This window comes from Halichoerus grypus, chromosome X (assembly GCF_964656455.1).
Source record: "Halichoerus grypus chromosome X, mHalGry1.hap1.1, whole genome shotgun sequence".
NCBI lineage: Eukaryota > Metazoa > Chordata > Mammalia > Carnivora > Phocidae > Halichoerus > Halichoerus grypus.
Window position 1 is genome coordinate 6,724,418 of NC_135727.1, and position 144,179 is coordinate 6,868,596.

The 144,179-nt window shown below is 39.1% G+C and overlaps 1 protein-coding gene and 1 pseudogene across 10 annotated transcripts; both read right to left on the minus strand.

The window, feature by feature from the left end:
- Nucleotides 1-41,534: 41,534 nt before the first annotated feature.
- LOC118546637 (NADH dehydrogenase [ubiquinone] iron-sulfur protein 4, mitochondrial pseudogene) lies at nucleotides 41,535-42,053 on the minus strand (annotated as a pseudogene).
- A 32,687-nt stretch (nucleotides 42,054-74,740) lies between these two features.
- FMR1 (fragile X messenger ribonucleoprotein 1) lies at nucleotides 74,741-112,769 on the minus strand. Of its 10 annotated transcripts, none has more exons than XM_078064595.1 (17): nucleotides 112,424-112,767; nucleotides 102,718-102,770; nucleotides 99,352-99,445; nucleotides 96,738-96,809; nucleotides 96,307-96,455; nucleotides 95,106-95,199; nucleotides 94,902-95,018; nucleotides 92,520-92,690; nucleotides 92,351-92,429; nucleotides 88,361-88,470; nucleotides 87,467-87,601; nucleotides 86,878-86,940; nucleotides 84,502-84,588; nucleotides 81,815-82,010; nucleotides 80,086-80,232; nucleotides 79,322-79,404; nucleotides 74,741-77,090 (listed from the first exon to the last, which is right to left on the minus strand). In XM_078064595.1, exons 1-17 carry the CDS (start codon nucleotides 112,472-112,474, stop codon nucleotides 76,980-76,982), a joined length of 1,812 nt encoding a protein of 603 aa, XP_077920721.1. In that variant the 5' UTR covers nucleotides 112,475-112,767; the 3' UTR covers nucleotides 74,741-76,979. The 10 variants fall into 10 exon arrangements, with proteins under 10 accessions (XP_077920721.1, XP_077920722.1, XP_077920720.1 ...); XM_078064596.1 differs by having other exon boundaries at nucleotides 80,086-80,193; nucleotides 112,424-112,766; XM_078064594.1 differs by having other exon boundaries at nucleotides 74,741-77,141; nucleotides 80,086-80,193; nucleotides 112,424-112,766.
- Between the last annotated feature and the right edge of the window lie 31,410 nt (nucleotides 112,770-144,179).

Genomic DNA, 144,179 nt, shown 5'->3' on the forward strand with positions numbered 1-144,179 from the left:
CCATACATAGAAGATGTTATCTTTTATATATAAAATCCTAAGTAATCTGCTAAAAAACTATTAGAACTAATAAATGAGGGGCAACTGGGTGGCTCAGTCAGTTGAGCATCTGACTCTTGATTTCAGCTCACATCATGATCTCGGGGTCATGAGATTGAGCCCCACATCTGGCTCTGCGCTCAGCATAGAGTCTGCTTGAGATTCTCTTTCCTTCTCCCGCTGCCCCTCCCACTCGTGCTCTCTCTCTCTCTCTCAAATAAATAAATAAATCTTTTTAAAAAACTGGGCACAGGATCTAAATAGGCTTTTCTCTAAAGAGGATATAGAATTGACACATAAACACACAAAAATAAACATAGAATAAACACATAAGAAGATGCTCAACCAAAACAACCATTAGAGAAATGCAAATCAAAACCACAGTGTAATACCACTTTATACCCACTAGAATGACTACAGTCTGAAAGACAGAGAATAACAAATGTTGATGAGGATTTGGAGGAATTGGAACCCTCCTACATTGCTAGTTTGGCAGTTCTTCAACATGTTAAATACAGTAGTACCACATGACCCAACAATTCCAGGTATATACTAGATATATACTCAAGAGTACAAAAAGTTGTACATGAATGTTCATAATCTCATTATTCATAACAGCCAAGAATTGGAAGGAAGCAACTCAAATGTCCATGAAAGTAATGAATGGATAAACAAAAGGTGGTAATATCCATGCAGTAGAATATTATTGAGCCATTAAGGGGCATGAAATACTGACACATGCTACAACCTGGATGAACCTTGACAACATGATGCTAAGTGAAAGAAGCCAGGCACAAAAGACCAAATATCACATGACTGCATTTATAGAAAGTATCCAGAATAGGCAAATTCATAGAGACAGAAAGCATGTTAGTGGTTGCCAGGGGCTGGGGGAGGTAAGGCAAGGGGATAAGTGCTAATAGGTATGGGGCTTTTCTGGGATTGATGAAAATATTCTGGAATTAGATGGTGGTTATTGATGAAAAATTTTGTGAATGTACTAAAAACCATTGAATTGTACACTCTGAAAGGGTGAACTTTATGTATTGAATTATATTTCAATAAGGCTATTTAAGAATACTATGCTAAGAGATACTCAGAGAAGTCTTATTCTCATCCCTGTTCCCTTTACCCTATTTCTACCTACCTCTTCTATGTAATAATTTTGCTTAGCTTCTGGTTTATCCTTGTGTGTCTTTTTGTAAAACTAAGTATATATTCTCATTCCCTTTTCTTTCTTACACAAAAAGTAGTGTACTATAAAAACTCTCTTGTACCTTGCATTTTTCACTTAATAATATAGCCAGGAAATTACTCTATGTCAGCTTGTAGAGATCTTCCTTATTCTTTCTACAGATGCACGGTAGTCCATCAACCAGTCCCCTATGAATAGTCAGTTAGGTTATTTCCAATATATTGCTATTACAAACAATGCTGCCATAAATAACCTTGTACATATGTTGTTTCATATTTGTGGAGGGACATCTTCAGGCTAAATTACTAGAAGTGAGATTGCTGTGTCAAAGGATAAAAATCTTGCTAAACCTTTCTCCATAGGAATCATTTTATAATGATCCCATACTCCCACTAGCAATGTTTGAGAGGGACTGTTTTTACAGAGTATTGCTCACAGAATGTGGTGCCAAGCTTGCCAAAACTCCTCCATCCTCACTCTCAACTAATGATGTTGCTTCCTACTTCACTGAGAAAACTGGAGTGATAAGAACCTCCACAGACTCCCACTGCCACAGCCTTTCTTTGTGCCCACACTCTCTGCCTTCTTGCCTATTGCCGTAGATGAGTTTTCTTGGCTCCTGGCTAATGCCACTTAGGTATCAGATCCCTCCATTCTCACCTAGTTGAAGCACATGATTCCAACAAGTTTGTGCTCTCTCTCCTATATCATCAATGTTTTACTCTGTACTGGGTCTTTCCCATCAGCATACAAGCATGCTTATTTCTCCCACAAGAGAGACAGAGACTTCTTTTAGGATGAAGACACTTGAGCAACATAGAGATGGGAAGGGAGAGGAAAAAAAAATACCTTCTGCTCTTAATGAAGAAATGGAGATATTCTCTGTTGATGATTTTGAAGTACACTCACCTGATAATGGTGCTTTCACCAGTGGCTCTCAAATTTTGGTGTGCATCAGAATCACCTGAAGGGCTTGTTAAAGTATAGATTTCTGATTCGGTATGTCTTGGGGGGTGTGTGTAGGTGCTAAGATTTGCATTTCTAACATATCCCCCAAGTGATACTGACCTTGCTGTTCCAGGAACCTCACTTTCAAAACTGCTGCTTTACTCCCTCTTTTTCCATTTGACATACCGTGTCTTAATTCAACACAATCTGCATGAATTGTGCATTTGTCAATAAACTTCAAATAGGGAAATGATCTCTTTTCTTCCCATTATGAAATACACTACCTTAAGAAAACCACACTTCTCTTTACCTCAGTCCCCACCACCCACCAACTACTGCTTGATTTCTTTGTTCCTCTCTGAAACAAAATCTCTCAAAAGAGTTGCCTGTATCTGCTGTCTCTAATTCCTCTACCTAGCCTTCCTTAAACTCAGCGTGAAGTAGGCTTTCATTCCATCCACTCCACCACACCGCTCTCATCAAGGTCTACAGTGACCTCGGTATTGATAAGCCTTCACGTGTAAGCTCTCATCTTATTGACCTATTGGCAGCATTTGGCCGTGGATCACATCTTCCTCTTTTCCTCCCTTGACCTCCAGAACACCAGACACGGGGTTTCCCTCCTACCTTACTTGAAACTCCCTGTCTCCTTTGCTGGTTCTCCTCTTTTTCCCTACCTAAATTTTGGTAAGCCCCAAAGATTACTCCTTGGTCCTCTTCTTTATCTTATTCATTCTATCCTGTGGCTTTCAATACCATCTATAGGCTGACAATTCCCAAATCTTTATCTTGCAGCCCTGGATTCCTGACTCCTATATCCAATGACCTAGTCAACATATCCACTTGAATATCTAATAATCATGTCAAATTCAACATGGCTAATTCCTGTTCATCCCCTCAAATCTGCTCCTCCTGCAGCCTTCCCCAGATCAGTACCGAGAGAAACTCCATCCTTCCAGTTCTTCCCAGATTACTCTTTCTCTTATACCTCACATCCAATCTGTTAGGTAATCCTATCAACCTTTCCTTCAAAATATCCCCAGAATCAGACCTTCTTAATGTCACTTCTCACCTGATTTCACTCTGGTTTGACCTACCCACATTGCTGCAACAGGCTCATCACTGGTGTCCCTGCTTCTCCTCTTGCCATTCTAGTCTATTCTCAACACAACAACCTAAGTGATTCTATTAAAATACAAGCCAGGTCCCATCTCTCTTCTGCTCAAAACCCCACACCAGCTCCCATCTCATATAGAGAAAGCTCAAGTCCTCACCATGGCCTACAAAACCCTATCTGTCCTCCGGCCCTGCCCACCACTCTCACCTCCTCACCTCCTACCCTTCCCCTTGCTCTCTGAATCAGCCACACAGGCCTCTTTGCTGTTCCACAAACATGCCAGGCACATTCCTGCCTTGTGGCCTTTGCTGTAGCTGTGTCCTCTGCTGGAATGCACTTCCCGTGGATATCAGCTCAGCTGATGCCTTCACATCTTTCCTCAAATTGTCCCTACTTAATGAATTCTATCCTGACTATTCAGTACTGCAGTCTATGCCTCCCCTCAGTGAACCCCTCTCCTTCTCTACTTTTTACTTTTTTCCATAGTATTTGACATTCTAACATACCACATAATTTATTTATTATGCCTATTGTTTCTTCTCTGTTCTACCCTTAACACATGCTATGTTCCAAGGAGAAATGGAAAGAATGCTCTTCTTTCCATAGGACTCTGGCCTGGTCTATGGGGCCAATCAGAGGAATAGGCACTCTACTCACTCATCCATCACTAATATTCTGCCCCTAGCGGCCAGACACAAACCTAACCAAGCCCCATACCGGATGTAATGAACCTATGAAAATGGATGCCTACATATGTCTAAATCTTAGTTTTTACTCAAATATAAACTTCCACTACATATAAAATGAGGTGATTGGATTAGACAACTTTTGGTCTTTTCTAATTCTAAATATTCTTATTACATTTAAACTTAGCTTAGATGGTTAAGGTCCATTTTCCAATGTACCAGTTATTGTTAAAGCTTATTCCAAGTATGACCATCTACTTAAAAAAACTGTAAGTCAAATTGTCTAAAAGCTGTTCTGTAAGCTATTTTATCATGAACATGCATCCCATGTTGTCTATACTTAAGTGAAGGACTTAACATTCTGACTGATCAATCATTCAATTCATTAGGTGATTTTTTCACCTTCCAGGGAATCAACTGGTCATTTGACTAAATGGTCTAAATAAACCAATTGCGGAAGAATGTTTTGGAAGGTCATTTCTCTAACTGCAGCAAGACACTGTGGCCTATATAAAAGCGAAAATGAACAAGTATTTTCAAGCTATATTTACCTTTCCATTGTCTAACACATTACTTGGCAAGGCACACAAATGTCAGTCGGCCCAAAACTCTTCTCCCAGCCTTGGTGCTCAACGAAGACAAAGTAGACAGAATATTTGAGAGTTACATTGGCTTTCCCTGGGTGATGCTAGTCTACATGACCTAATTTTTGGTGTTATTTTTTTAAACTTTTATTTTGAAATAATTATAGATTCACAGGAAGTTGCAAGGATAGAACAGAGGGGTCCCACATACCCATCACCTAGTTTTCCCCAGTGGTTACATCTCACATAGCTATAGTACAATATCAAAACCAGGAAATTCACATCAGTACAATGTGTGTGCACAGTTTGGTCATTTTATCACATGTGTAGGTTCACTGTTACCATTGCTGCAGACCAGATACAGAACTAGTCCCTCACCCCAAAGATCTCCTAGTGCTACTCTTTTATAGTTATATCCATTCCCTCCTCTCTACATTACCTGTGTTTAACTCTTGAAAGAATAAACTGCCCCAGGGGCACCTGGGTGGCTCAGTCAGTTAAGCATCTGCCTTCAGCTCAGGTCATGATCCCGGGGTCCTGGGATCGAGCCCCGTGTCAGACTCCCTGCTCAGCAGGGAATTTGCTTCTCCCTCTCCCTCTGCTCCTCCTCTCCGCTTGTGTTCTCTCTTGCACACGTGCTCGCTCTTTCTCTCAAATAAATAAATAAAATCTTAAAAAAATAAGAAACTGCCTCAGACAGGATTTCCCTACTGTGACACACATATACCTAAAAATCCCAAGGAACAGATCTCCTTCATTTTCATAACCAAGAAATCCCTGACAACACATCAAAGCTGTTCTGAACCTGGGCTCACAGCTATCAATCTCCTTTATTGCCATTAAAAAAGAAAGAAAGAAAGAAAAAAGAAACCCGAGATGTATCAGAGCCTTTCTAGGGATATTTAACATTCAAAATATATCTTAGTTAACTTATTACATTCTTGTTCTCGTTGAAGCATGGATTTTACAAAATCCCCTTAGTAAGTGATTGTTTAAAATGCCTGCTCCAATGACCTAGTTACATGCTCAATAAGACAATGCAATCTGGATCCAGGGCTCTGAGGAATAACATTTGATCACTTTCTCTCTTCAGTGTGAGAGAAGAGTCATACAATGTGAAAAAAGAGAAAGAGCTATGGGTCATAAATGTTTAAAATACAAACTCTCTCACTACAATGGGAAAATTCCCTCTGTGTTACATCTCCCAATCTCTACCAGTTTTCTTCTCCAACCCTACCCTACCATCCTTCCCCTTTTCCAACCTATCAGATTTCTTTTCTCCCCTACCCACAATAATCCACCCCCAAAAGACACTGAAGTCAATTCTATCTCCTGATATTCTATTAGCTATCTCAAACATTTCAAAGATACGAATATATGATATATTTTTATAATAAAAATGGTACTCAACTATACATAGAGTTGTATCATCTTTTTCACTCTAGATGTGAACATTTTCCCATGTCATTAAACATTTAATTATTTTTAAAAGTTTAATATGGAGAATTCTGACAAAAGAGCAGATTGAGCTGATATAGACCCATACCTTATGCTAAAAAATATCTAGGAATGTTGGATAAAATATAATACCCAAACAAACTTTAATACATAGACTAGCTTGAAAGGAAAGTAAATTTCCAGGGGTTATAAGGGAAGAAAGAAATCAGAGCCAGAGTTAGGGTGACTGTCTTGGATTTAGCATGGGAAGTCCTGCATCCAAGAAAACCCCTCTGTTCTGGGCAACCAGGACAGTGATTATCCTTGCCCAGAGCGGTAAAGTTAAGGGAAGCTGATATACAATAGACTTGTTATGGACTCGGTGCTGGATATAATACTCTTAACTGTCTTATTAGTCCCAATTTTTGTTAATTCTCTTGTATTTTCTATGTAAATGACAATATTGTACGCAAATGATAGTTTTCCTCTTTTAGTCTTTAAAAGATACTTGTTTCTCTTAAATGATTTCTTTGGGTAGGTGCTCTAGTATTTGTTAAACAGCAGCTGTGGGAGTGCCTGGCTGGCTCAGTTGGTGGAGTCTGCGACTCTTGATCTTGGGGTCATGGGTTTGAGCCCCACGTTGGGAGTAGAGTTTACTTAAACAAAACAAAACAAAAAAAAACAGCAGCTGCGATACCAGCCTTCATTGCCCTGTTCCTGACCTTAAAGGGGACACCTCTAAGTTGTCTTCATTAATACTTACTGTTTATTTTCTTTTAAAAGGTTAAGGGAATTTCTTTCTATTTCTAGTTTGCTAAGATTTCTTTAAATCATAAACTGGTGTCAGGCACCTGGGTGGCTCAGTGAGTTAAGTGTTTGCCTTCAGCTCATCTGCCTTTAGCTCAGGTTGTGATCCCAGGGTTCTTGGAATCAAGCCCCAGGTCAGCCTCCCTACTCAGCGGGGAGTCTGCTTCTCCCTCTCCCTGCTACTCCCCCTGCTTGTTCTCTCCCTCTGTCTCTCTCTCTCTGTGTCAAATAAATAAAATTTAAAAAAATAAATCATAAATGGGTGTTGATATTTATCAATTGCTTTCTTCTGCAACTTTTCAGAAAACCATGTAATTTTTCTCCTTCAGTTCATTAATATAATTATATTTTTATGCATTCCGGCATTGAAACATCCTTGAACTGCTTAACAAAGCCTACTTAATACATAGTTGGCTTCAGTACACACACACACGCGCACACACACACACACACGTAGGATTTTTGTCTCTATGTCCTTAAGTTAAATGAGCCTCTAATATTCTCTAATATTCTTGCACTATCTTCTTCTGGTTATGGTATCGATAGCACACCAGCTTCATAAAAGTGATGGGCAGCTTTTCCTGCTATTCTACTTTCTGGAACAATTTGTGTAAGATTGGGATTATTTGTTCTTGAAATTTCGGTAATAATCACCTTTTGAAAATGGGGTCTGACTCTGGGGACAATGAAGGGAAAGTCAAGAGTGCACCTAGAATCCCTTACCCTAATCACTTGACCATCTGTACACCCTGGCCAATGCCTGCATTTCCCTTCATGTATTAACCTTGCCCTAAGGTTTTCAATAGATTTTTCATTGCTAACTTTGACACTGGGTTCCATTAACTTCTCCATCACTTTTTTGGCATTGGCAGTGAGTGAGGAACGGGTGGGGCTAGGTAGGTAGAGATAGATAGGGGGCTATGTGATCAGGCTCACAGAAATCCCAAAAATGCAGAGGTGTAAGGAAACCAGAGATAAGGGAACATACCAGACCACCCTGCCCTAGGTGTCCGAGGTGGGGGGTCTTATTTATGACAGTCTCCTGTGGTCAACAGAAAACAACCAGACCCTAAAAAAGAAGTAAGCCATTAAAGATGTTATCACTAGTCCCTAATCAATGGTGGTGCTGCCAGTGGAGAAGTTAAAAAGATTTGAGTTCCCTAGTTAGCTTTCAATAAAAGACCAACCCTACAAGCCCTCAGTGGTAACCCTGTCAAGACCCCTCACTCCTGAGAGCTTTTTCCGTATCCTTGCTTAATAAAACTCTGTCGCTTTACTCACTCCCTTTGGTCCGCGAGGTTCATTCTTCGACTCCATGAGACAAGAACCTCGCTCTCCCGCTTCATTTTGGTGCCGAAACCTGGGATCACTCCCGCAGAAAGGTGAGTAAAAGCAGCCTCTTTTCTTTTCTTTCTGGGGAGACATCTCTCCCTTAGATAAGTTCTTCTTTTAATAAACAGCAAAACCGGGTACCTGCAGGCCAGTTAAAGGTGAATAGCGGGGCCGCTGGTCTTAAGTCTCAGGTGACGGGCTTCTGGACAAAGGTTTGGTCAATCCCCCCTCCTCAAAAGAAGGGAATGTTGGCCTAACCCTACCCAATTCTGCTTTCTGTTCATTGGCTTTTCTTAAATGGCTTTCTCCCACCTCAGGGACTTTGCCTATAGTAGGGCCCTTCCAACCCCTGAGGATCAGTATGCCCTTTTAATCAGGGATTCATGTCAGGATTTAGAATCGCTTTTTATCCTCCACAGTTCCTTCTCAAAGCACCTGGGAATTTTATGGGTTCAACAGTTCTGAAAGTGGTCCTGCCGACTTTGTTATCTGGGGGAAGAATGTTGCCTATGAGATAAGATTTTTTCATTTAGAAGTGTCTTTGGTGAAAACTTAGTTCAGGAGGAAAATCTTTTCCTCATTTTTGTTGCCTGGTAAGGCATGTTTTTCTGTTAGGTATAATTTAGGTTTAATCACGGCCAGAAATTAAAACCCAAGTTATCAGCAAGCAGGATTAGAGCTATCTCTTTATATGATAAATTGGAGGGAGCCCAATATTTCCTGGGCATTTACTTCCCTTGGAATACTTTGGGCAGTAAGGAGGAATTACAAACCCCTAGCCAATGCCTTGATTGGTTGCATTAGCGGCTGGTACTTTAATGGGTCATATAGATGAGTCTTTCTTGTTCCAACAACAAAAATATGAAATTATGATGATGCTAAATCTCAGTGTCTGCACCCGTCAACAGGGCCATGCTTACAAATGGGAGCTCAGGTATACGGACAGGAAAAGCACTCAAGGGGTAAGGCAAGGACATAATTGAAATTAGCTTATAATTGGCCTGACTGATGAGGCACCATGGGGCTAGGAATGCAAGCGAATTTACATGACCAAACAATGAGAGCTCAATCAAGAGAGCTCTTAAGAATAAGGTCATTAAAAGGATTCCCGGCTTTGTTTAAGGTTCATGGGGGAGCACACAGAAGGACTGGCTATCCAGCGCTCTGAACCTGCCCTTTGGTTACCATTGGTGGCCTTGGGGTCTAGGAGACACGTAAAAGAACAGAGACCGGCTCTGGGCGGGGGGGGGGGGGTCACATCCCGGGGAAGCCTCATCCATGAGCAGCACACGCCTCCCACTGAGAGACCCTAGCTGTTTTGTTTGCTTTCTTAGCCTTCTAAAGAGATATTAAAGTTTAAACTGTTAATCACACTAAGCCCCTTATGATTAGGCCAGATTTTTTGGCGGGGAGCGGGGGGAATCCAGAGGAGACAAGGAGGATCAGCTGTCTGATGAGTAAGAGTGGCTACTCCCGCCGGTCTGATCCTTCGTCAACCCAAGATGTTAGGCCATTCTTTCACCTTGGGTAGGCAAGCCAGGGGATGCCTTGGTTCACAGGGGAGAGCTAATATGTAGGGACACCTTCATAGTCACCTCTCCATAACAGGTACTGGGTAACTGACTCCTACCGGGATCGCAAGATGAGAAACAAACCATTCTCCGCGGGGACTCCTCTGGATTGGGTATGGCAAAATTGGGTAATTTCCCCCTTGTAAAACTTTTCTAGTGTTTTTTATGCGTTAAACACGGTGGGTTCTTCAAGGCAAAGTAAAATAAAGTGTGACCTCCGCGGCAGGGCATGGTCTCTTCTTCAGTTCCCAAGGACTCTCCCTCGGGGTGCCTTTTAACCCACTGGAAATAATTTGGACTGCCAACTTTAGGAAAGGACTGAGTTCCTATAACACTCACTGCATGGCCTCAGTGGGATCTATCAGTTTCCTGCAGGAAACAGGGTGAGTAGATGGAGGTACCCTAGATCCATCCAGGCTTTCAGGGCTCTAAATCAAGACAGAGACCTAGGGGCCTCTTGCAGAACCTGTTTGGCCATAACCAGACCAGTAAACTCCCTCCTGATAATATTGGATGATAATTATCAAAACGGGCCTTCTCTGAATAAACCCAGGTTGCTGGAGGAAACATAGGCCCTCCCTAGCAAAGGGGATGCTGACTCTCACTCTCACTGATCCTCCTAATAGGTGTGGGGGCTTCTCCCTCATTCATTTCCCAGGTTAATGGCTATAATTGGAGCCAACTGTGGTTAGTCTACTTCAGGATGGGGACTTTAAGGAATATTTCCAAGCAATTGTCGAAACTCTGTTTCGGAGAAGTTCCCTGTGTTCTCTGGCCTGACATGGACTGCCTAATTCCACTTGTTGGTGAAAAAACATGGCGTTTGCTCATCTGTCCAAGTGGATGAGCTTTAGAACAGGGAACCATTTTTCTCTGCCTTCTGGCTGCACTTTGCCTCTTCTGTCTCCCCCACCCCCTCCTGTTTCTGCACCACCTTGGGTACCACCTGCATACACCACTCACTTCAGATTTTCCCACCAGTGTTTCAGGTAAAAATTGACAATGGGGAACAAACTGACTGACTTTTAAAAGTGGACCCAGGTGAAACGTATTCAGTATTTAAATTAAGTTTGTTGGTTTAATTATAATTAGACATGTCCTTAAAGTTATCAGCATTAAATATGAAATTTTTATTCTATCGAGGTTTGCGAAAGGTCAAATAAGCAATATCTGTTGCAATGTGTTAGCAAAAAGATGACTTAAAATGATGGTTAATTGTCTGTCTCAAAGTTTTCATGGGTAATTGTTAAGATAGTTTTCAAAGTCTTTAGTAACCTGAAACTTAAAAGTTTTGTTTGGATGATAATTGGGATTAAATTCACTGGACATCTAGGTCTTTTCCAAATAGGCTAAAGTGCTAAAGCATTGATTACTGGATGTAGGTTTGTGCTTTTCACTTCTTTTTGCAGAGAAACTAAGGATATTTGAGTCTGTTGGTAAACATGCTTTCTGCTTAACTGAATAAATTTGCCATTTAAAGAATTCTGGTGTAACAGTTCACAATTGGTTACTACTTAGTCTTCACTGGAGACTAAGGTTTTGAAGAGTTAAAATTCTGCTAAATGAGGGGCGCCTGGGTGACTCAGTCATTAGGCGTCTGCCTTCGGTCGGGTCATGGTCCCAGAGTCCTGGGATCGAGCCCCGCATCGGCCTCCCTGCTCCGCAGGAGGCCTGCTTCTCCCTCTCCCGCTCCCCCTGCTTGTGTTCCCTCTCTCGTTGTGTTTCTCTCTGTCAAATAAATATAAATAAAAATCTTAAAAAAAAATTCTGCTAAATGAAATTAAGACTGATGGAAATAAGCAATGCTACATGTAAGGAAGATCTAAGGAATGGGAATGCCTTTTTGTTAAAGGTAAAAGAAAGTAATTTTGTCCTAAAGACTGGTTGTTTGGAAAGAAATGGCTTGGGACAAAATCTTAATGTAAAGGAAAGTTGTAGAAGGTTTGTTGTAAGGAAATCAAGGAATTTTACATGTGGTCAGGACAGACTAAGATTAAAATGTAGGGATTTTAAAAGTATACGGGTATAAGATTGAACTTTCTCTCAGTCAAAAAGACAAAGTTTTCTTAAATTGTTGGTCTGTTTGGTCTGCTCTTGATAAGAAAATGTAAACACTTGTTTTCTCTTTGTCTGCCCAGAAAACCCAGCTTCTGTGTTTTCCCTTTATCAGGTCTTTAATGATCCCAATCCTATTTAGGCATGTACTTTAAAACTTTCTAAGGTTTTAACAAACTTCCCAAGATTTAAATTGTAAATGAAGTCTCTTTGACTCATTAGGCCTTTTATTTGGTATGGTTATTTAAACAACTAGAAAAATGGGATTGATTCCCCAACAATTGTATAACTCAAGGAGCACCTTGACCAATTCTATGTGGCTGGGATGACAAAATCGTCCCTTTAAAGCCAGAGCATACCCCACTGCATGGGGTTGACTATAGACTTATGGAGATAATGGATGACCCCACTTTCTTTATGATTGGATTGGATGGTGCACTTGGGGATGCCCTTATCTCTTGAGACAAGTTTTCTCCCACTTGCCAGTGATTCCTTGTAATTAGGATATTGTTAAGGCTAGACCTCAAACAGAGAAGGCTTCTTGATGGTTTTATCCCTTAGTCATATTTATCCTAGAAGCCATTTCTACTGAGGTACAATTATAAACAAAGGCTTTAGCCAAGCATACAACAGCCCTCCTAGTTAAAAAAAAAAAAAAGGAGTCTCAAAACTCACTATGGGACTTCCAGGACTTACGATAGGACTGCAACATAAAATAAGCAAAACAGTATGCTGGCTCAGCAGGACTCTAAATGATACTTCCCAGGCACTAGATACACTCAGCCAAGAATTAAGTGAAGTCAAGGGACTTCTCAAGAACTGTGCCACTATTGACTGTCTACTATTGCTACACCATTTGGGGTGTGAGGAGTTTCCTCACATGTGTTGTTTTAACATTACAGTTAACTCCTGCAAGGTGTCCCCATTAATAGGGGACATTTGTGATTAATTACATAAGATCAAGATATCCACCAGTCTATTTGACAAAATTGGTAATTGGGGATGTTATCTGAGGGATATGATCATAATTTTGGGCCTAATACTTGTTTTATGTTTATCCTTTTGCATGTGCTGATGCATGCACCGTTTGTTGTCCATCATGACCCCCTGGAGCCATACCACAGGCCCTTGGACTGACCCCTGGATAGACTCTAACTGCCACACAGCCGGCCACCCCATTTCAGCAGGAAGCAGCTAGAGCAGTCATCGTCCCATTCCCTAACGGCAGTTAGGGTTACTATTCCAGGGGGGAGGAATGAGTAAGGGACAGGTGGGGCACTATGTGATCAGGCTCACAGAAATCCTTAAAATGCAGAAGTGTAAGGAAACCAGAGACAAGGAAACACACCAGACCACCCTGCCCTAGGTGTCCGAGGTGGGGGGTCTTATTTATGACAGTATCCTGTGGTCAACAGAAAATAACCAGACCCTAAAAAAGAAGTAAGCCATTAAAAACGTTATCACTAGTCCTTAATCAATGGTGTTGCCAGTGGAGGAGTTAAAAAGATTTGGGTTCTCTGGTTAGCTTTCAATAAAAGACCAACCCTCAGTGGCAACCCTGTCAGGACCCCTCTCACTCCTGAGAGCTTTTTCTGTATCCTTGCTTAATAAAACTCTATTGCTTTACTCACTCCCTTTGGTCCGCGAGATTCATTCTTCAACTCCATGAGACAAGAACCTAGCTCTCCCGCTTCAGCAGGGGTGAAGGTGGAGGAGGGATCCATATATGATAACTCAGTTTGCCATATATGACAACTAACCCTCAAGGCTGGTTTTATGGGCATGCAACTTATGCACTCATAAGCAGGCCCAGCTCTTAGAAGGGCCCTGTGCTTGGTTTAATGTTCTGCTGTCACCATCTTGAAATTCTTGGTAATTGTAAAAATGGAGACCTGTATTTTCATTTTGTATTAGGCCCCACACATTATATAGCTAGTCTTGCTATTCCTAAATAATTTTCTATTTGAGTTTCACCTCCTTCTGCTCTTTCTACCCTGAAGTTATAACCCACGTACAGCTACATTTTTTTGCCTGAGATCTGGGACAGGCAGCAGCTAACCCACATATTACAGCTTGGTCTGAGGCTTTAAATACAGCCTGGCAATCCTATAGTAGGTATTACCAGTTTTCCTAGTCCTCCCAAGGGAAAGTTCTGCATCACTTAGACCTTAAATAGACAAGAAATATTTACAAAATGCCATAATGAATAAAATGTGTCTTCTTATACTAAAGAGAAGCCCTTATTTTATGGAGCATTTCCATTGTCCATGATGCTGATATCTAAGGGAGATCTTGTCCTCATTTTCTAAACAACTGAACTTTACATCTATCCAGATTCTCTACCAATGTCTGGTTGGCCATGGGCTAAGGTGGAAGAGCTTTGTTTTTGACCATTTGGTCATTCTTGGTTTATTTTTCTTTAAAGATTTTTATTTATTTGAGAGAGAGAGCACAAGTGGGGAGAAGAGGCAGAGGGAGAGGGAGAAGCAGACTCCCTGCTGAGCAGGGAGCCTGACGTATGTGGGGCTCAATCCCAGGACCCCAGGATCATGACCTTAGCCAAAGGCAGATGCTTAACTGACTGAGCCACCCAGGTGCCCTGGTCATTCTTGGTTTAAAGTCTCAATGTCTATGTAGTGGGGAGAATGTTCATCACCTCTGGTTTTAAAGCAGTCACCCTAATCAGTTTAAGTTCAGGCTCTGTATCAGAGGTACTTCTTGTTTAGTGTATTTTTATTTGGAACAGATATAGCAATGGCTTGAGGGAAATGACTGTTAAAGTTTGCATGTTAGTGACACATCCATGATACACCAATTTATCTCTTGCAGGACTTGGTCAGCCATGTCAGACATAATTTAGTAGTGTATTAGGCACTGGTGTTGGGGACAGCTCTCTGAAAAACTTATTTCCTTCCCACTCTTGTGACGGTCCCTTTGGCTTTTAATCTTTAATAATAACAACCCTCAATTGCTTCAACTTTTCATCTCTGGCCCAACATTTATTCTGCATCTCTAGTTGTTCAACTGCCACTCTAAACTCACATTCTTTCCCCTCACATTACCACTTAATGGTAATCTCTGTCAGTGTCCTCTGCAATTTAGTTTCTAATCTGTTAGAGAACCCATTGCAGATGTCCCTATGTATTGCTTTCAAAGTACTGCATCAGACTATGCTTATATCTGTAGATTGCCACTGCTTTTGCTAAAATTTCAATTTTATACTCTAAAGTATCTGTTTCCTTATGTTGTTGTTTTATTACTTATTTCTACCCAGAGAACTTTTTTATTTGCTCTTTTTCATTTAGTTTTCCCTGAATGCAGCTCTTAAAATTTAGAGCAGCAGTATCAGATTCTTGGGGAATAGCTTTGAAAGCAACCATTTGTTTACTAAACTCTGGTGATCATTTGTTGTACAGTTTGGCTTTTTTTCTAAGAATTCAGTTTGCCTTGGAAGCGCCCATTAAGCATAGCAAAAGTGAAGAATACTACAAAAATGTCTTTGTTTCCAATCCAATCATCCAATAGGTATTTTATTTGTTGAGCACCTACTGTGTGCCAGACACTGTCCTAGGCACTTGGGATGTATCCCTGAACTGAACACATAAAACTCCCTCTGCCCTAGGAGAGCTTATATTCTGGCAGGAGAAGGCAAATAATAAACAATAAGCATAATAAATAACTAAATTATATGGTATGTTCACAGGTGATAAATGCTATGGAATAAACAGAACAGGATAAGTTGGGGATCAGTAGGCCAAGTTGAAACTTTCCCACACCTCCAGCCTTTACACTCAATGCTCCTTCTACTCCCTATCTTGAAAAAATTCTCCCCATCCTAAACTACCAATCAATAACTATACCACTGTTTCTCTGATTCCCTTCACAGCCAAACTTCTTCAATAAGCTGTCCACACTGCTTTCACTTTCTCACTTCCAAGTCACTCTGCAACTCAAGGTATCTAGTTTCTGCTCCCACCTCATCACTGAAACTGCTATTGCCAAAGTCACTAATGACTTCCATGTTTCCAAATCCAGTGGAAACGAATCAGAATTTTGATGCTGTTGATCATTCCCTCCTCTTTGAAACATGCCATCCTCTTGGATTTCATTATACACTCTGTAGGGGAGCAAAATTTGCCACCCCAAAATGTGTCTCTTTGGCATGTGGATTATTTTAGGCTGATTCTTTTTAAGAAACAGAAAGCTCAAGAAGTTTTTGTTTTTGTTTTTATTTTTGCCTTCCTGCTAACTGCCTAAAAGAATTTAGATAGAGGACCTACTCCAGGAAGGGAGCTATTAGCATAGATAACTACAGTATAATATGGACTAAGTGTGGCAGACAGGGAGGAACTTGGCAAAGTTTGTTAAAATTTCTCTCTGTATCCCATTGTTTCTGTATGGCCCAGCAAACATTTGTTTACCAAAAATTTATTTTTTCATCTACCTGTGAATTTTCATCCCTTTGAAGTCCCAGACCCCTAACCCCTTTCTCCTTAGCTCTGAATGGCATATAAGCCTCAATTGCCTGACTGCCTATAGGCCTCAAATTCTTTACGGAGCCTCTGTATGTACGTAATTAAATTTGATTTTCTCCTGTTAGTTTGTCTTATGTCAATTTAATTCTCAGACCAGCCAAAAGAATTTTGAAAGGTATAGAAAAAATTTTCCTCCCTAACAACTTTCTCCTGTTTATCCTTATACTTCTCAGTCTCCACTGACAGCTACACCATTTCCGACCATCCCTTAAATGTTTGTGTTCTTCTGGATTCTATTCCAGTCCCTTCTTCTTTTCTTATTCTTCCTGGTTGATATCAATCATTCACTAGGACTTCAATTATCATCTATATATTGATGATTCCTAAACTTTTATACCCAGCCAGACCTTTCTCCTGAGCTCCAAACCCATATACCTAACTGCCTACTAGTCATTTCTACCTGGATGTTCCAGAGGCACTTCAAACAGCCTATCCAAAAATAACTCATCTTCACCCGCCACACCTGTCCTCCTCCTCATTGTCCCATCTCACTGAATAGGAATAGGACCACTATCTTTCCAATATGAGGGCCCAAGTACATGGAATATTTGGAATACGGCAAATAGTTCAGGATTGCAGCAACTTCAACTTAGATGTTAGATTAAAAGAACTTTATTGTTTTAAGATTTATTTTATTTGAGAGAGAGAGCACGCACACGTGGAGGGAGGAGGAGTTTCCAGTTGGTTCATCATTTAGAAACCTGAAATTTACACTCTCCTTTCAACCTCCTCATTCCTTCCCCACACAAACTAATAACCAAGTCCTATTAATGCTACATGCCAAACAGCTCTTAGATTTACTTTTATCAACAGTGCCACTACCCTTGCCCAGGACACGATGTTTTTACATCTATATTAATACAACAACCACATAACTGATTCTCTTGACCCCAGTGCTGCTCACTTCCAGTTCTCCACACAATAGTTAGAGTGACCTCTAAGGATATAGATCTAACCATACCATTCTTGTGTTTAAAACCCTTCATTGGGGGGCACCTGGGTGGCTCAGTTGTTTAGCATCTGCCTTCGGCTCAGGTCATGATGCCAGGGTCCTGGGATCGAGCCCCACATCGGGCTCCCTGCTCGGCGGGAAGCCTGCTTCTCCCTCTCCCACTCCCCCTGCTTGTGTTCCCTCTCTCGCTGTGTCTCTCTCTGTCAAATAAATAAAATATTAAAAAACAACAACAACAAAAAAAACAAAAAAAACCCTTCATTGGTTCCCTTCTGTCTACAAGATAAAACCCATTTTTAAAATGTGGGTCATAACCAAAAAAGGAAACCAACCAAAAACCAGACTCTTAATTATAGAGAGCAAACTAGTGGTTATCAGAAGGGATGGATGAAATAGGTGAAAGGGATTAAGTGTACACTTACCTTGTGGAGCACAGAGTAATATATAGAAATGCTGAATCACTATATTGTACACCTGAAACTAATTTAACACTGTATATTAACTATACTGGAATTAAAAATTTTTAAATGGCCTAAAAAATAAACAAATGTGGGTAATAAAGTTCTAATCAGGGGCACCCGGGTGGCTCAGTCGGTTAAGCGTCCTACTCTTGATTTTGGCTCAGGTCATGATCTCTGGCTCTGCACTCAGCACAGAGTCTGCTTATCCCTCTCCCTCTGCTCCTCCTTCCACTTGTGTGTGCTCTCTCTCTCAAATAAAATAAATCTTAAAACAATAAAGTTCTTTTAATCTAACATCTAAGTTGAAGTTGCTGCAATCCTGAACTATTTGCCGTATTCCAAATATTCCATGTACTTCGGCCTTCATATCTGAAACACTCCTCCCACCACACAGTGATTGCATGGGAAACATCTGTTGGTCCTACTTACCTTCAATTTTATGCCTCTTCCTGAAGTCTGGGCTAAGTGCCCCTGCTAAATGCTCCCATAGAACTTGGTACTCGTTCTATCATAGCCTTGTCATTACTTCTTTACCTGACTTCCTCTCCAGCTGGACTGTGAGCTCCATGAGGGAAAGGCCAACTTTATCTTGCTTGTGACTACATCCCCAGCACACAGAAAGTGCATTGCCCATAACAGGGGCTTAATCAATGCTTGTTGAATGAATGAGCAACAAGCCCAGGTAAGCTTGAGCCCCATACATTTCAAAAGAGGAAAGTGAATAATAAAGAAAAGACAACTTTTTAAAAATCAATTAATGTATGTTACAGAACACAATTGTTTTTAAAAAAAACATAAGCTAACAACAGTGTTCAGCTCTTGGTAGTAGGATTATGGATGGTTTTTTTCTTTCTTCTACAGAACTTTATTTACCAAATTTTCTATAATGAGTGTGCTTTTTATGGTGGAAAAAATAATGTTACAAATTATAAAATAAAAAGAAGAACCCTACTACAAAATATTGTTACCTCTTTTCTTCAAAATAAACACAGTATCATATATAGTGAAATATGATCACTGGGTTTCCCCCCACCAACCACTTTGCTGGAAGGTGAATAACAACATGAAATCTCTGCCTTATTTAACCCCAACAGAAGTATATGTTGATAACATAACCAAAGTTGCAAAAATCACATTACTACCTAGGACCTGAAATGCCACCAGTGCTTTTCATATGTTTTTTTTTTAATCCTGTAGAAACTATTTTTAATAAGAAGAATTCAGATCCTGGTTTGATGCACAGAAACAGAACTATCAACTTTATTTTATATTTGGAAGTAAACATGACAAAAATAACAACTAATTTTTGTCCTAAAATGCTCCATCAGGTTTAGATGACTGGGACAGTCTCCTCTGCTCTGAATGGTTTGTGTTCTTCTCAGTGGGAAAATGATGCTATAGGAGAAAAGTAAAGTCGAGTTAAGCAACTTGAAAGGACTAGTATACATACATCACACTTTGTTAGAAAAGAAAATGACTGCAACAAAGTTCTCAAACTCTATATATTCAATGCCATGTTTAACTTTATTTTCAGTTTGCCAGTGTACCATCTTATGTTACTGTGAGGCATAAAGACAAAATACACTGTGGCAAATACAATGGCAATTTCTGAATAACAAGGTGAACATCCATGCCTCAGTAAATGACCCACAGAAATTGTACTGTTAGTCTATTTATGTCATATATGTGTGTCTGTGTGTGCATACATATGCACATGTATGTATTGCATTAAACTTATACAAAGCAATAATATATAGGTATGTATATACATGTATGATTATATATATATACTTATTACCTTACATAGATAGTTATATACATACATATATATATAATACCTTATATAAGGATTTTGTTTCTTCTGAAATAAGTCACATTTCCTGTTCATCTAGTCCAAACTTCTCATTTTGCAGCTTGGTGAACTGAAGCCCAGGAAAGTTAAGGGAATTGCCCAAGCTCCCACTGTACATAATGGCAGAACTGAGACTAAAGCGAGAGTCTCCTGACACTAAGAATAGTGGTCTGTTATTCCACTCCTCTGCTTCTCTGTAACTGAGGCTAGAAATTAACAATTTAAATTTGAGTATTGCATTGCAATTTTCAAAGCATTTTCACATACATTATATTGTTTACCATCAGCTGATGGTATCAAGTTGCTGAAAGGTTAACTTACTTGTCCATGAAAATGCCACAAGTTAATGGCCTGAGTCTCCTGACCGCCCCCCAGTCCAATACTCTATTCCCTGATACCTCTTTTCTCCCCAACCATTTTATTCTTAGTTGGCTCTTCGTAATTATTATGGGAGGAGGAAACTCAGGCCAAGCCTAGGAGATCTGTAAGCCTGAGGGCCAGGGAGTCCCTGCTGTATGATTCTGGGATCCCTCAACCACTTATAATACTGAATTATTTAAGTTTGGGGAACAGGTAGCTGAAACTAACAGCTAGGATCCAGGATTTGATTGCAGATCTGTCAGATTCCTGAAGCTACTCTCCTTCCCCTGGATATTTGGCATGGTTGATACATATGGGGAACTATAGCCATTATTATTTAGCAAGGGTGTCTTTCATGGAGCTGCAGAGTCAGAGCAGGCAGATTCCACTTATTTCTTCTAAAGGGCTGAACTATGTATACCAAACAATGTGGTATCCAAACAACTTGGCACACTTCTTGTCCACCTTCCTAGATTCCAAATATCCCTAGTGATAATACTGTTTCAGAAGCTGATACTCCTGTGGTTCAAGCATTTGTGGGGTAAAAAAAAAAAAAAAAAAATGAATTGAACCAAGATGGTGGTAACAAGAATCAAATATTAAATATTTCAATTTTATATCCTACTGCTAATTACCTTTGGTCTCTTGCTTTTTTTCATCCTCCTCTTCTACTGCTGTCCCTAATATTTCAGCAACCCTCTTTATTTTCTTTTTTTGTTTCTTCAAACCCTTTAAAATTCTTTTGACTCTCCTTCGTAAAGGATTGGCCCATTTGCTGTAATATTAAAAGTTCAAAGTGAAACCTTATTTCTCAACAGTGATAGAACAATAACAATTATGGATTATAAAAAATGATGGGTTATAAGGAAAAGGCTATTTACCTACATAACTCTACACATTCCCACCTGATTGTTTAACTCACCATATTTAACAAATCTGATAGGAAATATTGCACTTGGCTCATTCATATTTATCATTGTAACCATTACTATTACTCTACATATTGTCATTTTGATCACTTGATCCTCTTCTATGATAGGAATGCTGTCTACTCCCCTCTGCTAAAATCAAGGTTACTCACACTTCAAGACCCGGCTTATATATTATTTGCCTAGGAAACCTTCTCTCCTATTAATTTCAAAACTAAATGGTAATAGTTCACATTACATTATCAACTATAATTTTACAAGCTTGCACTTTCACTGACTATTGCTATCATTTGGTATTCAATCTTGTACTTCCTGGCATTTGTGTGGATAGTCAGGATTAGGGGTGCCTGAGAGCCCATCACAGGCTAAGAACTTGGCCAGGTGCTTTACGTACTTTATCTCACTTAATCCTCACAACAACCCTATATGGTGGATATTGTATTTCCTGTTCTGCAAATAATTAAGCTGGGGTTTAGAGAAGTAAGATAACTCACCCAAGGTCATACATAGATAGTAAATGGAGATGCTAGCATTTGAACCAAGGTCTGTTTGACTCTAAAATACAGCATCTTTCCCTTAGACCACACTGCAGCATTAGCAAATAATGACTAATAACAAGTATGACAGACTTCCCATGTGCCAAGGCCTGTATATAAGCACTTCATGTGCATGATCTTATTTAATTTTCATGATGACTTGATGAGGCAGGTTCTTTTCCTATCATTTCCATTTTTCAGATGGGGAAACTGAGGCACCAAGGAGGAAAGTAATTTGTCTGAGGTCACCAGACTACTCAGTAATGGTGCCAGGTTTCAGATCCAGACCTGCCTAAATCTAAAGAGCAACAATGTCTCAGTCACTATGCAAACTTGTCCCCTTTTCCTCTCAGAGCTTGGAAATAACTTCAGGCTAGAGCCTTACCTTGTAACTTTATATATCTCACAGAGCCTTGTACCCAATGAGGGTTCAGGAAATGTTAGTTGGTATTTATTTTTATAAGAGCTTTCACTTTCTTTTTTTTAAAACATTTTATTTTTAAGTAATCTCTACACCCACTATGGGGCTCGAATTTACAATCCCAAGATCAAGAGTTGCATGCTCTAACCACTGAGCCAGCCAGGTGCCCCAAGATCTTTCACTTTCTAAAGATCTAAGCACAAGCCAAGGAGAAAAACTAGAAATGCTCAAAGCAAAGGTAAGGACGGAAACCCAAAAGAGAAAGGAAGATTTCCATATGATGTTATGAAGAGGTAATGACAGATACATAGTCCTATCCTTAGCTCAAAGCTAGGTAGTATACAGAAGAGGACACCTGGCTCCTGACAGTGCTACTTAGCTATACCGAGCAACCAGGTTCTTAGCATGTGAGGCCCAGAGATTGATAAGCCTGCCTTTGAAATGATGACTTTGAAGGTAATACTCACTTTTCTCCCCTCTAACTGCATTACTGGGTTGTCACTGAGCTCCACTAGGTAAGACATATATGGAGCAAATAAATACTTTTTCCTCAATTAATCATAAAAAAAGTCTCCAGGCATAAATGAAATAGTGGGTGAAGGCCAAAAATATATTTATGATTTACCTACGGCCTCTTTATGTTTTAGTGCTATTAACTTCAGTCTCAAAAAAATAATAACTGAAATAACTACATAGTTCTCAGTCTCTTGGGGCCAGATGTGGTTCAGAATGCAGAATGTTTTGGGTTTTAGAAAGGCAATATGACATGATATATTGAATATTACATGACACTCCCATAAGGTCTGGAGCAACATCTCATGATCAAATACAATAATATTTCTACAACAAAATATATGATTATCCACTCTAAGCATTAAATAATAACTAGAAAATGTCTCAGGTCAGGTCAGCTCAGGTTTTGCTGCCAAATGAGTTAGGAAAAAAGCTTTAGGTTTGTAGAACTTTTTGAACTTCAGAATTTTAGATAAGAAATTGGGGACTTATACTTTTTTCTGATGTTGTGACTTAAATATATTTTATTTCACATAACTAAAATAACTATGTTTTCTTTATCCATAGCTTCTACTCTAAATTTAATGGAGTACATTTCACCTTAATTGACAAAGAAGAATGTAACATGGCCTTATTTTGAAATGCACTACACTAGTCTAGGTTGCAGAGAACTAGGTTTTAGGTTCAGACTTAACATTCATTACTGAGATCCAAAGTTAGATATTCTACCCAATATCTAATGAGAATGCCCAAGAGGGAAAGTACGGGTGAAATGATTTGTCCAGAGTCCTAGAGGTGATTTTCTTTTTTCTTCTTTTTATGTAAAATCTCATATTGTGACTAGCATACTCACACTTGAAATGTACAGATCAACTTATACTCATTCACTCACTGACACATTTGCTCATTTATGAAATAAACACCATTCTAAATGCTAGAGAAATAAAGATGAAGAATATATGCATCCTAGCCTCAAGAAGCTTAAAATGCAGAAGGGAAGACAGATCTACAAGCTGATAATTATATCACATTGAGATAATCCAAACAGAGGTAAACAGAAATTGGTAGGAGACAAAAAGGAAGAAGCCTGACCCAGTCTGGGCCGGAGGTTTGGGGTAAGCTTCCTAGAGGAGGTGACATCTAAGCTGAGGCCTGCATCCAGAATGGGGTGAACCAGATAAAGAAGAGTGCATATGGGAAGATGTATAAGAGCATTTCAATCAGTGGGTGGTACATTGTGTGAAAAGATCAGAGTGGCAAAGAAGTATGTTGTTTGTAAACATCAGGTAGAGTGGTGTGGCTGGAAATACTAATTGGCTCACTAGGAATTTCTTGTGATACAGATCTATACAGTTGTGAGATTTTTTTTTCTCTAAGAATTCACAGGAACCTATAGATCTAGGAGCAGAGAAGTAGTGTGGATTCAATTTCAATCAAACAAAGTAGCTGGAAAGAATGGATTCATGTATCAGACAATAGGATCCAGGCTGGATAAAGAAATCAGATAATATTAAAAGACAGAAAACAGAAGATAGGGGAAAACAGAGTTAAAGAGCCTAGAGGTCCTAATAAGAACAGGTGCAGCAAGAGTAAAAGAAAGGAAAAACCTAGAGGACAAAGCACCTATGGTCAAAGAGTAGTTTGAGATTTGAAGTTTAAGATTTCAGAGACTCAGAGGTTCAATTTTTGATGAATGACAAGATTCAGGATATGGGCATGAAAGTGGGTGGCCAATACAGAATGCAGGAGAGATTCCTCAGAATTGAGTGCATCAGGGAACTCTGAAGCTATGGGCTTAGATGGCTCATAACACAGACAGTGAGGCTGCCCAGGGAGATGACCAGATGGAGAAGAACACAACACCTAGCAAGTGCCCAGACCAAAGTAGGAGCTCAATAAATATTTGCAGAAAGAAAAGAATGTATAAAGGATTGAACTGGAGAGTCTAGTCCAAATGGACTATGTACCAGATTCATTCGGGGTGCTTTAGAAAATACACATTTCAGGTCCAAATCCCAGACTTACTAAATCAGAATCTCTTGGGTACAGTCTGGGAATCTATATTATTAAATATTCCCAAGGTTACTTCCATACAAGTCATCTACAGACTAGAGCATGATAATTACTGGTCTAGTAGGTTGATTTTTCCATGTTTCTTAACAAACTCTAATTCATTAATATAAATATAAATTCTTTATGATAGCTAAAGAATATAACATCAATCTTAAATATAAAAAACTTATTTAACTTATCATTTGCAACATCAAAAAGAGAGAATCCACCAAAATAACTGACTAGATTATTTCAATCATTATTTACTGAGTTGCCTACCACAGGGTCTAGAGACCCGTGGTTCTCAAACCTGAGTATACATGAGAATGACTTGTTGGGCTTGTTAAAACACAAATTGTTGAGCTTTAACCCCAGAGTTCTGATTCAGTAGGTCTGGGGTAGCGCCTGAGAACATGTATTTCTGATGTGCTCCCAGGGGATGATGATGATACTAGTGCAGGGACCCCATTTGGGGAACCACAGCTCTACACTCAGAGCAGTACAAAGCTTGGCCCCTTGTCCTCACAGAAGTTACAATTTAGCCAGAGAAAGAAAACTAATAACAGGAGAAAAAGGATAATTTGTGTTATACTATGTGGTTAAAAACACAAGAGCAGAGAGAGGCTCCAAGAAAAGAGAAAACACTGGGATCTAGAGCAGTTGCAGAACACTTTGTGGACGAATTGGGGCAATTACAATATGAAGGTAAGAGAGAATTCAAATTTGTGAAGAGGACGAAGAAGAACAATCCCAGAATTTGGGAGCAACATGGGCAAAAGAACAGAGGCAAGAATAAAGCCTGGGGTATGCCAAGAAAAGTAAAGATAGTTCCCTGGATGGGACACAAGATACATGGAGAGTTATAAGAACTGTTATTGGAGTAACAGAATGAATCTAATATAGGTAACTTTGAAAGCCACAGCCTTTTGAGTGGACTTGAAGTAACAAGATGCCATTGTGTTTTTATTTACATTTCTTTTCTTCTTACTTTCTATAGTAGAAAAAGCAAGGAACTCAGAAAATAGATTGTAATCCTTGCTCTATCACTATGTAATCTTGAGGAAGAGACCAAACCCACCTCTGTTTTGAAGGTCATATAAGACAATGTATGTGAAAACTTTACATAAACTGAAAAGGGCCAAACATGCTAATTGTTTTTACCTGTACCTTCTTTATGGAGTGTGACTTTTTACTTTGGGTATTTGTGTGTGTGTATGTGTATATATATATGACTATGGTGTCCCTTGAGAGCAGAGCATGATCTGAATCACATTTTTGTCCTTCACACTACCTAACACACAGTCTGGAATCCAGATATTCTTGAATGCATTAGAAGTTCTTGAATAATATAATGAAATGAAATAATACTATCTTTGGAAGATTAATCTGGCAGGACATTACAGGATGGATTATTAGGAGCATAGATTAGGAATCCAGGTATATGTCCAAATTGGCTTGGTAATGCATCCTTACTAATTCCCTCCTTCGTAAGGGCACAGGTATATATTCCTACCAAAGTGCCAGGAACATTTTCCAGGACTCAACTCCTAGCCATCTTCCAAACCCCACTTGCCGTCTCAACCTAGTTATAGTCTCTCTTGTATAAACTCTTTGGATTAAACACCTCATTCCAATGCCCTCTGCAGTTCTCAATTCTTTCTTTGCCCTTGGATGCTAGCTAGCCTTGTGTTACAGGACTGAATGCTTGTGACCTTAAAACTCATATATTTAAGCCCTAACTTCCAGTGTGGTTATATTTGCAGATTGGGGGCTCTAAGGAAGTAGTTAAGTTTAAATGAGGTCATAAGGGTGGGGCCCCAATCAGTAAAATGAATGTCATTATAAAAACTAATTTTTCAGGGGCGCCTGGGTGGCTCAGTCGTTAAGCGTCTGCCTTCGGCTCAGGTCATGATCCCAGGGTCCTGGGATCAAGCCCCGCATCGGGCTCCCTGCTCTGCGGGAAGCCTGCTTCTCCCTCTCCCACTCCCCCTGCTTGTGTTCCCTCTCTGGCTATCTCTCTCTCTCTGTCAAATAAATTAAAAACAAAAAACAAAAAACAAAAAACTAATTTTTCAGTTATTTTTTTTAAGATTTTATGTTATTTATTTGAGAGAGTGAGAGAGAGAGCACAAGAGGGGGTAGGGTCAGAGGGAGAAGCAGACTCCCCACTGAGGAGGGAGCCCGATGCAGGACTCAATCCCGGGACTCCGGGATCATGACCTGAGTCAAAGGCAGTCACTTAACCAACTGAGCCACCCAGGCGCCCTAATTTTTCAGTTATTTACTTACTTACTTATTTATTTATTTTTAAAAGATTTTATTTACTTGAGAGAGAGAGAAAGAGAGAGCACACAAGCAGGGGGAGGGGCAGAGGGTGAGGGAGCCTGACCAGGGCTTGATCCCAGGACCTTGAGATCATGACCTGAGCCACAGGCAGACGCTTAACTGACTGAGCCACCCAGGTGCCCCAATTTTTCAGTTTTTTAACTAAAACCCAGAGATTTTGCTCTCTCTTCCCCTTGTCTCATGCATCAAGGAAAGGCCAAGTGAATATGCAGTGAGAAGACGGCCATCTGCAGGAAGAGAGCCCTCACCAGAAACCAAATCAGCTGGCATTGTCATGATGGACTTCTAGCCTGCAGAACTGAGAGAAAATAATGTCTGTTGTTTAAATCCCCTGGTCTCTGGTGTTTTGTTATGGCAGCCCCAGAAGACTAATACACCTTGGCTCCTTTTTGCTCCTCTCCTGAAACCACTTACCCAGGACAGAAATTGACAGCATACAAGACTTGGACCAAGCGGTAACAATAAATAAATTGGAGAAGAGGCAAATCTCAGACTCATTCCAAAGGAAAGCAAAAAATGACAGTGGACTAAGAGAATAGATTACATACTGAAAATAAAGGAAAGTAAATAGTCACAGATGACTCCAAGGTTTCTAGTCCGGGAGACTAAAGAAATCACTGATAGAAATGGACAAGTGTCAAGGGGAGATGATTTGAGAGAAAAAAAGTTAAGTTCCATTTTCCACATGTTGCATTTAAGGTGCTAACAGAGTGTCTAATTCATGAGGGCGATTGGAAATATGGAAGAGGTAGAGATAAGGATTTCAGCGTTCAGATTTTTTTTTTTTAAATTTATTTATTTATTTATTTATTTATTTATTTATTTGAGAGAGACGGAGAGAGAGCACACAAGCAGGGGGAGGGGTAGAGGGAGAGGGAGAAGTAGACTCCCTGCTGAGCAGGGAGCCGGATGCAGGGGGTGGGGGGACTATATCCCGGGACCCTGGGTTTAGGACCTGAGCCAAAGGCAGATGCTTAACTGACTGAACCACTCAGGCGCCCCCCAGGATTCAGATTTAAAAGAGTCATTCACCCAGAGAAACCCAGAATATTATCATCAGAAAGGACCTTAGAAATTATCTAACTCAATTCTCCACTCTAATTTTAAGAGAAAACCAGTATCAAAAGAAGTTAAGCTCACTATAAAACTGGTAGAAAGGCAGAACTAGAACACAGATCTTTTCAAATGTTCTTTCTGATACATACTTGTAATATTCTCTGGTAGATGAGAATAAGACTTTGGGAAACAACCACAGTTGCGAGAACAAAGAAAAGCAAACAGATGGATCAGAATGGTAAGGGGAACAGTGAAATCCAAGAAAGGAAAGTTTTAAGAAAGGAGCAGTCAACAGTGTACTACTATGTGACAAAAAGATCAAGTTGAATGGGAATTGAGAAAAGGCCACTGCATTTTGCAATGAGGTTATTAGTTACTTGGCAACAAAATGTTCTTTTTAATAGTACCTAATATTCCAGAATTCTCTAAAATGCTGCCCTTGGAGTCCTTGCAATGGGAACACCTCAGGCATATAATCCGCATATAATGAGATTCTCTTATTATTTCAGTAACTAAATTACCTTGAACAGGGTCCAAGAAGAACTGGCTTTATGTGAGTTTCAAATCTACAGTGACTCATGTTAGAGCAGGGTTCCAGTTTGCTCATATTCTCATCTGATCATATTTTATCAAAGTTCTTAGAGACTAGCCACACTTTTAAAATTTATAGACTTTATCTCCTTTCTCTGAATTCATATGTATATAATCCAGGAACTTCAAACCTTTCAGCAGTTGGCTAATTGCGGCATAAAGCTTTTCAAAATAACATTATTAATTATATTGTACAGTATAATGAAACACACAAACATGGGGATTTGAAAATGTAAATGCCTATTTTTAAAATTCAATGGGTGATGATTTTTAGGCAATTTTTGACACATTTATTCCCAATTCTTTACCTCCCATTCTAAGAAACTAAGTGGTATTAAGACTATCTGCATAATGAAAACCACATTATAATATAGAGAATCACGCAGCAGGATTTGTCTAAATGTAGGAATTTTCAGTAACAGCCATCTGGCAAGTAGCTACATTGAAATTGTATGGGGGATGTGCTATTTACATCATCTGTGTATCAGATGATCTACAATCTTAAAAAAAAAATGGCTTTTTATTAGTTGAAAGAAAACATAGTTTTGTCATTTGCAGACTGAGTTTTGAATTTTTTCTTAATTCAAAGTTGCAAATTCAATCTGATAGGAAGAAAAAAAACAAGAAAATGTACTCCATCTGAGTTTAATAGGCATGGTATTATAATGTTTGAATTTTCCACCTTACCAAAGCTATGTACATACTCAAGTATCATGTCACTATATAATACACAGATGTTTAACTGGCCTATGCATAGAGATTAAACTTTATCTAAAAACAGATAAAGATTAGAAACTCAATTTGGCACTTGAGACTACTGTTATTGGCACTCTATTACTGTAACGGGAACAATTCAGCCACCACTCTTCTCTCTCCACTAGAGCCCCCACCCCCGCCCTGCTTCCTTTTGTCCTCATCCACCTGATCTTTTCCTTCCTTCATCTCTATATAAGTCTTAAGCCTGTCAGTGACACTTAAACCTAATGAGGCTCTGATCCCTATTAATGAGAATAAAAATAGATCTTATATAACCTTGAAGATGTAATGAATTTCAAAACTCATCTTATATGCAAGTTTAATAAGGCTATTAGTAGCAAATTCTTAGAAAGCTTTTCACTAATGCTCTCTGCTCCCTTTTGTATATGTGCAACCAGCTCAAGCTGTCTTGAGTTCTCTGTGTACCTGGTTCATACCACACATGAACTCAAGTCAAGTAGAAGTAAACTAGAGATTCCATTATAGATTACTTCAGGGGCAAAGTTCAGACACCTCTGCTTACAAATGATGAGCAGTTCAGGGGTTTATCGTGAGGAGACTCCATCTGGATGTAATGAATTCTGTGGGAGCCTCCTCCAACCTAAATCTTGTCCTCCCTTTAAAACTCAGCTCAAACAGCACCTCCACTGTAGAGCCCACTCTGCTCTCTCCCACTCATCCTGATCCCTGCTGCCTCAGAACTTTGACAAGTTACTGCCACCACTCTTTTAGTCCTTAATTATACCCCATCTTTTTTTTTAAAGATTTTATTTATTTATTTGAGAGAGAGAGAGAGAGAATGAGAGAGAGAGAGCATGAGGGGGGAGGGTCAGAGGGAGAAGCAGACTCCCCGCCGAGCAGGGAGCCTGATGTGGGACTCGATCCCGGGACTCCAGGATCATGACCTGAGCCGAAGGCAGTCGCTTAACCAACTGAGCCACCCAGGCGCCCTATACCCCATCTTATACTGTTATTTAACATGTCATGCTTGGGACTTATTTTAAGGTAGATTTAAGCTCCTTGAAAGTAGGGCCTATGTCTTGGACATTTCTGTGTCCTCCCTAGCACAAGCAGTGACTAAATATGGTCAACTATGGAAAGCATGAATTAGGCACCAAAAGAATGGAAAGTGATTATCCTCTTCCTCTAAACTGCTTTCATTTCTCCCACCTGCTCATATTACTTCTCATTTTTACTCCCTCCAGTTCTTGCCAGTTGTTAGCTCCTGAGGCAATCTGTAAATAAAACTCACTGTCCAAATTGCAGGAGCTGGGGAATGTCAAACATCACTTGTTTTGGCTTACAACTAAAGGCCAAGAGGGGAGAGGTACAACATCTGAAGGTATGTATATTTAATGTATAGGACGGGATCCAGCAGGAGGAGGAGCTTAAGAGTATCTTCCAATGCCTCAAGAGTTCTTCCAACAAATAGGTCCAGATCATGTTACTGCAGATCTGCTTTTGGCTTTTAGCCCCTCTGATTTAGACAAACAACTGTGTTTGGCTACTTTCTTTTCTTTTAAAAACCACTACATATTGATTTTACTGCTGCATCTATTTCCCTTTTATGTGGTCATTTATTTTACCTACTGTAATATTTTATCTATCTCTTTATTCTTTGAAATGAAGAACAGGAAGTGAGTTAAGGAGATAGTTCTAAAGAGATATTCTGACCCCAAAAATGCAGAGGGGTGGTTAGCAGGCTTTGGCTTCCATTTAAGCTCCTTGTTTGGTATCAAGGATAGGATCTTTATTCTAACACAATTATACCCCTTGCCTCTAAAATCAGCTTACCAGGAAAAGCCTGACAGTGCCACAACCACCCTCAAACATCCATTGTTCCTGGAAATTAAGCTAAGTAGCAAGCTGCTAATAAGCACATACTCTGAGGTTGCAACAAACAACCCAGGATGTCTGAAGGAACATACCACTCTTACACAAAATCGTAAAATAAATTTAAAAAACAAATAAATAAATAAATCATAGTAAACCAAAAGTTTTGGTGTTCAATAAGTATACTATTCACATTGTTCAAGTCTCTCAAGCAGTTTATACTATGTAGAAAGAAGCAAACATATTCTTATCAAGGAATAATTCTTTGAATTTCATTTTTTTTAAATTTCATTTTAAAGAAAAATCCAGTGTACCTGAATAGCCCATTAAACTCCTTGGCAGAGACATAATAGAGGGGCCATAATGAAATTATTATACCAGGCGTATTATACCAGACATTCTAAATTGCATGGCATAATCCTAGCCACCCTTTTCTAGCAAATAGTATTTCATTTTTATTCATGGGTTATTTTTTTATCTGAAATCAAACTTTGAAGAAGGAAGGGTCAAAAATTCCACTCCTATTCCAATCACCTGTGGAAAGAAAGAAAATGATAGAGGCCTAGGGATTACACACTCAGTATAGGAAACTAAGTGAAAACTGAGAGAACTGTCAGAAAACTGGAGGAGTTGAAAGGCTGTGACTCCACTGTGTCTTCAAAATGGTCTGAGAAAATGATGTAATGATGAGAAAGTCTAAATTACTGTAAGACTGCCTTCCAGGCTAGCCAATGCCATCTACTATATTTCTTTATTCATTCGACCATTCATTTATTCAACAAAAATATATTAAGCACCTTAATATATAAGACACCCTGCTATGGACTGAAAATACAGTGATGAATATGACACATTCATCAAACTCAAGGAAAAGGTACAAAAAAGAAGAAAAAAGACTTAATGATCTTTACGGAAAATAAGGTAACTCGTGTCTAGTGTCAATCTTTCAGTGAAATCTAAACCATTTTTTGGTACCTCAAATACCACTTTCTCATTAACTCAAATAAAAACATCAAAGATGCTTAATTTTCAACAGGTGCCTTTTCTTTTTTTTTTTTTTTTTAAGATTTATCCATTCATTTGAGAGAGAGCGCACGTGCACGAGCAGGGGTGGGATAAGGGGGTGGTGAGGGACAGAGGGAGAGAAGCAGACCCCCCACTGAGCATGGAGCCCAATACAGGGCTCTATCTCAGGACCCTGAGATCATGACCTGAGCCGAAATCAAGAGTTGGACAACCAGCTGAGCCACCCAGGCACCCTAGGTACATTTTCTTTCCCGCAAGTGCCAACCCTGCACTTGCACAAATCTGAGAGTGAGTGCCTCCTTAAATTTTGTGGTCCAACTGCCTCACTCACCCTGGCCCTGCTCTCTATCTCCACATCCACTGTTCCAGTAGGTAGGGAGCTATTTTTTTTAAAACCTTAGAAGCATTGTGCCAATAGGCCACTGGGATTTTTGATAAGATGCTAAGAAGAAACCTGATACAAATTGGCTTGAAGACAGACCAAGGCTTTTAAGACCCAATAGTAGATGACCGGCTACTAGATGGAGACAACACATCTGGGAATTCTTCTGACTTGCAGTTAATAACCACTTCCACTCATACACTCCCAGTTCACTGATGTATTTTTCCTTCCAATTTTCTGATGAGGGGATGTACAGACTATGCAAGAGAATGTCTAAATTTATGGAAAAATAAAATAACATGCATTTAAGAATATTATGGTAACTCTATTTTAGGTTTTTCCTAAGCTACCTTCTTTTAAACAAAAGGGACCCAAACATAATCCCTGTGTTTCTAGTGCTTATGAATAAATGTGTCTACATAGAAATATCCAAATATACTCAGCAATCAGCAAATAAAAGTTTATGTTTGCCTACCTCCTCCTGCAAAAAGAGCAGCAATAAATGGGCAGACATCCCAGGATGATCATGCTGATCACACCAAGCCCAAACATCCGGAACATCTGTGTAGGCTCTGTTGGTTTAATTATATCCTGTTACTTTTATGACAAGCAAGAGAAGCAAATCTGAGCTCTTTCATAAAGTTTTTATTAAAAAACTACCAGTGAATAAAGCAAAATAAGGAGGTATTCTTATATGTCAGGTAAATATCTTTGCTACTCTATCAGGAGCAGGAGTTTATGAAATGTTCTTGAAATACAACTAAACACTACACTTGAAATACATGCCTCCCAAAGGAAGCCTTAACAAAATGATCCTACTGTTTTTGTTAACAGACTATTATGACTCATACTATATATTTCTTCCTATGGCCTAAGTGTTTTTTTTCCCTTGGCCATATGTTATACATCCTCGAGCACTCAAGGAGTGAATTAATCTATGAATAGTTAACTTGTTAAAGGAATGGCTTCTTAAATGTTTATTTCCAAATTACAAAACATTAAACAAGAAATCAAGAATTTACAGGTGAATAAGCATATTATTTATTTATTTATTTATTTATTTTAGAGAGAAAGAGAGAGTAGGGGGAGAGGCAGAGGGAGCAGGACAAGCAGACTCCACGCTGAGTGTAGAGTTTGCGGCTGGGCTCAATCTTACAACCCTGAGATCAGGACCTGAGCCGAAACCAAGAGTTGGACGCTCAACCAACTGAGCCACCTAGGTGCTCCAAGCATATTTTATTCTTATATTCATTTGGAAATGCATTCTAATATGACTGGGGAATTTTAAGTCACGGTTCAATTTTTCCCTCTAGAAAGACCAAATGTCTCTTCACACATAATATAAAGACTAAACTGATGAATGAATTATAAACACCATGTGACAGTGTTGAAATTGTAATACTATATTCATCATCAGGTTTCAGTTTCCATTATTAATACTAGATGTTCAACAAAGAGCTGTAAATTGAATAGGGACTATATTAACCTAAGACATTGTTTTGCATGCATGTATCCTTTCTGTAGTATTTGTTAGTGTTTAATCATATCTAATATGTCCATCATGGGACCAACTGGTAATATGTCCCCACTATCCAAATGCAGGAGCAAAAACAGATGTTCTAGTTCTTAAAACTTTGTAAAGAAAAAAAAAAATCTTAAGAACCTGATTCAAAAACAATAGAACAAAGAGAAACTAATAAACAAACCTTAACAAGGAACATTTGAGTCTACTGTTACATACTGAGATGTTGAAGACAAGATAAATGGGAAGAATTCTACTCAAGTAGGAAGAGAAAGTGAGAAGAGAAAAATAAGCTAAGGCATGCCTGATGGGTATTTTCTCCCAGGCACTAAGGGTTACATATCATAGAGTCTGGAATCTTTGGAAGAAGACAGAGAGTGACTAAAGCAAAAGAAAAGATGAGACTAATTTTGAACTGCCAAAGTTACATCTAAGGGCTAAGCAGAAACTGTTCATGAATAGAGGCCTGACCACCTCAGGACTTTTACAGACAGTTTTGCTCTAGGGCTGGGAGCCCCCTTTAAGTGTTAACCTGGAAGATCCAAATTTAAATTTATGCCATTGTGACCTATTTATTTGATTTTTAAAAATAGAAATATAATAAATGTAAGAGGATGAACTTACTATCTTTTAATGGGGCAAAGCAGCTGAAGTTATTGGTCCTGAAGGATGAATAACAGCATTTGTATTCCAAACATTCACTCTTGTTATAATCTTGCAGCTTATTGCAAGCCTTCACAACCTGATTCTCCTTTGGAATGCATGCTTTTAGAAACAAAATCCAAGAAAAAGAATTCAGTATGGTTAATAAGCACTTTCCCTAATTAAATAATGACTGCAAAACAAAAAAAAAATTCAAACTGGTACATTTAAATACTGAATGACATACACAAATAGTGATGAATGCTAAAAAAATAAGAGTTAAGCTAAAAATTACCACAAAGTTACTAACATCACATTTTCAATTCTAGATGAACTGCAAAAAAATATAAATTGTTAACAGGTCATCGGTAAGGTAGTTTTAAAAGGACTATAGATCATAAGCTGAGTAGTAGTGATACAAATATAACACAGAAGGAGCTAAATAACAAGAAATATCAAATATCCTTAAAGCTAACACCTTGTTAAAATAATACCATAGATATCCTCTCACTCAATTTTTCTAACCTACAGAAACTCACTGAATATGTCAATGAAAATGAACGTAAGTAAAAGTCACAGCTTATTGCTAGACTGTAAGGTAAATGGATACTATTGATATTGACCTACTTTCTGTGAACACTTACCATATTGGCACTACAGTATGTTTTAAGATCCTTCCTTTTGGCCTTAAGTTATGACTCTATAATTTTGAATAGGCAATGATTTATAGCATGAACACCAAGGTTCATGCACTGCAATAAATCCATACATATCTGAATCTATAAGACTTGCAAGCTCATAAATAAATAAATAAATAGAGACATGCAAGCTCAAATAGCTGATTTTTTAAAAAACATTCTGCTTTATAAGAGAAACAAATGACAACCAAAAAGGCAGATATATTTTTATTCAAAAAGAAAACTTCCACAGTATGGCTTAAGGCCAGCATAGATTCAGTTCAACCTCCAACACTATGAACAACTACAGACTTAGAAAAGTGATAACTGATGTTTCATGATCACTCCAAAGAACTTTAACGTCAGCAAAAAACAATATCATGGTTACAGGCATATTTTTTATCTCTTGGTATATTTTATTATATTCTCCTTTTTAAAGACTGGCAATTCCTAGGGGCGCCTGGGTGGCTCAGTCGTTGGGCGTCTGCCTTCGGGTCAGGTCATGATCCCAGGGTTCTGGGATCGAGCCCCACATCAGGCTCCCTGCTCAGCGGGAAGCCTGCTTCTCCCTCTCCCACTCCCCCTGCTTGTGTTCCCTCTCTTGCTGTGTCTCTGTCAAATAAATAATTAAAATCTTTAAAGATTGGCAATTCCTAGAACTAAGGTAAAAGTAATAATAGCTACCATCACTAGGCACCTATTTGGACCAGGTTCCTTGCTTTACACAGATTATTCCTAATTTTCACAAAAAACTCTCAAAATGAGCTTTAAAACTCCCATTCTAGAAATAAAGAAGTGAAGGATCAAACACCTGTGCAAGGCCACAAATTTAATGCATTTCCAGTTGGCCTGGAGATTCGTTTCCCAAACATTTCAGGCATGTGAGAGTTTGGTCTACTTTGTTGTTATATACACTGGGCAATCTATTCTCCAATTCTGCCAGGCCCACAGTGACTTTCCTCCCTAGGCTGGACTGCATTGGGAATACCATGTTCAGTCCTAGGCATCACACACTCAAAAAAGGGTGAGTATAGTCAGGGCCTCGTCAGAGATGGTATGGACTTACTACATATTGAATTCTTCACTATTGGCATCGTTCAAAATCGTTCCAGGAATGGAAATCAAAGAAGAGATTTTAAATCACAGAAGAGACTGGACTGGATGATCTCTAAGATCCCATCTAATGCTGAGCTTCTGTTATTTTATACTGAAATTGCATCTGATGGACTTTATGCCAGATACTAAAATTAACTTTCAGACTTAAATTACTGAGACACCTGTATTTTGAAGAATAAAAAGGGTAGAATAATTTTTATCAGGTTTAAGTATATAATTTTGTCCAAAGAGAGAAGGATCGTGTGACCTCTCAAGCTTCCCTGCCAGTCTGTCTCAAGGTTATCACTTTAATGCGCAAGAGATAAATCTTTTATGAACAACAGCCTGATAACAAAACGGCAGGCTTTTTTTTTAGTCCTTAAGTGGGAAGAGTGTTCCTTTTCAATTATACAGGGGAGGAAATAAATTGGTTAAAAGTATTTCACATTTTATGAATATGTAGTTATTCTTTTCAAAGAGATAGCATATATATTTTGTAAATATTTAATCACTGTTTTTGAAAGATTTGAATCAACCTGGGTCCAATGTTTCTCTTAAAATGGAACAGTCTGATTTTGTTGGGCATCTCATACAATTGATTTTGACTCAACTTACTGCACCAGGTTGAAGGAATATTTTGGAAATGCAGATATTCTTATTTAGACTATTTTTAAAGGTGGCTTCAGTGTTTGTATAATGCTATTAGAGGTAATTATGGGACAGTTCATGTCTGTTATCTTCGTAAGCTCTAAAGTTTAAATCATCATTCGTTGTTGTTTATGACCAACTTTGGCACTCACTAAACCCATTCTTTTAGTTTCACAACATACCACCTTCTCAAATCTCTTTCTTTTTTCTTAAAGATTTTATTATTTTTATTTTATTTTTTTAAAGATTTATTTGTTTATTTTAGAGAGAGTGTGTGTGCGTGAGCAAGGGTGGGGGGCAGAGGGAGAGGGAGAGAAACAAACTCCCCGCTGAGTGTAGAGCCCATGCAAGGCTCGATCTCACAACCCTGAGATCATGACCTGAGCCGAAATCAAGAGTTGGACGCTTAACCAACTGAGCCACCCAGGCACCCCTATTTTTATTTTTATTTTTTACAGTAAACTCTATGCCCAACATGGGGCTTGAACCTACAACCCCAAGATCAAGAGTCATATGATCTACTGACTGAGCCAGCCAGGCAACCCCTCAAATTTCTTTCTTCACTCAACTTGACCATGGCAGTTTTTAAAATTTATTTAAGGGCCTCATTTATTTTGCTATTCTCATTAGTAGTAGGTGTTATAATGCCTGTTTTGTACTTGATGAAACCAATATAGAGAAATGTGAAGAGATTTATGCAAGATCACAGAAAAATTAAGTGGTAGAATCTGAAATTAAACAATGGATATAATTTTGTGCTTATATATGTACATCAAATTTTGTTAGAATAAATTCTCATGATTTTTAATAAAAGCTTCATCTTTGTAATTCACATGTCAATTTACTCGAAGATTCTCCTTGAAAGGGTACCACATGCTCTAGAAAATGAAACATGTTTATTTGTGGTTAATAATTCTCAGGGGTCATCATGTGCTTGATAAACACATTATATACAGAATCACAAAAAGATGATGTGACTTGAAACCTGAACTTTTTATCATTAAAACAGGTGGGAAAACATCTGGTATATTCCATAACATCAGAGCCACATAGTTCCCTGATTAATGCTGAAGAAGACATTGATTTCACAATCCTGGGTCAGTGACTAAATTTCAGGCAATGCCATTAAGATAAATTGTGAAAGGTTTAGATATTTGTGAAGGAAAAGTATTTCCATAAAGAGTAACAAACATTTATGAAGGTCTTAAAAGTACAGTCTCAGGTCATCCTCACAATTCTTCGTGGTAAATATTTTCATTTTAAAGATGAGGACACTGAGGTTCAGAGATATTACCCTGCCTAAGGCAAAGGGCAGAGTCAGGATTAAAACTCAGGTCTGTCTCACCCCAATGCCAATAGACCACACTGCCTCCGAAACATTTAACTAATCTTTTCAAAATGAGGACATTGGGAGGAAAAAAATCAAAGAACTTACTTGTTGGAAAGAAAAAACTTAACAGAACTTCCCAAATGGAATTTTTTCCCAGAGATTGTCCATTAGCATTTTCACTGCTCCATAGAATACGTTCACTTGGAGACGCAGAATTTGAGAACCCTTAAGAAAAAGTGAAATTATTAATCCCAACATATAAAGCATTGATCACTTTTTATGACCCTTTAATAGCAATTACCCTTTGCTTAATTTAATTAATTATGGAACGTCTAAGAGCTAACAGATATTATACTTACATCTCATAACAGCTTAGGTACTATTAATAATCATAATGTGATTCTGCTGTGAAATTGAAAAACTAAGTATTAAATTTTTAAAAATTTTTAATTAAAAAATAATTTTAAAATGCTTAAGCCATAATAGGCTAACACATCTCATTGTTGTGCTGTAAACTGAATTATAATACTGAACTTGCCTCTGACAAATAGCATTAACATTCAGAGGCCCAATCAATTAACAACTTGGAAACAGTATGTATCCCAACTAAATTGGACCCCATCACAGAAACTCTTGGCATATATTGATGGCTTATTTATTTACTGATAAAAATCAAGACCTTAGACATTGTAAAACTCTCCTTATCCTTCTTCCTCAATACTTCAAACAAACTGCTTTTAGTTTTATTTGCATTATTCCCTCTTATACAAGAGGAAAGTATAACCATCTTTGTTCCTGTAGCATGATTTGTCCATATCATTCAATATTTTTCAACACTATCTTTAATAATTTCACAGTATTCCATTATATGGCTCTTTTACAACTGAGTTAACCATTCCCCCATAGAAAGACATTTAAGTTATTCACAAGATATTGATATTATAAAGAACACTGCACAGAACTCATAGATACAAAAACAAAACAAAACAAAACTCATAGACAAAGAAGAGATTGGTGGTTGCCAGAGGCAGACGGTAGGGGTAGGTGAAATGGGTTAAAGGAATCAAAAGGTACAAACTTCCAGGTATAAAATAAATAAGTTCTGGGGATGTAATGTACAGCATGGTGACTATAGTTAATAATACTGTATTGCATATTTAAAGTTGCTAAGAGAGTAGATCTTAAAAGTTTTCATCACAAGAAAAAAACATTTTGTAACTGTATGACAGATGTTAACTAGAGTTATTGTGATCATTTTGCAATATATACAAAAATCTAGTCATTATGTCGTACACCTGCAACTAATATAATGTTATATGTCAATTAGACCTCAATAAAAAAAGAAAAAAAATAAAGAACACTGTAATGATTACCACTGGAACTATATATTTGCAAATAGCTATGAAAAATACCTTAGGATAAATTATTAAGGAATGGCTCTTGATTTTGGCCACATTACCCTCCAGCAAGCCTGCCCGAAAGTACACTTCTACCAGTAGTGCAGACAAATACCAGTTTTCTTGCACCCTAGACTTTTTTTGTTGTTTGCCAGTTTGATGACCAAAATAATGGTATTTCTTTTGTTTTAACTGCACCTTTAGTCATCAGTGAGCTTACATCTTTCATACATTTGTTGTATAGTAGAGAACTTAAGCTTTAGTCTGTCACATATGTTACAAATATTTTTCAAGGTAGTCAGCTAACTATATTTTTTATGATGTTTTGGGAACTTCAAAAGTTTTAAGTGTTTTATGTAATCAAACGTATCAATCTCTTCCTTTACTATTTCTGCCTTTTGGGTCATGTTTAGAAAGACATTCTAAATTCCAATATTTCCTTCTAACACTTTTTTTAAAGATTTTATTTATTTATTTGAAAGAGAGTGAGTGAGAGAGAGCACAAGCTGGGTGAGGGGCAGAGGGAGAGGGAGGAGCAGCCTCCCCTCTGAGCAGGGAGCCAGATGTGGGACTCCATCCCAGGACCCTGGGATCATGACCTGAGTTGAAGGTAGACACTTAACCAACTGCCACCCAGGCACCCTCCTTCTAACACTTTTATAATTTCACTTTTGGAATTTAAATCTTTAGTTCACCTGGAGTATATTATGAAGTAGGGATGCCTTTTTTCTAGTTGTCCAAATACATTAAATCCATCCTTTCCTATTTATGATACCACCATCATATTCTAGGTCATTAAACAGTTATAAATCTGATTCTTGACTTTTCTATTTGTTCCATGAATCTATGTGTTCATGCACCAATACCACCACTATCATAATTTATCTTACATTGTTATATGTTTTAATAACTGAGCTGGCAATCCTTTCATTAGTCTTCATTATAAAAATTTTATTCTTAACTCTGAAGAATTTTTTTAGATGAAGCTTAGAATCATTTTATCAAGTCAAAAAAATCTAATATTTTTATTGTAATTATGTTCACTTATTTGACATTCGTTAAAAAACATTTATTGTGTGTCTCATGTGCTAGGCATGAATTCAGTTATATGTCAACTCATTTGGAGAGAAGTGATAACTGTACAAAATTTTCTCACCCAATAATAGGTTTGTTTTCTCCACTCATTCAACTCTCTTCTCTCCCTGAGTAAGGTTTATAGTTATAGTCATACAGGTCCCATACCTTTCTTACTATGGTTACTCCCTTATATCATATATATTTTGCTATGCAGATGTAATCTATTTCATCACATTTTCTAGCTGATTTACTGTTGGTATGTAAGAAAGCTACTGATTTTGGTTCATGTATATTCTAATTTACTACCTTATTTGACTCTCATTAGCTCTCCACTGTTCTTCAGTTTCATTCCAGATCTATACAATCATATTATCACTAAATATAGATGGTTTTGCTTCCTTTCTTTCCAATACTAAGAGCTCATTTCTTTTTCTTCTCTCACTGCATTGCTAGAACTTCTGAAGTTATGGTGAAAAACAGCTATGATAATGGGCATACTACAATCGATCCTGACTTTAATGGTAATGCACTAGTGTTCCATCATTAAGTATAACTTTGGCTGCTGGCTTAGGATAGATACTTTTTATTTTAAATTAATGATGCATCCCTCTAGTCCTGGTTTACTACAAATTTTCTGTTATTATTTCGTTTCATTTTTTTTGTGGTTAAAGGTCAAATTTATTAGGAGATTAAGAGATGTATTATACATGGACTATAAACACTGCACAGCTGACTTTATTCACCGTCAAGCACAGAGATATAGTTAGTGCCAGCCTATTTTGTGGATACTCCTGTTCTTTTGTTCCAAGAGAAATTTGCACCATAAGACTTGGACTTGGATTTTAGAACCTTCCTCTCTTCAATGTCATAGCTCCACCCATTTTTTTCTGCAAGGGCAGCTGCATCTTCTTTAGTACTGAAGGTTAGAACCATGTTGGACAAGAGATCAGCCATTGATGCCCAACCCATCAAAGGATTTTCCCATCGCTCCCTCGTATCAAACTCCATCTTCCATTTCTTTGTGTTATTTACTCCAGACTGCATGTTACTGTGAGCAGGAACAAAGATCCTGACTTTTCTAGTTTTGATACGCTCTTCTGGAACACCAGTTAAAGTAGTGATATCCAATTTTTCATCAACTGTTACGAGTTGCGTGTGCCGAGCTTGGTCCTGTGCCAGCCTCCATGTGGAAATGCTTAACAACCTGATAGGAACCCTGGAAACGGAAATGGCAGCTACAGCCACTGCTCTTTCCCCCCACAACATTTGCCTCAGTGCCCTATTTTGTTTCATTTTTAATCAAGAATGGAAGTGGGATTTTATCAAGTGCTTTTAATACTTACTGCCACAAGCATACTTCTCTCTGCCTATTAACTGTTGAATATTAATATATTTTCTAATATTAAAATATTCCTGCATTCCTGAAGCCCACAAGTGCTAACACTTTATGTAGGATTTGTGGATCAACATTCCTAAGTAAAGTGTACCTGCATTTCCTTTTCTGCCACTCTGTAGGTTTTGGTGTGGGGTTCATATTTGCTTCAAAAAATAATCTGGAAGCTTTCCATCTTTTTTTCTATACTGAAACAATTTAAACAGCATAGGAAATATTTGATCCATTAGAAGTTTGGGAAAATTCATAAATAGTCTGACTCTATTTTGTAGAGAGAATAGTTCCTTAACAACATTTCACTTCTTCATGCTCATGAGCCAATTTTAATTTTAATTTTCCTAGAAAATCATCCACTTACAAAATAATTATTAGGATGGAGTCATAATAATAGTCACTTATAATTTTTAAATCTCCTTTGTATCAATGAAAATATCGTTTCTTATTTTAATGAGACCAATTTCCATACACATACACTTGAATGTGTGTTTTCAACCTGTAGGGTACTTTCTTATGATATGAAATTTATTATATGAATATTAACTTTATTATACATGTTAAATCAAGCTAAAGTGTGTTATTCAAATGCTCAATATCTTTATTTTATCTGTAGAGGACTAAAAGATATGTATTAGAGTCTTCCGCCATGACTATGGTTTTGTCCATTTCTACTTGAATTTCTAAACCATTTGTTTTATGTATTTTAACACTATGCATAAACATTCATTCATTACAGTTTTACCTTCATTGTATATTACATATCTTGACAATATTTAAAATAACCCATTTTGTTCTGTTTGTTTTTCCTAACTCCTATTCATTCAATAAATATGTATTTAATGCCTAGTATATTCTAGATTTGGGGGGATACATCACTGAACAAATCAGATAAGAACCCTGCCCTCATGGGACTTAAAATATTGTGGAGAAAACAGACAAAAAATAAGTAAACTAACAAATTAAATAATTACAAATTGTAATGAGTGCTGTGAAGAAAGTGTATACCAGTACAGTTTAAGGTAAGGGACCTACTTCAACTAGAGGATGACCTATCTGAGATGATATTTAAGCCTAAAAAAAGGGTTAGAAGAAGTTGGGCACACAAAGGGCTTGGAAGAGTGCTTCCAGGACAGGGTACAAAAAATGAGATTAATATTGCCAGGCACACTTCAATAGAGTAGAGGGCTCACTGCCCTACACCATACAGGAAAGGAACTACAATTAGAAGTGGCTTTGACAGGACCAGAAACTGCCATTTGCTCACTTGGTGCCCCCCTTCCCAATTGACTGTCCTTGTCAGTGCACCATCTGAAGGAAGTATTGGCTGGCAGTAGCATACTGTGGCCTAAGTCTCCACTCTAGGTTATCTTCTACGGTGGTGTGCTTTCTGGAGTCCCTCCAGGACAGACACTGATCCCCAACTCAAAGTACCCTAGCCTCCAGCCCCTGCCAGATAGGCTTGGCCTAAGCCTGAGGTAAAACACATGTTGCTGCAACTTTTCTCAGTAGTGTCTGGCCTGGCCTCCTCTCTATCTTTCAGAAGTCCCTCCAAATTTCTGGCATGTTGATGGCAGATGGAACTCTTCTTGGTTCTCTTGGTTTTCAACCATTATAGATCTTTTGGTCATTTCTATGGGCATTTGAAATAGAGGAGGCAATTAAACATTTTACTCAGATAGGCACCATGAGTGGCAGCCTAAATCAAAATTCTCCAGTATATTTAACCTGCACTCTACCACTGGTTTCTTCCCTACAATGAAAGACAATTATTTACAAATTACCTTGAGCAGTATTTCCCAAAGCATTACATGAGTTGATTTTAGGAGGAACACAGTTGAATATTTATGGATTTATTTAGTTTTTGCTATTTATGTATTTACTTTAAAATTGTAGAAAGAAATATTTTTGATTGTTTATCTCTCTCTTCCTCTCTCTCTCCATATATATATGTATATGTGTGTGTATATATATATATACATATATATATGACTAGGATATCAAAACTACCATGACACCAAACAAAGTTGACATAACTCACCATATGGCAAACCTTTATAAAATCCCCCTTAACATCTCTGTTCTTTCTTCGCTGGGTGCAATTCAACTGTCCTTTCCTCTCTCCAAAATCTCCCATCAGCCCTCACCCAAGTCTTCTCAGTCTTCTTCACTCTATTAGGTTCCAGACTCTTTCCCCTCCCACATTGCCCTTTTCATAGGCAGAATAACTCCATCTTCTGCCTCTAATTTGCATCTGTACATTCATTAACATGCTCAGCAAACAAAAGATTAGGAGCCAGCTTCCTTAAAAGGCAGCAAGAAATGGTAAAGAACCAATTATGTTTCCCTGTCACAAAGAATTTTATTTTTTAATTTCCTTGTTACAAAAAAAGACTGAAAATCTAACTACATTTCAGGAAAGAAAAAAAAAAAAACCAGACTCAAAGCTACAGGCTCTATCGGTATGAGACCTGTGCAATCTACAGAGTCTGGCTCTTAGAAGGACCCTACTCTTGCTATCATCTTGAAATGTGTAATAAATTTTGAACAAGGGACCTTGCATTTTCATTATGCGAATTATGTTGCTAGCCCTGCTCTGCAGGGAGGTCTCTCAGATGAGGAACTGGATTAAAGAGTGAGGAGACAGAATGGGAGCAGTGGCTAATGGTAACATGTTAGAGAAGATTCTGCTGGGACTTTCATAGTTGAGGGTCAGTCTTTCTGGGCTTTGGCCTCAAATAGACCTGAATTTGCATTCTGGCTCTGCTACATAGTAGTTGGTGAACTTCAAATCAGTAAACTTCTCTTTGCCTCAGTTTATTCATCTGCAAAATGGGGATAATATTTATTTTGAAGGACTGTAAGGATTAAATGAAGTCATAAATGAAGTGCTTAGTACAATGTAAAATGAGTAAATATTTTGTCATATGTCCTTCATTGTTTATTTTTATTGCTTATAATTTTAAATTTAATAACATTACTTTGTTTTCAGGATATTTATTTTTATAAATAATTCTCTTAATAGCAAATATGACCAGTTTTCAATTTATAATTGTGCTACAGTTTCCTTTTAAAATAAACACATTTATGTAAAAAAAGTGGGGCAGTTTAACAAAATACGAAGAACATTAAGATAATCAAGAACTGTGCAGGTGTTACAAATGACTGAGGCAGGAGAAACACTCATCTAGTGAAATCTCAATTTTTAGACAAGGTAACTGAAACCTAAAGAGGTAAAGTGACTCATCAGAGGTCACACGCATGTCAGTGGCAGAATCAAGACAACTTGGGTCTCCTAACTCCTAATTCAGAGTTCCTCCAACCACACCACATGCACAAATGGTTAAGGCAAGAGCAAGCTTGGTGCTTAATGAGGTACATGGCAGGTAGCCAGACTTTCTTTCAATACGCACTGCCTCATTCATTCCCCAAGGATAGCAGATAAGTATTCTAATATAATAATACAGAAAATAGTCACATGGTTTTGTCCATGGAGCTAAAGTATTTTGAAAATATTACCTGTTAGTCAATCTTTATTTCTTGTTTTATTTTTTCAATCTCCCCTAAAAAAGATGTGCAATGAGGGCTGATTCAACAGGTTACATAGAATTGGTGGAATAAGTGGGATCAAACTCCCAGTCCTCAATCTGCTAGTCTCCTCATCCTGTATGCCACGAGTCTTTATGTCTTCTACATAAATATAACCTGAAAAGCAAAGTGGCTTGGGAGCCCAAATGAAAATACAAAACTAGAGATATCCCAGAGCTACCTCAAGTCCTTCTACCTCAAATGCCATTGGTGACATTAAGTCTAAGAGAACTCAGAAGGGTCTGTCTAGGAAGGAGAAGGGGAACTTTAGCTCTAGGACCATGTAACTTGCTTTCACCATAATACTTCAGGCCATGGCCACATTATTTTACTCTTCAGTGTGTATTAGTTTGCTGGGGTTGTTGAAACAAAGCACCATAAACTGGGTGACTTAAACAACAGAAACTTATTGTCTCACAGTTCTGGAGGCTAGAAGTCCAAAATCAAGATGTCAATAGGATTGGTTCCTTCTGAGGGCTGGGAGAAAAAACTTCTCTCCTTGGCTTGTAGACAGCTATCTTCTCACTGTGTCTATTCATTTGGTCTTTCCTCTACGAATGTCTAACTCTGTGTCCAAATTCCCCCCCCTTTTTTAAAGATTTTTATTTATTTATTTGTCAGAGAGAGAGAGAGAGCACAAGCAGGCGGAGCAGCAGAGGGAGAGGGAGAAGCAGGCTCCTCACTGAGCAAGGAGCCCGATGTGGGACTCGATCCCAGGACCCTGGGATCATGACCTGGGCCGAAGGCAGACGCTTAACGACTGAGTCACCCAGGTGTCCCCAAATTTCCCCTTTTTATAAGGACACCAGTCATATTGGATTAGGGCTCACTTCATTTTAACTTGATTACCTCTATAAAGACCTTTTCTCCAAATAAGGTCACATTCTGAGGTACTTTGATTTAAAATTCCAACTTTTTTTTCTGGAAGGGACACAATTCAACCCATAACACACTGCATTTAGTTAAATTAATTAAGTTAAATCATTTAAAATGCAAAATGATACTTAATCCATCCAGTCACATATCACCTCCTGGGAATCTGGGAAATCTGACAGTATAAAGAATGAATCATGGATTATTTTAGGAGAAAACATGTTAAACCTATATTGGAAAAAGTCCCCATGAAAATAAAGAAATCACACTGAATAACAGTATTCTTTTTTGTGAGAGTTCTACTCAAAATAGAAATAGAAAATGAAGAAATCATGGACTAAGAAAAAATTATGTACAATTTATAGTTTTTTTTTTTTTAACTTACTTTTTCAGAGAATGAAAAAGCTCTCAGTTTGTAAGGCTCTCAAATGTATTTGTAACTAACATTTACAAATACAGTAAAAGTAATTCAGAAATACTTTGGTATTTTAAATGAATAGAAGGAAAAATAAATATGAATAATTTGAAGTAATATGATTTGCAAGCAATCATTTAAAAAGTAAGATATTTGTGAAAGAGCAAAAATTGTATTTTCCCAACTTATATAAAAAAGCTGATAAAAGAATGCATAGCATATACTTTAACTTTGAATTTCATCCCTCACCAAAAGTTACAAACCCACAAAGTTATGACATAGTGTATAGAGGTCTCTGTTCCATTTACTTACAATGCCTCTGCCCAATTTTTGCCTCTTTCTCTGACTGTGGGAAGACCTTGGTTGGGGGGATGGAAGGCCCTGGAGCAGGCAGGGAAAGAGAAGTCATTGAGATTAGAGGTGGGGATGGTGGAAGGGCTTTGGGAGGCCCTGGAGCAGGCAAGAAAAGAGAAGTCATTGAGATCAGAGGTGGAGATGGTGGAAGGGCTTTGGGCTTGAGGCTGGAGCTTGAGGGAGGGAGAAAGACTGTGGGAAAGCCAAGGCCTTTGTGCAGATGAGGAGACAGAATACCACTGAGAGGGAGTTGGGAGGGAGGGCAGGCCAGGGGGGTAAGGTAGAGAAGGTGCTTTTGAGAAGGCCAAATTGAAGCTAAGGAGAGAAGGCTGTGGGAAAAGGAAAAGTATTTGAGTGAGGGACAAGAACTATTCGGAGAAGGAGGTGGGAAAGACTTTGAGTGAGGAAAGTGAGGCAGCAAGACCATTGAGTAGGAGGAAAAGAAGACTCTAGGGCAGAAGGAGAGAATACCTTTGAGTGGTGAAGGAGAAGAAACTTGTGAGTGGAGAGAAGGAGGGCCTTCGGAGGGCTGAAAGAGGCCTCTAAAAGGAAAGTGAGTGAAGAAGGCCTGGAGGAGGGTAAATAAGGAGCTAAGAGAAGGATTTGGACTGAGGGAAGGAAGGACTTTGTGAAAGTAAGTTAGAGAGAGGACAGTGTGAAGTTAGTGAATGAAGGCATTTTCTTTTTTCTTTTTTTTTTTTTAAAGATTTTATTTATTTATTCATGAGAGACAGAGAGAGAGAGATGCAGAGGGAGAAGCAGGCTCCCAAGGAGCAGACAGCCCGATGCGGGACTCGATGCCAGGACCCTGGGATCCTGACCTGAGCCGAAGGCAGACGCTTAACCATCTGAGCCACCCACGGGCCCGTGAATGAAGGCATTTTCAAAGGGAGGTAGAGTGAAGACCTCCAGTGAGGGGAATAAAGGGCTTTGTGAGATAAAGAAGAAAGGCTTTTGAGTGAGGGGAGAGGAGGCCTGTAAGGTGAGCAAAGGAAAGTCATTGTGGGGAGGTGAAGAATGAAAAGACCTTGATTGAAAGTTAAGAAGAACTTTTGAGTGGTGAGGGAGGGAATACATCTGTGAAGTGAGGTGACAGAGAGAAGGCCTTTATGAGTATAAGTAAAGAAGAGCACATCTTTAAGAAAAGAGGTGAAAGTTTAGTATTATATGAGGAGAGGGAAATTCCTACTTTGTGAGAGGGCCTGAGGGAAGGAGGCCTTTGAGGGAGGAGGTGAATGAGGGAAGTCAGTTGTGGGAGTAGAGGAGGCAGGGAAGGCAACCATAAAAGAAGGGAAGGCCTTGGTGTGGAGAAGTGAGCAAGGAAAGGTCTCTGTGAAGGGAGGTGATGGAGAAAGGAATTTGAGAGGTGAGGTAAAGGGGGATTAGTAAAATGAGGTTAGAGGTAGAAGAGCTTTAAGACAGGGGGAGATGGAGGCTAGTACTTTGATTTTTGCATGTTGATCTTGTACCCTGCAACTTTGCTGAATTTGCAATATTAACATGCAAAAATCAAATGTGCTTCTATACACCAGCAATGAAGAATCCAAAAAGGAAATTAAGAAAACATTTCCATTTACAATAGCATTCAAAAGAACAAAATATCAGGAATAAAATTTAACCAAGGAGGTTAAAGGTTTGTGTCCTGAAAACTACAACACATTGCTGAAATAAATTAAAGGAGACATAAATAAATGGAAAGACATCTCATATTCATGGATTGAAAGACTTAATATTGTTAAGATGGCAAGATTGCCCAAAGTGATCTACAGATTCATTGCAATCCCTATCAAAACTTCATTGGCTTTTTTGCATAAATGGAAAAGCTGATTCTCAAATTTATATGGAATTACAAGGGGGCCTTGAACGCTCAAAATGTTATGAATAAAGAACAAAATTGGAGAACTCACACGTTCCAATTTCTCAACTTTCCACAAAACTACAGTAATCAAAAGAGAGATGGTACTGGCATAGGCATAGATACACAGACCAGCAGAATAGAACTTAGGAGTCCAGAAATAAACCCATAAATCTATGGTCAACTACTTTTCAACAAGGGTGGCAAGACCATTCAATGGGGAATGAATAGTCTCTTCAACAAATGGTGCTGAGACAACTGGATATCCACATGTAGAAAGAATGAAGTTGGACCCCTAACACACACCATATACAAAAATTAATTCAAAATGCATCAACAACCTAATTAGAAGAGCTAAAACCATCAAATACTTTAGAGAAATCATAGAAATAAATCTTTCTGACTTTAGATTTGGCAATGGATTCTTAGATATTTCATCAAAAGCACAAGTGACAAAATAAAAAAATTAAAAAACCAGATAAATTGGACTTCCTCAAAATTAAAAACTTCTGTGCATCAAAAAAAAAAAAAACATTATCAAGAAAGTAAAAAGACAACCTACAGAATGGGAGAAAATATGTACAAATCACATATCCAGAATATATAAAGAACTCTTACAACTCAATAACAAAACCACAAACAATCCAGTTAAAAATGGTCAAAGAACTTGAAAAGACATTTCTCTGAAGAAGATATACAAATGTCTAAAAGCACATGAAAAGATGCTCAATATCATTAGTCTTTACAGAAATACTAATGAAATCCCCAATAAGATACCACTTATACCCACTAGGATGATGATAATCGAAAAGGGGGTGTAGGTAACAAATGTTGGTGAAATTGGGGACTGTCGCACATTGTTAGTGGGAATATAAAATGACTTGATCACTTTGTAAAATAGTTTGGGACTTCCTCAAAAAATTCAACATGGAATTCCCATATGACCCAGCAATTCTACTCCAAGGTATATTCCCAAGAGAACTGAAATCATGTGGACACAAAAACTTGTACATGAATATTCACAGCAATATTATTCATAATAGCCAGCAACTGGAAATAACCCAAATGCCCATCAAATGATAAATGGATAAACAAAATGCAGTATATTCATGCAAGGGAATATTATTCAGCCATTAAGATGAAATGAAGTACTGATGCGTGCGACAACAGGCATAAATCTCAAAAACGTCATGCTAAGTAAAATAAGCTGGCTACAAAAGCACGGATATTCTATGTTACCTCTGTATGAAATGTCCACCAAAGGTAAATCCACAGAGACAAAAAGCAGGCTGGTGACTGCCAGGGGCTGGGAGATGAGGAGTAAGTGTTTTACGAATGAGTGTGGGTTTTAACTTGGGGTGATGAAAACATTTTGGAACTAGGTAGAGGTGGCGGCTTTGCAACGTTGAAATACACTAAGTGCCACCGCCTTGCTCACTATGAAGCAGTCCATTTTACATGAGGCGAAATTCACCTCCATTTTTTCCAAAAAAGGCAGGGCGGGTGAGGGAGGTTAGAATTTTGTGCGCGGCAAGTCGGGGAGGGCAGTTCGTGATGAAGGGGCCGGGGACGGAGGGGCTCTCTGAGGGGCTCTGAGGGGCGCGTGAGGGGCGCGTGAGGGGCGAGGAGGCGGGCAGAAGTGAGACGCCAGGGGAAGCGCGAAGCGGCGGGCTGGCACGCGACCTCATGGCTCGGCAGAGGCCGGCCACGGCCACTCACCGGTATTCAGGTAGTAGCACAGCAGAAGCAAGATCCAGATGGTGAGCAAGAGCAGCCCGAAGCGCCTGTAGGCCCACATCTTCACCAGAGAATGACGCGTTTCAGCCCTGAGGCCGCGCAGAGATGCCTGCCAGCCGGGCTGAGGCGTGGCCGCCATGACAGCTCGGCGCCTAGGGAGGCTACCCCCTGGGTGCGACCCGATCGCCGGGTTATCCGCACTGTGCCCCGCCTCACAGCCTAGCCTGGGGCGGGCCCCACGCAGGGTCTTGGACTTCGACCCAGTCCTCCATCGCATCACCCTCCGCTCAGAAGGCATGGCTCTGGGTCGCCGCCTCGCTGAAGTGACGCCTCAGTGCTGCCGACCCGTGGCCCACAAGCCCCCGCGGCGCTGACGCTGACGTGGCCCCCCTCAGCCGCACGTGCCAGCCCTCATCCCCAGGCCCCGCCCCTTTCTAACGGCTGTCGGGGTGTCTTGCGCCCCCTGCCCCAGTCAAGGCCTGGCACTTCGACTGCTTGCGAAATGCCCTTGCATGAATGAGTGCGGCCTGAGGCCTGCACCTGTGGCGTGACTGCTTGTCACAGATCCACCAAATAGCTCGCGGGAATTCAGACTCCAGCCTTGGCTACTCATTCTTCCTCAGATTCAGCCCTGTGACGCGCACCGTACTCTACGGTCACTACCGTTAGTCCCTGCAGTAGCCACTAGCCAAATGTGGCTGTTTAAATGTAAATTCCAATTAATTAAAATTAGGAATTAAGGAACCGGTTCCTCGGTCACTGTAGCCATGTATCAAGTGCTCAGTAGCCAGACATCGCTCGTAGTGACCGTATTGCACAGTGCCAGTATGGAGCGTTTCCATCATGGCAGAAAGCTGGATTGAGCAGCACTGGATGTGCATAGCGACTAGTGAGTACGGTAGATAATTCAGTAGGTTGTTACCCTGTAGTAGGAGTTTTAAGAGGAATGAAATTATATTTGCCTTCAGGGATTTTAAGGTTTAGCTACAAATAAATGAAACAGGACCACGTGAAGACAAAGAATGTGTGAGGAACACTAAAGAGTGTCTCAGAGCACTTAGATTTTATTCCCATCATTTGCCACCAACGAATCGGGTGGCCCTAAGTGCCTTCCTACTGGGCCTCAGTGCTGCAATGTGTAAATAGAGAGTTAGCATCGTCTCTAAGCCCCCTTTTGACTCTAAAATCTGACCCTTGGGCAAAATCTCAGTAGCTTGCATGGTTTGGGCACATCTGCAAAAGGACCATGTAGTTGATGCAGGCTTACCTGTAGCCTACCTCATTCCAGTTTTCAAAGGATGTGAAAACTGCCCCTTTCAACTGCATTTCCATCCTTATTCTTACAATATTTTACTCTGGCTTTCCAAGTGGTTTTCTCCTGATTTTATTCTATTGTTCTTATTGTTCTTTCCAATGTTAATAGGCATTCCATTGGGAGAAGGAGGAAGGAAGGTTTCTATGCAAATAATTCTTGACACTTAGCCCACTGGACCCTACCCCCACATCCAGGAGCAATTCATAATGCTCTTTAGTTTCTTAAAGGATCTGACAAGAAAAGAACCTGCTTTTCTTTCTTTGTATTTTTTATAATTTTTTTTTTTTTTTTTTTGCCTCGGCTTTTCCCAGACTAATTTAACCAGAGGACACCTGCCCCACAAAACACTATTAACAGCTTCTGAAACTACTGCTTGCAACTCTGAGAAACTGAAGTACCTGAGATTTTACCCTACTTGCAAGTAACAAGGTAGGCTGCTGCAGTTTCATAGATGCTGGCAGAAGATGCAAGACAACTGGGTCAGAGACAAAAGACAAAAGCTCCCCTGAGACATGCAGAAACTTGAGAGACCCATGAACAATTGCCTCCCAACAGCACCTTTGTTCATGTCATAGCACATGTGGAAAATGATCATGTGACCAAGCACCGCACAACCACCCTGAGGGCTCAGGGGATTAAGCTAGAGCACACGGGTTGGGCACTCAGCTCTTCATCACTTCACAGGTTATGCTCTCTGAGACTTAGTTTCCCCTTCTGCAAATTATGGGCTATGGGCAGCCTGATTATGAAGATTCCTTCCAGCTCTGGCTTGCTGTGACTTGTCCTGGACAGTAGCATTTGGGGTTGCTGTAAACAGGCAAGGCATGGCAGTTCTGAAACAATATAGTACTCCTAAGCAAGCCACATTATGCCATTAGAAACCCAAATTACTAACTGGAACTCAGGGGGACAAAATCCCTCTGCCTGAGCAATCCCTGGATTACATAACACTAATTCAAGATTGGGGACACAAAAAGCCATGTGAAGGGTCCATTTTGAAGATTATCAGATGGCGATTTAAAATTCTGCACTGGCTTTCCTCTTTCATTCTACATTCTCGAGGGAGCTAAATTTGCTACTAGTCAACCCAGACCTAATTAGGGAGGAAAATCTGTTGTATGGGCATGAATACAAGAACTGCTTCATGAGGTGGTACATACCACTGCTCAGAATGTGACTACTGTTCTTGTGGAAAATTCAGAATTGACACTATTTTTTAAATATTGCTATAGACAGACACGAAAAGATGCTCAACCTCAGGTAATCAGGGGAATGCAAATTAATCAACAATGAGATATCATTTTATGCTCATTAGATTGGCAAAAATTAATAAATATTCATAAGAATGCGCAGAAATAGAAATTCAGCCATTGCTGGTGGAGATGTAAGTGGGTACAACCACGTTGGAGTGCAATTTGACAACACTTTGTAAAGTTAAATATCCACATAGTCTGTGATGCAGAAATTCCACTTTTCGGGATCTCTCTTCTCATCCATGTGTAAAAGGAGACATGTACAAAGACGTTCATTGTTTTAGTGAAAACAAAGTAAAGGATGTCTCAGTAGGGAAATGGAAACACAGTGTAGTTCAATCCTATAATGTAGTATACTATTAGTATATAGTACTTAATGGTGATCGGGATCAATCACCCTAGCCAACATAGTAATTCTCTTTTTTTTGCTGGTTTGCCTAGTGGCATGAAGTGGCAGTCCCAGCTTCTAGTTCAGTGGAACCATTGTTGTGTTCCCTGAAAGAAATAGTCCTCTCTTAGATCATAAGCTTCCAAAATAGCAGAAACCAGAGTTGTGGGAATGAGAAGCAAAGTGCAAAATTTTTGCAAGTGGGTCATTAGGGATTTCTCACCACCACCCCTTAGTTCTCAGCCTCATGTGTCTGGTTATGGGAGAAACCATGCTGTACGTTGATTGGCCCTAGTTCAGAGGGCATGCCACACCCTGCAAGACAGCACCTCAAACTCACGGGGGGCTTTCTCCTAGGTGGTGTCATACTAGGTTTTCAAGAGGTGATTTCATTGTTCTATTAGGGCAACCTCTTTTTTTTTTTCAACTTTATTAAGGTATAATTGCTAAAATAAAATGTAAGATATTTAAACTGTACACAGTGATTTGATACATGTATACACTGTGAAAGGGTTCCCTCTAGTTAATTAAGACATCCATTACCTTGCATATTTAGCTCTATCTTTTGTTCTCTTTTCTTTTTTTTTTTTTGATAAGAACATTTAAGTTCTACTCTCTTAGCAAATTTCAATGATATATCATTGACTCGACCATATCAACTATGGTTGCCATGTGTCACATTAGATCCTCAGACTTATAGCTGAAAGTTTATACCTTTTTTACTAAACTCTCCCTATTTCCCCCACCTCCCATCTCCTGGCAATCACTTTTCTAATCTCTGTTTCTATTTCTATGAGTTTGACTTATTTAAAAAGTTAAGATTCCACATATAAGTGATACCACAAAGTATTTGCTTTCTCCGCCTTGCTTATTTCCTGAAAAAAAAAATCATTTATTGGACTATGTTCTAAACAAATTGCTGTGACTACTGTTGACTTGTAATAATAGATGCGTAAGCTTCAATTCAGCACATTTGAATTACATATCCTTTAATCAACATTGTATTTAGGGGTGCCTGGGTGGCTCAGTCAGTTAAGCGTCTGCCTTCAGCTCAGGTCATGATCCCAGGGTCCTGGGATCAAGTCCCAGGCTCCCTGCTTCTCCCTCTGCCTGCCACTCCCCCTGCTCGTGATCTCTCTCTCTCTCTGTCAAATAAATAAATAAAATCTTTATAAAAAGCATTGTATTTACATAGAAGTTAAGTTGGAGAACTTCCAGTTTTAGAGATATCTGCTCGTTTTTGAGAATAAACAAAAACAAGAAGGGCGCCTGGGTGACTCAGTCAGTTAAGCAACTGCCTTCAGCTCAGGTCATGATCCTGGGGTCCTGGGATCGAGTCCCATGTCAGGCTCCCTGCTCAGCGGGGAGCCTGCTTCTCCCTCTGCCTCTCTCTCTCTCTGTCTTTCATGAATAAATAAAATCTTAAAAAAAAAAAAAACAACAATCCACTCCAGTGTATCTGGTGTGAGATATGCTTGTCATCCAGTGAAAGGAACTGCTACCTTTGCTCTAGTTGAGAGACTGGGGCTCAGGAAGTCTTTTCTAGAACTGGTGGTTCTAGGAAAAGGCAACTTTAGCAGGGATCTGGGGATTGGGAACTTGCTGCCAGAACTCTTGACTCCAGACCCTCACCAGCAAAATGAGTGCCCTGCACGTGAGGCTTTGCTCCCCATTTGGCTCAGTTTGGAATTCAAGCAGAGTATAATTTTGTCTAATTGGTCATACCAAAATTACATCCCAAACACTGTCTGCAAGGTAATCTGGGAAACGTAGTTTTTTTTTAGCTTTCTAGTTTCTGTAGTATAGAAGGCAAACCCCCAAAGGTTGGATGTTGAGCAAGCCACTATCACCTTCAATAGCCTCACACCCCAGATCAGGGCTACTACCACCCAGGCACATTCCACTTCTGACTCACTCTACCTGCTCCTTCCCCTGTGCCTCCTGTCATAGAGAATCCTACATCTCCATCCTTTTTAAAAAAATATTTTATTTATTTATTTATTTATTTGTCAGAGAGAGAGAGGGAGAGAGAGCACAAGCAGGGGGAGTGGGAGAGGGAGAAGCAGGCTCCCCACTGAGCAGGGACCCCGACGTGGGGCTCGATCCCAGGACCCTGGGATCATGACCTGAGCCGAAGGCAGATGCTTAACGACTGAGCCACGCAGGCGTCCCTACATCTCCATCCTAATGTAGAGAAACTATTCTAAATCCTTACACTTTTCCTTTTCCCTGCTTTCCTTCCCCTTGAATGAGCTGAAGTTTAGCTTCCTACTGATTAACCCTTCCTGGGTTCATCACTGTCCTGAAAAGCCTCTGTGATGGATGCTGCTCAGCCTTCCTCTTCCAGGTGAAGAGGAGGGGTCAGTAATCACCTTAGATCCCTTTGCTACCCCAGATCATGGTTTCAATGCTTGTGGTCAATCTCCTCTGTTTTGGAGCTCATGTTCGCTGATTATACCATCTGTTTCATTTTCTGCATCTCAAGGGCCTACTACATTCCAGAAAATTCTATTCTCTACTTCTCTGACTTCCTTTCCATCACAACTTTCGGCCATTTTCCTTGCAATGAAACTGGCCACATGGCTCCTTCACCTTCCAATTTTCAAATCAGAAGGCCACTGAAGTATTTATCCTCCTCAGACATTTTGCAGCATTTGAAACTGTTAACTTTCCTCCTTTGCTGAGGGAAGCTATGTGTCCCTACAGTGCTGTAAGCTCTATGGGAGAAGAGATCTTGCTTATCTTATTTATTGATGTATTTTTAGTGCCTACACAGTGAGTGGCACATAGTAGCCACTGAATAAATGTATTTTAATGGTAATTGCTATGACAGAGCACAATTCTCACGTCCTTCTAATCCCTAGCCCATTGGCTAAATGTGTAGATATTCCCTGAGATTTAGCCCACGGCTTCCTATTTGTGCTGTTTTTTTTTTTTTCCTGAGTGATATACTTACTTCATTTCTTCGGTGGCCACTCCGTGTCAGCAATGCTTTCATCTTTATATATCTAGCCTTACCCCTGTCCTGAGCTCCAAACTGGAGATCAGCAAAGCAAATTCAATGTTGTTGTTTCTGGTAGAATCAGATGGAATAAGTCAGAGGCCCTGGGTTCTGGGAGCTTCACTGTAGTGTGGGTAGCAGGCATGTAAAATGCAATGATAACACAATGTGATGAATGCTCTTAAAAACAAAGATATGAACAGAGTGCTGTAGGAACACAGAGGAGAGGACAAATAATTCAGCCTAAAGTTGTCAGTGAAAGCTACTGAAAAGTGACATTTAATTTAAGTTTAGAAGATTGAATAGAAAATGTTCAGGCCAACAGGATGGGAAAGATTTTTTTTTCATGGAGGAGGCCGAACAGAGACCCAGAGGAATGGAAGGACATGATAGATACGGTATGTTTGGGAGTCAGGGATAAATATTCTGCCACACCTCGAAGTATGTACAAACCTGACCTTTCAATCTTTTTCTCCGAAACCAATACCTGCTCCTGACTTCCTTTTTTCTGTGGATGTTCTCATCCTTCTGATCCCTTTGATTGACAGCCCTCTGGGTTATCTTGGATTCTTTATCCCTTCGGTCCAATTAGATGCCTGTTGATTTGCTTCAAAATACTCCTCAGTCCCATTCCTCCCTTCTATTTCTACTTAAAGAGTCTTAGCTTAGACCTGCGTTACTTCTTCTCTTGACCAGCAAAAGTTTCCTGAGAGATCTCTCGACCAATAGGGTCTCACAGTTCTAACCCACCGTACTCACTGCAGTTAAACAATTCTTCCTACTGAAATACCTCTGCTGGCTCCTAAAGGCTACAGTATAAATGATGACAAAAATCTGCTCCCTCCTTCAGCAAGCAGTCTCTCTCTTTGGTGCTGGGCTTTCTGCTAGGCCTTCTTCTCTTGTCTTCCTCACGCTCCACTGTCCCCGCAAAGGATCACATACACTCCTGCAGCTGACTTGCCATTATGTCCTGATTATTCACAAAACTGCAGTTTAGATCTCTCTCCTGAACCCTACTGAAGCGTCTCTGCTTGGCGGACTCACGGCACTTAAAACTGCTCACATCCAAAATTGAATGATTATCCACCACAAACCTGCACTTTCTCCACTGTTCACTATCTCAATTGGAGGTACTACCTTTTATCCAGTTGTTCAAGTAGTAACTCTGGGAGTCTTCTTTGAGTCCTCCCTAGTTTTCAATCCCCATTCAGTCCATCAACAAAAGCTCTCTACTCTCACTCTGAAACTAGGTGTGACGGTCAGTGTTCTGTGTCAACTTGGCCAGGCTATCGAACCTAGTCATTCCATCAAACACTAGTCTAGGTGTCACTGTGCAAGTATTTTATAGCTGTGGCTTAGCATCTACAATCAGTTGACTTTAAGGAAAGGACATTACCCTCAGTAATCTGGGCGGACTTTATCGAATTAGTTGAGAGACCTTGAGAGCAAAATTGAAATGTCCCTGAAGAAGAAATTCTGCCTCAAGATGGCAGTATCAACTCCGGCCTGCGTTTTCAGCCTGCCAGCCCACCCTAGGAATTTTGAATTGCCAGCTTCCACAATCGCATAAGCCAATTCCTCAAACTAAATCTGTATCTCTTTTATAAATTTTATGGCTTCTGTTTCTCTGGAGAACCCTGACCGATACACAATGTCTCTATTCTGCTCTTGTTTCTATGTCACTCTCCTGTTCTGTAAACCTTTTGGACGGGTGGTTACGGCCTTCACAGCCCGAATGCCTTTCCTGGGTTCCTGGTTCATGAGAGCTCCCCTGCTCTGCACCTCGCTTACCCCTCCAGCCTCAGCTCTGCCCCTCTCCCTCCTTCACATTATGGCCGCACACAACTTGCCCAGACGCCTGAGGTCCTCTGCTGCCTTTTCACATGCTTTCCCCTCCTGTCCCCTCCTGTCCTCTTTGTCCTCTTCTGTCCTCTCCCTCCTTCGCGCCTCAGCTTAAATATCACTTCTTCACGAGACTTTTCCTGACCCCCAGGTTATATCCCTTTCTGATACTTTCCTATGAGGTTAGCTTATAGCATCACTAATCCTATGGTGCTTGAATGTGAAAAACTGAAGTCACAGTTGATTCAGAGAAAGAAAGATCTGCTCCATGTTTATCACGTCCTCCACTCATTGTTGGAATTTTTTGCAAGACAGGATGACTTTTCTTTGTTTACACTGAGTTTGAATTCCTCTGTTAAACACATGCTTCTAAGTCTTCCATCCATTTTTTATCACCCCATCAATAAGGTGGGAGAGTGAAGAATGCCTATTTTCCCCTAGCTGGAATTGGCATGGGACACCAAAGGGTCTAGAAGAGTCTCTGATTCTTCAGGGCTTATAAGGGTGGCTAAAGATAATAAAATGCCGAAGTCTTAGTACCTTAAAACAACAAAGGTTTATCGCTTGCTCATGCTACATGCCTGACACAGGTGGGCAGGGACACTCTGCTCCTCGTTGTCCCTGTTACCTGGACTGACAGAGGTGCCACTGTCTTAGCTTCCGAGTTGCTGTGTCAGGGGAAGAGAGTGTGGACAATCACAGCGTCCTGGCTCGTCAATGCGTCGGCCCCGAAAGGACGTGCATCTTTTCTGCTTTCACCTCATTGGCCAGAGGAAGTTACAGGGCCAGGCTTCCCTCAAGGGAGGCACGTGCCTGGAAGGAAAGAAGAATCAGGAAACATGGTGAACCCTAGAAATGTCTAACACTAGCATTAATACGAACAGCAGTCCTTTATGGGGGATGAGCCATGCACTGGGCGCTGTGCTAAGCACATTATATTAATCCTCCTAACAGGCCTGAGGGAAGTGTTAATATCTCCATATTTCGGGGAAACTGAGATTCAGGGAAATTGTGTGATTTGTTTGAGGCTGTAGGTGATATTTAAGCCGGGATCTGAACCTGCGTCAGTTGACTGGCAGTCAATCCTGGCTCTCCCGCCAACCACTGCTCATTGCCGACGCTGTACTCTCGTACTTAATGCCCTTTCCAGAACTCTGCTTTTGCACCCATGTTGCCCTGGGCCTGACCAAAGTGGGAAAAGTGCATTCTTGGCAAACTCCTGTTCACCCGTACTGATCCATTTCAAACCAGAAGCCCTCTGTGAAACTTCTCCTGACTTCCTCCTGCAGAACTCATTGCCCCAAGCTCAGCGGCACTCAGCTCAAATCCCTAGCAGAACACTCATCACATGGTTTTGTTATTATCTTTAACCTTCTTATTTTTTCCACTAGACTGTGGCTCCTTGAACAAGGGAACCATGTCCCATTTCTCTCTGTATTTCCAGGGCAGAGGCAGAAGAGCTGAAATCCAGCCAGCCCCAGTTATGCAAACATGCCAGACACGGGTCTAAGCGCTTGACACATGGCAATGTCACTCTCACGCCATCTCGATGAGTTAGGTGCTATTATTACCATCACCCATTTTACCAGTGAGGAAACTTAAACTGGAGAATGTTTAAATAACTTGCCCAAAGCCTCATAGGTAGTAAATAACTGTGCTGGGATTAGAACTCCAGCAGTGTAACCCCAGAGCCTAAGCGTGCTTAGCCACTATGCTACTGCTCGAAGCTTCTTCTAGCTCATATCTTAGCCCTTTGCTCCTAAAAACTTCATGTATTTCCTAAAATCAGGAATATTCTCTTATATAATCACAGTACAGTTATCAAAAATGGGAAATTAGCATTGTCCTATTGTGTAATCTGCAGACCTTATTCATAGCCAAGTTTCCCAATAATATCCGCTGTGACAGAAGACAACAATATTTTCTGGTTCAGCATCCAGTGCAGGACCACATGTTGCATTTAACTGTCATGTCTTTTTAGTATGCTTCGACTGGCAACAATTCCTCAGTGTTTCTTTGTCTTTTATGACTGCAATAATTGTGATGAGTACAAGCCTTTTATTTTGTAAAATGTCCATCGATTTGAACTTGTCTGATGTTTCCACATTATTAGATTAAGCTTATTAATTTTTTTAACAGGAACACTGCTGAGTGAGTTGTGCCCTTCTCAGTGCCTCATACAAAGAGGCACGATTATCTCTTTGTCCCTGTAATTATCTATTATCTTATACTAATTTTTCTGTTTCCAAGTGTCATTTTCTTCTGCATTTCCACATCAAATACATTGCTTGAGTCATGGTGTATGGGTTGTTTTTTTTTTTTTTTTAGATTTTATTTATTTATTTGACAGAGAGAGACACAGCGAGAGAGGGAACATAAGCAGGGGGAGTGGGAGAGGGAGAAGCAGACTCCCCACTGAGCCTGGAGCCCGATGTGGGACTAGATCCCAAGACCCTGGGATCATGACCTGAGCTTAACGACTGAGCTACCCAGGCGCCCCATGGTGTATGCTTAATAAACATTAGTTGTATGACTAAATCTTCATTCCTCTAAAAGAAAACTATTAATTAAACCCAAACTATGTGAATCATAACCCTAGTTTCTTTCCTTTCTCTTTCCCCACACATAATAATCACCAAGTCCCACTGATTCTCTCTCCTAAATATCATAGCGATCCCACCATCTCCATTCTCGATGTCATTGTATTGGCTCATTATTCCAACAACCTGGCTTCCCTGCGTCTAGTCTTGCTCCCTTTAATCTATCTTTGGAAGGTGAGTGAAAGAAAAAGCCAGTCCTGTACAATGGGCACAAGAATAGGTTTAATTGTTAAGTGTTAGTAAGATGAGGCACATGGTCTCATGTTCTGTCATTATCCCACAGTGAAGCCTGCCTTCCCATGGGGCCCAGAAATTAATTGGATTTGTCAGTGGGGTTTCTGGAAGTGGTGACAATGGCAAAGAAGACATTGTAAAATGAAAAGGGTCCTAAATAAGAATACAAAGTTAATCATGAAAACTGTAGGGCTTAGGTGGGGGGTGGTTGAGAGCCGTGTGGTTAGCTCCTATAGTTGATGTTAGATAGCTTCACTTGCAATGAGGTATTCAGTCAGAAACAGCAGAAGCTGTTGGCCACAGTGTGTACTGCCTAGTCAGTAAATGACCCAAAGCTCTGCAGGTATCCGACAAAAGCAGAGTAGGGAATCAAGAATATCTTTGGTAGTGAGACCCCAGATAGGTAATCTCCTTGAGTGAGCCTTAGAAATACCTCCCGGTGGGAGGAAAACCCATAGAAAATGGTGATAAACTGTGTCCCTCATGCTCCCAGGTAGATCCTGCCAATGGCACCAGAATCTGGGGATATATAGTCTGTGCTCATTGGGTCTTTGGTTACCGAAGAGTTGCATGGCTATTCTCAAGAAGCAAGTAACCCTGTATCCAAGCAGGAGGCAGGGGAGGCAAGGGAGGCTGTCTTACTACACAGAAAAACTAGCCCTGGAAGTGGGTGAGAAGAACATAAATGCTGCTTTGAGTAGGGTCCGAGGAGAATCTCCATACCCATTTAGCATGGACATCACAGGCTATGGACACATGAGTGTAGAAAATCAAGGCAAAGAGTGGCTGAGTCCCCTGCTTGGTAGAAGCAATATCAGAGGCATTGTATGATAGTGCGGTGCTGATAAGATCCCCCGTAGCCAAATCAAATTAGGGGTGACATATATAGCTTTGTGAGAGTTGGCAGTATGGTCACTGCCCTAGACGGGTACAGTCGGTCCATATCTGGACTAGGAAAAGAGAGGGTATTTGCCCCTTGATCCTCTACGTGCTTCCCAGAGTTGGATCTGTCTATGCCCAACCAGTTGGGGTCCATGAGCTCCCTTCAGGAATGAACCAGGCCTTATTTTATATGCTGGAGTGAAAAGCTTCACAGAGACCCAGGGCTAACCATTCCATTACCAAAGGGAGTCAGTCTCTTGACATCAAGGAAGATGGCTACAGTGTGAAGGTGACTTACCGCATGAGCATAAGATCCACAGGAGTGTCCTCAACTTGCAGGGGAGGGGTATGACAAACCCAGGGTCAGAGCTATCTGCCCAGTGGGGAAGGACACCAGACGCCATTTTAAAATTGTGTTCAGGGGCGTCTGGGTGGCTCAGTCGTTAAGCGTCTGCCTTCGGCTCAGGTCATGATCCCAGGGTCCTGGGATCGAGCCCCGCATCAGGCTCCTTGCTCCGCAGGAAGCCTGCTTCTCCCTCTCCCACTCCCCCTGCTTGTGTTCCCTCTCTCGCTGTGTCTCTCTCTGTCAAATAAATAAAATCTTTTAAAAATAATAATAAATAAATAAATAAATAAATAAATAAATAAATAAATTTGTGTTCAACCACATGTCCATGATCTATGTAGTAAAAATTTTCCAGCTACTCACTATGGTCAATGCAGGTCCGGAGAAAGGAGGAAGTATGATTACGTAGTGTGGTACCCATGCAACTGTGCCACTTCAATGTGTTGTGGCGAGCATAATAGCCTGACAGCCCCACCTGCTACTCTTCTGCAGCCAGGACTGTGTTTGTGCCAAGGTCATGTTTCCTGGAGACCACTTCCAGCCAATGATTGAGCAACAGTGGGGGTACGAATGCAGATCCATTCTTATGAGGAGGAGAACCCCTGTAACAGGTGACTTTGGCTCAAGAACTCCCCATCAACCTGGCTGAAAATTGCTTGGAACTGTACTATAGCCTAAGATCCTTTGTACCCTATCCTCCTTCCTTCCTTTTCTGGAGGCCTGTGAAGTATATTTGCCAGCATGAGTCAGTCCTGTGTTCCATAGTATGACCAAGTTCACCCTGAATTACAGGTTCATGAAGCTGCCTGTGAGTGCAGGCTCTGGGGGGCTTCGGTAGCTTCTTTGCATGTCAAATGACAGCCCTTCATGGTGTTTGTTACTGTGCTGGGTCTGGACATAGATCTAGTAGGCCACACATGGATATGGATATGACTGATGTCTCACGGGCTCAGTTGACTTACTTCTTGCAGATGCTTTGCTTTTCTCAGGATGTGGCCCTTTCTAGCAGACAAATACATATGTGACTTATTAATTGAGCTTGGGGGTGAGTTGTATTTGCTTTCATAGGGTTATGACTTGACTAGTCTCAGCCTGGGTCGCTTAAAGGCCTAACTGGAGTGAGGCCATTCGCAGCAGCCCATGAGTCCATGAAAAGGTGTATTTCGTCCCTTGAGGAGCAGAATGCTTTATTACCAAAAGCAGCACTTTGCAGCCCCCACACTGTGCAGAGCAAGTACTACCATGGGTTGTCAGCACTTACCATCATCAGAACAGATGGCTGGGTATTCTACTGAACTTGTTCACCCATCAGTGAAACAAGTTTTCTTGTACGGTACTCAGTCTCAGAATTGCGGCCCCTATTAAGCCAGTCACTCAGGCAAAGCAGCCAATGAGGGCATCTCAGTTCCTGTTGAGTGGGTAGCCACCTATTCTTGCAGGGGGCTTAACCCTCGACCGGAGGTACTTCCATTTCACATTTTCTCAGCTTGTTGCACATTGTCAATGATTAAGCGATTGTCTCTCAGTTCCAGACCATTCTTCCACGTTCTGCTCTGCTCCGTAGACAGTGCTGCCTATTAGGTTCTGCCCCTAAGAGGCTCTAGAGGGAGACTGGAAGACCGTGGTTCGTGGTTCTTCACTCTGGCAGGAACATTTTGCTCCAGTGGCAGCAGCTGAATACAATTTCCAGATCCCCCTGCCCCTCAGAACCAGCATCATCACGTCTGCTCAGAGAGACCAGCATCAACCAGCTGGCTGGCACACCATCCTCAGTGGTCTAAGTCCCAGCCCCATGGGGGGTCTTCCCATGGGTTACCAACGTACCAGTACCAACCAACAGCATCCCTTTCCTAGAGGTCTGGGTTTGAATTCTGTGGGCCTCTCCTTTGAGCCTCATCCCTTTGTTCCCCCAGGCCTCAGGATGGCAGATGCTTCCTGCAGACCCCACCTCTGTGTTACCTTAATGTTCCTGTTCTGAATTTTCAATCCTTGAATGTCTGTCCAGCCAATCTCTATGTTAAATTCTCTGTTAAAAGCACTGGTGTGATTTCTGGTTTCCCGACAGCACCATTGCTGATACCCCGATGTGATGGAATTTAGTTTAGTGACAACAACCCATCGCAGGAAAGTTGGAACTGAGAATCACATTTTTTCCTGCAGTGAGACAATGTCTCCCCACCAGAACCAATAATTGTCATTCAAAAGGCATGTACCATTCAGTGGTGAAGAGATGACCCATCCATACGCCGGCAGAGTCTTATTGCCAGAGGCATCAGATGTGAGAAGACAGGTCCCAGATACTTAAAACTCCAGCAGTTACGGGGACGGGGCAGGTATTGCTCTGCTGCCTGTATTCCTTCCATGGCTTTACCACAGGGGGCTCCGATCACATTTGGCCACCAGGCTGATGACTTAGGACAGGTTCTTAAATAACATTCCTAGGTGCAGGATGTGCTGCCTCTGATACCCAAAGAGGCCAAACAGGTCAGAAGGGCTCCTTCTGTGTAGCTAATGTTTGCAAGGCCAACAGTTTTTCCTCATTAGGCTGTGGAATAGCTCTTTGGGCAGCTGCTCATAAAGCCCCCAAGCCAGGCACTCAAGTGGCCTGGTCCTGGTCTCTATCCTGATTCAAGGTCTTGGCACCTGCGCACAGCTGTGCTTAGAGAGCTGTGAGGGCCACCAGAAAACTATCATCAAGAGAGGGGCACCTGGGCGACTCAGTCGGTTAAGCGTCGACTCTTGATTTCGGCTCGGGTCTGGATCTCAGGGTCGTGAGTTCAAGCTCTGCATTGGGCTCCACGCTGGGCATGGAGCCTACTTAAAAACAAAATATCATCAATATAACGTAATGGACTTGCCCAACTCATTACTGATATGTTGCAGTTATTAAGTATTGCTGGGGAAGTTCAAAATACCCGAGGCAGGACAATAAAGGTAAACTTCATGCTTTGTCAGGTGAAAACAAAATAATTTTTTTTCTTCCTAGAGAAATCTGGAGAAGACATTAGCAATGTCTAGGGCAATTCTGTCCAAGAATAATATAACGTGAATCACGTATGTAATTTAAAATTTTCTAGTAGATCTATTTAAAAAAAAAAACAAACAGTAGGGGTGCCTGGGTGGCTCATTCGTTAAGCGTCTGCTTTCGGCTTGGGTCATGATCCCAGGGTCCTGGGATCGAGCCCCACGTCAGGCTTCTCCCTCTGCTCTTTCCTCCAACTCATGTGCTCTCTCTTTCTCTCAAAAACAAATAAATAAAATCTTTAAAAAAAAAGAATTGGTGAAAATCCTAGGATGTTTTACTCTCTCTAACTATGCCTCCTCCACCTTCTTCTTCCACTTATATAAGGACCCTGTGGTTACACTGGGGCAATCTGGATAATCCTCCCATCTCAAGGTCAGCTGAGTAACAACTTTAATTCCATATGTATCCTTAATTTCCCTTTGCCATATTCCAGGTTCCAGTGATTAGAACATAGATATCTTGGGGCGCCTGGGTGGTTCAGTTGGTTAAGCGTCTGCCTTCGGCTCGGGTCATGATCTCCAGGTCCTGGGATCAAGCCCCAAATCGGGCTCCCTGCTCCGCGGGAAGCCTGCTTCTCCCTCCCCCACTCCCCGTTTGTGTTCCCTCTCTCGCTGTGTCTCTGTCAAATAAATAAATAAAATCTAAAAAGAAATTTAAAAAACAGTAAAAAAGAGGCAGGTATAACTAATGGTAATGACATAGTTTAGTTAACCCAATAGATCCAAAATATTAAAAATTCAGTATTTAAATATAAAAAGTAATTAGTAAGATAATCTTCAAAATAAGTCTTCCAAATCCATTGTATATTCTGCACTTAACAGAATATCTCCGTTCTGACCAGCCACGTTTCAAGCACTCAACAGCTGCCACATGTGGCTAGGGGCGGAAGAACTGGACGGTGCCACTCTAAGGCCACATACCAGGTGCCAGGAATGGCTGCAATCAGTTCAGTCACCTGTTGGTGTATCAGATGCTTTGAGTGTCATGGTGGCCACTATTAAAACCACAATGATCTGCAATCAGGGGCCACAGACACTGGATTTACTCACTGGCTAAAGAGGGCTGGGAATTGGAAGATACTGTGGCCTACCACTCCTTCCCGGCAACGGGATAAGCCTTGTATGTATTATTTCTCACCTACTGATATGTGATTGTTTCAACTGCATAATCCTGGCAGGCTTTGGAAATACAAGAGGTTCTGCATTCACAGGGTTGAGGGAGCCCAGCATGTCCATACCTATCATGAAGTCTGACAAAGGGACCAATGGCATCTGTAGTAATTGTGCTGAGTCTCTTGGCTGTAAGTGAAACCAGTCTCAAACCCTGCCAGGGAGATTCATTTACCATGCACTTACTGGTCCAAGAACAACAATGTCTTGGGCTCTAGGGTCTGGGAGGTCCAGGTCTGCTGAATCCTCCCCACACCTGTTCTAGGCTACATGGACCAGGACAGAAAGTGAGCAATCCCCTTGACGAGGGCAGAGGACTGGGCCCTGGGCCAAGTTTGCTTCTGAATGAACTCAAATCTGAATTGAAGGGCCCTCTAGCCGTTGGGCTAGAAAATCAGTCTCCGGGGTGGCATAGAGGCCTGTTGGAGATGGGGAGTCTCTGAGAGTCTCTTTCAGCAGCATTAGGATGTGGCTAACCACTTGGCTTCCTCCTCTAGAGCCTTCTCCAAGGACACGGGAGGCTTTGCAGATTTGCTAGCCAGGCAGTAGGGAAAATGAATGGCCTCCATCTCCAAAGGGAATCCCCCCACCCAGGACCTCCTGGCATCAGCTCTTTATAGGGGTCTTCTTGATGTAAAATCAGTTATTGATGGGGTGCTTGGGTGGCGCAGTCGGTCGAGCATCCGACTCTTGATTTTGGCTCAGGTCATGATCTCAGGGTCGTGGGATCGAGCTCTATGTTGGGGGGGTCTGTGCTCAGTGGGGAGTCTGCTTGGGATTCTCTCTCCCTCCCCTCTGCCTCCCACCCTCTGCTGGCTCGTTCACCTTCTCTCTCTCTAAAATAAATAATCTTAAAAGAACAAGTTCTTGTTTCCTGCACACCTCCCTATGTTCTCTCTGCAACCTCCTCAGAGTGATTTGGGTTACCTAGCCCATGGGCCTCTCTACTTTTCCCGTCTATCTCCTTACTCAGGCATCCCTTCATTCAAGACCCAGAGCCATAACATGCTGCCTGACGGAGCCTCAGAAGAGGTCTGGAGTGGTGCTTTGATGCCTTTCCACTTTTGCTGAGACCTGGGGCACCTTACAGGGCCCCGTATCTCATCTTCCCCCCTTTGGATGGGGCCTAAGTGAGCCCCGGAGGATTATCCCATCCCTTACTCCCTGACAGGAGTAAAATTAGGGCTGTCTTCCTCGTGTAAGACGCCATCAGCTTTGCCAGCACTCTCTGAATTCAAGTCATTTGCTCACAAGTTATCCCTGACGCCCAGGGTTTTCCTACAAGCATGCTAATAAAGTCAGAGTGCCTCAAGGCTGCTGGGACCTCAGCAGGGATGTCTCACTCTGCATTCAGTGTCTCAGGAAAGTCTCCTCTTCGTGGCTGTGTGAATCTGACTTCCATGAACATCCAGTTCAAGCCCAGGGCAGGCATATTTGCTCTCTCCCCATTGGTCAGACTAGGCAATTCATTGGGCAAAAGGGAATCCTGTGGTAAACCCCAAATGCTGGTCACTCAGTGTCACCCACCTCATGGGTGCAGCTTCTTCATCATGCAAGCGGTTCAAGCCTCAGGGGATTCCTGTGACTGTTCGTGTACCTCAACCCCACCCCTGACAAGCCCCTGGGTGGTACACTGCCTAATGAACAGGGTTCAAATCCAGGAAGTTAGACTGAATCTACTATTCTAATGGCACTTGGGACCAAGGGCTCTTTTCTCCCGATTTCTTTCTTCTTAGGGCTCATAGGGCTGGCTGACTTGAGAGTGCTGAAGGATCAAATTGTTTCAATCGGCCTTCCATGGAGGACTTTCCAGGGCCTTTGTGGCACCTGGACTGGCCATAAGCACCGAACTAACATGTTCACCAGTGATTTCAGCTCAGCCACGTTTCCCACTACCCTCGGAGGGTTGCTGTCCATCCTGATATGGCTTAGTTGATCGCTTTTGCAGTTTCCAAAGGGCCAGGGCTGGAATAAGTGGCATTTGCCTCACACTGGTCACCATCTGTGAAATAGTGGGTGAAGGCAAACAGCACACCACCATACAAGAGGAAGAGGTTTTAAGAAGGGAGAAGTACCAGCAAGAAGAGGCACATGGAGACCCATCTTCTCTTGCAGAGATGCAAAGGTCACGGCACTGAGGGCTGCACCTTGGGGCTGTACTCTGGGGGAAGGTTATTCCTTCTCTGGGGGTCTACCCTTCCACAGGGCAAGCCTGACGGCAGCCTTGTACACAGATGATCACATCAGGGCTTACAACTCCCAGCTGTCAGGGGAGCTGCCTGGGAACCCAGACCGCAGGCACCTGTGACCTTGTGGGAAGCTGGATTTGGACTGTGGGGCAGAAGAGCCTCCTGAGAGTTGGATTTGGGCCCAGTCCCTCCTGCTAGCTGGTTACAAGGTAACTTGACGGGGGCTCCCAGAGTCATGGGACCATCCTGTCTGTCCCACCACACTTCAAGTGGAAACCTGATCATTTCAGACCCTTCTGAGGCTCCCTGAGGTCCAACCTCTAACGTGGCACCATAGGCCTCCCTGACAGTACCTCGTATCACCTCTCTCCCTCAAATTCTGTGCCCTAGCCACACAGAACTCTTGGAAGCTTCCCAAATACAGATTTCCTCATGCCTAGATTATTGCCCGCAGCACCTTACACCTGGCTAACTCCTCCGATCTTTTTAAGATTCACTTCACCTGAGCAGCCCTGTACTGGCTCCACACCACCTCGCCCTGTGCATTCTAGCACTTAACTGTACCGGATGCTGCAACTGCCCACTGACTCAAGCTCTCCCACTTGACAGTGAACTTCTTGAAGGTCTGAGATATCCCTGTATCCCCAAGAAGCTTGTGAAGTGCCTGCTATATAGTAAATATTAACTAATGAGAGTCAGAGAAGTCAGGGGGGTGGTTCATTACCACTGACTCTCTGTAGCTTTCTCCATATAAAACATGAATCCTTATTAATGCATATACAACTTTGGAGTTGGGATACCTTAGCAACCATTTCTTTAACACAAGAAAAAAACCAAAACATGGAGATGAAATGACTTACTCAGTTACCACAGAGCTAGTCTATGCCCTGGACAAGTGTGGAATCTACCCCATAATTCCCTTTTCCATAGCGTAACTCCCTATGTCCCTTCCTGTCACGTAGTAGCTATCCTGCATTTTCAACTTTTAATGATATATATTCCCTAAGCACCAGTACTGTTTTTTGATGCAGTATCTTACAGGGTTTGATTTCTAGGGAAATCTGACAAAGATGCCTTAGTATTTACCAAAGGAACTTTATACCTGAATAAATAACACAAATTTTTTTTCCTCCCTGCATAAGCTATCCAAATTTTGAATGATGCCGAATCATCATCATATACCCCAATTCCCAGGATTCTGTGTAACCATCTCTTGTTGACACTCAGTCTTCCTTCCAATTTTCAACCTACCCCTGTAATCAAGTCTATGGTATACACAAATTGGTGGGAAAACCTTTAAGCACTCAATTTTGAAGTTTAGTCTTTAATCATTTAGCAAGTGCAACTTGCAGAGTTTTAATGCCTCTCCCACTAACATAATACTCCTTAGCGTTAAGGAAAAAAAAAAAAAAGAATTTCCCCATTTCTTCATGACAAGTTCTCAGAAAGAAATGGAAAGAAAATTTTTTTAACAATGTTTATTTTTCCGATCCATGAGCATGGAATGTTTTTCCATCTTTTTCTGTCTTCTTCAATTTCTTTCATGAGTGTTCTGTAGTTCCTAGAGTATAGATCCTTTACCTCTTTGGTTAGGTTTATTCCGAGGTATCTTATGGTTTTTAGTGCTATTGTAAATGGAATCGTTTCTCTAATTTCTCCTTCTACAGTTGCATTGTTAGTGTATAAGAAAGCACCTGATTTCTGTGCATTGATTTTGTATTGTGCCACATTACTAAATTCCTGTATGAGTTCTAGTAATTTGGGGGTGGAGTCCTTTGGATTTTCCACATAAAGTATCATGTCGTCTGCAAAAAGGGAGTTTGACTGCTTCTTTGCCAATTTGAATACCTTTATTTTTCTTGTCTGACTGCTGTTGCTAGGACTTCTAGTACTATGTTGAACAATAGTGGCGAGAGTGGGCATCCTTGACGTGTTCCTGATCTTAAGGGAAAGGCTCTCAGCTTTTCCCCATTGAGGATGATATTCGCTTTGGGTTTTTCATAGGTGGATTTTATGAACTTGAGGAATGTTCCCTCTATCCCTATACTCTGAAGAGTTTTAATCAGGAAAGGATGCTGTATTTTGTCAAATGCTTTTTCTGCATCAATTGTTAAAATGTCTATGCTACCCAGAGCAATCTATACCTTCAATGCCATCCCGATCAAAATTCCAGTGACATTTTTCAATGTCATTGAACAAACAATCCTAAAATTTGTATGGAATCAGAAAAGACCCCGAATCGTCAAGGAAATGTTGAAAAAGAAAAATAAAGCTGGGGGCTTCACATTGCCCGATTTCAAGCTATATTACAAAGCAGTAATCACCAAGACAGCATGGTACTGGCACAAAAACAGACATATAGACCAATGGAACAGAATAGAGAGCCCAGATATGGACCCTCAACTCTATGGTCAAATAATCTTAGACAAAGCAGGAAAAAATACGCAATGGAAAAAAGTCTCTTCAATAAATGGTACTGGGAAAATTGGACAGCCACATGCAGAAGAATGAAACTCAACCATTCTCTAACACCATACACAAAGATAAACTCAAAATGGATGAAAGACCTCAATGTGAGACAGGAATCCATCAAAATCCTAGAGGAGAACATAGGCAGTAACCTCTTTGACATCGGCCACAGCAACTTCTTTCAAGATACATCTCCAAAGGCTAGTGAAACAAAAGCAAAAATGAACTTCTGGTACATCATCAAGATAAAAAGCTTCTGCACAGCAAGGGAAACAGTCAACAAAACAAAGAGGCAACCCACAGAATGGGAGAAGATATTTGCAAATGACACTACAGATAAAGGGCTGGTATCCAAGATCTATAAAGAACTTCTCAAACTCAACACCCAAAAAACGAATAATCAAGTCAAAAAGTGGGCAGAAGATATGAAAAGACACTTCTCCGAAGAAGATATACAAATGGCTAACAGACACATGAAAAAATGTTCATCATCATTAGCCATCAGGGAAATTCAAATCAAAACCACATTGAGATACCACCTTACACCAGTCAGAATGGCAAAAATTGACAAGGCAAGAAACAAATGTTGGAGAGGTTGTGGAGAAAGGGGAACCCTCTTACACTGTTGGTGGGGATGCAAGTTGGTACAGCCACTTTGGAAAACATGTGGAGGTGCCTCAAAAAATTAAAAATAGAGCTACCCTATGACCCAGCAATTGCACTACTGGGTATTTACCCCAAAGACACAGATGTAGTGAAAAGAAGGGCTATATGCACCCCAATGTTCATAGGAGCAATGTCCGCAACAGCCAAACTGGAAAGAGCCGAGATGTCCTTCAACAGATGAATGGATAAAGATGTGGTCCATATATACAATGGAATATTACTCAGCCATCAGAAAGGATGAATACCCAACTTTCACATCAACATGGATGGGACTGGAGATTATGCTAAGTGAAATAAATCAAGCAGAGAAAGTCAATTATCATATGGTTTCACTTATTTGTGGAACATAAGGAATAGCATGGAGGACATTAGAAGGAAGGGAAAAATGAAGGGGGGGGATCAGAGGGAGAGATGAACCATGAGAGACTATGGACTCTGAGAAACAATCTTGAGGGTTTTAGAGGGGCAGGGGGTGGGGGGATGGATTAGCCTGGTAATGGGTATTAAGGAGGACACGTACTACATGGAGCACTGGGTGTCATACAAAAACAATGAATCATGGATCACTTCAATAAAAACTAATGATGTATTGTATGGTGACTAACATAATATTAAAAAAAAAAGAAAAAGAAAATTTCTTCTTCAAAACAGATTTACTGAGAGAGAGAGAGAATGAGAGAAAGAGAATGAGCGGGAGGGGTGGAGAAAGAGAATCTCAAGCAGACTCTTGCGCTGAGCATGGAGCCCGACACGGGGCTCAATCTCACAACCCTGAGATCACTACCTGAGCCAAAACCAAGAGTCAGATGCTTAACCAACTGTGCCCAGGCACTCCAGAAAGAAAACTTCTAAAGAGCCCCAAATAAAATTTTTAAACAGCCCTAAATAAATATACAGTGGAAAAGATGCTCAAGATTTAAATACTGGTACCCATGGGGCACCTGGATGGCTCAGTCAGTTAAGCGTCTGCCTTCGGCTCAGGTCATGATCTTAGGGTCCTGGGATCGAGCCCCGTGTTGGGCTCCCTGCTCAATGGGAAGCCTGCTTCTCCCTCTCCTCCCCACGCTTGTGGTATCTCTGTCTCTCTCAAATAAAATCTTTAAATAAATAAATAATGGTACCTGTTAAGCCTTCTGAGCAATCAAGACTAGCATCTGCTAATGGCTATTTCAGAATAACTGGTTATCAGAGGCATCAGAAGGTCATGAAGGAAAGATGCTATTTATGGCCATGAGACAAATGGACTCAACAGGGATCAAATCAGTATATATTGACTCTAAAAGGAATTCTAGTCCTAAGCACCAGGAGTTCTAAGATTATGCTCAGATGGGAGAAAGGCCTCTGAGTAAGCCAAGTTGAGTCTCAAGGTTGATATTGCCAATAGGCTATTTATTTGTAGCATTGAAGACCACTGTGAAACCAGGAAAGCCCAACCAAATTACTCGTAGATTGGTTTAACTACCACATCTAATGGACCGTGCTCTGCTCTTTTAGCCCTGGAAGAGTCCAGAACCAGGCAGAACAGATAGAGAACCAGGTAAGCACGAGGATGAAAACCCAGAAAAGCAGAAAATGAAGATGGAGTATTCAGAGGGGGAGCGGGCGAGGGGAGAGGCAGGCCATCAATGTGGAGGAGACTGTCCTGCACCCGTAAATCATTTGGATGCTAACATGCAGAACTTTGACTCGATCACCCCTCTACTTCTACCCTTTTTTCTCGGCTGTGCCCGAGTTTCTTCAAGTGACCACAACAACCATTTCAGGCACCTTCCTCCTACAAACCCATCATTTATTTTATTATGGAGATACTGACATCAAAAGTTTTTTTTTTTAAAAAAAAGATTTTATTTATTTGAGAGAGAGAGAGAGAGCACAAGCAGGGGAAGGAGCAGGCAGAAGGAAAGGGAGAAGCAGGCTTCCCGCCGAGCAGGGAGCCCGACACAGGGCTCGATCCCAGGACCCCGGGATCATGACCTGAGCCGAAGGCAGACGCTTAACTGACTGAGCCACCCAGGCGCCCTTGTTTTTTTTAAACTACATAGACACATTTAGTATTTTCCAAATGGCAGGGTATATTTGTGTGTGCACAGACAGGAGTATATGTTTAATATGTTTTGGTGGCACCCTGTGTAATTAATGTGTTGAAATCTTGTAACTGGGAATACGGAGAATCATTTTCCAGTAGGTATGTTTTTGCCCTTTAAGGGCACAGAAAACATTATTTTGCAAGGCATATACGCTTTGCCTGATAAATAACTCCCCCCTCCCCAGATACTGCTAATATTTGTTATATTTAGAAATTTAAGAACAGGAGCAAACATCTGTCAGACTAATTTTTTGCTTTTTCATAAGTGCAACTTTTTAATAAAAATTTACATCTAGATAAACAATCTTTAGATTTTTGAAACTTTAATAAGATTTTAAAAACATCATGACTTAGAACTGAAAAACATACACGTTTAGCACACAAATATTGTAATACGAATCAACTCCAACTCCATTTGAAAACATGTGAATCAAATTACAGTTTTAGAAGTTAGTAATTCACATTTAAGCAAGTTAGCGCCTTGCTGAATTCAGCCTTTGTAAAAAAAGATACTTAGTGCATATTGTAATGGCACAATGTGCTTTTGTACCATTTTGTTGATTTTTTTCCACCTTATTAAACAAGATCAAGTTCTTGAAAGTTGGTAGATAACAGCTAACTTCCTATGACATGTGAAACTTCCAGTGGTAACAGTTACATTTTGTAACAGAACACTTTCTATAGATTTCTTTTCCTATCTTAAAATTTTAAAAGCAATCATTTGTAAGGATTGCATCAACATCAATTTAGCAGAGGAAGATCAAACTTTATTGAAACTGCTTGCATACAAAATATATTGCACTATAACCAAACAAATGTCAACATAAAATCCAATCTGTTGTCGCTAATATGTACAGAGAATATTGCCCAAGAGCAGTTACATTACAAGGTCATTCTACCTTGGTTAATTATCTACAGTATTTTAAACCAAACAGCTTACAGATGATGTGTGCAAGGTACCAATTTCTGTTTTCAAATACTATACATTCCCAGAATAAATAACTAAAAATCAACATTAATGTTTGGCAATACTTTTAAAAGACTTTTTAATATTCTTGAAATCATGTGCAGTTTGTTGCCATTTTTATATGCTTATTTGTATGCAAGGAAAAGTAACTGTAAAATGAAAATTCAAAGAAACAAACTCACAAAATACATCAGAGGCAGAACTTCGGTTCGCACGGCTCTGTACAGACTCAGTGGTACCCCTACTTGGAGTTATTTTTTAAGAAAAATATAACATCTTAAGAGTGAAGGTCCTTCACATATTTTTCCTCAGTAAATTTCATCCATAAAAAAGACTCAAAAACAGAACCAAAACCCAACACATCAAAAAACAAAAGAAAAAAAAAAACTAAAGAAAAGAAGTATTTGTTAACCAATTCTAGTCTGCTTTCCAATTCCGCTTATACATTAGACCTAATACTTCAAAGCTTACAAAACATTTAACCTGCTTCCAATGTTTCTTAGACAAAGTACCTGTACTTCACAGGATTATTATGCACACATGAAAATGACCTTTCTATCTCCCCCAAATACCCTTGAAATTAAAATATGAAAAACTTCACAAAACTTGGGGAGGACAAAATAAAAAAGGCTCTAAGTTAAAATTGGTCATCAGGCCAAAGAGCAGGCATATCCTACTAACTTTCGACCAGGAAGATTTGTTCCTAGCTGAAAACATTTTAGCCTCTCTCAAATGAAAAGATAGTTATTTCTTCTCCTGTCTATACAGAAAAATTACACATCCCTCTCAATAACACTATTTGTCAAACTTCAGTGCAACAAAACAAAAACAAAAACAAGTTCTATTCTTTATACTGCCTAACCTGATGTTTCTGTAAGGAAAAAAATATGGAAAGCATGCATTCTTCTATAAAGTACTAATGTTTGACAGGGTTTGCTACATCTTTAACATTTAGTGTTTCCAACTTATCTTCCCTGAACTCTGCATCCAAATATAATATTCCTACCTGCCAAGATATAAAAAAGGCACAGATCATACAACTTTTTTTTTTTTTGCTAATGAAAATGACAAACGTCACATCACACACATCTCAGGGTCCACTAAAATACTGGAAAAGTGGACCAAACATAAACTGACACAGGACATGAAATGACATAGTATTTCATGGACTTCTATAGGAGATTGAAAACGGAATTGTAATATAATTACCAAAAATGCTATTTATTCAGAAAAACTGAAATGTACCGGCGAGTTATCACCCAATGCAGGAAAATGGTCCAAATTAACAAAAAATATCACTGCTCAGTACTTTAAAAAATAAACCAAACTAAAATCCTGCCCTGAAGTGCTAAAGTGTACTTAAACGCAATGTTTCAAAATTTCAATGTATCTTTTTGTGCAAATTTGAAAATTGTTGCTTATGGCCAATACCAAAAAAATAAAATTCTTAACAATTTGTATTCATTTCATGCCCTGTGCCATCTTGCCTACTATTTGTCTTTGGCCTAACAAAGTTTTCTAATATGGAATAAGAGTTATGGAAATGGTTTAGGAAATATAACTTCAGAATTATGCAGTTTAGGGTACTCCGTTCACAAGTGGTTGCTGACCATCCACGCTGTCTGGCTTTTCCTTCTTCTGGTTACGATCTTTACCCGTGCGCAGCCGATTACCTTCACTGGAGGTATTCTGTAATGTTTTAGTGTGGACACTCCTTTCATTATTGCAGTCAACTCTGATCTAAAACAAGTTATAGTTGTTATATACACAGACCATATCCTATTGTAATCTGTAACTGGCCTGACAAGAAATTTTAAGCCTGAAGTGTAAGTTCCACATGTTAAAAGGGGAAATGGGAGTGAGAACAGAGGAAGTGCAAGAAATTAAGGTCAGGTAGGATTTTTTATTTAGTTTATGATTTTAAAACACTCTTCTTCTTTAACTGGAACACATTGGTCATCTCATTGCATCCAAAGTTAGATAAAAACTCACAATCCTACCGTGTCTTCTTCTAAGCAGAATAAAATAGCGAGAAACAAATAGTTAAAATGAATTACTATTACTAATTACAAGATAACATATACCCATAATACTAGAGTTCCAAAGAATGGGCTGTTCTTAAAGATTGTGAAACCCACGAGGGACCCAGATTGATGCCTTCCTATTCCACCTTTACCAGGGTAAGAACTCAACTCACTTATTACATAACTAGCCTTTAGTTTACACCTGAATTATCTATCATGGGCAAGATTAACTCTCTATACTGAGGCTCCCACTGTCTTACAGCAGAAAAATTTGAGCGTTGCTTTCTTAAAGCTTGTATTTTCAGTAAGGCAAGTCAGATGATCATACAACTTGAACTCTGTCTGAAGAATAATACTGATATAGGGAAATTCAACAACACTAATGTGTGGAAGGACTGGAATCCCAAGACATGTGTAAAGATGAATGTAATTCAGAAAATAGTATCCTAAGATTCATACAATAGTTTAAGTGTCAACACGGAACACTTAAAACACTGCTAATAATTCCAGATGCTGTATAAAAGGAAGATAATATTGACCAATGGGCTTAAAACAACTACATATACTGATCTGCTTGAAATACAAAAGCTATATAGATCTCAAAATGGTTTGCTCTAATTTCAAAGTGTGTTCAAGTGCTGGGTCTCAGTGTGTGTTCTAAATGTTTGGCTGTCAAGGGTTTAGTGCTTTGACTTGGATCTATTCTCCTACAGAAAGCACAACCTTTTTATTTGATGTCCCATTTTAATTATAAATATGACTATGCATCCTTTTAACCGATAACGATCAGATTGCCAAATTCCTGGAATATGTCACCTTAAGCAGGGAATTAAAAGGCCGGCAGATAAATGCCTTACATCTCTGTAAAGCACATGTACGTACATCATTTCTTTATCTCTTTACCTAGATCTAAGGTCTTTTCTATTCCTTAAGAACCTGCCAATAGTTAACACCTACTTGCAACTACTATGAATCCTATGAAATATTCTGTCATGAAGTTTCTGCTCTTAAAAAGCATCTCACTAATCTTGGGTGTTGGTCCTAAACCAATCCATGGTCAATAAGGTACCCTAACTACTTGGATTAAGGATTAAGAGTTAAAGAAGCAGAGGAGAATATGGGTTCTGGGAATCATACACCAGGGTTCAAATATCACTCCACCGTATGCTATGTGACTGCAGACAAAGGACTGAATCTTTCTAAAAGCTTCAGTTTACTCACCTAAAGAATAGAAAAATAAAACTACTTACCTCAGGGGGCTGCTGTAAGATTCAATGAGATAACACACACACAATGCACTTAGCAATGGTGTCTCACATGCTCAGGAGTAATTTTAAAATTATTTAACAATGGGTTCAGCATAGGTGATGACCAACTGAAACGGGGTCTCAGAATAGAGGCTGGTTCTAAACAAACAGCTGGCTGATTCAGCACGTACTAGCTGAGAGCACCATTGGCCCAGTCTATCATGATTATTACCTATGAAGTAGACATCTTCTTTTCCTTACATTCCACTCAAAGAGATCACCCTATCCCTGCAACTCATGGGAGGAGGGGTCCACAGGGTTTACTCAGGTCTCTCTCTCAATACATTCCAGGATGCCCCTTTTCTTGGGGGACTTGGGGGGGGAACCACCAATGTGGTATTGAAATCCTAATGGACTGTCAAAGTCTTCACAAATGCTTAAGACTGCATAGTCTCTAGAGAAATTTTCTTTGTATATTTGTCATGAGGAACTAAGATTGCACACAATTATAATGTTGAAAGGAAAACATTTCTTTGCATGTACCAATTTTGCAACTTTTGAACATGTTTAAAAATCAAGTAAAATAAACTCGTAAGTCTCAAACTACAGTAATTCAAATAATTTAGATGTAAAGAGGCACACAGTTTACCTGGAGGGATCCATCTGCTGTTCTTCCTTTAGCCTCTCTTGGATTACGTGGGCGATTATCTGTTCGGGAGTGATCGTCGTTTCCTATAGGGTCATTTTTAAAAGGTTCAACAGTTAACTGATTCTGGCATGCTTATTGGAAGTTCTTTATTCCCACATTCTCAATTTATTTAGACCACAGAATCTAAAATATAGTCAACAATCTAGTGATTCCAGTTACCTAATACTTATAGCATGCTACTAAGAAGCAGAAAATATTTCAAAAGCATTATAATTCTGCATCAACTATGTTACAGGTCAACCTGAGCTAATGATCACATTATGTGTAGAATCCCCAAAGAAGCTGAATTAGTTATCAGTGTTTATTCCTATATTCTACACAAACCATGGCAAAATTAATGTTCTGTTGATTACTGCTGAGCCTTTCCTCTGCTGACCAGTATAAAACAGGAAAAATGTTTTTGTTTTTTTTTTTAAAGATTTTATTTGACACAGAGAGAGAGACAGCAGAGAGGGAACACAAGCAGGGGGAGTGGGAGAGGGAGAAGCAGGCCTCCCGGCTGAGCAGGGAGCCCGATGCGGGGCTCGATCCCAGGACCCCGGGATCATGACCTGAGCCGAAGGCAGACGCTTAACGCCTGAGCCACCCAGGCGCCCCAGGAAAAATGGGGTTTTAGTAACACATCCTTGAATCACCAAGATGTTTCACAGAACTTCCATTGTTAAAATTCACCTTTAATTATTAAGAAATGAACATCTCTGTACCTTTGAAGCCACCTCCACGTCCTCTTCCTCCCTGTCCTCTTCCTCCACCGCCACGTCGTCGTCCGTCTCCTCTGCGTAGAAAGTTCTCCCTCTCTTCCTCTGTTGGAGCTAATGACCAATCACTGAGTTCGTCTCTGTGGTCAGATTCTGTTTCAGAAGCATTTGATGCTTCAGAATTAGTTCCTATCGAGAGTTAAAAGTTATATACCATTGTCCGACTTAAAAAAAAAGTTAGGTTAACAGAAGCTTCCAGAGACGTTTCAGGGGTAATCCAATACTCTTCCCAATTTATAAGCCCAAAGAGTATTATCACCTTCCATTTTGTAAAACAAATTATCTTAAATTCAAAATGAAGGGTTTCACAATATTTGAGGTTATTTTGGTTTTAAACGTTTTTGGTTCTCATTAAAAAAAAATAAAAGGTATTTTATTAGCCATCTAAGTTCAAACCTGAGTATGCCACATCATTAAACAGCTGTGCTCCTTTAAACATCTGCGCTCTCTGGAGGAAAAGTTGTCTACAACAGTTAAATGCAATACCTTGATAAACAAACCTATATAAAGAGAGTTCCTTTTAACAAGGTTTGGCCCAGGGACAGCGGGGAATGCATATATTTTGGTCACCTCTGAGAGGGTGGCAAAGGCCACCATGGCAACTGTCTCAGGGAAGGGTCTTTTGTGGGATCAGGGATTGAACTTAGCTGAAAGGGGATATGCTTGCCTGATGCTTGGTCCACAACCTTCCCTCCCACTCCCACTGAAATAATTTATCATTAATAAAGGAATTATTAAGATAAACTCATTATGCATGAGGGGGTGGGTTAATGATGTAGGGGGGATGGGAGTGGGGAAAAGAGCTCCATGGTGAGGTGGGACTTCAACAGCAAAAAGAACAGACTGTTGGGAGAGGGGTTAGGGGTTAGGTTCAAGGTTGGCCTTAGGAGTAGGTGTCTCTCTCCCCCACTCCAGAATATCAACTCTACTACCTCTCTCTCTTCCTCTGTTGGAGCTAATGACCAATTATAGCTTCACCATTATAGCTTCTTTCCTGTGGATCTTGAAGGCTTTTCCATCTTAAAGAGTTCCTTTTTGAAATGCAAATATTTGTGAGATGGATTATACCTTATACCATCATTAGCAAGTTACATAGTAGATACACAATTGAGCAAGAAAGACAGTAGGCACTGGCAGGTGGGGACAGTGTTCAGTGGAAGGTACTGGGAGAGAAGAAAGAAGCACTGACAGAAGAGCTGGGAAGGCAAAGAGAAACTTTGCCTACTTCTTGACTGTGCCTAGGGCTGACTTTGGCCATGACACTCAAAATCACCTTATGAGCCATAGGATGCAGAGCCCTGATTTACACAGTCCATCCAGCAAGTATGATCAGCACATGCCTGACAAAAAATGAGCCACAGTACACAAATGAAAAAAATTTTGGCTATACAGTAATAAAATCAGGAAAGGCCTTAAGAAAGTCATCAACACACAAGGGCTTAAGCAGATTTATCCCCAGTCAGAACGTGGACAGAACTCACACCTGCCCTGTAAACTCTAAGTGTTATCATCAGGTTTTAACTCTACATGTCTCTTGCAACACAATTTGACCCACTGTGAATCGGAAACCATGTAGTGAGAAACCGTTATAATGGGGTTCTAATGAATATTAGAGATTAGCAGCTATTAAGTCTAGGAACAGATAAAGTTACTGAGTAAAATGCTTAGTTTGTACCTGAAGTATATCCAGGACCGCGTCTGCCGTGCCCCCTATTTCTGTAAGGTCTACTACCTCGACCCATTCCTTGACCATCATCAGTCACATAGCCTTTTTCCTTATCTGTACGATTTGGTGGTGGTCTAGAACTAGCTCCAATCTGTCGCAACTGCTCATCAATTTGTAATCTCTCCAAACGCAACTGGTCTACTTCCTATTTAAAATATACAAGATAACAGTAAAAATAATTTGACATTTTACTTAATAATACCTTTCTCCTTTTCATCAGATAAAAAAATATACTGGAAATATTTCAATTTCAGTTCTAAATTTATAGTAAACACTGTTACACAGAATTATCAGGAAATTGAATGGTCTCCTTAAAAAGAAAAATTACTACAGATAACAGATTACTGATGTCCATAATTAGAGATATAACAAAAATACTCAGCATTAAAATTCTACTGAATAGAATTTAAAGTTGTTTGATTTGGCACTATTATCCAATAGAATCTGTAAAGGCACAGATATGCTAGTTGGGGGGCTTCTTGATGATAGGATATTCAATAAAGCAACTTTAAAATGCAGGTAAATGACATTTAAGGTTTAACGAGCTAACCTTAAAAAAAAATCACACACTGTAAATAATCTTAATTGAAATATATTTGCCAGTTAATATCTTAATTTATGAAGCACTGAGTTTGGGTCATCTTTTGCTTTCAAAGAACATATATTATGGTAGGTCTTTGGATGTGATTATACCATTAAGGAAAAATTATTTTCAGGGAACCGAAAATGCTCCTGTTCCTTATATGTTGGGGAAGGGGGGAGGGGAACTACTTAAGAGCTAACCAAAAAAGTTAGATCTTAACATCATGCCTTGAAACCTCTTAAAGACTACAACTGTGCTAGAACAAGTACAACGAACAGTATTAATGTTGATCAAAAATATACACCTGGGGTCCATTGACAGACCCTTACACACAGTGCTTCTGATATGTTGGGTTCTGTCAAATCCAGATGAAGCCTCAATTCTAACCCCTGTCCTTCCAATCTACCCATAAAACATCTCCTTTACTGGCTAAGAGGGAACTGGATCCATAACTCTAATAGTACTGGGTGTCTTGAGTAAAGCAGCGGCCATCATAGGGACTGTCTACATGGACAGTCACTGGATAAGCCCCTGTTAAGCTAAGTTCTTAAAATCTTGGTTGTGGAAGCTTCTGGAAAAGAAAGGGCAGATACATTTAATCTGTGCTCTGAACCAGAATTTCTGTTTTACAAAGGACTTGAGCAAAGGAGAGACTGAGTAGCTTACTCCAAGAGTATAGTTATAGCTCATGGAATGGGTGTTATCTTGCAAAACAGAATGGTAGTCCAGGTTATCCCACTGGGGCAAAGCAGTCACCTTTTGGTGAGAGATGCCAGGCCCAATCAAGGGAAGATCTGGTGATGGAAAGAATGGCAACAGGACAGCTGATAACCAAAAAAGATATTCAATTGTGAAGAATAAATAAAAAGATCTAAAAAAAGAACATTAGTCAAAAGAACAAGGGATTGATTACAATGCAACCCTAACTCTCCAGGTCATCATAATTATTTAAGCTAAGAATATGAAGAAAAACACATACAACAGATTACAAATAAAACACACTTTAGAACAAAAATAAATAAGCAAACCAACAGGGTATCCTACCCATGCAAACCTTGCTGGATGAAACCTTCCCATTTTCAATTATTAACTGACCACTGTAAGAATGAAATGCCTAACTATTGCACTTTTTTCCCCCCTTATTTGCATCCAAGTCAAAATTGTTTATTTCTTTCAAGAAATCAGCAAAAATATTCTTATTAAGATAGGATCATAAATAAAATAGAAAGCTGGATTATTTTTAAATTCCTATTTAATACTAGTCACTTGTAATTTTGATGCATATGGATATAAAGAAGAAATTTTAAAAGTGACATGGGTAAGATTTTATTTAATTGAATTATAGAATATTTTGGCTAAAAGAAATTTTAAAAAGCATCCAGTATAGGGAGAAGTGACTTGCCTAAAGTCACATAAGCTAGTTCATGGTAGAAGAGAGACAAGAAGCAAATTGCTGGACTGCCAATCCAGTGCTCTTTCCACCATACCTTGTAGCCTCCTAGTTCCTGATTTCCAGTTTGCAATCTAGAGGAGGCATAACTGTACAAATTCTAACTAAAACGAGCATCTACAAGACACAAGTTGTTTATATTTTGTATAAGAAAGTATAGAGAAAAATACAAAGGGTAAACATTTAAACAGAGGACTTCAGGAAACACTGGGATTTCAAATGACAAAAAAGGACAAACAAAGGCAAGTGTTAACAGACACAAAATTTGGCCTGGAAAAAACTCACAGAGGCTAGAAAGGATCAACTGGATGAAAAAGCTATGTATAGGCATACCTACATTGAGTGTAAGGGTTTAACAGAAAAATAATGGGAAATAGGGGGATTTATTGAGAACTGGGATATTGGTCCTTAAATTTATAATGATAGAAAATGGACTTGTGTTTTCAGAAGGAATATAATAAGCAAAACAAAGTGAATATTTGCTCTATTGTCATTCATTGTAATGTACAGGCTAGAATGAACCTTCACTGCTGAAAGACTGACTGTGGAGTTTTTATATTTTAGTACAAAAGGATTAGAAGTTAAAGTTCTTCTTGTTCTCACCTTTAAATAGTTCAGGTGATAATCCAGAAGAACAGTGGCATTAGCAATGCTGTCCTTTGTTCCCACAAAAACAAATGGTACCATACCCTGAAAAATAAATGGCAACAATAATCCTATAAAATAATGGATTAATCTGACAAAAATGCAAATAATTAACTAAATCCCTAGCATAGGGCCTGACAAACAGTAGGTACACAAATGTTTGTTGAAAATATAAATCAATACATGGAAACAAAAGTAGTTGGCATATTTTACACATCTACTGTGAATAACGACAGATCAATACAGCAATCCCTTGAGTGTACCAGATTATGTTTTAAATGCTACTATTAAATGTTGGCAAAATCACAAATTATGTAATTCAAAATTATACAAGCTCTGACATGAGATGCATACACAAAACGAATACTTTAAAGTACTCTTATTCATACACTACAGGTTTTATCTAGATCAAATTCTTTAAAGAGAAATTCAAAGTTAAATACTAGGGCACAGAAGTAAAAACTAAATCCGTTTTGCTAACCAAGAGAGTACAAACAAAACACAAAAAGAATTAGGATAAATTAAAATGCACTAATTATTCTGTGCGGGGGTTTGGGGGTTAGAGGCAGGTCCATGAGCACAAAATTTAGCATTTCAATAAATTTCAATAATGCACTCTAAAAATTATAAAAGGTTGAATCAGAAGGAAAGTTTGATCTTTTCCCTATGGTACTACTTTAATATAAAGATAGATTTTTAAAAAGGTGTATACTAAAAGATTTATACTTCTAGCCCATCAGTACAAATGAGAAAAAAAAAAATTTCTTGTCACAAGTTCTAAGGAAGCCTAGGTGTTGTGCAAACTAATAGCTGGCAATTAGGACATTCGAAGTCGAGAATACGTCAGTATTTTGCTAATAGAGAAATACACATGGTTACTGATATTCACATATGACTACAGAAAACCATACGGTGGCTTTGATGAGGATATAATTTTCTAGGTGTGAAAAATCAAGAAGCTGTCTTTTAGCAAGTATCACTCTTTTAAATAAAAAGAGCATTCATTTGATAGGTGTGGCTACTGATGGGCTGCTTTTGCTTGCCTGCATTCAGGAGACAGCATCTTAAATGTGGGGCTGGAACAGGGTTTTTCTTTTCCCTTCTACATGAACATGGCTGTTGATGGGGAACAAAACTGAACAACTAGGAAATAATGCTTGTAAAATGTCCTTTATCTGGTAGGCAAGGCACTGCTTCCTAGTAGCAATGACCACCTGAAGAGTCAGGTGCCACTGAAAACCCATGGGCTTCATACGGATTTTTTTTGCATTGACTAATATATGAACTATGGAAATAATCAGGCCTGTGAATCAGATTTCCTTTTCTCAAAAACATTTTTGACTGTTTTTTCCCCAACTGACATTGTTACAAAGCAGTTAAACCTTATTATTTCCCAAAATGTCATATGATGAAATGCTACACTCTTCCCTCTAGATCACGTATGTCCAAAATAGACTTTAAAACCCTATGTCATAGATTTAGTCTGATCACTTTGGACCAAACAATTTTAAAACATTTTCTCTTTCCCCACATCCAAACTTTTGTTGTACCCAAGTGCCACTCTAATTTGAGCACATCACTAGGGGACCAGAATAGTAAAATGAAGAAGGGCCAAGAGCACAACGGTGGCTTTCAATATGAATGCTAGGAGAAAGGGATTCCTTGACTGGGATAAGAACTGAGCTGCCCAGCAGAGAGGAATATCCAATCCACTTGTGGTTATATTTCTCTTTATAAAATGGCAGTTTTTGCTTTTAATCTCTGGTAAGCCATAACATTTTTCCCATAAATAGTTCTCGTGGGCCAGGTAGGGGGCCCTGAGCCTTCAAGGAACTCATGATGTGGCCAAAGAGATTAACAAGTGAATGTCTGTGTAGAAAGTGCTACTGAGAGGGATGAGCACACTGGAACACAGAAGGGGGAAATGGGAGGAGACCCGTGGCAAGTACACAAGGCAAGCTGCACAAGGAGTAAGGTCAAAGGAAGGTGGGGAAGTTGGAGGGTAAAGAGCACTCTGGTGGAGGAAACATATGCATACAGAGATAATAGCGTTCAGAGATCTCTAAGTACTTCAGTATGGTTCAAGCCACTCTGGAAGGCAAAGGGGAGGGGGGGAATGGTAAGATGTGACATTGGACAGGTGAGCATCAAAGAAAGGCCTGATAAGCAACAGGAAGGAACTTGAGCTTTCGCCCCAGGGCAATAGATGAACATACCCCAAAACACTCCTCCACCACCCCCCAACCCTGATGATCACTTGTAGTCTTTCTTAACAAGGGGAATAAACATTAAAATATAAAATTAAAATGTATTTTTCAAGGAATGTTTTCCTACCTGCCAAGCCTTGAGTTCAGGTTTCTGGGATTCCCCTGCTACAATTGATGAAACCACTAACACCTAAAGCAGTATAAGGAATGCAAGTGATGTCATTAACTATAACAAATGATACACAGAAGCCTGAACGCAGGACTTTCATTGTAGGACTTCTAAACCCATCTAAACAGTTAGGTTAGTTCAAATAGTGAAAACCAGTTTCTAAAATATGGTTCTAAGTAGAAACTAAATGTATCTAACAGAAGGTACATTTTTGAGCTACCACAACCTGCAAAATTTCAAGATACAGCATGAAAAAATGAAAGACCACCCTCAAAAGAAAAAACGTGATCATTAATTGTAACCCCATATTTTATGTTTATACCATCATATTTGTCACTGTGAGTAAACTGAGAAGTAGGTATCACTTTGGTTTGTAATCTCTCATAAGACAGCAATCAGATTTCAAAGAAAAAAACAAAAAACAAAAAACAAAAAAAACATGAGTAGACTATAAGCCTAACCAGAGAAAACACCCAAAACACCAACTGTGACATCTGGGTCAAAGAAATTCCTTTTAGTATAATTCAAAGTGACAAATATTTCTTACCCTCTGGACTTTTGTACTGTTAGGCTGAGAAAAATGAGTGTTGTTTTCCTTTATATCTATATGTTTTTTTTCTTCAGAGGGAGTAGGTCCAACCCTCGAGTTACTGGAAGGTAGGGAATTTGGTGGCATGATTTCCTTGTAAAAAACACAAAACACAAAAGAGAAAAAAGGACCAATTTAAAAGACTGTATTTAGCCCCGATTTTGTATCAATGATCATATTTTAAGAATATAAATTATTATAAACATTTTTGGCAGACAGAATTAGAGAATGCAAATATTATGCAATAAAACCCCCAAAAGATCTAACATCAGCTAAAAGAAAAGAGGACTAGACAATGTGTGAAAATTATGGCAATTTGGGGGAATTTTATTTTAAACAGTATCGTTGTACAGAAGAGTACACCCTTACCTCCCCCAACCCACACAAATACTTTAAAAGTTGCTACCAAAAAGCATATATTCATGAAGATAAAAGTGAGGGTTATCAAATTTAATGACTGGGAAGAGATATTATGCCCAGATAAAAATTTAAGCACACAAAATAAACATACATACACACAAACTAAAAAAGACAAAGGATGAAAGCCAGAAAACCTAACTAGTGTCCCAACTTGGTCTCTGTCGGCAACATTAAGTAGTATTTGAAAAGTGCCTTATACTCTTTTTAAAATTTATGACCATCCATTTTAAAGACTGAGAAATAAGATTTGAAGGCGTTCAAATGACTAGTCCCAAGTCACTCTCCAGCTACGAGAATGACTGGCATGACTCATGGTCAGAATTTTTACATTCCCAGCGTGTGCATAGTTCAGAGGCCTCTATATTAACATGTTGAATAAAACAATAAGAAACTTTTATCAGACAAACCAGAAACACATGCACTATAACATACCTCTTCTTGTGGAACACTTTTCTCATTTTCGGCTTCAATTCTCACCCTCACAACTCCTGACTTGTCCACAATTTCCTGAATCAGTTTTCCATTTTTCCCTATTACTTTGCCTAAGTCAAGAAATGAATAATTCATGTTTGGTTTTAAAAACATATATCTCAAACCAGTAAGCACACCCCACTGTAAACTATCACATAAAACTAAGATTTCAAAACCAAAACAGAAACTCTTTTCAAAAAGACAGAGTTAACTTGGCTTTCTGTTTTATTAGGTTGTCACTGTTTAAACTACTTTGGTCAAGTATCAGAGGTATTTAAATCTCAGTAACTGATGGGATAATTTTGAATTTTTAAGGAAGCTCAAAGATAGGCTCTTATTTTGCATAAAAGGGTCTACTTGAAACTTGCTGGTACCGTGCGTGGTATGTATCACTCTTTCTGCAAAGTTCTGTGAAAGGAATTAAGGAAAAGGACAGATAACAGAAAATACATTCGCTTATTCATTTGACAATTTTAGTTCTGTCTGTACCTGATTTAAACCTGCTTCTTTGCCCATGGTAAATATTTTTAGAATTTTATATGTCACATTTATAAAAGATAGATTCTAAGTTTAAAAGGGATTTAAGCAGCTGTACATACATCTAAAAGAAGTGCACATTTTTCAGGCCAATGTGTTAACATAATATTACTCCTGTGTATCACTCATAGATTGTATCAGTATATTAAAATGTGAAGTGTGACTTCTTAATCTTTATTAGTCACAGAATAAAAGATTAAGAAATCACACTTTAAGATATCTCAAAACCACAATGAAAAAACTTAAAACCAGTTCAAGATTAACTACTATTCAATACCATCTGTTAAAACTCCAAAGACTTCGAATACCGGTAATAAACAGTCATGCTTTCCCTCATTTTATAAAACTCAATCATATCCTTTAACTGGGAAATGACTGCTTTCATAGCCATCATCATGCATTAGTGTAAAGCAAGACTCTGCAAATAAACGAACTATTGGTTCTGGAAGTCTACATGTGAATTACATTGGCTTCTAAGTGCCCTCCCAAGGTACCTAAAGCACCCTTACACCAGCCAACCATCACGTGCTTGTCCCACCGTCTCATCTAAGGCAGGGATGGGGAAAAACTTGGAAGTCAGAATTTGCTTTGAGTCAATCCTACAGAAGAACCCAGGGAAAGCCTCACAACAGGAACTTGTGGTTCTTCTATCAGCATAACCCTGGCACTCTTGCCATGTCTGGCAGCCTCACTCACCCCTATAACCTGTTTTGACTGGTCAGTTGTCAGGGAACAGAACTGACACGAAATCAGGACTCCTGATATAGGTAGGTCCTTTTGTCAATTATTTCTGCTCCTCTTGTCTTCAAATGAAAAGAGGTGCGGGGAAGAGAGAAGTTACATGGAGTTGTCCCACAGTTTGTTTTTAATCTGTAACACCTGTATTTTCATGAATTAATGCGATTTTAACAAAGGTCTAAATGAGTCAGGAAAAAGAAAAATGAGCTTGGCACATGTTGCTGATAATATCTTAACTATCCTATGTATTACGTGTTAACTATAATTAACTGAATAATTAAACCAATTCACTGTCAGAGTGGATGAAAAACAAGCAAATTTTTAGAAAAGAATGACACATCCGTGTACATGCTAAAGAGAGTTTGTGAAAAATATAGAGATCATAAATCATACTGTGGGACTCAAAGAAAACTCATGCAATACTAATTAGACATCTCCCTAAAGATCTGCCTTGCCAAATCTCTTATTATACAAAAATGCTTTCTGAAAACTCTCAACATTCCCAGTGTTGTAGTAGACAATCTCTATAACAGACTTGTTTTATTTTACTCACTAGGAACAAAACAAAACCCAGACTGATTGTACTTCAGCAGGCTTTCTGGTGAAAGGTCACTGCTAGAGTCCTCTTCTCTTTAGGTATGACCAGAGGTGGAACCTATTTTTAACAGCAGATAATGCAATTCTACACTACATGGTTATTTCCAAATCCCAATGACAGCTTACTACAATTCTGCTCTACTGAACTAGATGGAATTGTTCTAAATAAGGAGGAGAAAAGAGAAGTAACATTTACAGAGTCCCCTACTATGTCCAGAGCTTAGGTAATGTACATCTATCTAAACCTTTCTATCTACATCTCCCTGTTTAGTTATCACGGCAACTCTATGAGGTGGACACTATTACTCACATTTTTTAGAGGTAAGGAAAATAAGATTCAAGGGGGCAGAGTCAGTTACAAGGTCAAATAGCTACCAAAAAGTGAGGTAGGGACTGAAATCTAAATCCAGCTCCAATTCCAACACCCAAGAACTTTCCCCTAGAGGCATCATGCCATCTCCCAAATGAACTTTAGTGAATCCGACACATAATATTGAAAAAACTGTCTACTGGCTATATAAGAATTTCTAAATTTAAAATAACTTTTCTAACTATAAAATGTATGCAATTGCTTGACAAACTGTAAATAAAAGGAAAATAAGTATCATTCAAAACCCCACTTATCCTGAGGTAATGACAGTGCTACACACACAACTGTGTCCTAGTTACCTCAATAACATCACATTCTTTAGCTGTCTGTAGAACACAGCTGAATGAATAATTCTGCATTAATTTCACTGGTATTTATCCTTAAACTAATTTTATTCAAGAAAAAAATAGTATTCCAAGTGTTTTTAATGGCATAGGAAGATGTTTATTAATTCTATGCCAACAAAAAATAAAAGCAGGCTAAGCAGGACTGAAACTATGGGAACAAAATGCACAGAAGTCCTTATTTTCTTGTCCTTTAAACTTTCCAAAGGGCATGCATTACTTTTTATAATCATTTGTGATATCAAGTTCAGAAAATAAAAAATGTATAGGCAGCAGGTCCCAATTTTATGTATAAATTAAAGACATAGGTAGTGTTCTTGATTAAAAAAAAAAAACCCAAAACTGCAACTTGTTTTGATATGTTCTGGTAACAATATCTGCAGCATTTGAGAATATTGGTAGAGAGTTTCTGGTATTTGCTGGTACTTGTGATGATGATAGTAATGAAACAATAGTACTCAAAGTCAAAATGAAGAATTACCATTGATGTTGCACAACGCCCCAGAGACATTCAGAGTTACTTTTAGCCTTACAACTTATTAGATTTAAGTAACCTACATTCAGATCTTCAACTCAGAGATAATTCAGAATGCTATCATTTTATAGCCCCATCAGAAAGATCAAATAAATACCAATATCCTCCAAATTATAAAGCCTTCAAATGTCATTCATTTTGAAAAAATGGTTTAAGACTGATTTTTTAAAAGAGTTATTTATTTATTGAGAGAGAGAGAATACACAAGGGGTAAGGGCAGAGGGAGAGAATCCCAAGCAGACTCTGCAGAGTGCAGAGCCCACAACTCTGAGGTCATCACCTGAGCTGAAACCAAGAGTTGGATGCTTAACTGACTGCACCACTCAGGTGCCCCTAAAGATTTATTTATTAGAGAGAGAGAGTGAGTGAGCACAGAAGTGTGAGTGGGGGAAAGGGCAAAGGGAGGGGGATAGAAGCAGACTCCCCGCTGAGCACAGAGCCCGATGTGGGGCCTCGATCTCACAACCCTGAGATCATGACCTGAGCTGAAATCAAGAGTTGGATGCTTAACTCACTGAGCCACTCAGGCGTCCCTTGAAAAAATGTTTAAGATATAGAAAATATACACTGAAGAGGCTGTACAAAATTTATCCTTCCAGGCACTAGTAGGTTTGAACTAGCAAAATAATATCTTTTGTATACCTTCTAATTTTTGAGTATCATATTTATCAAATATTTTCTGTATACTGTAACAACAGACCGTATTTCAAAGATTAAGCTTCAATTAAATGACTCCCCAAGTGGGTGGACACGGAATTCTATTGGTTTAACTAAACTATTTCCCTAACTGGTGTTTTTGTAGTGTATGTCAACAGTAATTTCTGACTCACCAACTAAGTTCCTTGGAACCTGTATGACATCTTCAGCAAATTCAAGAAAGCTTCTAGCCTTTTTCACTGCATCCTGATCCTAACAACAAAGGGGAAAAGATTTAAGACAAAAGATGAGCCATATAAAATACTGTTATTTTAGAAAAATACTACATAGTAAAATATTTACCTCTCCATAAATATGAAATGTGCAGGTATCTTCATCTAGATCAATAGCAGTGACCCCAGGTACTTTTCTAGCTTGCTGAATATTAGCACCATGAGTACCAATTGCCAGACCCATCAGATCTTCTCGTACGATAAATTGTTCATGAAACCTTGAGGCAAGTTGCCTTGAACTCTGAAGAGAAACACACATCTGATTAATATGCTTTATCAACTATTAAGACAACTGTACTTAGGTCAGCCATATAAATTATCTTGACCCTATATATCAGGGGCCTATAAATTAGTTTCAATTGTAAACTAAAAGGTTTTAGAAAATACCTCCCACAGCCTAAGTACTTTTTAGGTTACTGAAGGTCTATACCATTTGATATATTTTTGTTAATAGAAAGGGATTCTTGTCAAGTTTCCAAGGTAACTTTTGAAAACCTATTTGCAAGGCTGCTTTAGGTAACCAAGGACATCAATAATGTAATAATTAAGAAGCAGATCAAAGGTTCCCAAATAAAAACCAGCTCACCGGATCTGACAGACTCAATGTTATTTAAGTAAAAAAAAATTTTAAATACCATCTTTACAGAAAATTGTATTCACTTCATTTTTATTAAAGGATATCAGTACATATACATATTTTTTCAGTTTTTTTTCCCTGAAAACTGCACCATTTATATAACTTATCATTAGATACTGTGGTCTAGATACCCATCTCTCTGATGAAGTGGTGATATTAAAATACTCTCCTTCCCCCACCTCCCCAACCTGAGGAATGAAATCATAAATAGTTAGTGCAGTCATGAAATCAAATGATTATAGAATGCCAAAGATTTACAACTTATCTTGCATATGCACCTGCAACCTAGTATGAGAGTCTGCAAGACCTTGTGATCTGGATCCACAAGTATGATGAATTCTTTCAAATATTCAGTAATGACTGAACTACGTTACACTTGACACCCCAAACTTGTGGATAATTGCTCTCTTTAAACAGCATTATCAAAATTTAATGTTTAGTTCTAGCATGCCATTAATGAAAACCAAACATATTAGTGGCTCATGTTGAAAAATGGAAATTTCTTATCTGAATATGTGGATATCTTTAATATTAGTAGTGAGGAAAGATAGGCATGCAAACTAGTATTCAACATACCTGCTAATTGGAATGAGTGTAACTACTGTAAACAATTTTAAAAAGTCTAATATCCATTTTGTAGATTAGAGTAACAAAATGTATCAAATATTCCTAGGACTTTTCAAGAAGTCTTGTTTTTTGAATCCTGGTTCATTCACCTGGTCTATTCTTTTCACTGATAATTCACTGATAAATGGTAAGTCAAAGGTATAACAGATCATTTAAGAAGAATTAGATGTTTAAGAAGAGGCATGAGTATTTTTTCCATACTACTCACAATGAAAATAAGGAGGCTGTTCTGGCCTAAAAGTTATGAGAGAATTGCTAAAGAAACCACAAATGTGTGAACATAGGGACATCAAGAAAGAATGAGAGTAAAAACCAATTAAACAGACCTCCATGGCCATAAGGAAAACAAACTAGCAAAAGGAGATATGAGTGTTTCCTCTCCTGCTAAGAGTTCAGCAATCACACATCAAGTGGGAAGGTGGCAAGTTTCACAGGGTTTTACGAGACTATAAGCCTTGACTACCTTCTCTCTTAATATGCAATTTGGAACTCTTTTTTTCTTTTCTTTATTATTTCAACTGCATAGTGTTTTCCCTCTAATGAAATGAATAATGACAAGGAACTCTGGAATCTGACAGTAATACACTTGAGTTGGGACATTAAAATCCATTTAGTTTCTATGGTTATGGATGGAAGTACTAGATAGTTATCAATGAAAATAAATGTATGGTGATGGAAATTATTGGAAGATTAATAAAAGTAGATAAAATGCACCTGAAGAGACGAAATAGTAAGTTAGGGAAATAGCCTCTGGCAGGAATCTGAAGACAGGAGTTTTAAAGAGTGACAACCAATTAGAATGAAGTTCTATACCCTTTTAAACAGAGATAAACATACACAATGAAAGGAATATGATTAGATATTTAAATACTCTCTAGTACTTAAATGATAACATGTTATATGGAAGAAGCATTGCCTCATTTTATTAATAGCTTTGATGAACTTCTAGAAAAAGTGAGTTGACCAGAAGTTCCTTAATATATATCAACTGCTGCTTAATTCTGAAACCTTAGGCATGAAAAACTTTAGTATGATTAGGCTTTGTATAATTTAATTTTTCAAAATATAAAATATAAGGAATTGTTAAGAAACAGTAAATAAAGGACAACCTGCCCATATTCAAGTTTGTAACTCCACAGTTATCATTTCTAGATAGCCTTATAAGCAGCACTAGGGAAAGCCACATACCTCTAGCTGCTTACTGGCTTCTTCATTTCTCAGTATCAGAGACAGCTTAGTGCGCAGACTCCGAAAGTGCATGTCAATTAGCATGTGCGCTCGTTTTGAGGTGACTTCATTGATAGACTAAAGGATATTTAAATTAACACCATTATTATCAAAGCAAATACTCCAAATGAAGTACACCAAAATAGACAAGTCAAAAACACTCACCAAAATGACAAGCTGATAATTCTCTGGATCATAAGTTACAGAAAAGGCACCAACTGCCTTTTTAAAGTCCTTATGTGCCGATTCTTTGGCACACCTAGAAATAAAAAGAATATCCACTGTGAAGTTAAGATGAATGGTTGCCAACTACTGGCATAAGTATATGCAGAGACTTGCACTTAGTAGAATTGTGAATTCATACTGGTTTAGTTCCTTTGCTGTACATCCCTGAAAATACTTTTAGCCCACTCAAGTATTTGAGATTACAGAGAAAGGTTCCTTTGCTGTCCACCTCTGTAATACTCAGCCCAATCAAACATCTGAGATTACAGAGAAAGGAAAAAACTAGTTATGCTCTTAAGGGATTGCTTGTGGTCCTAGATTGCCAAAGGAGACATTATTTAGGAGAGTCACTCTCCTCTGAAGCTTCCTTATTTCAGTTACATATGATTAGTAATTTTCTTAACAACTGTTGAAAACTTTTGGGGATATCTACATGGAACCCAATTTTGTTCTGCTGCTTCTTTTCTATAGAAAAACTGCTGACCAATTTAAGGGAGAGAAGGAAATGTATATGAATCAGAAAGCACAAAAACTTACACACATATGCAATCTCTTCAGTCAAAAAGCAGAATTTCTATGTACTTTGAATTGCAAGTTAATGTTTATCTAAAGTGTGACACATCCAAATCAAACTCATTATACCCCCTTGGTGAAACCTTTAAAAAGGAATCTCTTATCTAAAAGTCTTTAAGCATTACTCCAGACCAAGGATTATAAGATTGAGACAACCTTTGGAAGCTTCTTCAAATCTACTTATTACATATTTATCTAAAAATATTAACTTAAAGGAAAAAGACATGGAAAAATCTTCATTGTCTAGAATTTGATTTGTGACTTATGACAGAAGATCTATACTAATCGATTTTAAAATTTCAAAATTCTATGAACAAAGTTTATTTTAAAAAACAAATGTGCACTAGCCATGTATCTAGCTAATGAAGTTTAGACAAGTGCAGTGCCTAATTATTTAACTGGAAAAGCTAAATTAGACATTTTTTCACTACTTTTGCAAAAAGTAGTACTATTTTTGCCAAAGTTCATTGAATTTAAAAACTGGTATCTATTATTTTAAAATTTATATTCTTTTAAATTAATTGCATATCACCTGTAAGTTCTCAGCATTTCTTGCATACTAACTTACATTTGTCGTAAGTCTTCTGGCACGTCCAGTTTGATTTTATGGAAAGTATCTTTCGTGGCAGGTTTGTTGGGATTAACCGATCGTAGACGTTCAATTGTGACAATTTCATTGTATGTAGCATCACATGCTGCATATTCTATCACATAAAACTGAGAGAAATAGATAAAAGTCATTCCTGGTCATAGTTTTTAAAGTAAGAACAATAAACTATACCTATACAGTTATTTTTAAGTTCTCTAGAGGGAAGAAAAAACTCTATTTGATCAATTAACTAAAACATACAAAACATACTGAACATGTAGAGAAAACATTGTAATAAAATAACTCAAAAGTTAGATATTACTTTAAAATAGAAATCCACACTGAAATGTAATACCTGGGTTTAGAAAAGGCAAACAGTACAAAAAAGTTTTAAATATGCAGTTTCCTACCTCACCCTTTATCATCCTCACTTTAGCTAACCACCAACAGCAAGGCTCTTTTTCATTTGCTCTGGAATAAACCTACACAAAAATTACAACATAGATTATTTCATAATTAACATCATTCAGAAATCTATAGATTATCAGACATTGAAGAAAATTCTTAAAATGAGCCAGGTGTCTTTCAAACCCATATGTTGTATGCCTTAAAGCAGACTGCAACCCTATAGCTAGATATACATACATAATCAGAAACTACCTGATTACCTGGGAGAGCCCTGTGCAAAGCACCTTCCTATTTTCTTTGTTTCAGATCAGTAATAATCAGTCCTCTGTATATGAATGCTCAAGTAAAGCAGATTGCTCATAAACCTGGGCATACTTGCCTTGGATACTTTGTCAACTACAAAAATAGATCTAAAAATGTATAAACTTGTTTTTGTTTTACTCTAATAAGTAAATAACTGATTGGAAGTTACTGACCCTGGCCTATTGCTTGGTCACTAAATGGGTGAGGCCTCTGACCACTCAAGCCCACTAAGGTTACCACCCTGGCATTCATGTTTCCTGGTGCCTAAATGAACAGCTTCTTGGTCACTCTCTGGTCTCCCATCTCCTTTCTCTCTCCACTAAAATGGACAACTCCATGCTGGCAATCCTCTGGATGGATACCACCTTCCTGCTCTCATATACTGGATCAGTTATTCTAAGCGATCTCTCTGGTGACCACGTCAAAGTTCACTTACGATGTGCAGCATGGAACCTTTTGTAAAGACACTAGCAAATCAAGGTTAATGGGAAAAGAGCACAGTATACATGGAGAGATAGAGAGAAATACTCAGAAGCAGAAAGCAGGGAGGACAAGGGGCATAGGGAGGAGAGGAGAGAGAGCTCAGAGCCTAAGGCTGATGAGTAGTAACTCAAGGCTCCAATTCTTGTCTCCCTTTTACAACTGAAGTTAAAAGTCATACAACACAGTGACTAAATACAGCTTAACCTACCTTTCTCTCTTGCCCTCATCACTTCTCAATTTTGCTCTAGCCAGAGAAATAACCTCAGTTAATCGTCATGTAATACAGTGAGGCCGTCCTGGCAACACCACCTCACTGGTCTCCCACCCGTCATGTGACTAAGTTGGGGGAAAAGTTCCCTTAATCCATCACTATTATGAGCATTCCTGATACAGACAGACCAAAAGACCCAGTGTCTTGTGTCCCTTTCACAACCTAAGTTTGGTTATACAATACAGTAACTAATACAACTTAATTTAACCTACCTTTTCCTCTTGCCACCATCAAGCCCTTTCAACTCTGTTCTAGCTAGAGCAATAACCTCAGTTATGTACCACTGTGAGGCAGTACAGCGAGGCCACTCTAGCGACAGCATATCATTCGCTGCCACCTGTCATGTGACTCACTTGAAACTGTCCTGCCTTCAGGAAGCTTGTAGTCTCCTGGGGTAGTGGACAACTAAAGGTCCTCAAGTACAGACAATGTTTGTGTTTCCTACTAGGATCCCTCACAACACCAAGCCCAGTCCCTTTTACCTAGTAGGTACTGAGTACATTTTTGGTAATTACATAGTCCTTTATTCCACTCCACTTTAGAAAGAGAAAAGAACACAGGCCTGGACATCCGGAGACCTTCCCTGAGTATTCTCTAGAACAGTACTCCTGCCCCTGTATCACCTTCCATCCTCTTACTTTTTTTTTTCCATATGCCATAATATTAGCTACCCTGACTAGAATGTGTTTCACTGCACCATCTGTACCCTAGCACAGGAAATAAGAATTCAAGAACCTAGCACACTTTACCTTATCTGTGTATAAATGTCTACTTAGCTGCTTCCTTCATATCACAAATATTCATGAAGTTGCAACTATTAACAAGACATTGTGGAGAAAGAAGAGAAGCAACTCAAAATGGTGTGAAAGGGGAGGAAGGAGAGGAAACTACACAGACCAATTACAACATAAAGCGGACTCCAAGTGCTTTAAGTCCCAAAACAGTTTTCAGTGGCTAGAGAAATTATAAACACAGTTTTTGTTAATGTGTTATATCTCTATAGCACATTTTTGGCCAAAGACATCAATGGCACATGAGCAGGTGGTTCACAGCATGGCCAGTGAAAAGATGTTTTCCTTATATGTTTATGTTAAAACTCATAGATGGGTTTTTAATAATACACCACAAGCATTTACTGCTACTTAAAGAAATTCTAGAATGCTGCTCTATTACAAGGCATGATTTCTGCTCCTTTGTAAGACTAATTTTCCTAATCCATTTTGCTTAAAATGGAGACAAAGTTGTAAGCTAACAATACATTATTCAAATAAAGATTCAGAGATTGAAGGAAAGGGCAAAAGGAATTTCCTAGCAGACAAAGGAAATTAGCAGTGACTTTCAACGATGCGCCCTCAGTGCTCCTCAGGCAGCCTCATTTAAGCATCATGTAGTATTTTAGATCATTATTAAGATGGCTCAATCAAAAGCACATGTCCATCACAGCTGTAATTTTCAAGGTAGTTTAAGCAGTGTTCAAGACAAGAGGTACAAAAGGCACAGGCAAATTAAATGCTCCCACTTCTTCAGGGCTTAGTAACTTGAGGGCAGGGGCAACTTACCTCAACTTCATCACTTTCATTTATATCTTTATTATAACCTACAGGTGGTGGGAATCTCACATCATGGAATGGAATCTGCCTCTCTGGCTGCCAGCTGCAAATGAGCAAACACATAATTAACACGCCTTCCGGTTTGATGGAAACAATGACCACACTGCCATCAACTCTTGGTTAAGTGTGACCTTCTGTTTTTCTAGTTTAAAGAAGCAAATGCTTTTAAAACAGTGTTTTGCTGAGTGGGGCATAATGGCAATGTTGAAACATTTCAACAAAGTCTGCATGCAGCATAGCAGCCTTGTAGTTCTATTTGGAATATTCCTCTAAACACAATAGATCAACATTACAATTTTCCAAACAAGTCTTTCTTTCAGTAATTTCAGCCTCTAAGCAAGGCCACAACAGCAATTTCCTCTGATGCTTAAATTAAATGTTAGTATCAGTAAGTGTTAGTAACATCATCACCATACTTCTACTTGCAAAGGAATTTTAACCACATTCTAAGGACCACAGAAACTGGTCCTAAATGCCCTCTAATTCCCAAGCAAAATGGGGCAGCCAGCACATCAGGAATTCACAACTCACTTTTCCCCCTTTAAATTTAAGATCCCACGAGGTGGTCAATTCTTGCCATGGATAGCTGGCTGCTGATTAGCATGGCCTGGTGGGGTCTGCTAAACCACAGAAACCCGACGGAGACGGCCTACAGGAGTTTGGTAAGTTGCCTATGTTTTTAAATTTAAAATGATATGGAACAATTTTGAAAAACACCAAATTATTCTTTTATATCCAAAATTATATAAAATATTAAAAGACAAACTTTGCAAAAACACTGGAGGATTCAACCGCTGCAGCAGTCATTTCTGGGTTTTTTCCTAAAAAGCTTTCTTTAGTAAAATCCTACTGAGAAAAGTGCTAATTTTTTAAAAAAGATTTTATTTATTTGAGAGAGAGCAAGCATGCGGGGGTGGGGAGGAGGAGGGATAGACAGAGGGGGAGGGGGAGGGAGAGAATCTCAAGCAGATTCCCTGAGCTGAAACCAAGAGTCGGATGCTTAACCAACTGAACCACCTGGAAGCCTATAATTTTTTTTTTTTTCAAAGAAGAGCCATATATAAGGTAGCAGGGTAGGTAATTAAGTCAGAATTTGTGGAAATCCAATTAGGCCCATATTAGACTGAACTCTTTCTCTGAATTATACACATTTGAAAACTATGAAGCTTTAGAAAACACTGTCTTTACTTCAGAAAAGCCTTTTTATATTTACTGAAAATTAATGACTTTTAACATATTACAAATTCATTGCTAAATATGATTGGAAAAACATATAATAATACATAATATAATTTTCTGGGTTCCAAAGGAAGAATTATTTTAAGTCTTAAATGTACAGAGATAAAAATTCAAATTCTTTATAAAAAATGTGAAATACGGAAGGTAAAAACATAGCATCTAAAATAAGCTGGTGTTATAGTAATAGGAATTGCTTTATGACTGAAAGGAAAGAAAGGGTAAATGCAGTCTGAAGTTCTATAAAACATTAGTTTTTTTAACAGAAAAACCAAAAGGAAACGCCCAAGGAAGGGCAGAGACTACTTTGGTAGAGACCTATCATACACTAGAGATGTGCTCAAACCCAGTGTTGAATCTTAAACATACTCCATGAACACAAGGAAAACAGTTCATTTGTTTCAAATTCCCAGGATGACATCTTGAAGAGAAACTTTTATGTAGCTATAGAACAGAAGAGAATTAGGAGGTCCGAATGTAGAATAATTTTACGTTTATAGTAAAAACCTGATTGAAAACAAAAGAGAACTGATCTGTAAGTCACTGTATTAACCAGACACATTCTTAAATGCATGGAGGAAATGAGTGTTTGCTTAACACTTTAGATTAAAGACTACAGGAGAAATTGAAAGAGCGGCAAATAAAGATAACTCTTCCTTTATGGGAAACAGTGTTTATCTAGTGATGGGAGCAAGCAGATAAAATTACAAAAAAAAAAAAAAATTACTCTCAAGTCATCAAAGATTCTTCTGTTAAAAGTGTGATGTTGCTGTCTAGTGTATAACCATGCAAACCCATGGATACTCAAACCGGCAGAGGCAAATTCTGGAACTTTTGGCTCTATGCATTCAGAAAAAGTTATTCTATTATTTATACTTGTATTCTGGACTGAGATTAGTCTAAGAGCTGAGAATAGGGTTGGATATTCTAAATCCTTTTATCTCTGTCCCCTAAATGTGTTGCAGGCATCCAAGAGTACTACTACTTTGTCCTCTGGGTAGCTAAAAGAATCTGCTAACAGTCAAATTACAGTATGTTTTGGTCAGATACTATATTTTAACAAATTTACTGATATAACTCACATACCATATAATCCATCCACTTGTGTATGTAAAATTCAATGGTTTTAAGTATATTAACAGATGGGTGCAACCATTACCAGTCAATTTTAGAACACTTTCATCACCTCAAAAGGAAATCCCATGCCCTTAGTTATGACTCCTCATCTCCCTCCCCCCACCCCCGCCTTAGCAACTACTAAGCTATTTCTTTTCTCTCTAGATTTGCAACCTGCTTTTGGGATACTATCAATTCTCTTGGTACACAAAATCCAAAATATAATTGTTGACCATTCTTCAGAGTTCAGTAAAATCCTAAAGTCATGACATCGACACTCTGGCTAAGGAGTTTATATGTACTTTAGAATCTTGAATGGCTACTCTGAAAATAGCCTTTATTAATAAGTATTCAAAAACTTTAGTCAAGAGATTTGTCTCTCCTGATAAAATGCTACATCTATACCACTGATGTCTTCATATAGCTAACGTTCCTAGGCCTATAAGTATTTCTATTTACTCTTCTGGCAGAAAAAATGGGTTACCACTATTACTAATTATAAATACATGAAACATATAAAATAAGCTAGTAAGTAAATATGATTATTCCTGATAAAATGTACCAGACAACTAAAACCATCAATTTTAGATTTAATGTTATAAAACCCACATTTTTACCAATACCCATGAATCCATTCATTTTCATCTTGTAACAATTACAAACATTTCTATCCAAACTCTCAGTTACTAATACAGAAGAATTTGGTTTCTTTCTTTACGTTCAAGGGGACTGGGATGTAGGGATCAAGGTTAAACGAAAGGGATCTCTAGGGTCATTAGCAGGAATAGTCATTCCATTGGTTTTAATATTGAGTTGTTCAGGAACTTCCTGGTCAGTAACATGAAGATCCATTCCTGAAAAACACTCAAACTGGACTTCAATTTTTTTAAACGAGGAGTAAAAAGAGTAATTAGTATAAAATAGTATAGAACCCGAACATTAAAATTATATCAAGACACTTACTTGTTTTCAAATGCAACTGTTATTGAATCTTCATGAACATCCTTTACAAATGCCTGTAAGAAAAACATCAAGTTAAATTAACTTCTAAGCTTAAAGATCATGTTTTTATTTAAATTTTATAGAGATACCAAACATTTTCTGTTTAAGAAAAAAATGGAGCTTCAAATGAAAGTTTGTCAGTTTGTGAGGATGACTCATTCATGGATCACATCTATATTTAGCCACCTACTATGTGCAAGGCCCTAGGGATACGGATTAGTTAAAACAAAACATGAAAAAAAAATGCTCCAGAGTTCAGTCCAGTGAAAGAGCTAAGTAGTTATAAATTACAATGCAGGTGTTGAGTACAAAACTGGAGGTGCACTTTAGGCTAGAATTACTGAAAACAAAGAAATTTGTTCCATGCGCCACATGCCAGCCAGTATAGATCTGTTGTAACTTCTTCTCCTTAATAAAATTTTAGGAGAATACTACAGTAAATGACTAAATATAATCTCAAATCTAGTATATACAAGCACACTAAATTTTCCTTAACAACAATACGCTGCTAATACCACTAAAATGTCCAATTACCAGAGTTTAATTAAATTCTCAATCTCATAGGCACTTGGAGGAAAAAACAGTAATACAAAGTAGAGGTTTAAATCTTTTAAATCTGATGACGCAATTGCTAGTAATCTGCAGAAAGACATAACAAAAGTAATAGCTAACTAATTATCAAGAATTCTTTAATCAGCATGCCATCCGTAATTCTATGAAATGACATAACTAAAGTAATAGCTAACTAATTATCAAGAATTCTTTAAGCAGCATGCTGTCCGTAATTCTATAAAATTAAGTTTTTAATAGGTGCAGGAAAGGAGGTTTTGTTTTTGTTTTGACAATCAGAGGAGTAGGATAAGACATAAAGAAACCCAAGGGGCTTTATATTGTAATTCATTTTAAAATGGCTTGAGAGATTTAAGCTTCTTACTCAAATCTGTTCTGTACACGTTTCTCTCCTTCCTTGGTTTCTCCCTGCCGGTGAGATTACGGCCAAGATCCTTTTCTGGCTGTAAAAGGCCCTTCAAGACCTGGCCCCACCCCTCCCCTCTCCAAGCTTCATCTTTCACATCCCTGGAGGCTGTGATCCAGCAGTGCTAAACTACTCGGGCCTCTCTCCCTAAATGCTGTTCCTTTCCCATTGTCCTTCCCCTCTTTTCATCTAGCTACCTCCTATTAAGTCTTTTAGGTTTCAGTTCAGATGGCACCACTATGGGAAAACTCAGACTAGGTTAAATTCCGTCCTCTGCATTCTCATAGCACATTCTGTGCTTATCCCTACTATAAACTTACCCCACTGTATTATTATTGCTCATTTCCCCACTAACAGTACGTTTCCTAAGGTCTTATTTTATTTACTGTTGGACTTCGGAGTGCCTACTAAGAACTCAATGAGTAGTTATTAAATGGATCATTGCCTAAGGGGCTCCTATCCTACCCTTAGAGGAAAGACCCTGTGTGTGGGGGGGGTGGGTGGGGGGGTATTACATTTATCAGGGAAGACGAAGTGAGGAAGGTGAGTTTCCTTATCAACCTTTGAAGGCTGGGGAAGAATTAGCCACACAAAACGGAGTGGAGGAAAGAGGAGGCCTGCCAGGCCTAAGGGGTAGGGGGGTAAGGAACAAAGGCTCTGACCTGGAGAAACAGCTTAGGGTATGGTAGAAATAAACCCTTTGTGAACAAAGAAGCCAACACAATTCAAAGAGGAAAAAGAATAGTGTTTTTAACAAGTGGTGCCGGGACAACTGCATATCCGGGTGCAAAAGAATAAATTTTTGACCCTTATCTCAGACCCTATACAAAAATCTACTGAAAATGCATGAGACCAAAATGTAACAGCTAAAACTATAAACAAACAAGTGATCCAATGCAAATGTCTTGGTAAACATCCTGAAAGGCTTGAAGTGAAAGGATTTTAAAAAAACCTCAAGGGGCGCCTGGGTGGCTCAGTCATTAAGAGTCTGCCTTCGGCTCAGGTCATGATCCCAGGGTCCTGGGATGGAGCCCTGCGTGGGGCTCCCTGCTCAGCGGGAAGCCTGCTTCTCCCTCTCCCACTCCCCCTGCTTGTGTTCCCTCTCTTGCTGTGTCTCTCTCTGTCAAATAAATAAATAAAATCTTAAAAAAAAATAAAAAAATAAAACCTTAAACTTCTTCAAATATAAAATTAAAACATATCAAATATTAATTAGCTGCTCTTAAGAAAAATAATCAGGTGAGGCAGGGCCCTGGAAAACATTTATATGGAACTACGTAAACAGACACACCAATCTTCTGCAATTATGCTTAAAAGAATAAAAGCAAGGCTATGCTAAAAGTTTCCTTATAAGATCAAGGTGGACTATAATGGAATCCAAGTGTTCTGCTATACCCAGCATGGCTAAATTATTATTTCTAAGTTAAGTATGTGTATATATTTCTATAGATGCTGGTTTGGGGGGGAATTCATATTTTCTTCCCATTACTTATCCTTAGCTATATTTAAATCATGAGTACTTTCTACAGCAGCTTTTGAAAAAACTGGTTAAAACCAACCACGATGTTTTAGAATATACTAGATTTCATAAGGGTGCATGCCCTGAGTACTCTAAGGGGTTGTTTGCCTATTACTTCACCAACAGAAAGGCTTGATTTTGAGTTAAAGTTACAGGAATTGGTTACTCTTAATTTTATAAAGTAAGCCCCCAAATTATGAAGAATGGGAATAACAGGATCCCCCACCCCATTTCTCCCTTCTCTTTACCTGATACCAAATTAACAATCTGCTTGTGGGGGAAGGGAATCCATCAAGGATGAAAATCAAGACTGCTATTAGGAGGTGATCCCTTATTTACCAAGAAGGGCCACTGCTTCTGTTTTCATTCTTGTCTGAAGTTTTATGTTTGTATGTCTTGGCAGTAATTAACATTAGTTCCTTACTGTATATTATGCTGAAAATGTTAAGTCCTTTAGTCAGTTAAGAGAACCTTGTTATAGCTGAGTGAGGAACTGTTCTCACTTAATCAGGCATCTTTCCAATACTATTGCCCTTGTCTAAAACTATTCTGTCTACCATAGCAGCCACTGGCCATATGTGACTATTTATATTTAATTACAATTAAATAAAATTAAAAATCAGTCTCCCAGTTACACTAGCCACATTTCAAGTGCTCCATTGCCACACATGGCTTAGTGTCTACCGTAGTGAACAGCATGGGTAGAGACCATTTCCAACATTGCAGAAAATGCCATTGGATGGAACTGATTTAAAACATTTACAGGGGCACCTGGGTGGCTCAGTCGGTTAAGTGTCCGACTCTTGGTTTTGGGTCAGATCATGATCTCAGGGTTGTGAGATCTAGCCCCGCCTCAGGCTCTGCACTGGGCATAGAGCCTGCTTAGGACTCTCTCTCTCTCTCCCCCAACACCCCTCCTCCCTCTCTAAAAAAATAAATAAAAAATAAAACATTTACAAACGTTGGGGACTGCTTTCAAACCCAACTTAAAAGCACTCCAGAAGTCAGTCTCATTATAGTGCTGTATTTTTATTTTTCTCTCTTTGCCACAAAGTTATTGCACAGTTTAATCATACTCATTCGCCACGTTTGCCTAGTTCCTAAAATCAAACATTCCCTCAAAGGAGGAAAGTCTGCAACTGTTGTGACTATTAACAAAAGCTTTCAAAGGCTTCCAAGGCAATTCCGGATGTAGAGTGTCAAAAACGGTTTGAATAATCATCACAGCCTACTAGCCCATGGCCTTCAAGTTAATGAGGCTTATCTGTATGTGGATGTTCGCATGACTGTTCCAAAATCAGTCATTTTTAGTCATTGTTTGCATATTAAGTAAATACAGAAGGCAGGTAATACCTTCTCCTTGCTGCTGTAACACACTGAATAAAAGAAACTATTGGTTGCATCTGGCCTGCACTCACACCAAGGACAAACACCTCTTTTAACTTCTAAGGCCTTTTTACTAAACTGTCATTCACTTCCAACAAGGGTCCCATCTTCCTGCTGCTCATCATATTTTCTCCAATAACCATTCTTTTGGCCACCCCTCCCTTACCCCAAGACTCTTACCCTTGTGCCCGGGATAACCACAGAGCACTATCACCCCACCTGCCACCAACCTGGAAAACTATGTTTGGTTGTGATCCCTACCTATCTACACCGAGCAAAGTTGGTATTTGGGGAGGAGATAGGTTCAGGGGATTCCTGAGAGGTTACCAAAGACGGCACCGTAAATAATAGAAAGCACAAAGGGCGCTGCACCATACTGAATGAGAGCTAGGGATCTTACAGGAGTCAGTAAACTTAAAATTAAGAGTTTTGCTGTGAATGAGACACAGTCTTAAAATTTTGGTTCTACCAGATAAGCTGTGAGACTCACTCTCCAAGTGGTCTCTGTGCCTCAGACTCCTCAAATGCAAGTAACAAATGGATAGAGGGGAACTGGACCTGCCTTCTAAGGGTGTTGTAATGAAATCACACATGTCTATTGCCTACTACAATGCCCGCCTGGCACATAGTTGGCACTAAATAAATGAGAGGTAAAACAGAGAGGGGCGTGTTTTATAAAAGATGCAGAACCATAAATACTCTTGCAGTTGAGAAGTTACATCTTAACAAAAGCACACTAAAAAAAGATTTAAAAATTGGGATACAAAAAGAAAAGGCTGTTTCCTCAAAGATACAAAATACTGAAAGGTTACCTAGACTCTGAGAAGAAAAAAAATGTGATGAAAATCTTTGGGGCTTAAGAAAGGTGCTAAAGTGCAGTGCTCGACAGATACAGGCTCCTCATGGGGGAATAAACAAGAAATCAAAAAGTCATTATGGGATCCCCAACTTAGTGGCAAATAAATCAAAGAAGCAGTCACAAAATCATAGTTACCTAAGTGTGTGATGACTAGAGTTATCCAATTCAAACATTACATTACGAGGACTGATGAAACTAAGAAGTCCATCCTTATTTGGGTGAACTCTTACTCACCCTCACCCTCAATATCACACCCCTTAGCTTAGTAAACTCACAAATGAGTCACTGGTCACAAGAGTGCTTATTGTATAGACAAAATTTCAATATAAGGCCCTGACCACCACTGAAAACAACTACTACATTAACACTGAAGACAACACATGTAGTGCAATAATTCTCCTTAGAGAAAATGTAGAACACTGCAAAATGTCCCTCCTAAAGAAAACACATAGGACCGGGGGTAGGGGTATAGAAATCAAACCCAAGGCTTCACATATAAAGTGAGTTACCACTTTGTTACCTTTGTATGTGGGCACTAACAACATAAAGGAGTGAACAATGAAAAGGGAAAAAGCACAATTAACTTCATCAACAACCCTTCCAACCACAGCACAGGTCCAGGAATACTTGACTTTACTTGGGCACTTACCACAAATTCTGAGAAAAATGCATTCTTTCTGATTCATCCTGACCCAAAGATAACACAAAGGTAGAGAGAAAATAGTATGAACTTTCCTGTGTGTATGTAGTCTAACTTTTTAATACTTCAGTTCTTATGTGCTTCCAACCTAATGAAAGCAAATTTCAGAGCAAGGTCAGAGATTTCCAACTTTCTCTTTCCTTAGTGGGCATTCATATGAAGAATTACAGTGTAATAATATCAAGTTGCAAGAGTTTATAAAAAGGAAGTTGATACATAAGCTGAGTAGGTCATGACATCTTTGCATCAACAGTAAAAAGTGGTAACGTCTCCTTGCAACTGTACTTAAAGAACGCTAAGGAGGTGTTACAGTAACAAAATAAAATCGAAGGTTACAATGAAATAAAAAAATGGGCAAGAAATGAAATCCAGTTCATTTCTTCAAGCTAACTTTCATCATTTCAGGAAATCAGACTATCCGATCTCAAATCCCAGATCTGAGGACATTTACTAGCTCTGATGCTTAGTAGTAAGCCACTTACCTAATCTCTTTGTACATCTTCATTCTCATCTATAAAATGGGAATAACAACAGTACCTCGGGATTGCAGTAGAGGATTAAGTGAATTATTTACAGATGTAAAAGTGTCTAGAATAGTGCCTGGCACCTAGAAAGCTCTCAGTACCTCTTAACAGTTATCGTGATCACAACTGTAGTCATCTCAGGAAGCACATTCCCACAGTGGACAGAAATCAGAAACCCAATTATTATACCAATGAATTTTGTATTTAATTAATTTGGAGGTTTTCAGAATGTGTGAACATGAAGTTGGAAAATGCACAGTTCAAAAGGGGAAAAATGATGCTTACACAAAGACACTGAACATTAAAAAGTTAGACTCGGGGAAGAAAAAAAAATGTGGTTGACCTGAATAATTCACTTCCTTGAAGTACATAATAACACCTGTATGCAAAGTTAGATCTACAGACTTCAGAGAAAACATGAATAACGCCTTATGCAAGTTTATCTGTGGTAAACACTGATTTCTAGCAGGCTATGTAGCTAACATGACATGCTAGGCCACCAATGTCTTCCTTAAAAATATTTCTTCCTGATTGTACATTTTGTCATAGGTTGCTAGTTCCATAATATTACTCACCATGTTAAAGTCTGTCCTCAGATACCAAACTTAAAAACATAAGATATATTAAATGAAAATCTAAAAATAAGAATACAATTTAGCATATTCACACCATATCACATTAATCAGATATCAGTTACTATGTTTTCAGAAAACAAAAAGGTGTTATATCTTATGTATCTAACACATGATTTATCCATCTTTAGTAATTTTCATACTGGTACCCAAAACCTAGGATCAGGATATATTAGTACATTCACATCAGAATGACATACATTCTATACTTAAAATGGAGTTAAATTCATTTTCATTCTCAATATACCAAAACTCAGTCCCCCCAAAAGAAGAAACCCCCCAACACCCCCCCAAAAAAACCCTCAAAACACTACACTATTTTAGGCAGATGCCCCTAGAAGAAAGAACTTATTTCAACATTATGCGTTTAGGAAATGTTTTGTAAAGATTTTGTGAAGTTTATCCAAGTGTCTTAATTTCTTAAATAACATAAGACTCTAAGTTGTACACAAGACTAACTTTTTCTAAGTCAAAGAAATACCTAAGCATAAGAGTAGTGGCTCTGACAACTACTAAGTCTAACTTTCAAGTTTTTAAGAATAAACACCAGAGGGAAAAATAGAAATGAGCTGTCCAATCTTAGGTTTAGGTTTCATGGTTCTGTTAATTCTGAATCCTGAGCTTTAGATATTTTGCAGAGAAAGAATCCAAATATGCCCAGCTATACTCTATCCAGTTTATATTGTAAACTTGGACCATGTGCTCAGAAGATGGAGAATCATCCCTTGCAATATGGTGGTTCTGTTAGGCAAATCAAAGTCGAATTCCCTAATATTGAAGTCATTTGAATTGTTCATTTTTTAAAAGGCTTTTCTATCAATTTGATGAACCAGGTTCCCATTTTTTTTCATAAATGTAACATTTCTCCTAGTAGTTCATTTTTTATCAGTCTATTTCCCATATTTTCTGCCCATCTCACTGGACAAGCAACTGAAGTTTACTTTTTGCTTTACTTTATAACTCACAACAATACTGAGTCCTATAAAAACAAACCTTTTCATTATAGAAACGATTTTTCTACCAATACAGACCATTTGAGGTTTTCTTAAAAATAAACTTTAAGTAAATGTAACAGCAATTTCTCCACATATATTTGATCAATTTTCACATTTCTCAAGGAACTAAGGGACAGTCCATTCTTTTTATTAATCTTCAAATTAAGCAAAGTCGTTTAAAAAAAAACCCAACTAAAACGGGGGATTAATAGCAAAAATAGAGGGCATTTCTTATTATATTCCAATCAGTTTGCAAGCAAAATCACCAGAGCAAATCACAGGTTGCTAGAAGAGAACAATAAATCCTTCAAGACCACGATGTCTTGCCCTCTTATAGCAGGCAAACTCCACTGAAAGACATTAAGAGTGGTGTCCAATCTAGGCAAATACCACAGACAAATTAGAATACTGCTCAATCATTAACCCGTGCTTATATTTATTACAGTTAGCACCACAAATCTAGTGAGCAAAAGTATCAATCTAGGAATCAGAATGATTCTACACTAACTAGCAGGAATTATTATGGATCACTGAAATAAATGCAACCAAAAATTTGCCTGCAGAGTCAACTGAAACAATTTTATATTGGTGAGACTTAAGAACATAAATGCTGGGTTTTTTTCCTTTTACAGCTACAGGTTTTTTCTTTTGGCTAAAAGTATGAAACAGTTTACATACTTTACACACTTATGAAATATGTTGGTCTCCAAATATCTCCATAGAATTGCTAAAACACACATGAAGCCAATTGTTAATTTTCCCTTTGCCAAATGAGTCTTGTCTGAAACGTTTAAGTTAGGCTATAATTAATTTAAGAATTGTGTTGGACAACAATAGCTAACTTCCACATGTACCTTCTATTGCCCAAATACCGTACTAACGTGGGATATTACTTACAGAAGTTATAGAGGAACATTCAAGAGGAAACGAGTATAGATTACTATATCTACAGTAAGTACATACCAACAGACGCACGACCGATACATTAAAATCTTTTTAAACCTCCTCTTGAAAATCTAAGACATTAGTTGATCTGCAATGGTGTAACTTAAAAAAGAAAAATCCACCGTAATACTACGCATGTCTATCTAAAACCTCAATACTGTCCACCGCAACATTACACATTCAGAGAAGATAAGTCAAGTACTTGGAGCACAAAACAATTATTTCCACTCACGATTTAAAATTCTCTAGTAATGATGTACTTTCAGTTAATTTCCTTAAGTTTCATGGCATATATTCAGGCCTTTGGAGGGTTAAAAATGTTTTCCTTAAGTAGCAGAGTTGCTATAATGCTTTTTAGATGCTGAAGCATCTGTATTCCTGAATTTGGCCCCATTTATAACAAGGGAGGGGGACCGCGAATATTTAAGGTTACGAACTTCTCTAATGCATTGCTCTATTATGTCAGGGTCTTCCTGAAACTTTTGGATCTAAAAATCTCTCCTGAAATTCACAAAGAGAGACCACTAAAAATCAGTTGCCATTGTGATTCGGAACTGACTACAGCTTCTTACTACTCTTTCTCCACACCCCTTGCCCAGAACAGTGGAGCTCTCCGAAGTCCCAATGCTGGACCGGAAAAGAGAAGCCAAAGGAGATCTCAAACCCTCTTTGCAAGGCAGGAGGCTGCTCGACGGAAGCGCCCCCCGCTACTCAGCAACTACCCACACGTCAGGCCCGGATCCCACTGGGAGAGGATATTTAGGAAAAGGGAAATAAGCCGTCGCCGTCACTTCGCGCGGATACCGGCCCTTCCCGCCGGGATCTTGTACCTGCCGCCGGCGCTTGCCCATCCCCAGCTCTCCCTCGGCTCCCGAGAGGACACCTCCTTCTCCTTGCCCGCTCTCATTCCGATAGGCAGCGGGGCCTCTCATAGGAGAGGCAGCGGGGCTCGAGGGGCTTCCTACAGGCCCCAAGTCCGGTCCTTCTCTCCCAAACAATATCCCAACGAGCGCACCCTGGTCCCCGGGCGCGGCGCTCGGGAAGAGGGCCCCAGGCCTGCCTCCCGCGGAGGCCGAGAAGAAAAGGGAGGGAAAGAAGGGCGAAGATGGGGCCTGCCCTGGAGCCAAGTACCTTGTAGAAAGCGCCATTGGAGCCCCGCACTTCCACCACCAGCTCCTCCATCTTCTCGAAAGCCCAGCTCGCGCCGGGAGCCCGCCCCCGAGAGGTGGGCTGCGGGCGCAAGAGGCCCAGCCGCCGCCTCCTCCGCCTCCTCCTCCGCCGCCGCCGCCGCCGCCGCCGCCGCCGCGCTCCCGCACGCCCCCCGGCAGCGGCGCCGCCGTCACCGCCGCCACCCGCGCTCGCCGTCGGCTCACCGCCCGCTCGGAGGCGGCCCCTCACCGGAAGTGAAACCGAAACGGAGCAGAGCGCCTGACTGAGGCCGAACGCTCCGGCCGCTCCGCGTGTAAACAGTGAAACCGCATCACGTGACCGACACCGCCCCTCCCCCCGCGGGCTTGGCCCCTCGGCCCCGCCCTCTTTCTCCCCGCGGGCCCAGGAGCGCGCGCATGCGCGCTACTGGGAAACCGGCTGGGGGCCGGGCCCAACGTAAGGCGCGCGGGCTTGGCGTGCGCGGGCTCGGTGGAGGGCGGGAAGGCGGGAAGGGCGGTGACAGGTCGCACCGCTGGCCGAGGTCGCGCCGCTTCGCATCGCCTGGCGAGGGCCAGAGTGCCTATTCCTGTAGAAGGTCAAGTACAGGCGTGGGAAAGGTCCTTCAAGTGTATTCACTTATCCGAGTCTGGGCTGGCTTGGGTTGGAGGGTTTGTTTTTTTTTAAGTGGGGCAGACTCTGAGCTGGAGGTGGAGTAGGGGACAAGACTAAAGGTGAAGAATTAGATTGAAGACGACTTTGAACTAGTAACAGTGGCAACCACGGTGACCCAGGCTTGTGTGACCCTTAGAGGCAGAAGGTGAGAGTAACGCCTCCCCCTCCCCAAGAGATTTTGGGCTGTCCTATGGATACATCCTGTGTTCTCTGAGGGGCAGTGGATTGTGTCAGGACCTCTGGAAATGTTAGTCCTCCCTCAGACCCAGCACTGACCCATGTACTTCCCTTCCCTCGATTCAGTTTCATACTTGACATTAAAAAAAAAAATCTTAAACACTTGTTAATTTCTTTACCGTTTATTTTCCTACTATTTTGCCCCTACTGTGTGCCCACCCTGTACCGGAGGGTGGGGTGGGCATGTGTGCAGCAGTCAGGTGACTTATCTGCAGGGGCCAGAGCACCTGTTTTCCTTGCAGCTCTCCCCCTTTACCCTCCACAGTACAACAAACCCCAGCTCTTTCTCATTCCTTTTTTTTTTTTTTAAGATTTTATTTATTTATTTGACAGAGAGAGACACAGCGAGAGCAGGAACACAAGCAGGGGGAGTGGGAGAGGGAGAAGCAGGCTTCCCGCAGAGCAGGGAGCCCGATGTGGGGCTCGATCCCAGGACCCTGAGATCATGACCTGAGCCGAAGGCAGACGCTTAACGACTGAACCACCCAGGCGCCCCCTCTTTCTCATTCCTATTGCTGCACTGTGCTTGTATCCACTTTGACCTAGGTTTCTTTTGGAAAGCTTGTATCCAACTGAAAAGTTTATTGAGCCTCTACCGTATGCCAGGCACTGTGCTAAGTGCTAGTGAGAAATTGGTGAAGAATAAAAAGAGAAAGATTGCCAGCATTTAACTTGGAACCTAGAGGCATAGATGGACATAAATGATCAGAAAAGTAAATGTGGAGTTGCAACTGTGATAAGGGTGATGAAGAATTAGGTACACCTATGATAGTGGGACAGGACCCAGTCTGGGGTGGATGAGGGGCAGTCAGAGGTGGGAAATGACTCCAGCTGGACTGTGACCAGAGAGAGTTGGTGGAGGTGGGGTGAACTGCCTCAGGCAGGTGTCTCAGAATTAGAGGTGTTGTTGGGCCTCCAGTTCCCTTCCCACCCCACTCCTAGCCAGAACAGCAGTGTTACTGGGGTGGAGCTCCAGTTTTAAAGCAGTGGATCAAGGGCCACATTCCTTGAGGCCACAGTACACAAAAATGAGCCATTGGAATAGGGTTTCTGGGGGGTAGTCACAAGATGTGAAGACTGCAGGATGGCTGAAAGAGAATCTCACCACAGCCTGGATGGGAGCAGAGCCCACTCTTTAACCCCAATGTAGTTAAAGGGGACAGATTGATTAGAATGGTTATACCATCCACATGTAGGGTGTTGTTCAGTTCACCCAGAGCTTTCAAACATTATCACTCTTCAGAACCTCTACAAGCCATGCTAAACCTAGTGCTGTTCCCTGATTCATTTTCATGCCTCCATGTCTCTACACACACTTCTGGTTCCCCAGAATTACCCTTATCCTTAGGGTTATCAGATGGATTCCTTTTTTTTTTTTTTTTAAGATTTATTTATTTTAGAGAGAGAGAGAGTGAGTGAGCAGGGGGAGAGGGGGAGGGAGAGAGAATCCCAAGCAGACTCCCTGCTGAGCATGGAGCCTGACTTGGGGCTCGATCCCAGGACCCTGACATCATGACCTGAGCCGAAATTAAGAGTCGGATGCTTAACTGACTGAGCCACTCAGGTGCCCCTCAGATGGATTCCTATTAGCTAGTTATTTTACCTCAGGTGCAGAGAGTTGAGTTAACTTTGCTCCTCAATTCTCAGCACATTATCATCATCAGTCACTGCCAGGCTCCTTTCTTATTTTTATTATTTTATATTGTTATTATTTTTCATTGTCTTACGCAATACCCACTCCCATTCTTCTTCTAGATACCAACTGGAATGTGTTGATATAGATTCTTGATAATTTAAGACATGCAGTGTTTTGTGTATGCTTTTACATTTACAGAGATGGTATTGGACTGGAAATGTGTTTCTCACTGTTTTCACTCAACGTGGATATTCTTGAGTATATCCATGTTGCTGTGTGTACACCTAGTTTTGGGCTTCTAACTGCTGCTGAGTATTCCACAGATTTTACTGATAAATTTCCCTGGTGATGGGTGTCTAGGTTACTGCCAACTCCCTGATGTCACACTGTGGTGAAAACCCTTGTGAATGTCTTTATGAACCTTTGCAAGAATTTTTGTGAGCTCTCATAGGACTTTGTACATACTTCTTATTTCCTCACCACACTGCTTGGCATATGGCAGGGATTCAGTAAATGTTGGATACCTCTCCTATGATGCTTAATGTACTACAATCACTTATTTATATTTCTGTTTCCCTCATTGGATTGTGAGTTCCTTCCAGGCAGGAAAGATGTCTTATTTTTCTCTGTATCCCTGGCACAAAGTGGTTAATTTTAGGAAACGTTTGATGAATGAATACCTGCCTAGCTTCACTTCCTGTACGTGCTCTGACTTAGTCTTTCCCACTTAACTGTGTCTTAGCCTTGTTCTGATCTCTAGCTCTTGCAGTGCCCCCTTTCAGGACAAGCTTAGTGAATTCAAACATGGGCTCAGCCCTGTTTGTGAGCCTGCTCTTCCCATATTCTCTCTCTCTCAGTCACTGGTAACCCTTTCTTCAAGTTAGTTCCCCAGGCCTAAAACGGAGTCATTTTTATTTTTTATTTATTTATTTATTTATTTAAAAAGATTTTATTTATTTATTTATTTGAAAGAGACAGTGATAGCGAGAGCAGGAACACAAGCAGGGGGAGTGGGGGAGGGAGAAACAGGCTTCCTGCCGGGCAGGGAGCCCAATGTGGGACTCGATCCCAGGACCCTGGGATCATGACCTGAGCCGAAGGCAGACGCTTAACAACTGAGCCACCCAGGCGCCCTAAAACGGAGTCATTTTGACCCTTTTCATCACACACCTAATCCATCAGTAATCTTTTTCTGAGTCTACGATATTTTTCTCACCACTTGCAATGCTAAGGCCATGTTCCCAGCCCCCATCTTCTTTTACCTGGATAACTGCAAAAATTTCGCTGGTCTCCCTGCAGCCGCTCTCACCCTCTTGTCTATTCTGGACACAGAAGAGACAGTGACCCTATTCAGGTGTCAGTCAAGCCACTCTGCCACTCAAAACCCCTCCAGTTGTTCCCTGATTGTCTCAGGGTCAAAGCCAGAGTGCTTATTTATTCTGGCCTCAGTGCCCTACATACTCTGGCCTCTGTTATCTGTCTCACTTTCCACCTCCCCCTTCACTCCATTCCAGCCATACTGGCTTCTTTGCTGCCTTTTTTTTTTTTTAAAGATTTTATTTATTTATTTATTTATTTATTTATTTATTTATTTATTTATTTATTAGAGAGAGAGAGCATGCACATATGAGAGTGAGAGAGAGAGCAGGGGCAGAGGGAGAGGGAGAAGCAAACTCCCCGCTGAGCAGGGAGCCCAATGTGGGACTCGATCCCAGGACTCTGGGATCATGACCTGAGCCGAAGGCAGACGCTTAACCGACTGAGCCACCCAGGCGCCCCCTTTGCTGCTTCTTGAAAACACCAGGCAGGCCCTGTCTGTCTCCTCTCACTAGAATGTGAGCTCATTGAGAACAGAGATTTCTTTTATTCACTGCTTGTCCCCAGTGCCTAGCACAGTGTTTGGAACATAGCAGGTGCTTACTAAATATTTACTGAGTGAATGAATGAATGAATATGTGTTGAGGACCCAGCTCAGATCAAGTCTGCCCCCATGCCTATGTTTATCTGATAGTGGAATTGATGCTTCAGCACTTCTAGCCTTGCCTTGGCCCCTAGCTTCCACGAAATTGCTGCCTGTTGTCTTTGCATTGATCTATTCTGTGTTATTTCCTGCTCCTTCGCAATTTGAGCCCTCTGAGTCTTTTTCATGCCTCAATCCCAGCTGAAATGCCCTTTCTCCTTTCTAATTCTAGAAATCCTGTGTATCCTTTAGGACCCAGCTAAAGCTTCACTTCTTTCATGACACTTTCTCTGACAATTTCACCTCACTTTGACCTGTCCTTTGAACTAGGTATTAAAAAAAAACTTTTAAAATTAACAGTCTTTATGTTTTAGAACAGTTTTGGATTTACAGGAAAAGTGAGACAATAAGAGAGAGTTCCCATGTAAGTTCCCTGATACTCCCCTCCCAGTTTCCTCTGTTATGAACATCTTGTATTACTGTGTTACATTTGTTGTACTTGATGAGCCAATATTGACACATAGTTGTTAACTGAAGCCCATAAATTACAGTAAGTTTCACTCTTAGTGTTGTACAGTGTATGGGTTTTGCCAAATGCATAATGCCATGCAGCCACCATTACAGTATCATATAGAATAATTCCACCACCGTAAAAGCCCCTTGTGCTCCACTTGTATATTCATCAGCTCAACCCACTAACCTTTGGCAACCACTGATCTTCTTACTGTCTCCGTAGATTTGCCTTTTCCAGAATGTCATATGGTTGGAATCCTACAGTAAGTAGTCTTTTCAGATTGTCTTTTGTCACTTAGCAATAGGCATTTAAGATTTCTCCATGTCTTTTCTTGACTTTATAGCATGTTTCTTTTTATTGAGGAATAATATTCTATCATCTGATGTGCATGGTTTCTTTATCCACCAATTGAAGGACATTTGGTTGCTTTCAGTTTTTGTCGATTATGAAAAAAGCTGCTGTAAACATTTGTGTGCAGGTTTGTGTGGACATAAGTGTTCAACTCATTAGGGTAAATACCTAGGAGTGCAGTAGCTGGATTGTATGGTGACTATGTTTGGCTTTGTAAGAAACTGCTACCTCTCTTCTGAAGTGGCTGTATCATTTTGCATTCCCACCAACAATGAATAAGACTTCCTATTGCTACACGTACTCCCAAGCTTTTGGTATTGTCAGTGTTTTGAATTTTGGCCATTCTAATAAGTGTGTAGTGGAGTCTCATTGTTTTAATTTGCAATTCCCTAATGACTTACGATGTTGAGCACCTTTTTATGTTTATTTGCCATCTGTATATCCTCATTGATAAAGTCTCTGTTCAGATCTTTTGCCCATTTTTAAATTGGGTGTTCTTATTGATGAGTTTTAATAGTTCTTTGCATATTTTGGATACCAGCCCTTCATCAGATTGTGTTTTGCAAATATTTTCTCCCAGTCTGTGGCTTCTCTTTTCATTCACTTAACAGTGTCTTTCACAGAGCAGAGGTTTTTAATTTTAAAAAGGTCTAATTTAGCAATTTTTTTCTTCATGGATCATGCTTTTGACATTGTATCAAAATGTTATCACCAAACCTAAGTTCACCTAGATTTTATCCCATTATCTTCTAGAAGTTTATAGTCTTGCAGTTTCCATTTAGGTCTATGATACATTTTGAGTTAATTTTTGTGAAAGGTGTAAGATCTGTGTCTACATTTTTTTTTTTTGCATATGGATATCCAATCATTCCAGTACCATTTTTTTTTTTTTTGAAAAGACTACTGTTTCTCCATTGAATTTGCTTCACTCCTTTGGAAAAGATCAGTTGGCTGTATTTGTATGGGTCTAATTCTGGTCTCTCTCTTCCATTCATTGATTTGTGTATTCTTTCATTAATACCATATTCACTTGATTATTGTAGCTTTAACATAAATCTTAAAGTTGTGTAGTGTCAATCCTCTGACTTTGTTCTCCTCCTTCAATATTGTGTTTGCTATTCTGAGTCTCGCCTTTCCATATAAACTCTAGAATCAGTCTGTCAATATCTACAAAATAATTTGCTGGGATTTTGATTGCAATTGCATTGAATCTTTAGATCAAGTTGGGAAGAAATGATAACAATATTGAGTCTTCCTATCCATGAACGTGGAATATCCCTCCATTTAGATCTTCTTTGATTTCTTTCATCAAGGTTTTGTAGTCTTCCTCATATAGGTACATATTTTGTGAGATTTATGCCTAAGTATCTCATTTTTTGGTGCTGATGTAAATGGTACTGTGTTTTCAATTTCTAATTGTTCATTGCTAACCACTGCTTTTGCTGCAATCCATAAATGTTTTTTTTTTTAAGATTTTCATTTATTTATTTGAGAGAAGAGAGCAGGCACGAGCAGGGGGGGAGAGACAAAGGGAGAAGCAGACTCCCCACTGAGCAGGGAGCCCGAAGAAGGACTCGATCCCAGAACCCTGGGATCATGACCTGGGCTAAAGGCAGACGCTCAACCAACTGAGCCACCCAGGTGCCTGTGCAACCCATATATCTATCTTGATAAGTTGTATTTTTTTCATTTAGTTCAAAATAGTTTTAAATTTCTTTTGAACCTTCTCCTTTTACCCATGTGTTTAGAAGTGTTGTTAAATCTCCAAATATTTGGGGATTTTCCAGTTATCTTTCTGTTATTGATTTCTAGTCTAATTCTGTTGTGATCTGAGAGCAGACATTGTATGATCTCTGTTCTTTCAAATTTGTTAAGGTATGTTTTGTGGACCAGAAGTTGGACTGTCATGGTGAATGTTCCATGTGAACTTGAGAAGAAATTATCCTGCTGATGAAGTAGTCTGTCGATGTCAATTAGATCGAGTTGATTGATAGAGCTGTTTAGTTCAACTATATATCCTTACAGATTTTCTGCTGCTCAAGCTATCAATTACTGACAGAATGGTATTGAAGTTTTCAAATATAACAATAGATTGGTCTGTTTCTCCTTGTAGTTCTATCAGCTTTTGCCTCATGTATTTTGATACTCTCTTTTTGGCTGCATAGATCTTAAGAAATTTTATGTCTTCTTGGAGAATTGACCTCTTTATCATTATGTAATATCCCTCTTTATCCTTGATAATGTTCCTTCCTCTGAAGTCTGCTTTATCTGAAATTAATATAGCTACTCTTCCTTTCTTTTGATTGGTGTTAGCATGGTATATCTCTCTCCATCCCTTTACTTTTAATCTATTTTTGTTTATATTTAAAGTGGATATCTTGTAGACAACATGTAGTCATATCTTCTTTGACAGTCTCCATCTTTTAATTCATTTTTTGTAGACTATTCACATTTAAAGTGATTACTGATATAATTTGATTAATATAACATGTGTGTAACTGTTTTCTATCCATTGCACTTGTTCTTTGTTTCCTTTTGTATCTTCCTCTTTTTCTACCTTCTCTGGTTTTAATTGAGCATTTTATATGATTCTATGTTCTCTCCTTAGGATATCAATTATACTTATTTAAAATTTTTTTAGTGGTTTCCTTAGAATTTGCACTATATATTTATAGCGAATTTAGGTTTACTTTTTTATAATTAACATATAATGTACTATTTGTTTCAGGGGTACAGGTCTGTGATTCATCAGTCTTACATAATTTACAGCGCTCACCATAGCACATACCCTCCTCAATGCCCATCATCTAGCCACCCCATCCCTCCCACTCCTCTTCACTCCAGCAACCCTCAGTTTGTTTCCTGAGATTAAGAGTCTCTTAATGGTTTGTCTCCCTCTCTGGTTTCGTCTTGTTTCATTTTTCCCTCCCTTCCCCTATGATCCTCTGCCTTGTTTCTCAAATTCCACATATCAGTGAGATCACATGATAATTGTCTTTCTCTGATTAACTCATTTCACTTAGCATAATACCCTCTAGTTCCATCCACGTCCCTGCAAATAGTTTACTTTTAAATGACACTATATGGCTTCATGGGTAGTATAGGTACCTTATAGAGTATTCTCAATTCCTCTCTCCTGTCTCCTCTGTCATTTAATTTCACTATTCATGCACAATAATCACGAGTACATTGTTGCTGTTATTGGTTTGAAAAGACAGTTATATGTATATCTATTAAATCAATTAAGATTAAGAAAAACAAGAGGTTTTTTTTTTAACCTTCATTTATTCTTTCTCTTCCTGTCTTTTTATAGATTTGAGTTTCTAACCTGCATCACGTTCCTTTTCTCCAAAGAAGTTTTAACATTTCTTTTTTTTTTTTAATTTTTTTATTGTTATGTTAATCCCCATACATAGTTTTAACATTTCTTGTAAGGTAGATCTACTAGTTAGAAATTCTGTCAGTCTTTAACTGAGAACATTTTCATTTCTTCTTCCCTTTTGAAGGATAATTTCACTGTATACAGAATTCTAGGTTTGTTTCCCTTCCAGCACTTTAAATATTTTACTGCACTCTCTTTTTGCTTGCATGGTTTCTGATGAGAAGTCTGAGGTAATTGAGGTAATTCTCCTTATGCCTCCGTAGGTAAACCCCACCACCACTAACCCCTGACTTCTTCCAAGTTTTCTCTTTGTCTTTAGTTTTCTTCAGTTTGAACATGATATGCCTAGGTATGGATGTTTTGGTATTTATTAAGCTTGATGTCCTCTGGGCTTTCTGGAGCTGTGGTTTGTTGTTTGTCATTAATTTTGGAAAATTCTCAGCCTGTATTAGTTCAAATATTTTTTCTCCTTTCTCTCCTCATCTGGTATTCCCATTATGCTAGTGTTAAACCTTTTGCAATTGTTCCCCTATTCTTGGATATTCTCTTTTGTTTTTTTCTTCTTCCTTAACTGTTGTTCTTTTTGCATTTCCGTTTGGGAAATTTTCATGTACATATCTTCAAGCTCACTGATTCTTTCCTCAGCCATGCCCAGTCTACCAATGAGCCTATCAAAGGCATTCTTCATTTCTGTTACAGTGTGGTTTTATTAATTTCCATAACTTTTTTGATTCTTTCTCAGAGATTTCATCCATTTGCTTACACTACTGATTTATTCTTTTGTATATTTTATACATATACATTTTTTATTATTTCTATTATCAAACAATATCAAACTTACAGAAAAACTGTGAGTATAATACAGAGACTTTTTTCCCCTAAATTATCAGGAAGTAAGTTGCTGACCTGATACCCATCACTTCCAAATACTTCACTGCATATTTCCTACAAACAAGGACATTCTGTGCATAATGACAATACCACCATCAAAATCAGGAATTAACATCAATAAAATACTACTATCCAATCCTGGTATTCTATTCAAATTTGGCCAATTATCCCAGTAAAGCCATTTATAGCAAATGGATCCAGTGTACCATAATATTCTTACATTTAATTGCCATGTATCTACAATAGTTACTTGGTTTTACCTTGATTTTCATGCCCTTGACACATTTCAAGATTATAAGATAGTTATTTTGCACAATGTCACTCAAACTGAGTTTATCTTATCTTCTATTTTATCAATACTAGATTCAGTTTGTAAGCGCTCAGTAGTAATATTGGAGAAATGATGCTGTGTTTTTCTTATTGCCTTCTGTTTCTGCTTATTCCATTACTGTTGATGTTCCTGAAAATATTTTTCCTCAAATTTCCACTAAAACTACATTTAACCTGGACATTTTAAGGTTGTAAGGGCAGGAAAAATAAGATTAGAGACAATAGCAAAAATTGTAAGCTGGACACCAGTTGTGCGTGTGGTATCTGATTTTGACTACTGATTAGTTCTTGCATATTGTCTCCTTTTCCCATTAGAACTTTAATGTATGTAAGTCATAGTTATTTTAAATTCCCTATCTGATAATTCTAAAACCAGTGTCATATTTAAGTCTCATTCCTGTGCTTGCTTTGACTGTTCAGACTGTGTTTTTTCCTTGCCTTCTCATGTGCCTTGCAATTTTTTTTGAAATTAAGGCATGGTGTATTGGGTGATAGGAAGTGAGTTAATTAGGCTTTTAGTTTGAGGTTTTATGTTAATTTGGGTAGGAGCCAAGCTGTGTTTATTCGTTGCAGCTGTAGGTGGCAGATGCTTCAGTTTCCTTTAGTATCCTTGCTTTTTTTTTTTTTTTTTTTTTGTCTCCTTTGTTATCTTTGGGTTTCCCTGAGAACTCCTTCTTACATAGTCTGTCGCTCAGCTGTCTTTAGTTTATGACACTGGAGCCCTGTTGATGTGGTGGCAAGGTGTCAGGGAGGGGAAGCATTCTATGATCTTATGATTAACTCTCAGAGTTTTAGTAGGTCTGAGTCCCTGGCCTCTGTTCCCAGAAGCACTTCTTAGCTTTTCCCCCCTCACTTCAGGTGATACAGGAAGGTTAGAGGGGACTAGCATTGGCAAGTAGGCCCTCTCCCAGGTCAGGACTGGCTCTGGTAAGTAAATTTCCCTTGGAGGGCAGGCCTTTGTTGTGGAGAACAGGGGGTGTATTTTAGAATGGTTTCTTTTCCCCACCTTCTGCAGGAAACAGGAGGGACTTTTTCTCTAATATTCACTGTGAGAACCTAATGGATTCCTGGAGGCAAAACCCATGAAAATGTAGACCTCCCCCCAAGATTGATTCCCCAGGAGTTTTTAACTCTCAACCAAGTCTATCCCCAGCCTCAAGCAATTCATCAAAACCACCATTTAAGTGTTCCTACCAATAATTGGCTCCAGCAACTTCTGCCTTTGGTAATCTGATCTCTGCTGTGATTCTCTGTATGCACCTGTCTCTCCACATTTTGGGCTGACAGTTTGCCCTGTGACCTCGGTTCTCTGGGTCTAAGAAAAGTCATTTCTTTTCTGTTTGCTCAGCATCTTTCTTGTTGTGAGGCCAGGAGTGACAACTTCCAAGCTCTCCATATGTCAGAGCTCCATATTAGACATTTGATTTGGAATTTCTCTTGTACCTTGGGGTTGTGTGTCAGAACTCCGATTCATAGCCCAAACATCACCAATAAGCCTGCACAAGTAGAAGTATTAACTTTCAAGGTCAATTAAGTGTCTACTTCACTATGAGATAATTATTTTCTTTTTATCTATTAAGAACAAATACACATGCAATCTGTGGCAGGCACTGGGCTGGCTAACTCCACTTCCGTTCCCAGCCTCATTCTCCCTTGGCTGCCTCTACCCTAGAGGCCAGAAAACCTAAATATGCTTTTTTCCAGCTACCCAGAGGTGAAAATGACTACAGGGCGTCTCTTTCTTTCTTTCTTTCTTTCTTTCTTTCTTTCTTTCTTTTTTTCTTTCTTTCCTTTCTTTTTAAATAAGATGTAAATATGAGTTTGTTGGCAAGTTTCTGAGAAAGTGCTATTTTGAGAAAAGCAGACAAATTTGGCTGGTGTTGCTATTTCCTCTGTAATGCCTGCCTTGATTGTAGATTTGATACCTAAAGCTAGGGAATGGCCAGGTAGCATCAGTGAACCATTGCCAGAAGCCACCCACCACCAGATTTCTTGAGTCAGAAAAATAAACCTCTATTTGATTAAGCTTTCTTAAGTTGGCTTTTCTATAACCTACAGACATATGCACTTCTAACTCATGGAACACCTAACCCATATGGAATCTGAGCTATAAAACCAAGAAATGAGTCTAATAGATAAACACTAGGAAAAGCAGGAGTAAGTTTGACTACAATGAAAGAGTAATGCTGACACCCACCCATTCAAAGAACTAAAGCAAAGATTAGTCTTAATGTTGAAATACCAGGGACTAGAGTTTTGCTGATTGCCATTTATTCTACACATACGTTATGTGAGATGTGGAGGGAATGTTGATTCTGTGTAAGTTCAAAGTCGCAGGGACCAGCAGCATGACAAAAGGGCAATTTTTAAGGAGATGGGCCTATCGTAATGTCCCAGGGCTGCACAGATGAAATTAACCAAAAGATAGATTTCTCAAATTGTCTGAAGTAGGGGTAAGAGGTTCTTCCTTAACCAGTCTTCTTGGGCTTATTTGATCTCTGTGTGCTTCAGTTTCCCTATTCATAAAATGAGGATAATAATAGTATGCACCTCACCGAGGCAGTCTGAGCCTTAAATGAGATAATCTATGTGAAAAGTTTAACTAGTGTCTGCACACCAGAAGTGTTATATCAACAGTGTTAGAACTGGATTGTGAACGTAACCCTCTGCTTTGCATTGCCATTACCAGCCACAAACTCACACAGAACATTGCCTCACTCTGGGGAACAGCACATATGACTGGCTTGTTCTTCACACATCAAGGAGCCCAAGAAGGGCTCCTAATAGCAGGGCAGAGAAATGTTTCCAAGTTGCAATGGACCTTGATTTGATCATTTATTTGAGCTCGATGAGCTGCCAAAATTAAGTGAACTTTAACCCGGAGGGCAGTAAGTAAAGTCCTTTGGAAGCGTGAATTTGTTGAGTAACAATTGTGTTTAGAGTTCTTCCAGGAATTGACTAAGCTTGGAGGTCTGTCCATCCTCTTTGAAATGTGCAATATTGTCTTGAGTCTCCTGGCATTTTTCTCATCCTCTTGATTTCTCAGAGGTTATTTACAGAGGTTACCAACTGTCACTGTCTGCTGTAGTACTAGGCTAGTACATATCACAAGCGGGGCTCTGTTTATCAGTATGATTACATTTGATTACATATCACTCAAACCTGACAAATATTGACTTAATTAAAGGGTTTCTAAAATATTATTTTATTTATTATTCTCATGTAATGAGAAGCCTAGAGACAGGCAATGTGGAGCTATTATGGGGGAAACCTTCTGCTTTCTACTTACTGTTCTTGATGTCCCCATGCTTGCAAGTTGACTGCTCTTTCTCTAGGCCTTGAGTTTACATTTTATGCAGGAAAAAGAGAGAAGAATAGAATGTACAAGGCACATGCCAGCTGCTCCTTTTTACAAAAAATCAGGAAAATCCTAGCTTTTCAAATGCTCCATCCAATAGACTTCTGCTGACATCTCACTGGCCAGAATGTTTCATGGCCACACATAGCTGCAAGGAAGCCTGAGGATTGCCATCTTTTAGCCAGGCACATTGCAGCTCTAAAAAAACTGGGTTTTGTTTGTTTGTTTGTTTTGTTTTTTTGTGGAAGAAGATGGGAATGGTATTGGGTATGCAGCTGGCTGTGAGTGCCACACTCTAATCCACAGTGTGGACTGCGGAACAATAATAGCTGAGGAGCTGACACTTGCAAGCTAGTCGAGAGAGCAGAGGGTGTCACTGAAATGTAGACATGTTTGCACCTGGCCTTGCTGGAATGGTTGCCTGTTTTGAAGGAGTAGAGGAAAGTCTAACCTCAGAAATAGGTAATTGTTATATTTTAAAGCTATATTCTAGAGCTTTCTTGCTCCTCTCTTTATTGACAAACCTGTCTTTTCAGAATTAATGGGAAAAATATTTTGTATAACCTTTAGATAGGCAGAGCAGGGCTCAGACTCTTCCTGTAGAACTGACATAAAAATATTTCAACCATTTAAAAATTAAAGGGGCAAGAAAAGACTGAGGAATGGTAATAGACCAAAGGTGACTAAAAAGACCTAATGACAAAATGCAATGTGGTGTCCTAGTTTGGATCTCAGAAGAGATGAAAGAAGGTAGCAGAAAAACTAGTGAAATCCAAATAAAATCTGTAGTTTAGTTAATAGTAGTGTACAGAAGTTGGTTTCTTAGTTGTGACAAATATAACAAGGTGATGTGTATGTTAATACTAGGGGAAACTGGGTGAGTGTTTATGGGAGCCCTGTATTATCCTTTGTAACTTTTCTATAAATTGAAAATTATTCCAACATAAAAAGATCATGAAAAAATTAGGGGAATGTTCTAGGAAAAATTGTTACATGACAAATGAGGTGTTTCTATTTAATTAATAGCAACTGTAATTAGAGTGAATGGGATCCAAGTATACTAGTATGAGCGTAAGATATTTTCATAGCTCGAATTTAGGCATGTCCAAAAAACTGATGGGAGGAAGGCCCACCATGAGTCTGTTTTTCATGAAAGATGAAAAGCCTATTATGACAGAACTTACGTTTGAGGTAGAGAGATCAAGCGAATGTGGTTCAAGGACTGAGGCCACCATGAGACAGGAGGACCAATTCTCAGTATAGTGCAATATCAGTTATTCAGATTGTATCCCAGTTCTAGAATCCCTGGCATCATGCCAGAGTTCTAGATATAAGAAAAACATTAAAGAGCTCATAAAGCTTGCTGACAAAGGTGTCAACTGCATTGGGCCCATGATTTTCTCCAAGCAATAGACATGACACGAGCCGTTTTAGCAGTGATGGGAGTGTGCATCCTTAATTTTCTTATTGTAGGACTGTTGGCAATGGGCCTGAGCATCAGTGGTCTGATTGGAGGGCAGTGGTAGCATAGTTTTAGTGATAGGATATGTCAGTATGGGAGAAGAGGGACATAGAAAATGCCATGGGAACCGAGAAGGCTGGCTGCAGGAGAACACATGAAGCAGAGCCAGGGGACTCACCAGAAGTATGTTTGAGATGCTGAAGAGGCCAACATTTCCTCAGAACTGTATAGGAGCATGGGCAGAGAAATACTAACATGCAACTGCCATTGCAACTTTCCTTTTACATCGAGGTTGGTATGACCTGAGAATCACAGTTTATATGAGAATGCATTTTGCAAGGCCTCACTGTAGAACTGATTGCTACTTGCTGGGTTCTTTAGTACATGAAATCTGACTCATGGATGCTGACCAAAATACAGAATGATAAAAAAGGAAATGAAAATCAGTTTGGCTTGAAAGATGTGTATTTGAAAATGCTACTTTATTCAAGTAAATGGTGATCTTGTCTTGTAAGAAAGAAAATAAGCTACACTTTAAGCATTATTATTATTCGTGGAAACTGACCACTTAATTATTCAGGAGAAATTAATTCTCCAGCATTAGGGTTTGGGCCTGATGTCAATCTAATCACTGACAGTTAAGTCTTATGATAAGAAGACTATATGAAGAACACCAAAAAATGTTACAAATCTTATAATTTTTAAAATCAGAAACTTCTTTACCATAATGAATTTCTGAAAATGCTTGCAATAAATCTAGAGGAAAATCAGGCAGAGTTTTAAAATTCAAAGTCAATTTATAGCTTGAAATTAAAAATTCCCTAATTTTAGTGGAGTTACAAAGTCTTGGAAAGGGAGAGGGAGAATTTGAACATATAGATCCCAACTCCAATCTCTCTCCCTCTCTTGAGACAGATGCTGACACTTCCAGCTATTGAGTGCAGGTAAAGCTTTGGGCTCTGCTTGAGTTCCAGTGGAGACAACTGCTACGGGACTTTCTCCTACATGGGCTACAGAAACACCTGGTGACCAGCATCCAGGAGTCCTGGGCTTAGGGGAAGAATGCTTTACATCCCAGGAAAAGCTTGGTGGTCAGAGCAAAATGGAGTCATCTTCAGTGCCTGCTTGCTGGGGACTGGCAATCTATTTGCTTCCATATTCGTGACCTGTGGGGCTGAATCTTTTTCACCTGCCTCCAGCTGGAGGACTGCCTCAACTTAAGGCTTTCTAAAATCCAGAACTGAGCCCCAAAGAGGGAAGAGTAACAACAAAATACTCATCAGCTCAGGGGCTCAGCAGCCAGAGAGAAAGATCCATCAAGACCCGTCCAGCTGAATGGCCTGCTAGAGGAAACAGGACAAATTGAACAGAAAACAACAAGAGCATTTGAGGATATTCAAGAGCACAGAGAAGAAGTCTAAAGCTCTACAACCGGATCTCCCAGCTAAACAATACAGTAGATGAATTGAAGGAAAGTCACTGTTGGGATCCAATTTTGTGGCCTGGAACATCAACCCAGAACATACACAAAAAATAGAGAGACATGGAAATCACGAGAGAAAAGAAAGGACATTTGGAGGACAGACACATAATTAATGTGCAAATTAGTAGGAGACCTAAGAGGAGAAAAAGGAGCAGATGGGAGAGTGTCCACAGTAGAGACATGAGAGAAGAAAGACCAGGGTCTCTAGGATGAAGGAGGTCACCAGGTTTCCAACTGGGGTGATGGGAAGAGTCACTGAGGGGAGATGGGCTTTCCAGGACACCAGAAAGCCATGGGATGAGGTATTCCACAGCGACACCATGGCACCGACTCTGCTGCCTGCCCTGGCTGGGGCAAGTCCCAGTCGAGAATCAGAGAGCTCAATGTTCGTAAACCTTGCCTTGAAGGAAAGCACCCAGATTATTCAAATTGTCCAGAATGTGATGTGAGTTTGAGACTAAAAGGGCAGCGGTGTAGCAGTAATTTGGCTACTTTCTCTGGTCTGGGGGATCCTGCCTGCAGGGAAAGTGCCACTGGCAGCTGCACCCCTAGGTGGAACTTAGAAGCAAGGGAAAAGCCATGGAAAATTATGCTGCATCTACTCCCATACCAAGATAGCCATTAGTGCTGTTTACCAAATATTTCTAGTTCTCCCCCATTCTGGGAAATTGGTACTATCTTAATGTTTCTGCAATCTTTTTTTTTTTTGTCTTAGTCTTTTTTTATTTTTCATTTGTATTTTTTAACAGCAAAAGGGAGTTGGAACCCTGAATGGAGGGGAAACCAGACATTCAAGCAGAGGCCTGAATAACTCTCTCAAATGGATGCCCCAGGTCCTGTTACTGCAGATGGTAACATAGGAAATTAGGGATGTCTTGAGAACCACCTTGCGACCCCAAGAAATGAACAGTTGCTAACTTTTCAGGTAGGGATTTGATAGTACCCAGCGCTTTTAGAATCGGGAAGTAAGTGGTGACAGCAGTGATGAAAAATTTGTAACTTTCATGGAGCTAACTCTCCTTGTAGAAATGGTCTGAAATATGGAGACTACAAAATCAGGGGATTTAAATGGATACCTAAAGTTTTAAATGTAGGAATGGATAATAGTAATACCGGTAAAGTTTGAAAAAACTTTGTTTTTATTAACTTTCCTCAAAAAACTGGCTAAGGAGGAAATACACTTCAAGTTAAAAGCTTTTGTTAAAAGTAACTCTTGTAAAATGTGTACTAAACCTTTCCCCTTTAAAGGCAGCTGGAATCTTTGAGCTCTGTGATTTATGTAGGTGAATTCTTTTGCTTTTAAGTGATGGTCAGAGGACAAGGATTCAGAAATGATTTTCTACATGGAATTTGACCCTTCCCCCCAAAATATATATGTAAATATTACATGAAACTTCCCTTGGTTAATGGTCCAAAAAACAATTTCTGTCTGACATTTTGTTTAAAAGATGACTGAGTGTATGCATTCATTTTGGGCAGGTAGATCAGACAGTGTTGGGACTTTGAATGCATCTGAGCAATTGATATCTAAGTTTTGGCATTTCCATAATGATCTATGCTCTCCAAGTGTACTGAACTGGAGTGGCCTTGAGGTACTTTACCTGAAGGATTAAAATAAGTATAATTTTAACAAATTAGGCACCTTGTTTTACTTCAGACATGATTTTATTTAAGAGAGAAGATGATCTTCCTGGAGTGGAATGCTGCTGAGACGGGGGGGCAAGGGAGTAGTTGTCAATAAATCCAGACTGTTGTTATTGAATAGTTCTTCTCCAAGGCTACAAGACTTGGGAAAAGAGTAGTTTGTTTGCTTTTCTTTTGTTTTCTTACTCTTAGAATGTTTTAAAATCTCATCTTGAAGCTGAGGTATCTGAGCTGGCAAATAGAGAATTTGGACCATCCCTTTAATAAAAGCTGGAGAGATATAGATTGTAAAAGATGACAGGAGTATTAAATGGACAGTATCAGACAGGATAGAAATCTGTTGTGTTCACAGTGCAACAGTACTTCTGGCATTGAGCACACAAGAGAAGAGAGAGTAGGAGGAGATCCAGCAAGACACTGGGAGAATTCCCATCTCCCCACACTGCCAGGTAACAGGGGGCTTCTCTTGCAGGTACAGCCGGAGTTAGCCAAGATGAAAGATGTCAGAGTCTCATTTTAGACCTAAAGACATCTGCAGATTGAAAGTGAGGGGATGGAGAAACATCTATCAAGCAAATGGATGTCAAAAGAAAGCTGGGGTAGCAATGCAATGCTTATATCGGACAAACTTTAAAACAAAGACTGTAACAAGAGAGGCACAGTATAATAGTAAAGGGGACAATCCAAGAAGAAGACATAGCAATTGTAAATATTTATGCCCCTAACATAGGAGCACCCAAATACATAAAATAGTTAATAGCAAACATAAAAGACCTAATCAATAATAATACAATAGTAGGGAAATTTAACACCCCACTTACATTGATGGACAAATCATCTAAACAGAAAATAAACAAGGAAATGATGGCTTTGAATGACACACTGGAACAGATGGATTTTACAGATATATTCAGAACATTCCATCCTTAAACAGCAAAATACACATTCTTTTCAAGTGCACATGGAACATTCTCCAGAATAGATCACGTATTAGCCCATAAAACAAGCCTCAACAAATTCAAGAAGATCAAAGTCATACCATGCATCTTTTCTGACCACAAAGCTATAAAACTAGAAGTTAACCACAAGAAAAAATCTGGAAAGGCCACAGATACATGGAGGTTAAAGGACATGCTACTAAGCAATGCATGGGTCAACCAGGAAATGAAAGAAGAAATAAAAAAGTATATGGGAACAGATGAAAATGAAAACACAATGGTCCAAAACCTTTGGGATGCAGCAAAGTGGTTCTAGAGGGAAGTTTGTAGCAATACAGTCCTACCTCAAGAAGCAAGAAAAATCTCAAATAACCTAACCTTACACGTAAAGGAGCTAGAAAAAGAACAACAAATGAAGCCCATAGCCAGCAGAAGGAAGGAAATAATAAAGATTAGAGCAGAAATAAATGACATAGAAACTTAAAAAACAATAGAATAGGTCAATGAAACCAGGAGCTGATTCTTTGAAAAAAATCAATAAAATTGATAAACCTCTAGCCAGACTTATCAAGAAAAAGGGAAAGGACTCAAATCAATGAAATCACAAATGAGAGAGGAGAATAACAACCAATACCACAGAAAAACAATTATGAGAGAATATTATGAAAAACTATATGCCAACAAATTGGACAACCTAGAAGGAATGGTTAAATTCCTAGACACATATAAAATACCAAAACTGAAACAGGAAGAAATAGAAAATTTGAACAGACTGATAACCAGCGAAGAAATTGAATCAGAAATAAAAAAATCTGCCAACAAACAAAAGTCTGGGACCAGATGGCTTCACAGGAGGAATCTACCAAATATGTAAAGAAGAGTTAATACCTATTCTCACACTATTCCGAAAAATAGAAAAGGAAGGAAAACTTCCAAATTCATTCTATGAGGCCAGCATTACCCTGATACCAAAACCAGATAAAGACACCACTAAAAAAGAGAACTACAAGCCAATATCCCAAATGAACATAGATGCAAAAATCCTCAACAAATCATTAGCAAACCGAATTCAACAATACATTACAAAAATCATTCACCATGATCAAATGGGGTTTATTCTTGGATTGCCAAGATGGTTCAATATTCACAAATCAATCAACGTGATACATCACATCAATATGAGAAAGGATAAGAACCATATGCTCCTCTCAATAGATGCAGAAAAAGCATTTGACATAGTATAACATCCATTCATGATAAAAACCCTGAACAAAGTAGGTTTAGAGGGAACATACGTCAACAGTATAAAGGCCATATGTGAAAAACCCGCAGCTCACATCCTCAATGGGGAAAAACTGAGAGCTTTTCTGCTAAGGTCAGGAACAAGACAAGGATTTCCACTCTCACCAGTCTTACTCAACGTAGTACTGGAAGTCCTAGCCACAGCAATCAAACAACAAAAAGAAATAAAAGGCATCCAAATAGGTAAGGAAGAAATAAAACTTTCACTATATGCAGAGGACATGATACTCTATGTAAAAAACCTGAAAGACTCTACCAAAAAACTGCCAGAATTCATAAACAAATTCAGTAAAGTCATAGGATACAAAATCATTGCCCAGAAATCTGTTGCATTTCTATACACCAATGATGAAACAGCAGAAAGAGAAATTAAGAAAACAATACCATTTATAATTACACCAAAAATAATAAGATGCCTAGGAATAAACCTAACCAAAGAGGTGAAAGACCTGTACTCTGAAAACTATAAAATGCTGATGAAAGAAATTGAAGACAACACAAAGAAACGGAAAGACATTCCATGCTCATGGATTGGAAGAACAAATATTGATAAAATGTCTATATTACCCAAAAATGTCTACACATTTAATGCAATCCCTATCAAAATATGAACAGTATTTTTAACAACTAGAACAAACCTAAAATTTGTATGTAACCCAAAAAACCCCAAAATGCCAAAGCAATCTTAGAAGAGCAAAGCTGGAGGCATCACAGTTCTGGACTACAAGTTATATTGAAAAGCTGTAGTAATCAAGACAGTATGGTACTGGCAAAAACAGACACAAAAATCAATTAAACAGAATAGAAAATCCAGAAATGGCCCCATGACTATATGGTCAATTAATCTTTGACAAAGCAGAAAAGAATATCCAGTGGGGAAAAGACCATCTCTTCAATAAATGGTGTTGGGAAAACTGGATAGCAACATGCCAAAGAATGAAACTGGACCACTTTCTTCTACCATACACAAAAATAAATTCAAAATGAATGAAAGATCTAAATGTGAGACCTGAGACCATAAAAACCTTAAAAGAGAACACAGGCAGTAACTTCTTTGACATTGGCCATAGCAGCTTCTTTCTAGATATGTCTCCTGAGGCAAGGGAAACAAAACCAAAAATAAACTATTGGAACTACATCAAAATAAAAAGTTTCTGCACAGTGAAGGAAACAATAAAAACTAAAAGAACCTGTGGAATGGGAGAAGATACTTGCAAATGACATATCCAATAAAGGGCTAGTATCCAAAATATATAAAGAACTTATAAAACACTGCACCAAAAAACAAATATTCCGATTAAAAAATGGGCAGAAGACATGAACAGACATTTCTCCAAAGAAGGCATACAGATGGCTAACAGACACATGAAAAGATGCTCATCATCACTTATCATCAGGGATATGCAAATAAAAACTACAATGAGATATATCACCTCACAGCTATCAGAATGGCTAAAATCAAGAAAGACACAAGAAACAACAAGTGTAGGTGAGGATGTGGAAAAAAAGGAACCCTCGTGCATTGTTGGTGTAAATGCAAACTGGTGCAGCCACTGTGGAAAACAGTATGGAAGTTCCTCAAAAAGTTCAAAATAGAACTACTTTACAATCCAGCAATCACACTACTGGGTACTTACCTAAAGAATACAAGAACACTAATACAAAGGGATACATGCACCCCTATGTTAATAGCAGTATTATTTACAATAGCTAAGATATGGAAGCAGCCCAAATGTCCATCGATTGATGTAGTGGATGACGAAGTGGTATATATATACAATGGAATATTATTCAGCCATAAAAAATGAAATCTTGCCATTTGCAATGACATGGATGGAACTGGAGAGTATAATGCTAAGTGAAATAAGTCAATCAGAGAAAGACAAATACCACGTGATTTAACTCTTATGGGGAATTTAAGAAACAAAACAAGCAAAGGGAAAAAAGAGAGAGAGAGAGAGGAATCATGAAACAGACTCTATAGAGAACAAACTGCTGGTTACCAGAGGGGAGGTGGATGGGGGGATGGATGAAATAGGTAATGGGGATTAAGTGGTCCACTTGTTGTGATGAGCACAGGGTGACGTGTGGAAGTGTTGAATCACTATATTTTATGCCTGAAACTAATTTAACAGTTTAAGCTAACTAACTGGGATTAAAATTAAAATTTAAAAGTAAAGATGACAGAGTCAGACGTGCAAAGGAAGTCAGAAGGGACCTGGTGGAAGAGAAGCTGCAGTTCTCACCTCCAGAGCTCAGAGAAGAGTCTGAGCACAGGCACAGGGAAGAGGTAGAATTAGAAAAACAAAAAACTGTTCAGAAAACTGAACTCTGGGGAGAGAAGCTTGGCTGAGCCCTGCCCCCAAGCCAGATTGCTGCTGAAAGCAGGTGCTGATTGGACATGCAAAATGAGAACTGCTAGTTATTACTGGCCCCTAGAAAAGGGTTAATCTAAAGCAGTTAAATTCCTGAAGAATACATTACTGGCCTTGTCCCACCCAAGTTTGAGTAGGAATTTCAACCCCTAGTTAGCCTGTTATGGGTCTGGCAAACCCATATTCCATACTTGAGTCTCTTGTGGGTTGTATTCACTAGATTGCTTCGAAGGAATGGACTTTGCCGTTTATCACTATGTTGATCATGAGGTAACCACAGAGTGAAAGATTAGGCTATTTTGTTTCTTTGGGTTGTTTTATGATTGGAGAGTAATTTACATAAAGCACAATGTACTCTTTTCAGTGTATGGTTCTATGAGTTTTGACAAACAGTTACAGTTGTGTAACTACAACCTTTCCCTCTCACACCCAGCTCCTGGCAACCACTCTAATCTACTTTCTTTCCCTACAGTTTTATCCTTTCTAGAATGTCATATTAATGTATTCATATGTAGCCTTTTGAGTCTGGATTTTTGCACTTAGCAAAATGCTTTGAAATTCATCCACATAGTTGTATGTATTAATGTTTCATTACTTTGTATTGCTGAGTAGTATCACATTTTGTGTATATGTACATGTACCATAGTTTTTTCATCCATTTGCTATTTGGAAGCCATTTGTGTTGTTTCCTGTTTTGGGAGATTATGAATAAACCTGGTATAAACATTTGTGTGGAGATATTTGTGTGAATACAAGTTTTTGTTTCTCTCAAGTAAATACCCAGGAGTGGAATCGCTGGGTCATATGGTAAGTGTGTACTTAACTTTATAAGAAATTGCCAACTTCTTTTCAAAAGTGGCTGTACTATTTTGCATTTTGACCAGCAGTGCATACATCTTGCTCAGAATTTTTGCCCGCACTTGGTATTGTTATTTTTAGGAAGAGCCATTCTAATAGGTGTCTAGTGATATCACAGTTGGTTTTTAATTTGTACTTCCCTGATGAATAGTCAAGTTGAGTTGATGTGCTTATTATCCATTCTTATATCTTTTTTGGTAAATTACCTAAAAATCTCTTGTCTATTTAAAAAATGGGTTTGTTTCTTTTATTCTTCTGGATCCACGTCCTTTGCTACATATGTGTTTTGCAAATAGTTTCTCCCAGTCTGTAGCTTGTCTTCTCATTATTTTAGTGTGTCTTTTGAAGAGCAGTAGTTTTTAATTTTGATGAAGTTCAACTTATTTGTTTATTCTTTATAGACTATGCTTTGTGTGGTCTACCTAAAAAATCTTTTCTTAGGCCAGGGTGGTAAAGCTTCTTTCCTGTTATCTTCGAGAAGTTTTCTAGTTTCAGCTTTTAGGTTTAGGTCTATCATCCACTTCAGTTTAACTTTTCTATAAGGTGGGAAGTATGGGTTGTGCTTCACTTTCTTTTCAAATGGATATCAAATTGTTTTAGCACCACGTGTAGGGCTTAGGCTGGAAGATGGGAAGTGAGTGGAAATAAAGGCCTTTTAAAAGATAGGGAGAGGTGGGTAGGGTAGAGTGAAAGTATTCTAAATGTTTCATCTTACTGGCATGGAGAAAAATGGAGGAGGAAATGGAACATTTTGATATTTTGTTTTATATTTTTAGAGAGAGAGAGAGAGAGCATGTGTAGGGAGGGGGAGCAGAGGGAGGGGGAGAGAGAGAATCTTCAGCAGGCTCCATGCCCAGTGCAGAGCCCAACACTGGGCTCAATCTCATGACCCAGAGATCGTGACCCAAGCCAAAATCAAGAGTCAGACTCTTAACTGACTGAGCCACCCAGGCACCCTTGATATCTTATTTTAAATAAATAGTAACAAAATATGTATATTAGAGGAAAGGGAAAATTAGCAAATGGCAATACAAGATAAATAGTAAATGTAAAGCAAGATGTAAAACACAAAACTAAGCACATCAGACTTTACGTTATATTTGAATAGACTGATTTCTTCCAGTAAAATACAGAGACTCTCAAGTAGATTAAAAATACACTTAGGGGCACTTGGGTGGCTCTGTCGGTTAAGCATCTGACTCTTGATTTTGGCTTGGGTCATAATCTCAGGATCGTGAGATTGAGCTCTGTGTCCGGCTCCATGCTGGGTGTAGATCCTGCTTAAGATTCCCTCTCTTCCTCTCCCTCTGCCCCTGCCCCCGCTCATGTGCATTTTCTCTCTCTAAAAAAAAAATAAATAAAAATAAATACACTTAAATCAAGTGATAACGTTTGACATTAGGGAATAGGCAAAAATTATCAGGCAAATACAAATAAAAAGGAATGCAGGAGGAATTTAATGTTAAAAGCACCAAAGAGGACAAAGAAGGAAATTATGTAGTTATAAAAGGCAAGGTTATAATAGACATAAACATAAACCTATATGCAGTAAATAATGTAGCTGCCAAATACATAAAGTAGGAGCAGTCGCTGATCTATGAACAGAAATCATTGGGTGGGGGTTCTAGGAAAGCTCTTTAAAGAGGGCTGCCTCAACTATAAGGTCTCTTTTACCCCTCCCCTTTCCTCTTCCTGCTTAGAATGTTCGATGTGATGGCTGAAACAGCAACAGCTATTGTTTGGTCATGAAGCAACTTTGAGGATGGAAGGTAGCACTCAAAATTGCAAAGCAGAGAGATAAAAGGAACCCAGAGCATTTATGACAGAGAGCTGCCATGTCACTTCTGGGCTATCTATTGCCAAATTTTCTTGCGCACGTGTGTGTGTGTGTGTGTGTGTGTGAGAGAGAGAGAGAGAGAGAGAGAGAGAAAATAAACCTCTATCTTGTATAAGCTACCGTCATACTGGTTCTCTTTCTAGCAGCAGAACACAATTTCTGTCTGATACATAGAGGCCTTGAATAACGTAATAAATAGACTTGAGTTAATAGCTGTGTGTGGTTTGGTAAGCATGCTATTTTGTGGGGATAAGGAAGGAAGTAATGGAATATTTACACTATAAATCACGAGTTGGTCTAAAAAGAAAATCAAAACAAATTTAAAAGTAGTTCCTTTACAAATTATATTCACTGATTCAATTTAAATAAAATTTGAAGCATATAATATAGACTTATCAACAGATATTTATTTTGAAGATTTTATTTATTTATTTATTTGAGAGAGAGAGATAGCATGAGAGAGCATGAGCAGGGAGGAAAGGAAGAAGCAGGCTCCATGCTGAGCAGGGAGCCTGAGGTGGGGCTTGATCCCAGGACCCTGGGATCATGAACTGGGCTGAAAGCAGATGCTCAACCAACTGAGCCACCCAGGCACCCCTCAACTTAGGTATTTAAAAATACATTTTAAAATAATCTCTGGATCAAAGAAAAAAAGAAAATTGAAAACTATTTAGAAAGGAATGGGAGTAATTAATATATATTTTCAGGGGAAAATTCATAGCCTTAAATATTTTCATTTTAAAAAAAGAATGGTGAAAAATAAACTAAGTGCTCATCTAAATTTTTTTTAGAAAAAGAACAATGAAAAACTAGGAGAAACTATGAAAAAGTGATTAAGAAAAACAAAAGGTAGAGTTAATAAATTAGGAAACAAAAATGGTAGTACATAGGATAAAAATACAAAAGCTTGTTCTTTGAAAATACCTATAAATTAGATAAACCCTTTTGCTAGACTGATTAAGGAAAAAAAGCAGAAAAAACAAAATCCAGTAAAATTTATAAGCAGGAAGAAGACATAAACTCACATGTAACATAGCAATAGAATTATAAGTCAATATTACATACAGGTCTTGACAGCAGATTTGAAAACATAGAGGGATTTTACTGATTTCTTTGTATTATGTGATGACCAAAATTGACCAAAGTAGAAGTAGAAAACTGGGAAAGATTAATTTCATAGAAGAGATTGGAAGAGTGATTTAAGGTCTATTGTGTCAAAATCCACCAGAGAAAGTTGGACAAACTATTCCAAACATCCTTTGAAAAGCATATCTGAACTCAAAAGAAAGTAAGGGCAATTCCTGGAGAATAGATCAAATGGAGCTGAGAACCAGAGGGGTAACTGGAGATGGGGCTGAGTCTATCACTGTTATGCATGCCAATCTCAGTAACAAAGGGTTTAGAATGCAGTGACAGGCAGGACAGGAGATAAGCCCATGGGACTGCATAACATGGAGAGTTGAACTGAGACCCCCACATAAAGCTGAGTGAGGCAGTCTAAATGAAAAGCGAACTAGAAAATTTCATCTTCTAGGAAATGGGGAGAACAAGAAACATTCTCTTTCTCAGCCAGGGCTCTGGATGGCGCACCCACCTGTATACTCCTTCCCTCTTCCCATCTTCGCACCTTCCCCCAGAGGTAGCTATTACCCTGAATTTTGTGTTTATGTTTATATAAATCTCTGCTTATTTTTGAGCTTTATAAAAATGAAATGCTGAAGTAGTACTGTCACTTGCTTTTTTTACTCAATATTCCTAAAGTTCATTCATGCTGTTGCATGTAGTTATAGTGAATTCATTTTCCCTGCTATATAATATTTCACTGTCTGAATTTACCACCAGTTGTCTGCATTCACCTGTTGCTGGACATATGATTTTTCCTCTTTTTATTTTTTGCTATTGTAAACTGTGTAGGTATAAGCTTGGCGTTCATATACAAGAATATCTAGGCCATATTCCTAGGAGTAGAATTGCTGTTTTCAGTTTTTGAATTTCAACTTTGTAACATAGTACCAAATTGTTTTCCAAAGTGTTTTTACCTGTTTCTACTTCCACCAGCAGTTCCTAGTGATCTTTATATCCTGACATTTGATGTTATTAGATTTCTTAATTTTTGACAACCTAGTGGATATGAAATGATATCCAATTGTATTATAATTTGCATTTCTCTGATTACTAATGAGTTGAGGTATCTTTTTACATGGTTATGTGCTATTCATTTTTCTTCTGTGAAGTGTTGGTTCATGTCTTTTGCCCAATTTTCTGCTTGGCTTTTTTTTTTTTTTTTCTTATTGATTTGTAAGGGTTTTTATGTATTCTAGATATTGATATTTTGTTAGGCATATTTGTGGCAAAGATCTAGATTATCGCTGATCTTCTTTCTTTGTTGATGAACAAAAGTTAATAATTTTAAAGGAGTCAAATTTATCAATATTTTCTTTGTCATTGCTTTATGTGTCTTATTTAAGAAATACTTCCTTTTTGAGTTTATAAAGATATCCTCCTATACTGTTTCAAATTTTTTTTTAAATTTGTTTTTTCATATTAGAGTTTTAATCCATCAGCAACTGATTTGTGAGTGTGGCATATGGTAGCATATCCAGTTGTCTCAGCATCGTTTGTTGAATGATCTATCCTGTCTCTGTAACACTACTCCTGTCATTTATCATTTCTGTATATTCATGGGTCTCTTTCTCCACTCTATTCTGTTTTGTCAGTTCTTTATCCCTATACCAATATCACATTAACGTTGCTTTATAATAACTGCTGACATATGATATAGCTAAGGCAAACCTTGGATATTCTAAAGCATATAAATTTTAGAATACACCTCTTGAGTACCTTTAAAAAATCTGTTGAGATTTTAGTTGAAATTATACCAAATTATAGATCACTTGACCATGAACAAAGCATACCTTTTCTGTTTTTAAGATTTTCATTAATAACTTAAGGATTTCAAGACAATGACAGCAGACCATTAAACCAAGCACTTAGGGCTTCTGGCTCTTTGTGATTGCACAGGTTGCATACCTAGGAAGCCAGCCCTGTCCACATTCCACCTTCTGTACTGTCAATATTGCCTGTATTTACATTCTGTCCAAGAGATACAATCAAAAGTTGATGGAACTAGAAATAGAGCTTTAAGTACAGTATTTAAAGTTACCAAGGTAACCAGAGAGAGACTAAAAATAACAAAGATCAACAATCGGGGAGATGAGAAAGGGCCAGAGGGATCTTGTGAGTTAAGAGCTTCTTTCATTTCAGGGCTATCAGGGATTCAACAGATAACAAATCAAGAAATAGACATCTAAGCATATCACCCATACTTCCAGAGAGCTAAAAGCAGAAATAGGAAGAATGGATTGCTTTTGAGAAGTGGGTTTAGGGTTGGGGAAGGGTGTGGTAGGAGGGGATCGGCAGGCTTTTGTCCTAGGATTTTCTGTACCCTTTGGTTTGTTACGATTTACATTCATTACTTTGATAAAATAAAAACAAAGACAAGGAATGCTGCTTTTTGTTATGTGTTGTGATAAGCTAATATGCATGAATTACCATAATTCACTCTTAGCTGATTGTGGACAGTATATTTGATTGCTTTTTGAATATGAAAATGCAAAGTTTATAATGATTAATTAGACCCAGATGTTTTCTTATTCTCATGAATTGGATATTTATAACAATGAAATTTCCTTATGTTTTACATTCTTAAAAATGGTTAGATCTGAGTAGATGTTTGCAGAATAGAAGGAGATTTTATTTCATTAGGTGGCTGGTATTTCAACTTCTATATTAAATGAGGCTTTCTGTCAGACAGGATGAAGTAAGATTTTTTTTTTTTTCTGACTCAGCAGCTGTTTCCAGGGTACATTTTCAAACCAGTTCTGAGTTGTAGGCACTAGAGAGAAGTGGTTAAGATTATGAGACCGTAGTGCTGGAGGTTTCAGATCCTGGTCATTCTATTTATTAGTTGTCAGACCTCTGGCAAGTTAATAACTCTATTCCTCTGTTTCCTCCATTCTAAAATGCAGACAGTAATAGTACTCACTACATAGGATTTTGTGACAATTAAATGTGGTAAAATATGTAAAATACTTAAGCAGTGTCTGAGACAAAACAACTGTCTAGTTTTTATAGGTCATAGGGAAAATGTGCTTTCAAATATCTTCCTTTTTATCCAAGAAATGGTGACAGAACCAATAATTTCATGTATTTTACCTCTTTTTGAAAGTCAATTTCAAAGAATCATAGTTGGTGATTAGAATATTGTTTGGTTTTTAACTTTCCTGAAAATCCTAGTTGACTCTGTATCCTCCATGGTGAATAGCAGATAGACAAAACCAAAAATCTGGATCAAGTGTTTGGATGACTCTAAATCCACTTAAACTGACCTCACATATGTCTAGTAATACATGGTTTATTTGATTCTTCATTCTGGAAACAGTATTGCCTTAAACTGCAAAGGTAAAGCTAACTGGTTTTGAAAAATTTCTTTCCTCTGAGTTACCACAGTGGGGAAATGCATACCCTGAATTACTATTTGTTTATACCGAGCTTAGAACACATCTATTTGGAAACCTGGCTTGATAGAATTATAATTAGGCAAAAATCTTCTGCCTTGTATTTTTATACCCCCAAATTTGAAATTATGTTTATAATTAACAATTCAAGGTCTCTCTAGTCTTTCCTTTTCCTTTCCCTCCTTCTCTTCCTTCCTCCTTCTCTCTATCCTTCCTTCTTTCCCCTTTTCTATACCAAAGTAGAACCTCACACTAATCTGAGTTCCACATAAGCTCATTGTTTACCAACAGTGTTTGAAAACATTTTTTCGCTTTTATTTTTGAAAATATACCCTGAAGAGAATATATTTATGTACACATATGCATATGTGTGTGTGTGTGTGTGTATATATATATATATGTATGTATATATGCAGACTATGAACAGTAGTAAATTGTATTTTTTTATTAAGGATTTTACTTATTTGTCAGAGAGAGAGAGCACGCACGGGCACAAGCAGGGAGGAGGGCAGAGGCAGAAGGAGAAGCAGGCTTCCCACTGAGCAAGGAGCTGAATGCGGGACTCCATCCTAGGACCCTGGGATCATGACCTGAGCCGAAGGCAGATGCTTAACAGACTTGAGCCACCCAGGTGTCTCTGAACAGTAGTAAATTTTAACAGTTACACAGTAATGTTTGGAAAATTTAAGAGATTCCAAAGGATTTGCGATACTTAGCAGATCAGAATTACAACCTCCTTTTTAACATGTCTTCATCTCTACCATATATCTTAGAGTTCACATTTAGGATTTATACCATTTCCGAAAATAATACTGCCTTTTAAAAATTAACTTATGTACACACATCACCATATTGAATTATAAATACAAGATTACTTGATAGACTAATAGGACCTCTCTCTATTCACTTAAAAGATCACATTGAAATGTGAGTAAATCCTGGGGGCAAAAGCTTTTATAGTTGTTACTTGAATTTCTTGAGTGAGCTAGGAATGCTTGGTACTATTGGAATCTACCCTTGGGAAACAGACAAGTTTAGCATATTCTGGTGGTTACCCTCTTGTATGGTTATTCTCCTCTGAAATACCGATGGAATGAGTTATTGAATTGGTCAGGACTCTTGGTTTTAAGCGACAGAAACTTATCTCAAATGAGCTTAAGCCAAAAAGGGGATTTGTTGGCTTACAAAACCTTGGATGGCCAAGAGTAGAGCAAGTTCTAGGCATTCAAACAATATCATGTCAATTCTGCTTTTTCTTTCCATCTCTTGGCTCTACTTCCCTCTCTACTTTCCTCAGTGTTGGCTTTATTCTCAAGCAGGCCTCTTATACTTGGCTGCAAAGGCAGCCCTTGGCAGCTCTAGGCTTACATTGTTTCTGGTGCTTACAATCTCAGAAGAGGCCCTTTCATAACCAATATCTATATCAGTCCCTGAAAAAGAGCTGGACTTGGCATTATTTGTGAAATGTGTCCATCCTGAACCAACCAGCACGTTCAGGAACATGAGGTTTATTGACTGACCTGGGGCGAGTGCATTCTCCTGAGGTAGGGGAAGCAGAATTGTGTGCTGATGGATAATCTCCCTAGTGGGGTAGTGGAAGGTTACAAAGGAGAAAAGATATAGGGCAGTCAAAAAACTAACAGAAGCTTGTAGGGTCTTTTCTTTGACTTCAATGTTCTGAAATTTCTCAATGAGGGGACTTAGTATGGTTCTATTTTCATCTATTGGATTGGGCACCTAATGGTACCTTTCAAGTTGGAACGTCATGCCTTTCAGTTCTGGAAAATTTTCTTATATTTTGATGTTTCTTTCAAGTTTTTCTCCTGTGGGGCAGATTGTATTTTCCAAAGATGGTGATGCCTATATAGCTCCCATCCTATATACTCTATTAAACGGTGTGACCTTGACATTCCTCCAAGGAGTGGTAGGGTCTATATTCCCTCCCCTTGAGCATGAGTAAACCTTTGTAACTGCCTCAAACCAATAGATGT

What these genes read in the sequence shown, in the direction of transcription:
- FMR1 (XM_078064590.1), bottom strand. Translation starts at nt 112,474, where the DNA reads ATGGAGGAGCTGGTGGTGGAAGTGCGGGGCTCCAATGGCGCTTTCTAC. An exon ending in TGAGGATGATAAAGGGTGAG is followed by an intron (nt 96,456 to 96,737) that starts GTAGGAAACTGC and finishes TATTTCTCTCAG; the next exon opens with TTTTATGTGATAGAATATGC. An exon ending in ACAGTACAAAAGTCCAGAGG is followed by an intron (nt 86,941 to 87,466) that starts GTAAGAAATATT and finishes ATACTGCTTTAG; the next exon opens with GTGTTAGTGGTTTCATCAAT.